The 133,796-nt window shown below is 39.4% G+C and overlaps 1 protein-coding gene across 1 annotated transcript; it reads left to right on the top strand.

Annotated features, from left to right (window-relative positions):
- Positions 1-64,883: 64,883 nt before the first annotated feature.
- Positions 64,884-116,559, top strand: KDR (kinase insert domain receptor). Its single transcript, XM_020975301.2, is given in 31 exon segments — positions 64,884-65,383; positions 69,432-69,525; positions 71,219-71,415; positions 75,507-75,637; positions 75,914-76,016; positions 76,019-76,081; positions 76,496-76,635; positions 77,533-77,695; positions 78,175-78,289; positions 78,393-78,556; positions 80,824-80,980; positions 81,933-82,056; positions 83,062-83,170; positions 83,956-84,297; positions 86,762-86,908; positions 87,228-87,359; positions 90,967-91,073; positions 91,522-91,657; positions 93,138-93,242; positions 93,470-93,583; positions 95,173-95,261; positions 95,907-96,063; positions 99,657-99,754; positions 103,366-103,488; positions 103,598-103,709; positions 104,576-104,675; positions 105,196-105,301; positions 107,951-108,102; positions 112,407-112,503; positions 113,311-113,396; positions 114,965-116,559. Coding segments are annotated over 31 exon segments (4,047 nt in total). The 5' UTR covers positions 64,884-65,319; the 3' UTR covers positions 115,185-116,559.
- The last annotated feature ends 17,237 nt before the right edge of the window (positions 116,560-133,796 follow it).

Below are 133,796 nucleotides of genomic sequence, written 5' to 3' on the forward strand. Positions count from 1 at the left end.
GCAGCTGGCCATGTTTCCTCTCTTGATCTTTATTGTCAGGGAATTGAAAAAGTGACTCTTCTCCAACAAAATAAAAAGATTCTGGCTTTACTTAAAAACATAGGACCACAAATCAAGATCTGGAAGGGACTTTAGAGGGCATACTGTTTAAACTACCAATTTTTGATTGTTGTTATTTAGTCATTTTTCAGTTGTGCCCAACTCTCCATGACCCCATTTTTTCTTGGCAAACATAATGGAGTGGTTTGCCATTTACTTCTCCAGTTTATTTTACAAATGAGGAACTGAGGCAAACAGGGTTAAGTGACTTGCCCAGGGTCACACATTTAGTAAGTGTCTGAGGCCAGATTGACCTCACGAAGATGAATCTTTCTGATTCTGGCCCAGTGCTCTATCCTCTGTGCCACCTAGCTGCCCCAAAACAACAATTTTGTAGGTGAGGAAACTGAGGTCACATAGAGACTTCACCTCAGGTCTTCTAACTCCAAAAGCAGAAATTGCTAGCTATTAAAGTGTAATTTCACTTGTGTTAGATTTTGTATGAGCACTTTTCATTCTTGGTTATTGAAATAGCTCTAGTCATTTTGTTACCCTTTGCCATCCTGACATGGATGTCATTGTGAAGGGGAAATTGCTTGTCCTTAGAATAACTAACAGGCACCCAAGGGATCTTGAAACACATTTTACCAAATAGAACACAAAGACAACAGTCTAAACATAGACTTCTCCATATCCGAGCTCTTCCTGTGAAAACTTAAAAAAAAGCCACTTTAAAATTGTCACCGCTCCATTGTTATTCACAGTCATATTTGGGATCAACTTGAAGGAGCTGCCAGACATCTGACATTTAGGCAATGGAGTGAGGGGAAGCTGATGGCAGTGGGAAGATCCTGAATTTGATGGACACTCAATTATAACAAAATATTACTTATATATGTATATATACATACATACATATACATATACATATATATACACATTCATTCATACATACATACATACATATATATATATATATATATATATATATATATATAATATGGGGGGGAGAGAGAGAGAGAAAGAGAGAGAGAGACTTTGTTTATTGAGTTTGGGTGACTGAGCTCCCTGAAAGTGATCTCTATTGCAATTCCCGGGATTAGGCACATGCTCAAACACATGCAGAATAAGACTGAACATATCTGTGCACATTCTATGGCTCCAAGCCCTGCTTTTTCAATAACATAATCGCTATGATCCTTCCTAGAGAAGTCTTGAATCTCAACCAGATATTTCTCAGATCTGAACCAGCAGAATGTCCCTTCTCAGCTGTGTTCCTCTAAAAACCACTAGGTCTAAAACTGGGGCTGTGCCCCATTCAGAACTTGCAGCCTGTTTAGTTATTTTCCTTAGTGAACCTTTTTCCAAAAAAGATTTCTAAAAATATTCTCTAGTGACACTGAACATGCATTCAACAGCCAAATGGATGGAAGGTTACAATCTTATCTGAAACATCTTGGCGGGGAAAAAGTTTCCCAAGAGGAACGGAGAAAACTTGCTTATGTCTCATTAGCATACCTGACATTTGATCTTCAGAGCCACCTAGTGGCCAGTCCTTCAGGATAGTCTTTGGACTAAGCCAATTTCATCCAATCAATGACCACCAAACCAAACGGGGGCTAGCGTATTTTCTGCAAATGATTGCTGTCAAAGATGCATTCCAGTTTTGGTAGTAACTTTATTAGTAGGTGGAGGCGGAGAGAGAAGGGAGGAAGCAGGCTGTTTGGTTATTTATTGCTTTAGTGATGATATGAAGTGATGTCCCTTGCGAGGATTCTCCCTCTACCAGTGAAACCCATCCATGATTTCTCATTTCTAGGCTCTTCTCGTCCATGTCTTCTGTGATGGATTCTTTGGCTATGACCACTTTTTGCTACTACAAGCAAAAAAAAATTAGACTAAATCTCTGCGATGGGTGAAATAGCTTCTCTTCCCCAGCAGCTATAGTTTGACTATAAGAATGAAAAGAGGAAACAATGGGAGAGAAAGAGGAAGGTCCCAGAATTGTTTTAATTGTAGAACCATAGACATAGAAAAAAGTGAGGTGAAGGGAAGTAGGAAGAGGGAGTGGAAAGATCCTAAATTTGAGGGACACTTTCACATATAACAAAGTACGGTATAGTGGGGAAAATACTGATCTTGGAATCAGAGGAGATCTGGATTTGAAGCCCAGCTTTAATATTTACTAGTGCTGGGAATCATTGGTGCTCTCCTGTGATTCCCGATACTGGGAAAATTGAGGTCAGTGGATCTTTTGAGCTTTGGAGTTATAATATGATAGAGATTGGGGAAATCTTTGTATTATCTCATTAGTCAAAGTCTGAGTACAAAACACGGAGGTAATCAGCACATGACAATATTAAGAGCTATTCTTCAGAAGACAAGTGATACAAGAATAGATAGAGCTTTAATTATTTTAAACTTTTATTTAAATTTTGAGTTCCGAATTCTCTCCTTCCCTTCCATGCCTCCCCTAGACATTGAGAAGACAAGCAATATGCTATCAATTATACACGTGATGTAATGCAAAACATTTTCATATTAGCTATTTTACCAAAAAAAAATAATGAAAAGCAAAAAAAAGGTAAGGGGGAAAGTGTGCTTCAGTCTGCATTCAGAGTTTATCACTGCTATCTCTAGAAGTGGATAGCATTTTTCATTATGTTGTTGTTATTTAATTGTCTCAGTTGTGTCTGACTCTTCATGACCCCATTTGGGATTTTCTTGGCAGAGATACTGGAGAGGTTTGCCATTTCTTTTCCCAGCTCATTTTACAGATGGAAAAAACTGAGGCAAACAGGGTTAAGTGATTTTCCCAGGGTCACATAGCTAGTAAGTGTCCGAGTCTGGATTTAAACTCAGGTCTTCTTGACTCCAGGCCCAGTGTTTTATTTACTGGGCCAAGAATTGTCTTGGATCATTGTATTGATGTGCAATTTTTAAGAGAAGACAATAAATAATCAATAACAGCTTGAAAAATGTCTTAAATCCTTCCTAATCAAAGAAATGCAAATGAAAACCCCTCTGAGCTGGGTACCTCACACTCATTAAATAAATAAATGTGAGAAAAGTCATTATTGGGGGGGGTGCAGGAATACAGATATGATAATTCACTGTTGGTGAAACTGTGAATTGATTCAACCACTTTGGAAAATAATTTTGAGTTATTTAAATCCTTCTTATACTTCAACCCAGAGATAACACTACTTGAAATATATCTTAAGGAGGTTACTTACATTAAGAAGACTCACATAATATACATACATTACATATACATACATACATACATACATACATACACACATACATACATACATACATATATATCCCTGCTCCTAACAGCATTATTTGTGATAAGAAAAAAGATAGAAGCAAAACATGTGCCAGACAATTGGAGAATAACTGAATAAATTACCATATATGAAGATAAAGAAATATTATTGCATAATAATGAATGAGGAATATGAAGAAGTCAGGGAAAAATAGGAAGAATTATATGAAATGATTCATAGTGAAGAAAGCATACATAACAGAACAATATTTTCAACAACTACTTATTGACTAAACTCAACATGAAAAGACAATGAAACTGATCAATTACAACTGTAAATGTTAGTACCATAGTGTTAGAGTTAAAGCATACATCCTCTTTTGTTGTTGACAACTGATAAACTCGTTTTTTCAGGACATGTGCTTTGTAAGGGAAGGGAGGTATTTTTTGGGTATTTGTGAGGAAGTGTAACTTGTGTCGAAGCACAATATATCGATATATGTATTTTTAAGGAACCAGTTAAAGGATTACCACCTTGGGGAAACCTGGCTCCAATTATTATTCTAAGTCATGACGATCTGTTCTACCTCTGAATTCCTGTATGACTCATTTGACACTGAGTCTATTCTCCGTTTTAGTGTGTATGTCCTCTTTGAGAACTTTGTATATCCTTAGTGTCTGGCATGGTGTCTCGTACCATGACTGCACTTGATCGATAAATGTTTGCTGCTGCTAATACATAAGCCTTCTCTTACATACAATATATGTGTTTATTTCATTGTGTTAATGCATGTTGTAATGGAGAAGCAGCTGTAATATATTGGAAAGAGCCTACATTTGGCAACAGAAGTCCTTGGTTCAAATCCCAGCTCTTCAGCTGATTACTTTTATGACCTTAGAACCTCAGCTGGTTTCTTCACCTATAAAATGGGAGTGTGGGCTGTTAAAGATTCTTAATTTGGGGTCTGTGAACCTAAATATTTTTGATAACCTGTATTTGAATAGAATTGGTTTCCCCTGTCATCCCATGTAGTTTGTTTTAAGTATTTAAAAGCATTATTCTGAGAATGGGGCTCATAGGGCTTCACCAGATTGCCAAATGGGTCTATGATGCACACACACATAAAAAAGGCTAAGAACCCCTGGGCAAGACAATCTCTAAGCTCCCTTTAGTTATAAATTCCAGGATCCTAAGTTGCTTGTCTAGCAGCTTTCACATGGCCTAGGGCAAGGGGTGAAGTAACATTACAGAATGGGTAAGGCAGCATGTACCTGTAGTCCTTGCTACTGGGGAGGGTGAGACTGGTGGATCACTTAAGCTCAGGAGTTCCAAATTGCAGTATGGCTAAGTGGATCCTGTGTCCACACTAAATCCAGCATCAATATGGTGAGTCCTTAGGGACTTTGGGGGTAGAATGGGGTTGGGTACTAGACTGCCTAAGAAGGGGTGAACAGGATCAGATCAGAAACAGCAGATCAAGACTTCATGCCAATCAGCAGGGAGATCAGGCCCATGAGTGGGCATTCTATTTCCAGCCTGGGTGATCCAGTCCCAAATAAATAGACAGATAGATAGATAGATTGATGATAGAATGATAGAGAAATGATAGATGAATGAATAAATAAAATGATATTTATAAATGTCCCCAGAAACCTTTAAACCCACTATTCCTGCCCACTGTTCCTGCCTACCCTCTTCCATATTTTGGCTGAGGGTGGAAAGGATTAAAATTTGGTGGTATACTTCTTTAAGCAAAAGGCATCAGGGCATAGTGGATAAACATCTGGAGCTGGAGTCAGAAATATATACAGATTCAAATCTCATCTCTGATGCTTCTTAGCTATGTGACCTTGGGCATGTCACAACCTCTTTGTGCCTCAAGCAATTCTCATACTAATTTACTATATAGGTGGGCAGTGAACTGGTTTAATGTAGGAACTCTTCACTAAGGAAATCAAATGAAAGATTTTTTAAAAAAATTACGATCCCCTTTAACTTGGACCTAGAACAATTGTCTTCCTTTTACTTAAAAATGATCTTTTCTCTACCTGTGATTATTGTAGTCTATCTTACATGTGGGAAGAAGAGGGTTCCAGAACTTTTTAAACCTACTTATATGGCTGCTAGCAGATGGTTAATCACAAATAGGTGCCTCATAGCTTTTTTTGGATTTTAGCAAAATCCAGTGGATTTTTCTCAGCCCTCAGGGTTCTTCTCCTTATAGGACCTCTATTTCCTGCATCTGTAGTATTTTCAGGTTTCAGGAATACCAAACACCATCATTAGCACTACTTGGCAGCAAATTTCATAAAGTAGTTTCCTTTCCCTCAGGGCCCTGTTGTGCAGACCCCAAAGAACAATTATAAATTGAACGTGATAATTACTAACGTTACTGTTGGCCGGGGCCAAGGTCTTTTCATAGATTCCATTGTTGGGCCACTCTGCAAAATAGATTTCTGTAGATGTGCTGCTGAAGGAGACAGAATTGAATCCTTCCCGGAAACTTCAAAATCTTACTCAACTACTTGCTCTATATACGTGTATGTATTACACACACATATACATACATATGTATACACATACATATACACATACACATATAACAAGTAGTTGAACATATATATAAAACCAAAAAGTAGTTGAATATATGTATATATACATATATACATACACAGATATAGATACATATATGTGTATATACAATGTGTCTGTTGCATGTGTGTGTATATATATTTGGTTTTGGCGTATCTGAATTTTCAAAAGTGTAATATCTTATTTCAAGGAACTCAATTAGATTATTATTTTCTAATCCTCATTTAAAAGCTACTATAAGTTTTCTTAGAAGCCTGAACAAATAATTTCTCTTTCAAAATTAATTTTTCCCTTTCCTTTCTTCTTTCTTTCTTTCTTTCTTTCTTTCTTTCTTTCTTTCTTTCTTTCTTTCTTTCTTTCTGCAAATTAGGAATGAAACACCTACAGGATTAGATTAAAAATATTCAGTTAGTGATTCCAAAATGTTAATATGGGGTTGAATTTCCATTTAAACACTGAGATTTTCCATTGTTCTTGTGCCCACTACTAACTAGTGTTTCACCCCTTCTTTTTCCAGGACATATATTTTTACTTCCTATTGCTCAAATTCTGTGCTTCATGTAAACTCTGGTAAGGCCTGGAAGTCTTAAAAGACTGTCCTTGAATCTATTTTTCCCTTTAATGTTTCTGTTTCTCCTGATGGCTTGCACAGGAAGTTTTAGACTAATCAGACTGTAAAACTCTGACCCAGAGGAGCTGGCAATTTCAGCCACAGACTGAAACAGATAAAGGGAGGCTATTCAGTAGTCAGAAAGATAAGCAAATGAGTGTGAGGCCTCATTTTTAAAGTCGTTTTGAGACTTAAAAAACAACCACTTTTGTTTCCATAAACAGGGTGAAGTGTCACAGGGAGAGTGGAAAACTCTCAGTGAAGACCTGTAATTAGAAAATTTCCACACTGAGAACAAAAACAGTGACTTTGGGCCACTTCCTGACCCCACTCATCCATAGATCAGAAGGCTAAGTTTAACTTCTCATGGAGGCAGTGTAGGTGACATAGATAACAAAACACCCAGGAAATGAAATATGAGCTGGTTCTGTGTTTTCTCTAGCTTTCTTCTAAGAGGGGCTCTCCCTCATATTCAAAGTATACTTCCTTATGGTTTTGACCATTCTTAAGATATGGTAAACTGAAATAGCAATTTTTCCATAAAATTCCAATGGATTATATATACATATGTATGTAAGTATATATCTATATATCTATATATAGTCTATGTTGTATGTATATATATATACATTTATATACAATATTTAGACTATGTATATAGTCTATATTGTACTTTTAAAAGGGCTCAATAAATAAATATATATTTTAATAAATGAATAATAAACTTTTTCTATGAGCATCTTAAAGTATTGTAAGATCATTAAACAAAATCTCTAATCTTTCCTTGAGGGAGTCAGTTTCAGTGCCTGGGGGTCACACATGTTGTTCTCACAGGTTCATCTATTTAGAGCTGGAAGCGACTTTAGAGACCATCTAAACCATTTTACAGATGACTACACTGAGGCTCAGAGAGGTTGTGACTTTCCCAAAGTCATAGAGGTAGTAATTGTTAGAGGCAGGTTTTGAACCCAGATCACCTTTGCTTTAAAAAATGATCTCTGAATGGGTCTTTAATTTTTTTTTTTAGGCTATTGGGGTTAAGTGACTTGCCCAGGGTCACAGAGCTAGTACAGGTCAAGTGTTTGGTGTGAGGCCAGATTTGAACTCAGGTACTCCTGACTTCAGGGCCGGTGGTCTATCCACTCTGCCACCTTGCTGCCCCATGAATGGGTCTTTAGTACATGGCATGTTCCATCAGCTGGTGAGAAGCAAGGTTTGGAAATGCAAATATAAGCAAGAAGAAAGAAAATTCCTGTCCTTAAAGAGTTTATATTCTAACTGGGAAAGATAACACATAAAAGGGAGTTGAATCACTGGAGAGTGGGAGAAAAGGGAGTTGAAATGCTTTCTGAGAAACGGGGCTGATGGAAGAAGATAGCCAGAAGGAGGTCGAGGTGGAGAAGCCAAGCAGAGTGGAGAAAGAGGTGAGCATGGCTGCTTTACGCACTTCCGTAAATGGTGGCTTTGGGGAGAAGCTTACCTACTGACAGGGCATCTCACAGGCTGAGAAGCCTGCTGGGTGGAGATGGAGAAGTACTGAGAGTCAGTAGCAAAGAAGGGAAGAAAATCCCAAGGATTCTCTCCTTCCTGCCTTTGCCCAATGCCAAATGCTGATAGAAAGCAAAGTCCCTGTGTGCAGCACTGATGCTTTAACCTAATGACATTCCTTTGCTGACTTAATATGAAAATGAGAAGGATGAGGCTTTTGTTCACACTGCTTGGAGCATAAATAGCTGTTAATGCTCTCCCCTGACACTTGGTTACTTTGTACTTACGCTGTGTGTATTTTGTATTTATTTATCTTTGTAATTAATTAAATACTACATTTTCAAATAAAATGTACACTCCCTGAGGGCAAGAACTGCCCAGTTTTAATTTTTGTGTTCTCAACATTTAACTATGTTAAACACAATGCCTTACACATAGGGGATTTGTTAATTTGAATTATAATTTTATCTAGTCCAAACATCTCAATTTTATAGAGGAAGAATCTGAAACCCAAAGGAAGTGGTTTCCAAAAGAGCGTCTAATCACATACTGATATTGTAATGTTTTTGCCCATATTTTCATTCATACTTACATACATCGAGGCAGATGGTGACACAGCGGATAGGGTGCTGCACCTGCCTGCAGGAAGATTTGAGTACAAATCCAGCCTCAAGCACTTACTAGATGTGTGGTCCTGAGCAAATTACTTAACCTCTGTCTACCTCAGTTTCCTCAAAACATTTTACAGCTAAGGATACTTTGTAAGGAGGTCCAGTAATTGAATCCAAGACAGAAAGCTATTTTCTTCCTTTATCCCAAATTCTGATACATAGTAAAATAATGTGATTCCAGTACACTATAAAGTATTCAGACTGGTTAAAAACAAACCTATACCACATCTAAAAGAACAATCTCAGTGTAGTTTCATGTCAGAAGAGAAGGTACAGGAATACCATTATTCCAAAGATGCTGCCAGTGAGCTGAATATCTTTGAGATCTCTCTTTTGGCACTGCCTTCAAGGCCATTTCTGACCAAAACCATCTTGTCCAGTGAGATCATGAACCTTTCTTGGGAGACTTTATCCTTAGTGACTTTAAATTATTTCCACAGATCAAAGCTATCCTCTGAGGATGAAGTCTTATCACCATTGAGGATGTTTAAAAGATCCAGGCTTCAGGGGTAGCAAAGTGGTGTAGAACTGACCTTAGATTGGAAGGCGGGGGACTCTGAGTTCTAGATCTGGTTCTGCCACTGACTCGCCATCTTGGGCAAGTCGAGTTCAGGTTCTTGAGCCTCAGCTTTTCCCATTAAAAAATGAAGGATTGGACTGGTCCATCTCTATGGCTCCTTTACAGAGCTTAAAGTTCAATGTTTCTATAATTCTATGACTCTAAGTTCTGAAGGCTGTACACAGGACTCTAGCCTTAACTAGCCATGTAATCAAGGGTCAAGTGTGAAGGGAAGGCAAGGGGGCAAGCATCACCTATCTATGTAACTACAGGTCTATCTATGTATCTATGTATCTATCCATTAAGTACCTGCTATGTCTCAGGCTCTGTACTAAGTGCTTTACAAATATTACCTCATTTGATCCAACAGCTCTGGGGAAATAGGGGCCAAAAGAAAGGTGTGTCTTTGGAATAATGGTATCCCTGCACCTTCTCTTCTACATGGTACTACACTGAGATTGTTCTTTCAGATGTGGTATGGGTTTTATTCTTTAATCAGTTTGAATACTTTATAGTGTACTGAAATCTCACTATTTTACTATGAGGCAGAATCTGGGACAAGGAAAGAAAGCAGCCTTCTTAGATTTAGTGACTGGATCTCCTTACAAAGCATCCTTAGCTAAAGGGAGTTCTACAACCTAGATGGTGAATTACAATGTGAAGGGAAGAACTCTGCAACATGAGCTAGAAGATCGGAATTTGAGTCTTGGATCTGCCATTTGCTAGCTATGACCACATGATCACTCTTAGGGTGTCAGTTTCCCAATCTGTCTGGTGAGGAAATTGGATCCATTAGCTCTACTATCTTTTCTAGCAATTTGTTTTTGCTGTTGTTCAGCTATTGTCTGGTCATGTCCAACTCTTTGTGACCCCATTTGGGGTTTTCTTAGCCAAGATCCTTTAGCGCTTTGTCATTTCCTTCTCTTGCTCATTTTACAGATGAGGAAACTGAGCCAAACAGGATGAAGTGATTTGCTCAGGGTCACACAGCTCATGAATGTCTGAGGCCAGATTTGGCCTCAGGAAGAGGACTCTAGTCCTGGCGCTCTATCCACCGTACCACTTAGCTATTTTCTAGCATTAACATTTTGTGATCCTGTGTGACTTGAGCTGTCAGAATCTTTCCCTTCCTTCAAGGTGTTGCCTCTTCCATGAAGCTTTCTTTGATTCTCTTAAACATATGATCACTTCCTCTTTTAATTTCTTATATACATTTCTCATATTCTAACTTTATAGATTTGGGGGTACATAGGATTATAGAGCCAGAGACATCTAATAAAAGACCCTCACTTTACAGAGGAAGCGCAGGCATCCTGAAACAGAGACATGAGACAACGCGTGCTAAGCAAGACAAATCACTGACATTTTTTCTCAGATTCAGCTAGACAGTTCTACACCCTGAATCCAAAGAGCTCTGGAAATAGCAATGACCCCCTCTGGGCCATCAGCCCTCCTTCCAACCTGGCTCACACAGTTGTCGCTGAGGGGAGTAATCCCTGTAAAGATGAGCTAGCTCCTCCTTCCCCACCACAGCTGCCAGTGTCCATGTACCAACTGCTAATGATGGGCAGGCAGGAAGGCCCTAAACCCTCAGGAATGGCTATTCCTTCTTCCCCAGCCCCCCAGACACCATCACAAGTTCTCCTTTCAGACCAGGCCTTGTGGCCATCATTGTGGGAAGCAGCCCCTGTGCAGGTTCCCCTCGGCAGCTGCTTCTGCAGGTGCTGAAACCCCTGTATCCTCAGCAAGCAGAGCTACCAAAGACCCCTCCCCCAAATAAAGTTCCCAATGCCAAAGTTTTTGCCACTGTCAGATCATTCAAATTCAAAAACTGATAGGATCTTATCAGTGGAAATAACATCTTAAATGATGCATTGCCATCTTGTTTTGCTATTGCACCTAAGGACTGTGGGAATTGTCCATCTGCCTTACAGGTGAAACCTCCTGAAATTGTTATCTGCCCTATTATAACTTGAATCTCTGGACAGCAGAGATTACCTTGGTTTTCCATGTATATCCTGAGTAAATAAGTGATATATCTATCTATATCTATCTATCTATCTATCTATCTATCTATCTATCTATCTATCTATCTATCTATCTATCTATATCTATCTGTATACATACTAGCATGTAATAGGAGCTTTTTCATTCATTCATTGGGAAACCCAGGTCTAGAAAGATTAGATGACTCATCTAAGGTCATATAGGTTGTCGATGATAGAGTCAGGATTTGGATGCAAGTCCTCAGACCCCAGAGCCGGTGTTCCTTGGGCTGTTCTACACCACTCCCAATGCACCCTTGAGGGAAAGGGAGCAGTGTTTTGTTTCATTGTGGCCCCAGCACACTGTGCCTGTTGCTTAATCAATCTTTTGTTGAGTTAGGGAAATCCATTATCAGTCAGCATCAAGCTTACTGGCATGGCATAACAACTAATGAAAAACATTGATAGATGACCTGTTTGGATCGAGGCTAAGGCTAGGGGAGTGAAAGAAGAATGAGAGAGGAACAGACACCTTGTCGGTGTTTTGATATCCTCTCACCCCTGAAGGGTAACAGCATGATTTCTGACCTCTCTCTCCATGCTGTTTCCTGCTCAAGCCCTTGCTGGGGGCTCCCTCAGAACCTTTGAAGCAGCCCCTTGTGGCTCACGAGGAAGCTTTCAGGGCAGCGAGGGGAAAAGATGGAGCAGATCCATCTTCCTCCATAGCTGACCTCTGATGCTGCTCTATCTTGTCATCCCACTGTAAAGATTCAGGTGGTTAGAATGCTTCCTGGTGGAGGGGACCAAAAGGTTGGTTTCTGTTTATGCAAAGTCTGCCTGGGCTTCAGAGCTACTCATCTCTCCTCACCTGCCCTTCCTGCCTCATTCTTCCTGTCCCCATCTTCCTGTCACTCTACCATTTACTGATCTGCTTCCTATCACAGCTGATTTCTCTAAGGCAGAGCAATGGAGGATTATTTCAGAAGGGTCCTTCCAGGTGGGCTCATTTAAATAATTATGAAACTCCATTTCACAAATTCCACAGTCAAGCAATAATTCCTGGGCTTTCTCAAGCCCTCTTGTCCCTCAGGGCAATATCGTTTTCATAGATTTATCCCTCTCCACTCCTATCCCCAGGCACATCTTTGAGAGTAAGGAAGCAACAGCCAAGAAGATAGGGAGTTGTTCATTGTTCAAGACCCGTTATGTGCCAGAGTGTGTAACTTAAAAAACAACACAAAACTGTAAGAATCTAGGAAGATTAAACCATAAGGTTGTCTTTACTATATTTCTTAGTGGACAGCTTAATATCTTGTTTTAAGCCATTCTAGCAGAAAAGAACCAATGGTATTGGACTCAGAGGACCTGTGTTTGAATAATCAAATTATTCCTTGTGTAACCTTGGACAAAGGGCAGCTAGGTAATGCTGTGAATAGAGTGCCAGGCCTGGAATCAGAAAGACTCATCTTTCTGAGTTCAAATCTGGCCTCAGACACCTACTAGCTATGTGACCGTGGACAGGTCACTTAACCCTGTTTGCTTCAGTTTCCTCATCTGTAAAATGAGCTGGAGAGGGAAATGGCAAACTACTCCTATCTCTTTGTCATGAAAACCCCAAATGAGGTCAGGTAGAGTTGGATATGACTGACAACAACAATACAAATAACCTCGGAGAAATTATTGATGTCCCGGGGCCTCACTTTGCTCATCTGTAAAATGTAGGAGCAGAAGATCCTTGGGATGACTTCCAACTCGAGCTCTATGACCCTGTGACTCAGCCTCTTCTCAGAAGAATCAATACTTTCCTGGTAATTTGTTCCTCCTGGTTTATTTACCTACTGGGAAGTATTTCTACTCTTTCTTGTGACTGTCAACCCCACTCTTCCTTCTCTCCCATTAACTCTTTCTCCATCTCCTGGCTTCTGGTGTTTTCACTGGCTGTCCCTCATACCTAGAATGCTCTTTTTCTTTATTTCCAGCTTCCTTCAAGGTCCAGCTAAAATTTCCCGTTCTGCAAGAAGCCTTTTCTGCTCACCCTTAATGCTAGAGTCCTCCCTGTGTAAATGATTCCCGGCTTCTCCTGTATGTAGCTTGTCCGTCTATAGTTGTCTCTCCCATTAGTTTGGGAGACTCCTTTTGAGCAGGACTATCTTTTGCTTTTCATTGTTTTCCTAGTACTTAGAAGAGTGAGTGGCATACAGTAGGTGCTTAATAAATTTTTTTTGACTGACTAACTTCAGGTACCTCCATAAGAAATGTACACATATGCCTACCATGCAGGGAACCTACCATCTCTACTTGAATATCTCCATGTGTTAATTTAATACCAAAGACATTTATTAAGAACCTACCATGCCAAATCTGCAAAGACAAAAATAAAACATTTCTTCCCCTCAAGGAGATTAGTTCTAGAGGAGTCCAGTAAGGAAAAACATATTCCTTTGAGATCTCCATAAGGTCTCCAGAAGAAATCAAATATAAATAAAAATATGGCTGAAAACATGATAATATTCGGATGTGATCATATAGTCGTAGGAACTACAATTTCACAAACAAAAGTCTATAATGTTTAAAGCAGTTAGATGGCAAAGCAGATAGAGCACTAGATCTGGAGTCAGAAAGACCTCAGTTCAAATCCAGCCTCAGACACTAGCTGAAGGCATGAAAATATTGGAATACAATCCCACATACTTTTAGGAACCATAACTCACAAATAACAAAATCTGTACCTTTAAGGCAGCTAACTTAAAGGCTAATTGCAACCTCCCCCAGTTTCCTAAAATTTGTTAAATGGAAATAATATTAGTACCTATCTCCCAGGGTTGTTGTGAGGATCAAATATGATAATATACATAAAGAGCTTTGCAAACTTTAAAGCCATACATAAATGCTAGCTATTATTATTATTATTAACTTTAGCATACTATGGGTGGGAGGCCAACAACAGCTTGTTCAAAAGTTCAAAAGTTGAACCAATCAATTATAACATGGTTAAAGACCTGATCCTGAGATAGAATACAACCAAGTACACTTTTAGAATGGTCTTCATTCCATCCTTTGTGAACAAAAAATGAAGGAAGTAGATGATGAGGAAATGCAGAAACAAAAGCCTTTTCCTGGAAGAGTGTCTCTGAAGTGATGACTAACACACTCAGCCTGAGTGCATGGAATTGGCAGACAGACGGTGCTCATCTGTGAGACAGAGAAGTGACCATGAGTGAACTCTACGAGAAACAAGGAAAGATAGTTTAATTACAGATATATTATCATTGCCAGCTTTGTACTTCACTATTTTCTGTGGTTAGGACAGCAACACTTGACAATTCGCACTCCAATGCAATCGAGTTAGAGTGAAATGTAAATTAGGGGCTGTTTGTTTGGACCTAGAGACCATGAGCTTGCTCAGAGTCAAAAAACAATGCACCACATAGAGGATTTAAGGTTTTCTTCTTATCAGGCAGAAGCAATAAGGAGATACTGCCTTACACTTATTTTGTTAATGGATACTTCCCACAGGTTCTCAGATTCAGAAGTGGCCCTATGTATGGTATGATGGAAGGATTAGGAAACTGAGATTCATAATGAAGCTTTCACACAGACTCTCCTGTGTGACATCAAAGAAGTCACCTGACCTCTTCAAAAATGAGTTTCCTCATCTGTAAAATGGAGACAGTAATAGTTGTTTTACTTATCTAGTGAGGTGGTTCAAGGGCTAGAGTGCTGGGTCTAGAGTCAGGAACACCTAAGTTCAAATCCAGTCTCAGACACATACCAGCTGTGCTACCCTGGGCAAGTCACTTAACTTTTATCTGCCTGAGTTTCTTCAACAGTAAAATGGGGATGATTAACAGCACATAACTTCTCAGAGCTTTTGTGAGGATCAAATATAAATCCTAAAGCACTATTTAAATGTTAATTTTTAAGAAAATATTGCTATTACCATTATAAGATCAGCTCAATGAGTAACTTCTGCATTTCTAACCTGGGCAAGACGGGATACCTACTCTTTAAAAATAAGTAGAGTCTCCATATGAAGTTGTTGTTCATCCTTCATTTTTGAAGAGTACCTGAAATGTGATTTAGAGCATTTTTAATAAGGTTATAGATAGTTTTGATTACTTCATCTGAAAACTTTTTTGATCATTTATCAATTGGGGAATGGCTCTTATTTTATAAATTTGACTCAGTTCTTTACATATTTGAGAAGTTAGGCCTTTATCATTTATCACAGATGATGTCTTCACCTGCAAGGTTCTGCCACTGAACTTTGACAATTGTATATGAAACTAATTATCTTAATAGCATCTCATTATTGAGGGGGCACATGAGGATAAAACTACTATGAATTCAATAACACTTTAAAAATAGTTTTACTTTATGCATGACAAGAGGACCTGCATATATTTGGAAAATAATATCTATACTTGTGAGACATTTATTTAGGCTATATTCAGAAGATGTGTTCACATACCTATCATCCAGGGTTATGCTGCATATTATGCTGGAGCCAAAGGAAGATGAAGAAATTGTATTTGATGTGCATATAGATTCCCAGACTTAGAAGAACTCTCTGGTCCCCAGTGGTCCAGGGTCCCCAAGATGGGAAAGAAAAGCATTGAAAGAATCTGAGTTGTAGGACAGAACTCAATTGAGGCAAATAAATGGAAATGATGTAAAAATTGATGAATCATGAAACCAGAAAATCAAGTGTTGTGATTTTCTCTGCGTCACACATCACTTTCTCTTTTTGGTCTTCAATTTCTTCCTCATTCTAGGCAACTTTTTAAAGAGCCCAAGTAACAGTAAAGCAGATGCCAATCTGCATGGGTAGAGGGAACTTCCTCATCTGAATTTCCCAGTGCCAATAAAATCAATAAAATAATGTATGCATACTATTTGTGAGGCATTGTACTGGGTGAGATACAAAGATAATTGGGACATAGGTCATGGAGGTGGTTACAATGAAAAGCTTAACTGGATCATTTGTGAATCTTCATTTTGTGTTGAAACAATTGTAATAGTTGATGTCTTCTATCCTCACCCCTAATGAATTTAGGATGTTGGACTAAATGAAGCTTCCTTCCATTTCTATTTGGAGGCATGATAATTAACAGCTGAGGGAGACCTCAAAGGTTACCTAGTCCAATATGTATCTGAATAAGAATCACTTCTATTTCTCCAACGGATGGTCTTTCAGCTCCTGATTGCAGACCTGTAGTGATGGGGAGCTTGCTGCCTATAGAAGCATCCTATTTCATTTTTTTCCAGCTCTAACTGAGAAAAAGTTTACGGAGGATACTGAAAAGTTGTTCCATTTAACTATTCTTGGCTCCTTTTAACTTGAAACAAATCAGGAGGAAATTATTCTTGAAGTCAATACTATTCTCCCCATTTTACAGATAAGAAAACTGTAGACTGAGAATGGCAGGTAACTTGTACATGATTAGTAACAAGAGAGATGGAATTCAAAGACATATTCCATAGCTTAATTACGAAATTTAATAGAAATAATGCATCTGTACAAAATGATACCTGTTAATAATAATGGCTAGCATTTATATAACACTTTAAAGTTTACAAGGAGCTTTATAAATATTATTTTATTTTTTTCCTCATAACACCTTGGGAGGTAGATACTATTTTTAACCCTATTTTTACAGATGAGGAAACTGAAGCAGGTAGCGATTAAGTGACTTGCCCATGGTTTTACAACTAGTAAGAGTCTTAGGCAGGATTTAAACTCAAGTCCTCCTGAATCCAGATCTAGCCTTTTATCCCCTGCACCACTTAGATGCCTATATGTTAGAAAGGTCATTAAAAATATGAAATTTTGTTAAGACACAGCAACTATCTGCATACAATTACAAAAGACTCTTCACACAAATAAAGACAAATATAAATAATTGGAGAAATATTAATTGCTCATGGGTAGACCAATCCAATGTGTAAAAAATTACAAAACTATCTAAATTAATTTACTTATTCAGTGCTGTACCAATCAAGCTACCAAAAATTTACCTTATGTAGCTAAAAAAAAAAGCAAAATTCATCAAGAGAAACAAATGGTCAAGAATACCAAAGGGATCAAATGAAAAAAAAATGTGAAAAAAGGGGGTCTATCAGTACCAGATCTCAAGCTATATTGCAAAATGGTAATCATCAGAGTCATTTGGTACTGCATAAGAGATAGATCAATGAAATAGATTGGGTACACATTATACAGAAGCAAATGAATGTAGTAACCTAATGTCTGACAAATCCAAAGATATAAGCTATTGGGGCAAGAACTCACTATTTGACAAAAACTGCTGGGAAAACTAGAAAGTAGGCTGGTAGAAATTAGGCATAGGCCAACATCTCTTACCATATACCAAGATAAGTTCAAAATGGGTACCTGATATAGATGTAATGGATGATGTCATAAGCAAATTAGGAGAGAATGGAAGAAATGACTTGTCAGATTTATAGATAGGGAAAGAGCTCATGACCAATCAAGAGATAGAGAGCTCATAGGAGATAAAATGAATAATTTTGATTACATAAAATTTTAAAATTCACACAAACAAAACCAATTCAGCTAAAATTAGAAGAAGAACAGGAAATGGTGGTGGTGGTGGGAAGGATTTACAGCAAGTTTTTCTGATAAAGGTCTCATTTCACAAAATTGTACAGAACTGAGACAAATTTATAAAAAATAAGAGCCATTCCTCAATTGATAAATAATCAAAGGATATGAACAGGTTCTTTTCATAGTAAGAAATCAAAGTTATCAATAATCATCTGAAAAATATTCTAAATCATTAATAACTAGAGAAATACAAATTAAAACAACTCTGAGGTACCACCTCGCACCTATCAGATTGCCCAATGTGACAGAAAAGGAAAATGACAAATGCTGGAGGAGATGTGGGAAAATTGGGACGCTAATACACGGTTGAGTGGTGAACTAGTCTAAGCATTCTGGAGAACATTTTGGAACTATGCCTAAAAGGCTGTAAAACTGTACATACCCTTTGATGTCAGCAATACTGCCACTAGATCTATACTCCCAAGGAGATCAAATAAAAAGGAAAAAGACCCATATGTGCAAAAATATTTATGGCATCTCTTTTTGTGGTGGAAAAATATTGGAAACTGAGGGGATGCTCATGACTAAGGAATGTCTGAACAAGTTATGGTGTATGCGTGTGATGGAATACCATTGTGCTGAAAGAAATGATGAAGAGTTTCAGAAAAACCTGGGAAGTCTTATATGAGCGTATGCTATGTGGAGTGAACAGAGCCAGGAGAACAGTGTACGCAATAATCAGCTGTAAAAGATTTAGTAACTTTGATCAATACAATCATCCATTACCACTTCAAAGGACCCATAATGAAAAAATGCCATCCACCACCATTTAGAAAAATGATGGATTCAGAGTGTAGGTTGAAGCATGTTTTTCTCTTTATTTTTCTTGCTTTTCTCCTCCAGAACATGGCTAATGCAGAAATGTTATATATGATGTTATATGTATAACAGGTATCATGTTTCTTGCCTTCTCAATGTGTGAAGAACAGAGTAGAGGGAGGAAGATATTTGGAACTGAAAATAAAAATGAGTAAAATATGAAGTTTAAAGTAATCAGATTGACCCTATATCACACATACCAATCCCATTACTTTAGAATATATCTGACCACAGTATTTGTGTATATATATTACTAGCAGAAAGGAATTTTAAAATGATATATAGCTATATTTTCAGTGGCAAGCCTTTTAAAATTGTGTTTTATTTTTTCAATGAACAAAAATCAATTTTCTCTCCTTCCCACCCCCTCAGTTGAAACAAAAACCAAAACCATTGTAACAAATATGCAAAGTCAAAATGAATTCCTGCATTAGCCAAATCCAACCAATATGTCTTATTCTGTACTCTGAGTCCATTACCTCTCTTTCAAGAGGTGGGTAGCAGGTTTCATCATTAGTCCTCTGGAGTCATGGTTGGTCATTGTGTTAATCAAGGTTCCTAAGTCTTTCATAGTTGTTTGTTTTTTTAGTGTTCAAATTGTTTTTGTTCTGTTGGTTTTCCTCTGCTTCAGTTCACGCATACCTTCCCAGGTTTCACTAAAACTGTTTAGTTTTGAGTCTTTAAATTGTTTACTATATTATAGGATCATAGATTTAGGGCTTAAATGAACTTTAGAAACCATCGAATTCAACCCCTTTATTTGACATTCAGCCCTGAGTTGCTGAAATCCAGAATCACTCAGACAATTGTATGACGACCCTGGAGTTTCAGAAATCTTGGATGACCTTCCCAAGATCATACAGACTTTGGATGATTTTTGAGAAGAGAAATTCCTGGAAAAAAAAATGTTGATAGGCTCCAAGGACAGCTCAGTTTATTTTGTGATTCCAGTGTTTGAAGAAGAAACTTTTGCAAAAGTTTTAGAGAAGTCAGGGAAGCAACAACAATACACAAGCAAATGAATATGAGCTGCAAAGTGAAAGAAATAAAGACAAATGGGAGGCAGTAGTGGACTAGAACTGAGATCTTGCTGAATAGCAGTTGGCTTTGGTGACAGTTGGTCAAAAGAATTCCAGTAAAAAACTCCTTTATGTCCCCTGCATGAAGTGACTTTAGTTGTGATCACAGCCATACTTGGCTACCTTCCATTATACACTGAACACATGTTCTAACCTCCACGAAGCATCCTTGGAAATGTATTTTCATATAGGAACAGTCTTTGAGGGTCTTGATGGGCAGGATTACATTTAAGTAATTATGAACACTTAATGGTAACTGTAAATAGATATATACCAGGATAGTTCAACTAGATAGTTGAAGTTTTTGAGAGCTAGACTGAGAATGAAAGGCTCAAGGGTTTAACACCCATGAATAAATACAGTATATTTAGGTAGCTAATGATACTAAAAGTTGATTACAGACAAGTACCAAAAAATGTTTGAGTGCCATAGAAGATTGGAAAGATGGTTGTAGATCTGGGCTACCTCTAGGCTAGGCTCTGGAGCAGTTAAAAAAAACTACCTGAAAAGCTTTTTTGGTCTTGTTCACTTAATTGTGCTCAATCCTTGAAGCCTGTCCAATAGACTTTGCCAAGGGAATGACACATTTCCCTCTTGTTCATTGTGTCTGGGTTGATATGAATTGGTCAACAATCTTTTAGTCTGACTAACAAGGTTTGGCTCACAGCTCCACCTAAGTATGTTAGGAGTAGGGCATAAGGCAAATAAGTCAGCATTTTTAAAAAAAATATTTATTTATGTATTTTTAACATTCATTTTAATTCTGAGTTCTGATTTCTATCCCTCCCAACCCTCCCCTACCATTGTGAAGGCAAGAAATGTGATATCAATTATTCATGTGAAATCATGCAAAATATATTTCCATATCAGCTATGTTGCAAAAAAAGTAAGAAAAAATAAAGTGAAAAAAATTATGCTTCAATCTGCATTTGGACTTCATTAGTTCTTTCTCTGGAAGTAGATAGCTCTTTTCATCATAAATTTTTCAGAATTGTCTTGGATCTTTGTATTGATCAGAATAGCTTAGTCATTCTAACATGTCAAAAAAAAAGAAAGGAAAGAAAAGTATATAAGCAATTCTTATTGCAGCTGATCATTGTACAATATTGCTTTTACTGTGTACAATGTTCTCCTGGTTTTGCTCACTTCACTTTGCATCAGTTCACATAAGTCTTCCCATGTTTTTCTGAAAGCATCCTGCTCATCATTTTCTTATAGGACAATAGAATTCCATTACAATCATATACTGTTTTTGATCAGTCATTCCCCAACTGATGGGCCTCCCCTCAATTTCCAGTTCTTGGCCAGCACAAAAGGAGTTGCTACATTTTTGTTCACATAGGTGCCTTTTTATTTCATCTATTTGGGATATAAACCTGCTAGTGGTGTTGCAGGGTCAAAGCGTATACACAGTTTTACAGCTCTTTGAACATAGTTTCAAAATATACTCCAGAATGACTGGATTAATTCACAACTCCACCAACAGTGCATTAGTGTGCCCAAGCTTCCACATTCCCCTCCCCCAACATTTTTTATTTTCCTTTTCTGTTATGTTAGCCAATCTGATAGGTGTGAGGTGATACCTCAGAGCTTTTTAAATTTGCATTTCTCTAATCAGTAGTGATTTAGAGCATTTTTTTCATAGGACCATAGACAGCTTTGAATTCTTCATCAGAAAAATAGCTGTTCATATCCTTTGAAAGCCATTTATCAATTGGAGATTGACTCATATTCTTATAAATTTGACTTAGTTGAGGCCTTTATCAGAGAAACTTGCTGTAAAAATTTTCCCCAGTTTTCTGCTTTCTTTTCAATCTTGGCTACATTGATTTTGTTTGTGCAAAACCTTTTAATTTAATGTAATCAACATTATTTATTTTTCATCCTTTGATCCTTTCTGTGTCTTGTTTGGCCACAAATCTTTCCTTTATCCATAGATCTGATTGGTAAAATTTTCCATGCTTCCCTAATTTGCTTATGATATCACCCTTTACGTCTAAATCATGTGCCAATTTTGGTATATTTATTTTGGTATATAATGTGAGATGTTGGTCTATATCTGGTTTCTGCTTAACTACTTTCCAGTTTTCCCCAGCAATTTTTGTCAAATGGTGAGTTCTCCTCAAAGCCTGGATCTTTGTGTTCATGAAACACTAGATTACTATGGTTACTTACTAATGCGTATTGTGTACCTAATCTATTCCACTGATCCACCATTATATTTAATATATAAGAAGTCAGGATTGATGCTTGTTAGCAGCCTTTATAGGAATTAGTTTGGGAAAGATCTATTCACAGTCTCCCCATTTTCCTATTCTCATGAATCATCAAGTTAATTCCTTTGAGAGTAATAATGAAGGACCTTCAGAACTGATAAGGTCTTATGCTTTTTAGCTACTAAAATCCTAGTATTTAATAAATAGTATTGAGAGATGGTATAATGGCTGCATGTGCAAGACCAGTCTGGGAATCTACTGGAAACAGTTGGTCTCATGATACATCTGCTGCTCTTATCTGCTTCAGAGATCTTATGACAAGAGGAATTCCTGCTTTCTTTGGTCAGAGTTGGACTAGCCCTGGAAATCCAGGAATGTGTAAAAATGAAGATCAGTTGTGTGTGTGTGGGGAGGAGGGAGTAACCAAACTTCTGAAAATAAAAATCCTTAAATTAAGAATACCCCATGTTTACAGATTAGACATTTATCAGTTCAAAATTTCACAGCTACAGGGAATGAAATGGTGGGGTGGAAATACTCAGGATGGTTTTTTTTTGTGACATTGAATACGGAAAATATTTTAATGATAAGGGCTATTTCCTTATTGGCCAGCCTCCAACATGTGTCAGAATGAGGCACAAAATTACACTCATTCTTGTTCCCAAAATGTGTTTCTGACATTCCGAGTTTGTTCTTGGACTCAGTCTTCAGACAGCTCACAAAGACAAATCACTGTCACTGCTTGTTTTGTGTGATCATTTATGTTCCCACTCTCCCACTACTAGACAGCCCTCAATGAAAATTAGAGGGGAGGATGAGGGCAAGAAAGGTATGTAGAAAAACTTGTCTTGCCTCCATTCTACCTTTCGTCTTTATTTCTTCTGAAGATTGAGCTTTCTTCTATCCTGCCCCCATTCTGACTTCCTTGCTCTTTTCTTTTCCTTTGGTTTCTACTTTATGAGTAGGACCTACTGGAGATGTGGACAAGATGGAATGTAAATGTGTTACCCTCTATACTTGTATTATAGTTGTATGTCTATTGCCCTGGTAAGAGTGGAAGCTTCCTGACTGCAGGGATCTCATATCATTCTTTTTTGTGTCCCTTTCTGATGTTTAGTCCAGTGCTCAATAAATATTTGATGACTATTAAACATTTAAGGAAATGGTCATATTGTCCCTTTAAAAGACAGATGGAGACACCCCCAGAGTGAGGATTCAGTTACAAATGTCTGACACTGCAATGTGGAGGTACTATTTTCTTTTGATATCGATCCATCAATTAAGCAATCAGCAAGCATTTATTAGGTAACTACCATGTTCCAGGAATGTGTATGTTAGTCATTAGGGATGCAAAAAAAAAAAAGTGGGAGGGGAGGGAGAAAAGAAAAGAGTCCCTAAACTCAAGGAGCTCAGAATTCTTTCTGGGGAAGAAATATGTACATATAAGTATGCCCAAAATAAACACATACTCATTTAGCACAGTGTTACCAGAAACTGTGTCTTTATGCATTCTATCATAGAATCGTAAAATATGTTATCACAATAGTTTGGCTCAAAACCTTTAGAGTGTTGAAACTGGTATTCCCTCTTTTAGTCCACCTAGTATTTTAAAGAAGAAAACCACCCTTCATAGGATGATCATCATTTTTAGACCTTTTCCAAGTTGCCGTTGTCAGAGAGACACACACACTGACATAACTTCCTTATGCACACTGCAAGGGGAAAAGATTAAATATATCTTAGTGCCTTGTGTACTAAAAAAATGAAAAGCATAAGGTTTTTGTTGTTGTTGTTATTGTTGTTTGTGGGTTTTTTTTAACTTCTCTTAAAGTGATGGGCTAGGAGTTAAGGACTCAGATATATGTAACCTGAGGAAAATGCTATAAATTGAACCCAAGTAGGATTTCTTTACATCGACTCTCAGAGCAGCTGAAACAAGCATTTTACTTGGACAAGGTAGGAAAAATTTAGCCATTATTATAAAGAGAATTTTTTAAAAACAGAGTTTAAATTGCTTTAGAAAAAAATCAAATGACTGATGTCAAGTGAAGTGAGTAGAACCAGGAGAATATTATATACAGTAACAGCAACATTGTGCGATGATCAGCTATGATTGACTTAGTTCCTCTCAGGAATGCAATGGTCTAAGACAATTCCAGAAGACTCATGATGGAAAATGCTATCCACATCCAGAGAAAGAACTATGGAATCTGAATGCAGATTGAAGCATACTATTTTCATTTTTTTTTTTTGTTTTTGTGATTTTCCCCTTTTGTTCTGCTTCTTCTTTCACAACATGACTAATGTAGAAATATGTTTTACATGATTACACATGTATAACCTATATCAGATTGCTTGCTGTCTTGGGGAGGAGGGAGGGAGGGAGGGAAAGAGGGAGAAAAATTTGGAACTCAAAATCTTATAAAAAAATCAATATTGAAAACTATCTTTGTATGTAATTGGAAAAAATAAAACACTATTCTCAAAAAAATGCACTTGAAATTTAACTGAAGTCATTTATTGAAGACCTGCTACATGCAAAAAATTCTTGTGTGATAACAAAAGATAAAAAAATAGTTAACTGAAATAATATAATTTAAGAGAATATTCCTACTAACATGAATTATATATGGGTAGTTTATATATATATATATATGTATGTATTTGTATATATGTTCACCTTAAAACTATTTTTTAAATGTTTTATTGATGCTTTTTTGGCTTCCTACTCTCCATCTCCTTCCTTTTGGCTTCCTTCAAGTCTCAACTAAAATCCCACCTTCTGCAAGAGCCTTTCTTAACCCCTTATTTTTTGTGCTTTCCTTCTTCAATTGACTCTCTATATAATTTGTTTATACTTAATTGTTTACATATTGTCTCCCTGATTAGATTGTGAGCTCCTTCAGGGTAGGGACTATTTTTGCCTTTCTTTGTATCCCCAGTACTGAGCATAGAACTTGGCTCTTGATAGTAGATACTTAATAAATGCTTGTTAACTTGTTGACTTCAGTCATTTCAACCCATTCTCCTTCCTGCCTCCCACCTCTGGACCCTTCCTTTTGACAAGGGAAAACAATTAAACAAAAAACATCTGATACAGTGACTGACTGTGACAATATTTTTTTACTATTGTTATTATTAAAAATATTCTGTGCTAATACTCCTCTGCCTCCAGAACTTTCTTTGGTTTTTTAATTACTCAGAGTTTGATTTCTTTTAGTGATGTTTTCACTTCTATTGTTGAAGCCATCATTCATATTATTCCCTTGGTTCTTTTTATTTCACTAGAGGGCATAGAAATCTTCCTCATATTCATCATTTCTTACTCTGCAGTGGTATCTAATCAATGCCAAAATAAATTCCAACAGAAACTCACACACACACACACACACACACACACATACATACACAAAACTTAATGTAAATGTCAGTGGATTTTGACTTAGAAGAATTTCCATTCATCCATTCATCTGTCTGCCAATATAATAGACAGTTGAGATTATGTCCACTCAAAGTGGGAAGGTCCATAATGTTTACATAATTTGGTGGGATATCCTGTATTGGAAAAAAGCTCCATGTTTTAATCAAAATTATAATCAGAAGATTTGGGTTTTAGCCCAAACCCTGCCACTACTTCATGACTTTGGGTCCTTCATTTGGTTGAGGAACATTTTTCTCATCTCTAAAGTGAGTCTGTTGGACTAGAATCCCATGTGATTCAGGTCAAGGAGCTCTGCATGTGAAGTTAGAGAATCTGGGTTTAAATCTTACCTTGGCTATTTGCTCTATGGGTCTCACTTTCCTCATCTGTAAAATAAGGGAGTTGGATTAAATGTTCTTTGAGAGCTTTTCTAGCTCTAAATATATGATGTCTAATCTCCTTTCCACGTCTACAATCTACTAATCAATTCAGATCTTTTTTTCCAGGTTAGTCTTGGGCTGTAGTATTCAAACCATTGTCTCTGCTATTCACTTTTACAGAGCCTGTTACCCATCATCAGGCTATCATCTTTCATTTCCAATTATGGGAAACTACAAGTGCTAAATTAAAAGCATTGTTCCCTCAACACAATTCATGCACATTTAGAACTGTAATTAAAAAAAAAAACCCAGCCGGAAGCAACAACGGGGCAGAAGGAGCTGAGAGCTCAAGCATAGCCTGCTTCTTCATTGAAGTCAAGATCAACGTACAAGAAAAAATGTCACAGAGCAGCTGCTCCATGGGACTGTGGGGTATTTGAATCTGTATTATTGAGGAGAGACACTGATCTTGGTAAAGACAATTTTAAAACCCCGAATAAAATTAAAGAAGAAAGGTGAAAGCAACATTGGAGAGAAAAATCCATCTAAGCGTAACTAGGGGGAATGTAGGCTTGGGAAGGGATAAGGATTACACTAAGCTGTGTTTAATGTACCTGGGCCACAAGAACAATTTAGAGAATTAAATGAGCGAGAACAAATCTCTGAAGTTAGAACCTACCATGTCAATGGAAGTTTACAAACCCAATTCCACTGAAATGAATTTCAAGGGACTGATTGTCACTTGTACTTGCAGTTAGGAACATGCTACCGAAGACTCAATTGTATGCTGTCTTCTGTTACTCTCCCATGATTTTATATGTGTTAATCTCATTCTTCTTTCTATCTTCAGACAGATTGTGAACTCTCTGCAGGTGGGGACCTGGAAGACATAGATTTTTCAAACATGAAGTTACTGTCAGAGAATCCTGGATCATTGAACTGCCTCATTTTACAAATGAGAAAACTCAGGTGTGGAGAGATTAAATGATTTGCCCCAGGTTGTGTAGCTGAGCAGTGGCATGCTGGGAAAATAACTCAGGCCTCTGAATCATGATTCAATTCTCTTTTCCACCAGGACACATTATGTCTTGTATTTCTCCTTCTCCTCAAATAATCTCTCATGCATAGAACTATCTTGTTTGCCATCCTGCCCTCCTTCCCAAATGTAAGCTCTTTGAGGGTGGGAGTTGTCTTCTTTTTCACTCCCTCCTTTCCTCCTTTCTTCCCTCCTTCCTCCTTCCCTCCCTCCTTCCTTCCTTCCCTCCCTTTTTCCTTTCTTCTTTCCTTCCTTCCCTTTTTAGTTCCTTCCCTCCCTCCTTCTTTCCTTCCTTCCTTTCTTCCTCCCTCCCTCCTTTCCATTCCCCTCTCCTTCCATTTCTTCTTTCCTTCCTTCCACCTTCCCTCCTTCCTTTCTTCCTTTCCCTCTTTTCCTCCCCAATCTTATCCAAACTTCTTATTTGACAAATGAGGAAATTTAGATGTTAGGTGACTTGCCCAAGGTTTCACAACAGCATTATAGCCAAAGCTAAAACCCCAATCTGACTCCTATTCCTGACTTCTGACATAGGCATATGCTAAGGTTGCCAATTTTAAAACACTGGCCCCTAATTTCAATCCCCTTACTGACTAACCCCGTTGCGTGGATGCTTCTTTCATTACAGATCATTATGGATCAAAGTTTTAAGGCCAAGGTTTTTCCTGTGTCCTTCACTTACTTTTCTTGTTCCTGCCTTGTCTCTATAAAACTTATCTTGGAAACCAGGCACTATTTTCCAAATCACTGTAAGGTGTGTGTAATGGAGTCTGTAATAGGATTGTGTTGATAGTGCAATTAAATGAAGGTGGAATTGAGACTCACAGTGTTTTCTCTCTCAGGGACTACCTTAATCAAGAACTATGGAAGTTGGCTTACAGTCAGATCACTCGATATAACTTTTCTCTTTTTACGTAACCTTTATCATCATATATGGGGTCTCCATTCCCCCCTCCCTTTCCCTCTTTCATTTTCTCTTTCCCTCTTGGTCATCTTCACTTAAACATGTACTTCATTCTGAGGAAATCCCTTCAGATTTCAGGGGAAAGAGGTCAGAAGAAAATAAAAAAGCAAGCTGTGGAGATAACCCTGGGGGATTTAGGACCCCTTTGTTATAACAATCCTTTTATGTGTGAAATATTTATTGGGCCCCTTCCTAGTCCCTATTTGAAGGCAAATCCCAATGGGTGCCCCACAAGCCACTCAGAAGGACAGAAGAGGGAATGTTTACAGTTGAGATGGTGCTTGATCTCAGAATGGCAGGAAATGATTTAGCAAAGCTCAGATAAACCATTTTATCATAGAAAGCATATGTGCCAAACCCAATTTAAAATAAACACATCAGAGTCCTTTAAATGCTTTTGGCACCAAAGACTCCACCATGTCGTCTCCAGAGGGTAGAGTGCTGAGGTGGGGGGTGGGGAGGAGTTACTTAGAAGAATATTTCTTCAGCTTGGGGCTGAGTTTACCTGAGACTTCATGCTGCCGAGAAGTGATGGAAAGTCTGCAGATTTTTCCAGGGTTCTTTTATTGGGGCCAACTCCTAGATTTTCCTATCAACAGAGAAGGGGGAAGGGGACTAGAATGTAACTATTCCCCAACAAATCTCTCCTACTGTTTGCACTCTATCACTAATCCCAGCATTATCAACAGATCTTATCCTAGTAGGAAAGGAGGGGTGAGAGGGCTGAGGCAGGAGGGGATAAAGGACCCTATCACCCTTTTGCCTGGCCATAGCACCCTCTTTATTAAGAACTAGTTAGTTCTTATGCGTCCTTTCTTCTTGCCAATATCCTTGCGTAATCCCTTATCTTACACCTGGACTATTGTTAAGAGCCTACTAATTAGTGTTCTGGTCTCCATTCTCTCCTCATTCACATCCATTCCACACAATAACCACAGCAGTTATCTTCCTAAAACGTAACTTATCATAGGATCATAGATTTAGAATTGTAAGGGAAGTCACAGGTCATTGAATCAAATCCCCTCATTTTCAGATGAAGAAACTGCTGCTCAAAAAGCTAAATGACTTTTTAATGATGCCAGGAGTTTACCTAAGTAGAAAATGGCAGGGGGAGGAGTTGAACCTACATCTTCTGATGCCAAAGCCAATGTTCATGCTGGCTTCTAAAACTTTAATCATGTTATGCCTTCAAATACGACGTTTAAAAACTAGAAGTATCAATTAAAGGTAATACTTGGAATATGACCTAGTAGAAAGAATACATCAGTAAAAAGGTCAGTCCTAGGTCTCCTATCTAATTTCACCCAATTCTATTCTGTTCTACCCCCATGATGAATCAATTGATATCAAGTCCCCAACTACCATATTGTTTGCCTACTTGGGTTTTCTTCTTTTGTCTTTGTGTATATATGGAAGGGGGCATCGGAGAAGTGAAGAACTCAAAACTAATGTTTCCTATTGGTAAGAGGAAAAGTACAATCATTTGCAAGCCACAACTATAATCAAGGGAGCCCCTGTTAATCTGTAGTGACAAAAGTTTATGACTAATTGTCTCCACCATTACTGATTGTCAGAGGGAACTTGGGGATTGAACTATCCCTTAGGTATACACACACCTATTTCCTACTTGTTGATGTGACCTGCCCTCCAGCACATGACTGCTCCTTTGTTCTTTTTTGTCCCAGATGTGGATGGGGGCTTTTGATGCTGGTACAGATTACCTGAAGCCAATGACCAAGCAAAATGCACCAAATATAATCTGTATGTGAGAATGTCTAAGTAAATGATGAAAGAATTAAGTTGTTGGACAGAAAGTTTGGGCTTTTTTGTATGAAGTAAAGTATCACCTGTATTTTAAATCTAAAATCAGAAGAAAAGGTTGATGATTGGAGGAAAGTTTACTTTTTCTCTAATCAATAAATAGGATGAACTGGAAAACAATTTGGGAATTATGCAAAGGAAGCAACTAACATGGCCATATACTTTCAGCCAGAGATCTTGCTGCTAGGCATATACCTCACAGAGGTCAATGACAAAAAAAAAAAAAGAAAAAAAGAAAAGAAAAGAAAAAAAAAGAAAAAAGAAAAAAGAAAAAGAAAAAAGGGGGAAAAAAGGCTCTTTATATCTTCCAATATTTATAGCAGAACTTCTCGTAGTAGCAAAGAATTGGAAACGAAGGAGATGTCTACCAAATGGGGTACATTTTCACATCTCTTCCTATCTCAGTAGTGACTCTATTACTGAGGGCATAAAGTTTAAACTCTTTCTCCTGGAAAATGTCACTTCAACCTATGTCATCCTATGATGTCTGATGAAATAAGATCAAATAAAGCAATATTTATAAAGCACCTAGTACAGTGTTTGGTTCATAGTAGGAGCTTAATAAATACTTGTTTCTTTCTCCTTCCCCTACTCTTTCTTATCTTCCATCCAGAATTGATCTTTTCCATTCTCTGAATTCCTATAGCAAGGCACTATATCTATGCTATACATATAGTACTAATTATATGCTGTCTTAAGTCAGCTAGGTAACACAATGGACATGGTGCTGGGCCTGTAGTCAGGGAGATCTGAGTTCAAAATCAACCTTACCTCAGAGAGTTGTTGTAAGGAACAAATAAGAAAATATTTGTAAAATGCCTGGCACATAGTAGACACTATTTAAATGCTAGCTATTATTATTGTTGTTGCTATTATATTTGCTGTGCTTTAGAGTTGACGAGATGCTTTATGTGTATTATTTCACTTCATTTCTACTCCAATCTTGCCAGGCAGATGGATGCCAAGAGGCTGAACTCCTTAAGGGTGAGGATTGTTCTGTTCTTTTTTGTATCCCCAGTACCTAGTCCAGTGAATGAGTGTTCATTGATTGATTGACCTGATTATTGTCTAAATTTACAGAGGAAGAAACTGAGGCAAGGAGCAATTTTTCTGACTTGCCCAAGGTCGTACAGCTAAAAAGTAGCAGCTAAGATTTAAAACCAGATCTTTTTGACACCAAATCCAGTGATTTTTTAGAGTATGAGCTCCTTGAGAACAGAGACTATCTTGATTTTTCTGTTTCTATCCTCAGTGCTTTATCATAATGCTTTGTCCATTCTAAGGGCTTAACAAATGCTTTTAAATTCCTTTTTTCCTTCCTTCCATCCATCTATCCTTCCTTCCTTCCTTCTTTTCTTCCTTCTCTTCTTCCTCCCTCCCTCTCTCCTTCCTTTCTTCCCATTAAACCATACCTGCCAACTGTTTTATCTTATTTGTGGAATTGTCTTATCTTTCCTACCCAGAGTTTATACTTTTCATATTCCTCATTATAAGAGCATAATACTTTGTACATAGTAAGCTCTCAAAAATAAATTGTTGAATAAGTAAATGAATAAAGGTGTTAGGACAAAGGTTTCCTTCTAGGCTACACCTCTTTGGATGAGTCAAAAAAGGGAAGATTTCTTCTTGGGAATTTGGGTCTCTTTCTCTTTTAGTTGTTCAAATGCGGTTTCTTCCACTTGTGGTCTAGGAATAATAATGAGATCTGAAATAATCTTTCATGGGAACTGCATTTTGCCTTCATTTAGGATGTTACTCATAGCATCCCAGAAATACGGTTTTTAGGGCTTATCCACAGGCACAAACCTCTTCCATCCCCTGCTCCTTCATTTGTCCAATTACGATGTTCATTTTTTGAACTCCTATATTCCTTTTCTTCCCATCTACTTCTTCTATTTTCTCCTCCTTGTTTCTATAGGTCTAGAGAGACTGTTTCTTGATAATCTACTACTCACTTTGTTGATCTCTTTGTTGAAAGTTTACTACTCACTTATGACAATAAATAAATGGTCATTATTTTGCCCCTGGTACCCGACTCTTGATATTCACAAATTAATTCCATTTTGTATATTATCTTTGATTCTGTAAACTAAATTTGAGCTTAAAATGCATTAGGTGGAAGTGATTTGAGAACACCGAAGTTCAGGAGAGAAGCCAAGATTGAGGGTAGTGGATATGAGAGTGGAATGCAGGAGTTGAGAGCAAGAAATGTGTAGAAGTAGACAAAGGAAAAGAGAAAATAGAAACAACTCTAAAAAATACCCTTCTTTTCCTCCAGCCCTAATATTCAAATGAGTAAATAGTTCTCCAGAGGTGTGATTACATTCTATGTAGACACTAGTTTGAAAACCCACTGAGGAAATAAATCACTACTCTCTCTACTCTCTTTCTCTCTCTCTCTCTCTCCCCATTTGTGTGTGTGTATCTATATATATATATGGAGAGAGTGAGAGAGTGAGAGTGAGAGTGAGAGAGAGAGAGAGAGAGAGAGAGAGAGAGAGAGAGAGAGAGAGAGAGCAAGCCTTGTTGATATCGGTCTTTGTGGTGGTGATGTGAAAACATAGTAAAGGATTGAATACTGACTTTTAAAAAACAACTTCATTGATTCACAAAATACAATGAGAAACTGAATATCTAAGGCACCTTGGAACCCTGTTTGGGGGATGGAGTAGCATAGTGAGAAAGGGCTGAAAATTTATCTTTTCAGGGAGTAGGGTTGGGGTGCTGGTCAAGATGGTAGGCAGTTGCTGGGGAGATAATATGATGGTAATAGTAGCATCTTCGGTTTGGATTGTAAACAGTGTGGTGAAATCAGCTGGAGACAAGCCGCAGCTGAAGGAAAAAACATTTCTCTATGAATTAAAAATCTTGGTGTGTCTTGGGATCTGGCAAGTAGCCAGACCAAGGTCCTCCAAAGGGAAATTGGTATTTTAGCCATCCATTAGTTCCCAGAGAATGATGATCAGCTCAGAATATAAGCTCAGCAAGGAAGGATGTAAAGATAAGGGCTTAAAGAATCAGGTTACGCTGAGGCACACCCCATGTATTGTGAATATGAATCAAATGCAGAACTTGTTCATTATCAGCTAGAATTACATTACAGGAAAGGTTATATGTTACATATTTTTTCCGTGAGCTAGGATTTTTTTTTTTCATTTTGGCTGGACCTATGATTTCATCAGAGCAGGAAGCTCCTGGTGGGGAATTTCCTCTCTCAATACAAATCAGCACCTTCTCTGCATTTAAGAGTCTTAGAGAGTTGCCTAGGGACCCTGAGAGGGTCAGTGGGTTGGAACTTGAACTGAGGTCTTCCTCACTTGAAGGCTCTCTACGTGCCACCACGCTGCTTCTGAACTATAATAAGACTCAAGGAAAAAAATGTCAATATTCATCTGGAGAGGACGTGTGCATTCGTGGAATACTTTGTTGTTGTTGTTCAGTCATGTCCAACTCTTCATGACCCCATTTGGTGTTTTCTTGGCAAAGATGCTAGAGTAGTTTGCCATTTCCTTCTCCAGCTCATTTTACCAATAAGGAAATTGAGGCAAACTGAGTTAAATGAATTGCTTAGGGTTACACAGCTAGTGTCAGAGACTGGATTTGAACTCAGGTCTTCCTGACTTTAGGCCAGGAGCTCTATTCACTGTGCCACCTAGCTGCCTACAATCTCTCAAAAATTAAAGTTGAAGAGCATCCACAGAGCAATGGAGAGGGGGCAGAGTGGGTGTATTTGGTCTGGAAGACTTTATAAACAATGCAGGAGAAGCAGTGTAAAGCACGCCATTAAAAAAATGAATGCCTGAAAAAGAAATGCACCATTCCCATTGCGATGAGAGGCAAACCTTGAGCAGCTCAAATGCTCCACTGGTATCCTTGTGATGTCAAGGAAACTCAAAGACCCTCACAGCATGTTGGGTGAACCATTTGAGGTGAATTTATGGGAGGACACAAAGTAGGTTGTTCAAGATATGCAGATGTGAGAGATGTGTACTGTTAGTAGGATTATTTGCAGTGATGAGATAATAATAACTCACATTTGTACCATGCTTTATGGTCTACAAGGTACTTTAGGTGCATTATTTCCATTGATCTTCACAAGGTGAGATACGTATTATAATTATAGTTCCCATTTTATAGATGAGGTTGAAAGATTTGCCCACAATCACAAATCTGAAGCAGGACTAGAACTCAGATCTTCCTGGCTGCAAGCCCAGCACTCTATCTACTATACTACATTACCTTTCCAGGTCCATTGGAGTATAGTAGTATGGCAGAGATAGAATTGATGGGTTTCATATGGATAGTATATAGGAGATAAAGAAGAGGAAAGAGTCAAAGTTAATACAGTTTATGAACATCAGTGGATGGGAGGATAGTGGTACTCTTAGCAGAAATAGGGAAGTCAGAAGGATGAATATATTTTGGAGAAAACAAGAGTGGGTCAAGCCACTTGATTTCCGTGGGCCTAAGTTTTCTGATCTGTAAAATGATGAGAATGGATGACAAGATAAAGTCCTTTTCAGATCTAAGATAATCTGACTCCAATTCTGTTCTTTGTTGTATCAGAGGGAAGAACTAGGGTGGAAGCAGATTTCAACTCAATGCAAGGAAGATCTTTCTAAACAGCAGTGGAATGCAGTCAACAAAATGCTGAGGTCTCCACTTCTAGCCATCTCCCTGGGTGTCTAGGTAGGATATTACATAGAAAGGATTCTTGAAGTAGGAAGGATATTGGACTAGATGACCTCTAAAGTCAATTCCAATTCTTAGAACCTAAGAGTGCATGAATATTGGGCCAGATAAACCATTTGTTTGGGTCCATGTAACATTTTTTTAAGTTTTCTGCCCTCTCCAGTAGATAAAGGGTTATTTGGTGATTTTCTCTCCTCTATACTAACCACACCTCTATGTCCCATTTCTGGAAACCACTAACCTCATGTCTGATCCTGGTATTTTGAACTGGAAAAGACTTTCAAAATCATGCATTCCAACCCCTTTACTTTAAGATGAGAAAACTGAGACCCAAAGAAATTCAGTGACTTTTCTACATCAAACAGGTAGTACATGGCATAGCTGGCCTTTGAACCCAGGTTTTCTGACCCCCCCAATGCAGTACTTTTTACACTAGACTGGCTTATCCATAAGATCCTAGGATCTAGACTAGAAAGGGACCTTAGAATCCCTCCGATCCCAGTCAAATCATACGAGGACACAGAAGCCTGGAGTAGGTAAGTAACTTGGCTCAGGTCATGAAGTTCACAAGAAATGGAGCTGCCATTTAAACCCGGGCCCTATGATTCCAAAACCAATGCCCTTTCCGCCACATTGTATTCTCTCTCCTCCTGGCCTTTTTGTAGCTATGTCTAAGGCAGTTGGTTGGGTGTTACCTTTTTTTTCCCACCAGATTAAAAATTTCTACTCCTGGTAAACAATACAAATGACACAACTTTTCACAATGGACAAACTGGCAAGCAAGTCACATGCCCATGGTATGGATACCACAGGCTGACTGATGTAAAGCAATGGTGATAAAGGCTCCTGGCCATCAGGAGAGGCCGGATGTCATTATGTGAATTAAGCTGATGTACAGGTGACTGCCCTTCTAGCAGGAAAAAAAAGTCAAGGGTCAGGAAACATGTGGGTTCTGTGGAGGACAGAGAAAGTGGTGGACGAAGAGCACTCTTCCTGACTTTCCATGCAGCCAAGAGGAAGGGTAAGGGCAAAATCAGCTGACTTTCCCCTCATTTGTGCATCAGCAGCAAGTGGTAACCTCCTGCTCCTTATCTCCGGGGCCTGAACACAAAAGACCATGTGGTCATCCGGCTGAGCTGGGGTGGCCTCAAACAGGGATAAGTGAAAAGAAATTTAATTTTCCAGGCTAGAGCCTCCTACTCTTACTCATTCATTCTTGATAACCAGTGAATATTGTATCAACACACATTCCCATTTGACAGTGGGTAATATGGGACATGTCGGCCAGCACACGCTTTAATAATTAGGCCGCTTCTGCTCTGCAAAAAATAAAAATAAAAAATGGCACCCAAACAAAATACTTTTACAGGTTTTATCTGAATAAAAAAAATTTCTTTTTGTTATAAAATTTCATATAAGTTTTATTAATACTTAATTTTTGCATCACCTTCATTTCCAAATATATTTATCTCTCTCCTCTCCCTAGTAGTACATGTATTTTATTGCAGAGAATAGAAAAAGAAAAGAGAAAAAAATATATATATATACATATATATATAATATAATGATAATATTATATGTATTAATTAGAAAAAACCCTTCATCAAAACAAACTGGCACATCAACTGAGTATGCCATTGTGCACGACATTGCTCACTCATAGTCCCCTCACTCTATTCCTAGTAAACAATACAAATAACATGACTTTTGTTGTGTCAAAGAAGAGAGGCAGGTGCATTTTCTTAACTCTTCTATAAGTCATTGTATTTACATATCATACTATTTAGTTTTGCTTTTGTTCTTTCCATTTATATTGTGGTAGTCATTGTGTGTATTGTTTCCCTGGTTCTGCTTATTTCATTTTGCATCAGTTTTTATAGGTCTTTTCATGATTCTCTGTATTCATCATGTCATCTTTTCTGACACTATGATAATATTTCATTCCATTCATGTATCATCATTTTGCCTCCCCATTCCCCTGTCAACAGACATGTACTTTGCTTCCTACTCTTTCATTACTGCAAAAAGTACTCACATAAATATTTTGGTGAATATTAGGTCTCTTTATCCTTAACTTCCTTGAGGTAAACATGCCCACTAGTGGCATATCAGGGTCAAATAATATTGTCAAATAATAGTCACTTTCTTAGTGTAATTCTAAATTATGGAAAAGATTATTGTCAAAGGATGTGATAACCAGTACTGTAACAGTAAAACCAACATATTATTTTCATTCCCTGGGTCTTGGTGTTCAGTTTATGCATTTTTGGAACCTTTGTTTTCCCTCATTCTACCTTGCAGTTCCTGCCTTTATGTCAGAGTAAGAGCAGAGGAAATGAGGCGTAAAATGATTCAACTTTGCTATTTGCTTATCACTCTGATAAAGAGTTTGATGAAACAGGTTGGAGTTTCAGGGTAAGATGAGGTCTATATCTATATATCTATATCTATCTCTATTTCTACATAGACACATATATGTATCTATATCTATAGATACAGATCTATATCTAGATGTAACCACATACATAACTATTTATATGTATCAATAGATATAGATCAGAACAGGTAGGTGGTAGAGTGAATAGAGCACTGAGCCTGGAGTCAGAAGAATCTGAGTTCAAATCTGGTCTCAGACACTTACTTGTCTTACTAGCTAGTGTGACCCTGGGTAACCTCGCCTACCAAGTGGGGAATAGTGAGGGTCAAAAGAGATAATATATTTCAGGTTCTTTGGAAACTTAAAGTATTGTAGCCACATTAGCTAACACAGTTTAGAAGAGATGGATAAGAAGTTCATAGAACTGGGTGACATAGTGGATTAGAGCACTGATCTTGGAGCTAGGAGACTAGTCCAAACTTGGATTGGAGCCATGCTTCAGACCCTTGATTGCTAGATGACCCTGGGCAAATGACTGACCTTCTCTGACCCTCAGTTTCCCCATTTGCAAAATGAGGAGGATGGACTCAATGACCCATAAAATTCCTTCTGGTTCTAAATACTTGGTCATTGAGGTCATTGAGTCCAACCCCCTCATTTTAGAAATGGGGAAACTGAGGGACAAAAATATTAAGTAATTGTCCACGGTCACAGGGGCACATTGCAGAACACAGAATGGAACTCAAGTCTCTTCCTGACTGCTCTTTCCACTGTATTATGCTACTTGTCCTTTTCCTTGCACAAGAAAGCAGATACTTTGCTTTGCCTTTCAAGACCAAATTCAAGACCTTCGTCCTCCATGCAGCCTTCCCTGATTGCACTAGCCCTTGGTGATTGGTGATTGCTCCCACTTCTGAACTTCCACAGCATTTGTTTTTGTATCAAGCATTCTCCTCAGCACCTATGGCATAGTAGCAGATGTTTCCACAGTGCTGCTCTAAGACCTGAAAAGCATTGATTATACATGTTTGTAACACAGGTTTGGTTTGGTTTTCTCAATGGAGGTGGGAGGGAAAGAAGGTGGATCTTCATTTGTTCTTAAGGTTTAAAAAGCAATTCCTTCACAATAATCCTGTGGGGTAAGTGATGCAAGGGTTATTCTCCCCATTTTACAGATGAAGAAACTGAGTCTCTGAGGGGCTGTGATTTGTCTGATGACACATCGAGGCCAGGGAAGCAGAATACTTGCTATAAGGATGCCTTAAGTTGCTCACCACCCACGCCTTCTTTTGTTGTTTGTTTTGTTTTGTTTCGTTTTGTTTTGCAATCATGTTTTGATTCCAAGTATTTCTGCACCAAAACATGGTGTTTGGTCAGATGCTGGCCTTGAACTCCTGCTTTGCTTCCTTTCACTGTTCAGGTGGTTAAGGTTGGCACACACGCTGTAACAGATGTTGCAGAGGGCAAGGTGGCAGGGTATTCTATTTCCTCAAGTCTGGGAAGAGGAAATAATTTATGCAAAATAGATACCACCTGCAGGAGGATACAAGATGTCAAATAAAACCAGTTGGCCTGGTTAAAAGCGAAAGTGCCGCCATATATGTGTGTGAGTGTGTGTGTGTGTATGTGCGCCCAAGGCATGCTTTATTCTAGTCATGTATATTGGCTTGCTTAAGATTGCTTTGAATATCTGAAAAGACAATATTTACTCTGTTTGAAAAGTAAGAAAAAAAATGTCAAAATGAGTTTTAGTAGTGATAGACAAATGGGTGAAAAAAACCCACCTCATTTTGCTTCCACCTCATGCCTCAGGACCCCTTCCTTCTACAATAGTAACTCTACCTCATAGTGTATCTTCAAGTTTACGAAACCACTTCCATATAAGAATTCTGTGATGTTAATGCAAATAGTATCATTCCACCATTTTCTTCTTCTTCAATGCTCCAAAAGATTTGCAACTTCATGGGTGTGTGGACTCTGTCAATGGATAGATTACAGCTGTTCTACATTTTAGCAGAGATGGCATGATTGTGACCGAAAGACAGCGTTTGTCTTGGTGGCTGCCATTCTGCTCATATGCCTCTCTGAATTGGGCTGGGCCTGGCCTTAGATGATGGTCTGTGACCAGGTTCATTCATATACAAGATGTTTAGGTGCAGTTTAGAGTGGAGCACTCTGAGGTCCTCCCCAATCTGAGAAATGCTGTTTCTGCAATCCCAAGATCTGCCAAATCTTATCATATGGATTAGACTTGGAGACCCCAGAATCACCCCCATGCCATGGTGAGCCATCAGAATGGAATTTAATGGACAACCTATTTTTGAAATGAGGAAACTGAGACTCAGAAAAGATTAACAGCTCATCTAAAGCTGCATGGTGTCCAGAGAATTAGCAAAGGCACAGACCAGTGGGGTAAGTCACCACTTGTACTTAGGAATAGCCTACAGGCAACCATGTACTGGTAATTGCTGGTAAATGTTTAACAACCAGCCCTCCAAAAATGCATGACACATTTTTAAGCTTAATATGAATCATGTGCTTTTTATCCATTTAAACAATCAACAAAATGATAACTCAAGGTTTGGTTTATAGAATTACCAATTTCTGAGGTGTAACTGTTCACACTGAAAATGTAACAATTGGCTCTCCAAGCTAAAAGCCAGTGTAAGCTAGGTCCAGTACACCTTTGCCTACAAGTTACAGAACTCTGAACATACAAAGTCAGCCTCCCAATCGTGATTATGCCAATAGACTGTAGTCACTTACTGCTGATTCTCAGAGCCCAGCCTGACCTCTGTCTTAACTTGTTGACTTGTTAAGGTCTCTGATGTTAAAAGTAATGAGTGGACTCACCTTTCAACCTCTAAGTATTTATTAGGGATTTGAAAAGAAACAGAAAAGATAGATACGTGGATAGATAGACATTAATAATAATAATAATGATAGCTAACATTTATATAGTTTACTATGTGCCTGACACTGTGTTAACTGCTTTGTGCATATTATCTCCTCTGATCCTCACAATAACCTTAGGAGGGAGGTGCTATTATTATTCTCATTTTACAGCTAAGGAAACTGAGGCAAACAGGTGCAGTGGCTTGCCAAAGGGCATACAGCTAGTAAGTATCTGTGGCTGGATTTGAACTCAGGACTTCCTGAATCCAGGCCCAGATCTTTAGCTGCTGGGCCACCATGTGATAAGTCTATACATATGTAATCATGCATATTTACAAATATAAATGCATGTGCTCACAATAAAACAACAAATGTACTGCTTTAGGGGAAGATTGGTGTTTAAAAAAAAGATAGGTTTTTGTGTCTAGAAGCAGTTTCCCAAATACAACCTAGGTTTCTCTCTTCTGAGCCTCAGTTTCCTCACTTATAAAATGAGGGAGTTTTACCAAACTACCAAAAATTATTTTATAGAGCGAGAAAAAATAAAATTAATCTGAGAGAACAAAAAGTCAAGAATATCAAAGTAATTAATGAAAAACATGTGAAAGAAGCCGTTCCAGATCTCGAACTGTAGTATAAAACAGTTATCATCAAATCAACCTGGTACTGGCTAAGAAATAGAGGGATGGATCAGTGGAATAGATTAGGTACACTATACACAGCAGTGAATGACCACGGTAATCTAGTGTTTGATAAACACAAAGGTCCAGGCTTTTGGGGCAAGAACTCAGCATTTGACAAAAATTTCTGAAAACTGGAAAGTAGTTTGACAGTTTTGACATGACAGAAACTAGGTATAGACCAACATTCACACCATATACTAAGATAAAGTCAAAATGGGTATATGATTTAGATTAAAAGGTAACGCCATAAGTATGGAAAGTTTCACCTGTCAAATCTATGGATAAGTGAAGAATTTATGAACAAACAAGAGATAGAGAATATTATGGGATGCATAATGAATACTTTTGATTACATTAAATTATAAAGGGTTTGCACTAACAAAACCAATGAAACCAAGATTAGAAGGAAAGCAGAAAACTGGGAAAAAATTATAGCAAGTTTCTCTCTCTAATAAAGGCCTCATTTCTCAAATACAGAGAGAGCTGAGTCAGATTTATAAAAATATGAGTCATTCCCCAATTGATAAATGGTCAAAGGATATGAATAAGCAATTTTCAGAAGAAGAAATCAAAGCTATCTGTAGCCATATGAAAAATGCTCTAAATCACTATTTATTAGAGAAATGCAAATGAAAACAGCTCTGAGGTATCACCTCACACCTATCAGACTGGATAATATGACAGAAAAGAGAAAAAACAAATGTGGGGAAGGGGTGGAAAAATTGGGACACTAATGCATTGTTGGTGGAATTTGAACTACTCCAACCATTCTGGAGAACATTTTGGAACTATGTTCAAAGGGCTATCAATAAAGCTGTGCATACCCTTTGACCCAGCAATACCACTACTAGGTCTGTATCCCAAAGAAATCAAAGAAAAATAAAAATGACCAATATGCACAAAAATATTTATGACAGGTCTTTTTGTATTGGTAAAGAACTGGAAATTGAGAGGATGCCCATCAATTTGGGAATGGCTGAACAAGTTGTGGTATATGACTGTGATAATGGCACAGTACTATTGTGCTATAAGAAATAACAAGCAGGATGTTATCGAAAAACCTGGAAAGACTTACACGAATTAATGAAGAGTGAAGAGAGTAGAGTCAGGAGAATATTATACACAGGAATAGCAATATTGTACAATGATCAACTGTGAATTGATCAATTCTCAACAATGCAAAGATCCAAGACAATTCTGAAGGAGTCATGATGAAAAAACGCCATCTGCCTCCAGAAAAAGAACTCATGGAGTCTCAATGCAGATTGAAACATATCATTTTTCACTTTCTTTATTTTTTGTGAGTTTTTTTATGGTCTGTGTTTTCTTTCACCACATGACTAACATGGAAATATGTTTTGTATGGTTACACATTCATAATTTATATCGAATTGCTTGCCTTCTCAAGAAGAGGGGAGGGGAAGAAGGGAGGAAGCGAATTTGAAGCTCAAAAAGTTTTTAAAAACAAATGTTAAAAATTATTTTTACATGTAATTATAAAAAATTTTTTAATAAAATAAAATGAGGGGGTTTCACTAGATAATCTTGAAGGTCTCTTCCAGTTCTATGGTCCTTTGATCCTATTCAACTCTGTGTCTAGCACATTTTTGTGTACATATCAGATATATGCCTTGATAAACTAACTCAGTGGGCCTTGTTACACAATTGCATATCATAGAGTGAACTCAGTATAGTATTCTTTATTCTCTTTCTATGTAGCATGGAAATAAATAATAAAAATACTATATTTGTATAGTATTTCACTGTTTGCATCCCTTTAAAAACATTACCTTGTTTCTGTCCTTCCTAACCTTGTCCCCTCCGTCTTTTTCCACTTTACTCCCCACCAAGTATTTTTTGGTCCAGTGACACTGGCCTTCTGGTTGTTTTACGAACGAGACACTCCATCTCTCAGCTCCAAGCATTTTCCCCTGGCTGTCCCCCATGCCTGGAACATTCTCTCTCCTCAATTCTGCCAGCTAAGTTCCCTGGCTTCCTTTAAGTCTCAATTAAAATCCCATCTTTTACAAGAATACTTTTCCAACCCTTCTTAATTTTAGTGCCTGCCTTCTGTTCACGATTTCCTATTTATCCGGTACATAGCTTGTTTGTATACATTTGTCTCCTCCTCTAGATTGTGAGGTCCCTTAGGGTACTCTGCAGTACTGAGCACTGTGCCTGGCATGTGCTTCATAAATATTCATTGCTTAGTTGATTGACTACACACAGCAAGTAAACTGGAGAGAGAAGACTGTGGTCCAGTCCTGTGTTCTTTTTTAGTAGGTTTGGGGATGAGTACATTCTGGGATCTTCTAGGGAGAGGAGATTCCTGAGGCATTGTTCTGATGTGCATTAAATCTGTATGTGAGCTCTCTTTTACTGTAGGTTGTTCTGACTGCAGAGCAGGAGCATTGTACTGACTATAGAAGAGTTCCTGATTTAACAGCTTCCCTGTTGGGGTGAGTACTATTTCTTGGATTAGATAAACTTTCTGAAATTCCATTCTATTTCCATTCTCTACTTTCTCTAACCTCCTCCTCCCTACCTCTTCCCCCCCCAAAAAAAACACCAATTATATTCCTTACTCAGAGTCCAGCATAAAAATGATGGATCTATTGCCTCACTAAATGAAGAGTAAACAGTGGGTGACATAGAGGAAAGGTGATTCTTCAGACTAAGAAAAACTGTTGATAGGCTATTTACTCCCTAGAATCTTTGATTTCAATGAAAGACTTCTAAAAATGCTTGATGAATTTACCCGACAATTTGTCTAGCTATCTCTCTCTATTATTTGTCTGTTAGTCGATGTAATTATCTGTCTGACATCTTTCTATGTCTGTCTATGTATCTATCTGTTTATCATCTGTTTATGCCTATCTTTCTATCTTTATGATAATCTCTATGTCTTGTTGTTGTTTATTCTTTGTGACCTCATCTGCAGTTTTCTTAGCAAAGATACTAGAGGGGTTTGCCATTTCATTCTCCGGCTTATTTTATTTCATTTTTTTCATTTTTTCAAAACATTTTTAAGTTTTGAGTTCCAAATTCTATCCCTCTGTCCCTCCCCTTACCCCTTCCTGAGACAGCAAGCAATCAGGTATGGATTATATATGTAAAATTATGCAAAGCATATCCATATGAGTCATTTTATATAAGAAGATGCAAATAAAAGGAAAAAACTGGAAGAAAGTGAAAAAATAGTCTACTTTTGTCTGTATTCAAACAATATCAGTTTTTTCTCTGGAGGTGGATAGTATGCTTCAACATTAGTCCAATTAGTCCAATCAAACAATGTTGTTGTTACTGTGTAAAACATTCTCTTGGTTCTGTTCCCTATGCATCAGTTCATTTAAGTCTTTCCAGATTTTTCTGAAATTGTCCTGCTTGTCATTTCTTATAGCACAATAATATCTCATTACAAACACAAACCACAGCTTGTTTAGCCATTCCCCAATCGACTGGCATCCCTTCAATTTCCAATTCTTAGCCATCACAAAAAGAGCTGTCTCCAGCTTATTTTTCAGATGAGGAAATTGAGTTAAGTGACTTGCCCAGGGTCACACAGCTAGTAAGTATCTGAGGCCAGATTTGAACTCAGGAAGATGAGTTGCAGGCCCAGGTCTCTATCTGTTGTGCCACCTAGCTGCCTATCTCTATGTCTAACTCTCTTTTTCTTATTTATAATAAAGGATACATTATAAATTTACTATTGAACATCAATGAAACTGCTTAATAACTATATGTAAGTTGACAAATATCACAATTTTTCAAATACTATCTTTAAGTCTTAATCAAGATTCTTAGTTTGTCTACTGCTTCTCATTAACTTTTCCTATATATTCCTCTCGTATGCATAGTCTGTTCTTCTGATCCTGTTTTTTCTCTTTTTATTGTTTCATAAGTCCTTCCATATTTCTTTACAATGTTAATATCTGTTACACTAAATGTCATTACAGTATTCCATTTCACTCATGAACCACTATTAATTTAATCATTCCCGTATGCTTGTATATTGAGTCTGCTTCCACATTTTTGAAAATACAAAGAATGCCATTGTGAAAATGTTTAAGAGATAGCTTGTTGATATTGTTTTTGACAATACTTTCATTGTATATTCCCAATAATAAAATTCTTCTGTCAAAGGGTCTGATTATTTCTATAACTTTTATTGGGTACTGCTAGAAGTTTGTAATTTCACCCACAATGACTAAGTCTGCCTATTTCCCCATCACTTTGTCAGTACTGAATTTCATTACTTTTCATTTATTTTTGTGAACTTGGTGAGTGAGAGATGGTGCTTTTTAAAAGTGATTGTTTATGTTAAATTCTATTTCAATTCAATAAACATTTATCAAGCACCTCCTATGTACCAGGCAATGTGCTAAGCACTGGGGATAAAAAAAGAGGCAAAAGACAGTCCTTGCCCTCAAGGAGCTTATAATCTGATAGGGTAGAGGGTCAACATGCAAGCAAATATATACACAGTAAGCTATGTTCAGGATAAATAGGAAAAAATTAATAGAAAGAAGGTATTGGAATTAAGAGGGGCTGGGAAAGGCTTCCTGTAGGAGGTAAGATCTTAGCTGAGACTTAAAGGAAGCCAGGAATGTCAGTATTCAGAGTGGAGGAGGGAGAGCATTCCAGGCAGGGAGGAAAAGTCAGAAAAAAAATGCCTGGAGCCAAGAGATGGAGTGTCTTGTTTGTGGAATAGTTAGGAGGCCAGCTTCCCTGTGTTGAAGAGTACCTATTGGGGAGTAAGGTATAAGAAGACTAGAAAGAGAGGAGGGGGCTAGGTTATGAAGGGCTTTGAATGTCAAAGAGAGCATTTTGTATCTGCTCCTGGAGGCAATAGGAAGCCACTAGAGTTTATTGAGTGGAGGTTGGGACTGGGGGTTGAGGGTTGGGTTGTGTATGACATGATTGGACTTGCATTCACTTCCATGACCTCATGGCATCAATTGGATTGAAATGGGGAGAGACTTGAGGCAGGCAGACCTACCAGCAGGCTCTTCAGTAACCAAGGCATGAGGTGATGAGAGTCTGCAGAGTGCTGGCAATGTTAGAGGAGAGAAGGAGAAGTATTTGAGAAATGTTGCAGAGATGAAATTGACAATGGCTTGGATATAAGAGGTAAGAGATAGTGAGGAATCCAGGATGACTCCTAGGTTGGAAGCCTGAGGGCCGGGAGGATGGTATTGCCCTCAACAATAACAGAGAAGGTAGAAGGAAGGGAGGACTTAGGGGGAAAGATGAGTTCTGCTTTAGATATATTGATTTTACTACTGGACATTCAGTTTGAAATGTCTGAAAGGCAGTTGGAGATGTGAGATTGGAGGTCAACAGAGTGATAGGGACTGGAAAGGTAGATTTAAGAATCATCAGCATAAAGATGGTAATTAAATCCATGGGAGTTGATGAGATCATCAAGTGAAGTAGTAGAGAGGGAGAAGAGAAGAGGATACAGGACAGAACCCTGAGGGGACACCTACTCTTTAGGAAATTTAACTATGTAAATTTTTAATAGTTCCTAATATATTTTAAATGTCAAATTTTTATTTGTTATCCTACCATAAATATTGTCCCACTTACTTATTTTTCTTTTAATGATATTGTTTTTATTGCGCATTATTTTTAATTTGAATGTCAAGTACATCTATCTTGTCCCATTTGTGGAACAGGAAAAAAAAGTCATCTTCCCTTCACAGTTTAGATAGACACATTATTCCATTTTCTTCCATCTTTTTACACTTCCTTTTTAATATTTAAGACTGACAGGTGTTTTTTAAACCAAATTGTTATCTGTCCTTAGTCAGCTTATTCTATAGAAAACTTCTTAAACTTTAGAACATTTTAATGACACTTGAAATTCTATGGGATTTATTTTCTGTTTTAGTATAAGAGTTTTTGAAAGGTAGATTGTGTTTCTTTATGTTCCTTTAAAAGGAGTCAAGTCCTATACCTCATAAATGAGCAAGGTACATAAAGTTGTCTGACAATAATAATAGCTAGCATTTATATAGCACTGTAAGATTTGTAACACATTTGATTAATATTTTCTTGTTATATATCTTCACAACAATTCTGGGAAGAAGGTGCTAGTATTATCTCCATTTTACAGATGAAGAAACAGAAGCAGACAGAAGGGAAGTGACTTACTTAGGGTCACACAGCTCTTAAGTGTCTGATGCTGGGTTTGAACTCAGGACTTTCTGACATCAGGTCCTGTACTCTATCTCTTGTGCTATCTATCTGCCTTGTAAGCTTTTAGTCATATGGGCTGAAATAAGTGATTATATACAGATAACACATTAATTTGTCATTAGCAGGACTGAATGAAGTTGACTGACACCAATCACTTAGATTCACAATCATGGGGCTCAAGGAAGTAGAGCAGGTTGCTTGGTACATTGCATGGCATGAGGCTTCAAGGTACAGATGTGCTTTGAAAAGTCTTCCCCTTCATTCACATCCTCAAGAATGTTGGGTTGCCCATGATGGTTCACATAGATTCAAGAATCCTCCATCTCTTCAAGATGGAAACAAACCATGAGCTATCTTAGATGGTTAGACGGTCATTGTCTGAAGGCAGAGACTGGACTATTTGTTGTTTGGAGAGTCCTTCCAGGTGTATGACTGTATTCTTAAAGAGATGTTTGGCATTCCACTCATAGCATTGTAGAGGTTTTATAACTGAAAGGCTTCTCGAAGATCATCTCCACTCATTTTATTTTAGATTTAAGGAGACTAAAGGCCACAGAAATTAAATGACTTACCCAAGGTCATATCAGTCAATCAATGAATAAACATTAATTAGGTGCCTAAATGCAGGTGATACAAAGAAAGATAAAGGATTGTCCCTGCTTTCAAGAATATCACGGTCTAGTGAGGAAGACAACATGTCAAAACTATGGACAAACAAGGTATATTCAGTAAAAATGGAAAATAATCACTGGAGGAAAGGCACTGGAATTACAGGAGATCAAAAAAGACTTCTTGTGGAAGGTGAGGTTTTAGCTGGGACTTCAAGGAAGCTGGGGAGGCCGGGAGGTGAAGATGGGAAGGGAGAGCTTTTCAGGAATGAGAGACAACCAGAGAAGATGCTTGGAATCAGGAGATGTCACGTCTTGGTTGTGGAGCATTGAGGAGATTGGGGTCTCTGTAGCCCAGAGTATGTGGGGAGGAGGGGGCAAGGATGCTGTAAGGTATAAGGAGATAAGAAAGGCAGGAAGGGGTCAGGTTATGAAGGGCTTTGAACACCAAATAGAAGATTTGATGTTTGATCCTGGAGATGATTGGAAGTCACTGCGCTTATTGAGTAGGGAGGTGACATGGTCAGACTGTGCTTTAGGAAGATCACTTGGGAAACTGAGTGGAGGCTAGACTGGAGCTGGAAAAAACAATGATCAGCAAGCTATTGCAATAACCTTAGTGATGGAGGGAATAGTGATGAAGGTCTGCACCAGGGCTGTGAAAGTGTCAGAGGAGTAAGGGTGTGTGTGTGAGAGAGAGATGTTTAGTCATTTTCAGTCGGAACCAACTCTTCATGGCCCCATTTGGAGTTTTCTTGGCAAAGATACTGGAGTGGTTTGCCATTTCCTTCTCCAGCTCATTTTACAGATGAGGAAACTGAGGCACACGTGGTTAAGTGACTTGCCCAGGGTCTTATTGCTTTACAATTATTATCTCATTTGATCCTCACAACAATCCATTGAGAAGTTATGTCTGTTTTACAGATGAGGAAAGTGATGCTCAGAGAGTCTAAATGGTTTGTCATGAAGATTGTGACAGAGGTAGAAATGTGAACCCAGGCTTCCCGACTCCAAGTACAGTGCTCTATCCGCTATATCATGCTGCTTCTCCTTTCAATTTAGTGAAGTAGAGCAGCTAGGTGGAAAGAGTGTTGGGCTTAGAGTTGAATCTTGTCTTTGACACTTACTGTCTGTGTTACCCTGGGCAAATCATTTAACCTCTCTTGGCCTCAGTTTCCTCATCTGTAAAGTGGAGATAATAACAGTATCTACCTCACATGGTTGTTGTGAAGATATAATGAGCTATGATTTGTAAAGCACTCTACAAATCTTAAAAGGGGGAAGGGAGGTGATACAGGGGGTAGAGCTCTAGACTTAGAACCAAAAAGACTCATCTTCCTGAGTTCAAATCTAGCCCCAGACACTTAGCAGCTGTGCACCCCTGGACAAATCACTTAACCCTGTTTGACTCAGTTTTTTCGTCTGTAAAATGAATTGGAGAAGGAAATGGCAAACCACTCTAGTATCTATCTTCACCAAGAAAATCCCAAACGGGATCATGGAGAGTCAGACATGACTGAAAAATGACAACAAATCTTGAAACTCTATATAAATTAAGAAAATATTATGTTAGTTAATGAGGTAATACTAAGAAAGCTTTTAAGTTTTCTGCCATGTACAAAACACTCTGCTCATACCAGGGAAGTTAGAAAGATGCACAAGACCTCTCAAGTAGAGGAGATAAGGCATGTACCTACATAAACACAACACAATGTAGATTGTGATAAGTGTGATAGGAGAGGTAAAAACAAAGTGCTGAGTGAGAACCTGGAGGATGAGGAAGAGATAACATTTGCCTTGGGAATCAATGAAGGCTTCATGGAGGAAGCAGGTCAATAACTTTGTTTTGCTGGTTATGCTGGTGTCAGCTTGAATCGGTTTATAAGAGCCAATTGTTAAATATTCAATCTGTACACATACACCTCAGAAATTGGCAATTGCTATAAATCAAGGCTTGATTTGTTGCTTTGTTCATTGCTTAGACTTAAGGATATGATGGAGAAAATATTAAAAATGCAGATTAAACTTAAAAGTGTGTCATGAGTACTTTTTTTTTCTTTGAGATCTAGTTGTTAAATGTTTAACAGCACACCTGATAATAAATCCTGAAGGGTCAGTCACTGGTAAGCCTATGCCCAGCACAGAGATTATGTAACGGACTGAGGGGTGTTTAATGGTATCATAGATTTGGGGATGTAAGGTACCTAAAGGCCATCTCTTGTCCAAAGGGGTTCAATGACTTGCCCAATGACACCCAGAAAGAAAGTAGCTAAGTCAGGATTTGAGGCCAGATTCTCTGACTTTGAATCCAGTGCTTTTTCTCATTTTGACTGGTGGAGATGAAGGAGTAGAGAAGGCATACCAAGTGGATAGTATGGTGGAAGCAAAGCCACAAAGGTGGGAAAATGCATGTGGAAAAGTGGAGAGTGGGTTTAAGTAATGGTGGATGTCTGGCTTTTCTGGAGGGGGAATCATGGGAGATAAGGCTAGAGAAATATCACAAAAGTTCAGAGTCTGAGAGAGACTGAGTGCAATCCCCAGCATTACACATCTTATGAGGGCAGAGCTGAATCTTAAGCCGCCTTCTTCTTCTTCTTCTTCTTCTTCTTCTTCTTCTTCTTCTTCTTCTTCTTCTTCTTCTTCTTCTTCTTCTTCTTTTTGGTGAGGCGATCAGGGTTGAGTGACTTGCCTAGGGTCACACAGCTAGTAAGTGCCAAGGCTGGATTTGAACTCAGGTCCTCCTGACTCCAAAGCCAGAACTCTATTCACTGAACCACCTAGCTGCCCCAAAACAATGTCTTCTAACTTCAAATACAGTCTCTTTCTACCTTTCTGTGTTGATTGGGGACATACTATGGAGGATCTTGAATGTCATGCTTCTTCTGCAGGCCATGATGAGCCAGTGAAGAATTCTGAGCTGGAGCATAACATGAACAGAGCTGTGTTATTATTTTTTTAAGGAAGATCCTCTGGCAGCAATGTGTAGGATACATTGGACTGGAGAGGAAGAGACCACTTTAAAAGCTACTGCAATTTTCCAGACAGCATAGATGGCTAACTTTTAACCACAAAGTCATGGAGGACATCTGCCATACTCTTCCACAAAATCTCCTTGGTGATGCCATCATAGATAATTCTGGACTGGAGAGATCACAAGCCTGGCACAAAGGATGACCTCATGCTCTCTTTTCCTGTGATTAAGAGTAGCAGGCCATGGAAAGAGCTTGGCTCTCATCTTAAGAGTAGAATAAATAATATGCCAGACTAACTGGATGGTCTAGATGACAGCAAGAAAAAGAAGGTTTGGCTACTAAACTGTGGAACAGAAAATTCTAAGCATCCATCCAAAAGAAGACCAACATCTTGGCTGAGCACTTTAATGTGAGAATGAAGACCAAGAGCAGAAGGGAAGAAGGGGTGGGTTGAATAATATACAGAATGGGAGCAAGAAAAGACTGCCAGGACCCAAAGATTAATTCAAGAGCATTTTCTTGGGAGATGGGTAAACTGGGACCTTTACCCACGGAGGGATAAATTGAACAAAGTGAAAAAATGTGAGCTGTGTCTTCGTCTTGTTTAAACAACAGAACACAACAGTGAATGAAAGTCACATATGTGAAAAATACTATTTTTCGGTTTTTTTCTTGAGCTTGCTTTCTCTGCAGCTGGCACTTCTGTTTACTTTAAGAGATTGGACTCATAAAATGCCTCATTTGTGGCCTATGCCAGGCTGACCAGCTTTTGGATGAATGTCAACTCTGACCGGACGTTTTATTCTTCCTTTCATTTGTTATTTCCTAAAGCTAGGCACATCTTGTTGAGTTGTTTTGTTTAGGTTTATTGCATACGAAGGCAGCAATGTTCTAGAAATAAACGTTTAGACATGCTTCTTTGATCCAAGAAAGACTTTTATTTATCCTTCAAGGGGAGGGGTTATTCATTGATGTTTTGGAAACTCTGGAAAGCAGCTGATATGCAAAGAAAATAGAGCTTTTCTGCTATCACTGTGCAGCTCTCGAATATCAGGGAAGCAAAAGTAGCCGGAAACATGATCGTTAAACTGTTAGGAGCGTGAATGCCACAGAAAACATGCAAGTAATTGGATAAATGTGTTAATCATTTTCTTGCAAGCAACTAGTGAGTTGTAATTTGTAATTACTTTTTGAACAAAGATCTATTTTATGTGAATGTGTTAGTTTGGAACTTTTAAAAACTTTTATAAACTTTGTAGAGGCAAGGTGGCAGAGTGGATAGGGAGCCTGTTTTAGAGTCAGAAAAAACCTAGGTTCAATTGATCTATCAATAAACATTTATTAAGCATCTCCAATGTGCCAGGCACTGTGCTAAGTGCTGGAGATTCAAAAGGAGTCAATAGACAGTCCCTGCCCTCAAGAAGTTTATAATCTAATGGGAGAGACGACATATGAACAAATATATACAGAGCAAGCTATGTACAGGATAAAAAGGAAATAATTAACAGAGGAAAAGGGGTAAAATTAAAAGGGTTGGGAAGGGTTTCCTCCCTCTGACCTATACTGGCTGTTTGACCATGGATCCTTAATCTTTCAGCGCCAAAGGAAATTATCAAAAATCGTAAATTATAGATGAGTTGTTGAGGGAATTTCCAAACTGAGAATTCCTTTCAATGATGAAATCATAGATCTGGACCACTCCTCCCTTCCCCCCAAACAACAACAACAACAAACCATGCCCAACCACTAAACACACACACACACAAACACACACTCTTATAGGGAAAGACTACTGTATATGCCTTTATTATAAAACAATAATATCTGCAAGCCTACATGAAAATAATTTGAGAAATAATCTTATTCATCTTGAATATCCCAAAGCTCTTCCCCAAAGCTGCATTACCTCGTGACCAGACTATTTGAATAGTTTCCTATTTGGTCTCCTAGAATTGAACCGCTCTCTCTCCAATTTGCCTTCTACACAGCTGCCAAGTTGATATTCTAAAGCCTAGATCTAACCATGTTCTTCTTCTGCTTAAGAAACATCAGTGGCTCCCTATTACCTCTAAGTTAAGAAGTGATCTCTACTCTTTGGCATTTAAGGCCCTTCATAATTGGGCTTCTGTTTATCTTTCCAGGCTGAAAACTTGTAATTTCCTTTTTCTCTTCTATGCTCCATCCAAACCAGCCTACTCGCCTTCCCTTGTGCATTATATTCCGTCTTCTGCCTCCATACCTTTGCATAGACTGTATCCAATTTCTAGAATACTCTTCCTCCTCACCATCACCTTTAGAACCCTTGTCTCCCTTCAAATCTCACATCAATTACATATCCCATAAAAAGTTATTCCTAATCTTTCCATTTGTTAATGTTATCCTTGACTTGGAAATTCCTTGGTATTTATTATATGATCCTTTGCATTTATTGTACATTAATTTGTATTTATTGAATATCCCTTTGTGTTTATTTTGTCTTTACTTATCTGTACACATAAAGGGAACAGGGGGCCCTACATTGATGAAATCACAAGATTATTAGTAGATTATGGCATCTTTGTTTTTGAAGAAACAAAAAAAAAATTACGTTCTTTCCTTCTCACCTCTGCTACCCTTTCCCACCATTTGCAAAAAGAAAAAAAGAAAAGAAAAATGGATCCTCTGTAACAAATATGCATAGTCAACCAAAACAAATTTCTACATTGGCCATCTCCAAAAAATATACATCTCAGTCTGCACCCTCGATCCATCCCCTCTCTGTAAGGAGGTAGAAAGCATGTTTCATTATGGGTCCTATAGATTATAGGATCTTAATGATAGTTTTCTCCCATGAGAATGTAAACTCCTTGGGGTCAAGGACTGTTTTGTTTTAGTCTTTTTATCCTCAGTACCTAGTACCACGCCTGGCACATGATAAGTGCCTAATAAATACTTGTTGAATTGAATTAAATTGAATTGACCTTGGATTCTTAAATATCATGTTAGTGGAGGGCTTGAATCTGGGCTCGTTGATGGACTGTGTGGTGAACGTCTAAAGACCAGCCTTGCTAGTTTGTGTACGTACTCAGCACCAGAAGGATTTTCATTCATTTATTCGTTTGTTTGTTTTTGCAGACGCAACTCATGAAATCATCCACTCGTGTGTGGAGGGAGCACCAACCCCAAGGATATCATAGATCCTTGAAACTGAAATGTAAGCATCTTGAATATCGCTTGCTTTAGTAATCAGAGGACCTGGGTCAGAATTCTAATTCTACTACTTACCGTCAGTGGGACCACTTCTCTTCTCTATGTCTCTATTTCCTCACCTGCAAAATGAGGTTTTTGGAGTAGAATCATAAGTTTCCAAAGTGGGCGACACCATCCCCTGAGGGGGAGTGCTCGAACAATCCAGTGGGGCAGTAGTACCCTCAGGTGCAATTAGGGGGCACTGAATAAAAATAAAAGGGCAGTGGAAGCATAAGGAAAGAAGAGAAGAAAGGTTTGAAAAATCATTTATATGTTTCATCTGTTGTGTAACAGTTAAAATTGTAGGATTATATTATTTTAAAAAAAAACACACAAAATGCAAATTATAACCAATCAGTGGTCAAGCCCACCAACAGGTCTTAACAAGCAAGTGTTGGCAGGCAAGCACATTGCAAGCATTGTCAGGAAGTTCAGCATGCGTCAGCAAGAATATGTGCAGGTAATGACTTGTTTACGATATGGTACTTACTATACAGTTACATGATGCAATACTGCATCATCAAGATTTCAATGCAGAAAACCTCCCCCTCCCCACAAATTTGCAATAAATTATTAAATTTAAGATGTGTCATTTTTTAACAATATATTTTATGTTTTTTTCTGAAATGATGTAAATTTCAAAAAAAACAAAACAAAACAAAACTGTTAAAGGGTTAAAGAAAGTAGATTTCCAGGGGGGCGCTGAGTAATTTTTTTTAAAGGGGATGGTAAGCCAAATAAGTTTGGGAACCTCTGGATTAGACAATCTTTAAGGTTCTTTCTGAGTTTAAATCTTTTGACATGATTAGGTGACTTTGTAATTTCTATATTTCTTTTTTCACTCTTATCATTGAAAACAGTACTTCAATAGCTGCAGAGCTCATTCACCACTTTCTTTCATTTTTTTGTTGGTGTTGTGTGCCCTTATAGAGGCATCTTGGGGTTGTGGAGAGAGAATCAGGAAGACCTGTGGTCAAATCCTGCCTTTGATGCTAGCTGTGTGACTCTAAGTAAGTCTCTCCACCTGTATGTGTCTTAGGTATTTCTCTAGGATGGGGCAATGAGGGGTCCTGGAGAGTAAGTAAGCCTCTGTGGTGAGAGGACATATTCAGAGTCCCACCTCTGCCATTTGTTACTTGGATGACCTTGGGCAAATCACTTAGCTTCCTGAGCCTCAGTGTCCTTATCTGTAAAATAAGGGAATTGGACCCAATGGCCTGTGAGGTCCCTCCCAGCTCTAAATTTGTGATCTTAAGTCAGAGGTGTCAACATAAGGACCAGATTAAAATGTAATTGGGGAAAGATTTACACGAACTGATGCAAAGTGAAGTGAGCAGAACCAGGAGAACATTGTACACAGTAACAATACTATACAATGATCAACTCTGAATGATTTAGCTACTATCAGCAATATAGTGACCCGAAACAATTCCAAAGGACTCATGATAAAAAATGCTATTCACCTCCAGAGAAAGAACTGATGGAGTCTGAATGCAGATCAAAGTCTACTATTTTTCACTTTTTTTAAATGTTTTTTTTTATCTGTTTCTTCTTTCACAACATGATTAATGTGGAAATATGTTTTACATGATTGCACATATACAAGGTATTGCAAATTACTTACCCTCTTAGGGAAGGAGGAAGGAAATTTGGAACTCAAATCTTTTTAAATGAATGTTAAAAATTGTCTTTATATGTAATTGGGGAAAATAAAGTGCCATAAAAATGTAATTAGGAAATATTTAACAAACTATAAAAATGCAATAGAACATAATGTTAATGTGTGGTTTTGCTAAGTCAATATGTGACAGTAGGGATCCTTAGGTACAGTTTAGTGGTCTCTGTTTCTATCTGAGTTTGACGTCACTGGACTAAGTCATAACTGTACTGTGTTCTGGGTTGATATAGGGAATTCCTCACAAAATCACAGATCCTTTGAGTATTTGACAACCATACATCTGTACATTTCTGTCATCTATGTTACTTTTTGGAGAGATAATTGTGACATCACAGAGAAGAAAAGCTTTCATAAAAATAACATCAAAAGAATCGATAGCAATAGAGGTAGAAACCACTAATTATTAAGAGTTTACGTTTCCCCAGAAAACAAATGTTAAAAATCACACAGAACAGTGTCATCCAGATAAAAAGAAAAAAAATGATTTGCTATACAAATCTTGGTCTGGATAATCCCTGGCGGCCAAGAGCAGTAGCAGTAGATGAAGGGAGTGGGGTTGGGGGTGGAAGAAGAGCAGAATATTATGATGATTTAGCTCTTTGCATGCCTTAGTGTAATCTGGTTCTGTCTAAATCCACAATGTTTTCTCCCATAGAGGATGGCCCCAGGAGGCTTAGACAAGTCTAAGATTATTCTGCTCTTAAGGATTTCAGGGAATCTTGAGGGAGTTGGGAGGGTAAGAATGGGGAGGGAGAATCATTCATTGCACAATTGAGGCCAGAGATCCAGTTTGATCCAGGGATTCTTGGAGCCTTCCTCAAGTTCACCCTCTCAGGTTCAGATATATTCTTCTCCTTTTTGGTCAGCTACCACAGAGCAAGCAAACTTCTAGGAAAATACATTGGTCCCAGCCTTTCAACAGAACTTGAAGGTGGTATCAACAGGAAAGAAAGTGATGGCATCAATTTTATTTTCTTCCCATTAGAAAAAGGTAGGGAGCTTTCCTCATGCCTAGGTGGTGCAGTAAATAGATTGTTGGACTTGGAGTCAGGAAGACTTAAGTTTAAATCCTTCCTCAAACACTTACTAGCTATATAACCCTGGGCAAGTTACATCACTTCTCTCAGCCTCAGTTTCCTCATCTGTAAAATGGGAATGATAATAGCATCTACCTCACAGGGATGTTGTGAAGATCAAATGAGATAACAGACATATGTACATGTATATGTACACACACACACATATGTAACTATACAAAGCTTGGTCTGGATTACCCCTGGTATATCTTGTGTTTACATATGTATACGTATGTGTATATCTATATATCTATATCTATATCTATATCTATATCCACTTTACAAGTATTAAAACATTATATAAATGCTAGGTATTATTATTTAAAAGTTTTTTTTCCTTGCCCATAGTTTCAAATAGTTGTGTTGCTCCATCATTGGGAACACATTAACAAGCCAATTAACCATACTGGCTCAATAGAAGTAAAAAGTTATTTATTTGAATATTAGATTATGAATTATTTGGTGATCAAATCAATCAAGAAAGAACGCGTATCTATTGTATATCAGTGAAGTAATTACAGAGGTCAGAGCAACCTTAGAGATAGTTATAGGATTGAGACTGGATCTGCGATTTTATTGAGATAAAGAACTTTCCAATGAGGAAACTTCCTCTATAAATTCAGGTTGGCATCTTCATGCAACTTGTAGTCTTAAAAGATTTTCATAGAGCCCTGAGAGGTCACATGAATGACTTGCTTATGGTCACATGACTAGCACATGTCATAAGTGGGACTTGAACTCAGGTCTTCCTTGGTTCACTATGCTGCATTGCTTCTTCAAAGATATTTATAAGTTTGTTAAAATGACTTTCTTTGAAGGTACTTAGAGGAAGGCAAGCAAAATTTTCCCTTTAAGTATGAATAATAACTTTCTTGCAACGTATATTTCTTTACCTCCTTCTATACCCATACCCTTCATTGGAGCTGCCTAGATCATTTTTGGATTATTTAGATTTGCTTCACAACTTAAGCATTTTTTGATGTTGTGTCTTTCCTTTCATAAAATATTTGAATAATGTATGTAGCAGTTTTCTTTTGATCAAAACGGATATTGTAAGACTTTAATTGAGCCTTAATCTCATCAATGAGAGTATTCCCTCCAATGATGTAGGTCAACCCATCTATACCTGCCCATCTTTTGCAACTCTCATCTCTGTTCTTCACTATATTCACAAGGGGGTCCATGAAACAATCTTCCTTGCATTCCTGTGGCACTCCATAGATGCAATTAATTGTTCTTTGTCTTTACTGACTCACCTTTCTTTCATTGAATACAACTTTTGCACCACTTCTTCTGTGTAATTCTTCATCTGCAATGTGTTGTCTTCTGATCAAGCTCAGTACAACCTTTTCATTGCCCTTTAGATAATCTTCCACCTCAGGTCTTCAGAGAATATATAGTGTTCCATGACTCATGGACTTAAAATCCCCAGATCATTATTGATGTTGCAAATATGGGCCTTGGTTTCAGAGAAAAGCTTGAGACCATTAAAAAAAAAAACTGTATCATTCTCTAAATAAAGCACAACTTTTCTTATCTCCTCCTGTTTGCCTTTTAGGCCCACCACATTGTTCACTTGCAGTGTCTGTCCCAGATTTGATATATGGACTCTGATGGGTAAGCTCTATAGTTTGTCCATACAATTGCATATCATCATTTTGACCATAGGGATTTTTCATCTGCTTTGTTTTTCCTGTCTGTGTGGTTAGGCCAGACTCTTTTAAATTAATCTGGGATCTCATTTAGGAAATTCTACAATAGCTTGTGGTTTGCTACAATTAGCATAATATCTTCCACAAATAGTAGTATTTGGAAGATCTTACCATCTATAGGGATATTCTTCTTCCATTTGTACTCTATGTTGGATCCCCTCCAGGACAGAGATGAATATATTTGCTGGTGATATGTCCCCTTGTTTTATGCTTAGATTGATAATAGTAATCAGGGCCCTTGAACAAAATTATCTTTGTAGTTGCATCATTCCAGTAATTGTGTATGATTTTTGACATGTGCTTGGGAGACATCTTGTTGGAGGAGATCCTTTAAGATGGCAGTTTGCTCTACCAAAACAAGTGCTTTTTATATGGTCAATAGACAATAAACACTGTGGCCTCTTGTGTTTCCCTCTGAACCAATTTTATGATTGTAAATATGTGGCAACCGGCATATAGTAGGCACTTAATAAATCCTTGTTGATTATCACTAGTAGAAGCCTGCCTATTCCTTTCTAATACCCTTATTATAATGGTAGATCATTCTCAAAAATTTTTTTTTGCATAGATAGGAAAGTAAGCAAATAGATTGGTAAATATTGATGCTCTCTTGATCTCTATTTCCATAGGCAAAATCAAGGTCTAAGTGTTTTTCCTTTTATTTGGAATTTTCCTGCCTTTCTTCTACCTTAAAAATTGATCCGTCCATGCCCTCAAAACTATTTCTTGGATTTCTTCTGAGGGGGGTGTTTAGCATTTTTCTCACTCCCTTTTACTTCAGTGCCATTTCCATTTCTTCCAGCACACATGTAGGGCCATAATACCAGGGCTGAAATGTGATTGCTTCATTGTTCTTAATGATGGAAATAGTTCAACAGAATCTTTATGGACCTGTTCCATATTGCGTCCATTTGTTGTTGTTTAAGTGTGATGCTTAAATGCTCTTGAGGTGGCTTTGTTTAGTTGGGTCTCTAGCCAAGCTTTCTTTAAAGGTGCTTTCCTCCCCTCCCCCTTTCTCTTTTATGAGGTGACGCTTCTCACAATTTTCCATTATCCTTTTCCATAAAATTTTACAGACAATAGGACATTCTAAACTAGAGTTGATCTTGGCTGCCATATTTTTCTGCTTGTCAAGGAGATCGAGTATTTCCTGGCTGAAGCGGTTTTTAGTTTCTTTTAGTCTCCTCTTTATGACAATTGATCTACAGCAGTTAGACTTCTGTATGAAATTGTTCTAAGCAGTGTCAGTGTTCATATAGATTACCTTATTTGCATTTTTAACGGTTTATTTACATTTTACTAGCAGTGACTTCCCAATAACGCCCACCAGAGATGTCTCCTTATAACAGTTAATCAAAACCAACTTATAGAGCACCTGTTTTGAGCAGCACATGCAACCTTCTGTATCTGTACTCCACCACCTCTCTACCAGAGGAGGGTAGCACTAGTCTGTATTTTAAAAGATGGAAAGTCTATTTTGTAATTGTTAGACTTAACAGAATTTGTAATCATAATAGGATAATAAGGAAAACACTAAAAACTAGGTTGGCTTTTTAGTAACATTTGTCTTTAAAATTAAGAAGTAATACTACTTTAACTATAAAATACTGACTATTAGTAGGGGGAAATACATTGGGATATAGAAGGAGGGCATGATGTGAAAAATGTGAAAGATAGAGAGTAAGCTTGTGTGTTCCCAAGTAGCAGTTTAGCTGTAAATATAGCTGGGATGTGCAACCAAAGAAACATCTGGCAAAACACATATTCCTCTAGAACAGAGAATAAACAAAATATCAGAATAAAGGCAAAGGAAATAAACACCAACCTTCAAGATGAAAATATAGAATAAGAAAAATTCTAACAGTTGAAAATCAGCAAATCACTGGAGAAAGAAGTAGGTTAAAATAATTTGACTGGTCAAGAGAAAAGAAGGCACTTTGGGGATGGGTGATGGAAAGAAAACTTCAGCTGGGTTACTGAAAATCCTATCTCAAGTATTTAATTTTTAAAAATGACTAAGAAATGAGGACTAGTAAAATAGACTAATTGGAATTAGGAAAATGCTTTATGTCAGTGAACCTGGAGAACTTTGATGGCATCTGATTTTTAAGTCAGCAAATATAAGTCTTTAGATTCTGGCTGTGCACATGTCACTTTCCATAATAGAATGTAACTTCCTGGAGGGCAGGGACTGTTTCATTTTTGTCTTTGTATCTCAAGTGTCCAAGTACAGGGTTTACTGTAAACTAGGCATGTGATAAATACTTGTTGATTGAATCCAAAAAAAGGATGATGAAAACAGAACTAAAAATGAGGGAGAGTAATCAGGGTCCAATATACTCTAAGGATTATGTTGTGGTTCAGTCATTTCCGTTATGTTCTACTCTTCCTGACCCCATATGGGGTTTTCTTGGCAAAGATTCTGTAGTGGTTTGCCATTTCCTTCTCCAGCTCATTTTACAGTTGAGGAAACACAGGCAAACAGTGTTAAGTGACTTGCCCAAGGACACACAGTAAGTGTCTGAGGCCAGATTTGAACTCAGGTCTTCCTGACTTCAGTCTTAGCACTCTATCCACTGCATCATTTAGAAAGGGCCCTTTCAATCTGATTTGTAACTGAAATCTCTTATATGTGTTGTCTTCCCCATTAGAATCGGAGTGAGCTCCTTGAAAGCAGGGATTGACTTACTTTTTTATTGGTATCCCCAATGGTTAGACCAGTGCCTTGTACATGCTAAGTGTGTAATCAATGCTTTTTCCAAACATTCAATTCTTCTTCAATATTAAAGTTATTGTCTGAGTTGCTCTCTTGGAGCTGCCTACTTTATATCAGTCAATGGAAGATTTTCCAAGTTAATCTAAATACTTTGTATTTATTTATATTATATATATATATATATTTAACATATTATATATAAATATTTATTTCTTATGGTGAAATAACATTCCATTACATTTATATACCACAATTTGCTCACCCATTCTCCTAATGATGGGCACCCACTTTGTTTCTATTTTTTTTTTTTGAACAGCAAAAAGTGTTGCTATTGGACTTTCATCTCCTTGGGTTAACAAGCCAGTAGTGGAGTCACTGGGACAAAGGGTGCATACAGTCTACTAACTTTTCTAGCATACTTCCAAATTGTTTTCCAGAATGTTGGACCAGCTGACAATTCCAACATTTACTGCTTTCATCTGTTCTTTTCTGAACTGATAGGTGTAGGTTGACCCTTAGCATTGCTTTAATTTGAATTTCCCTTCTGACTAGGGATTTGGAAGATCGTTCTATGTACTGATAGCTTGTATTTCTTCTTTTGAAAATTGCCTGTTCTCTGTACCTAAGATCAAAGAAAGAGGAAAAGGACCCATATGTACAAAAAATATTGTAGCAACTCTTGATGTAGTAGCAAAGAACTAGAAACTAAAGGGATGCCCATCTAGTAAACAAATTATGTATGTGAATGTAATAGACTATCGTTGTGCCATAAAAAATGACAAAATGGGCAATTTCAGAGGCATCTTCGAAGACCTCTATGAACTGATGCAGAATGAAGTGAACAGAACCAAGGGAACAATCCATACAATGACAGCAATGTTTTAAAGAAAAATAACTTCAAAAGATTTGAGAACTCTTAGGTCCAGAGGACTAAACATGAAATAAACTACCTACCTTCCAAGAGAGAGGTGATACACTTAAAATGCAGAATGAGACATACATTTTTGGGTATGACCAATGTGAGAATACATTTTGCTGAACTCTGCGTATTTGTTGTAATCATTTTTTCTTTCATTAGAAGGAGAAATAATAAATGGTTATAATAATAATTTATTTTTTAAAATTGCCTGTTCCTATCCTTTTGTCTACTAACCTATTAGGAAATACCTCTTATTACAGTATATTTTCATTGGTTCTCTATGTATTTTATATATCAGACCTTTAAGAATTTCTGCAAAGATTTTCCCTAGTCAATAGCATCTCTTCTTATTCTAGCTGCATTGATTTATTATGCAAAAAGTTCTCAATTTTACATAATCAAAATGGTCTGTCAGTCTTTTATGATCATCTCTATTTTCTGTTTGTTTAATAATTCATTCCCTAAACAGAGTTGTAGAAAGTACTTCCTTCCATTCTAAAATTTTTTGTAGTTTATATGAAATATATATATGATTTACATAAAATTTCTATTTTAATCACTCATCCTCCATTTGGATTCAATGCCTTTCTGCTCCAATAAGCCCTCTCTCACATAACAAAAGGTGGGACTGCATTTGCAATAGCGAGGAGGAATGGAGGCATTGCAGAAATGAACCATCATCATGATCAATAAACACGTTTGAGCGAGTGTCACGAGGGCACCGTGTTAAGCATTTAAACTATTTGTGCTGTTGTATCAATCCATAAAAATCTACCTGTCATCTAAATCTATCTAAATAAGGACAGGAAAGTAGAAAAAACACAATTTGGCAAGATAACATCTATTTATTTTTCAGACTTTTTCAAAGTTGGTGAAAACTGGACATTTTTAATTGATGTGGGACAGTGAGCGTGGCAGAACAACTTCAATTTGAGCCCTGGCATTTCTGGCCTTGTTGTCATTGGAGTTGTTATTCCTTCTCTAGTTTTCAAAATGTCTATTTTCATAAGGCTGAAGTTTCTGGTGTATATGCAGAGGAGCTAGTCTCTTTGGCTGGACAAAGAAGGTGGAGGGCAGCAGCCTGGTGTGAGCATCTGGGGCCCTGGCCTGGAAATTGGTAGACCTATTTCTACTCCTGGTTTTGACATAACTTGCTATGTGACCTTGGGCAAATCATTGAGCTAATCTCTCTCAGCCTCACTTTATTCATCCCTAAAATGGAAGAATTGTTAGCCTAGGCAAGTGTTCCCCAGGTAGTGAACTTTAGGCCCCTGGGGACTAAGAAATTATTTCAAGAAGTCCATGTGTCCCTATATAATCATAACAGACCCTCAGCAGAAGGAATGCAGAATACTCCTAATTTGTATGTACTATTCATTTTCAAATGTCATCACTGATCTAAACCACCCCAAAATTTTCTTTAAGTTCTGAAACTCTATCAGTCTCTGATTGGCATGCAGTGGAGAGGGAGAAAATAACAGCTAGGACCAGGATATGCGAATTGTTTAGGAGATAGGGAAGGCATCTCCCAGGGCCATGTTCTACCTACTTCTTCTAGTCACAAACTCTACCCAGTTCTTCCTTCATCTGACTCACCAGCCATCAGTTTTAGTCTGGTAAATTTTATTTAAGGGGTGTGTGTGTGTGTGTGTGTGTGTGTGTGTGTGTGTGTGTGTGTGTGTGTGTATTGGGGGGTGGAGCAAGATAATAGAGAATTTATTCTTTAAGGAAAGCTTTTTGAAAATAAAAATGATTCATTCATTTTTAGAAGGAGGTGCCTCAGGCATCTGGCCAGCCAAATGGAGGGTTGAATAAATATCAGGAAACGTCAGGTTAAGATGACCTCTTCCCCAATACTTCACCTCTTATCCTACAATGCTACTGTCTGGTTAATTCAGGAAAAGATGGGATGAAGAGTCTTTGGGGGGAGTGGAGGATCTAAATTATGAAGTTAATTGCAATTCTTTTTTTTTTTGATGAGCAATCGGGGTTAAGTGACTTGTCCAGAGTCACACATCTAGTAAGTGTCAAGTGTCTGAAGGTCAGATTTGAACTCAGGTCCTCCTAACTCCAAGGCCGGAGCTGTATCCACTGCACCACCTAGCTGCCCCACAATTCTTTAAATTGGTAGGATGCGTATTGGTCTACTTATGGTATGATGAAGTTTCTTTTTGTACACTTCCCCAATATCTTCTAGGCATTCTCAGGGATGAAAAAAACCCTACATCTTCCAAGGAGGCAAGAAACATAAGAATTTGCCAGATTCTGCAACTGATCTCAGCATAAGCTTAGTGTGACTCCTGAGATATGAAGAAAACTGGTGAGAAGTCAAAGAGAGCAAAATGGGAACTGGAACAAAAAGAAATGTGTTCAGAGACACTTCTCTGCCCCTCCCACCTAAATCACTCTTCTGCCCCAGAAAGGTAGGGAAGATCCTAGGTCCACAGAGTGAATCAAATTACGATTTCCAAATTTTGGTTCAGCCACAAAGTGGAGACCTAGTAGGTGAGATTGATTCAGAGAGGAGTCAGAATTTCTTCTCAGCTTACAAGAGGCCCAGAACCCTGAATCACCCAAACACTGGAGATGCTAGGAAAATATTTTGGACATAGTTGGCTCTATACTCTAGGCTTCTGACTATGCCTAGCGGGAAGGTAGTGGCATCATAGAAACAGGCACTTCTGAGGACTCAGTTGCCTTCACCTAAGGCAGCATCCCCCTGCTCATCACTCTAGGGTGAGGGCTCTTATAGAACGGGAGCTTGATCTGAGCAGCAGCCACAATCTTAGTCCTGGTTTTGGGCTAGGTAAGCTTCCTCCCCTCCCTAGCCCCAGCCCCAGAGGTGCCCCTTTGGAAGACTTATCCTCTTCCTATATGAGTTTGGAAGCCTTCCCTTATTGCATTTAAGTCTTCCTCTTGGAATGAATTTGCTCTCCCAGTTTAGGCAGACTAATCCCTCTCCAGATTCCTCTTGGCTTCCCTAACCTCATAGGAACAGTAGTTACCACTCACACAGGGAAGATAGCCAAGGGGATCTGGGTGCTAATTCACAACTTGTGGAAACCTCTGAGACCATCTCACCCTCTGCCTATCACCTCAGTGTCTCCAAGTGGGAGAGGCAGCCAAAGGAATCCCAAGGGACTCCAGATCCAATGCCTTATACATTAAGAAAAAAATAATGAAAACATTTAAAACCTGAAGGAATTTTAGATTGGCTAGTCCAACATCCCCATTTAAACCAAGAGGAGAAAGGCTTTGCTAGGGGTCAGGCAGGTAATAACAGATTCTCCAACTCTTAAATCAGGGCTTTTTCTCCTATGCCACTTCTTCATCTGTTGGTTAGTGCAACGGGGACCCCTTTTGGAGGCCAAAGCAAGGATCAGAGACTGGGGAATGTACTCTGTATTGAACCTATCCCAAAGCACAGAGTTATCTGGGACACATCTCCACTAGGTCCAGTGAAATCTCAGCCTGGGCTAGGTAAAGAGTAGCAAGGCGTGGACAGGGGCGGGACGGGGCGGGTCTGGCGAACAGAAAAGGACGTCTCCGCCCCGAGTGCTCACAAGAGTAGCTGGTGGAGGGGCTGACCCAGCGCAGATTCCCTGGCAGGCCCCCAGGAACGCAAAGCTGGCTCAGGCCGATCCATTTCCTCTTCTGTACTCCTTCTATCACTTGTACCCCTTCGCGAGCTCAGAGTCCTTCCCTGATCCAGAGCAAGCTCTCTAGGCAGCCAAGGAATCTTCACTCCGGTAAGTGATCAGTGCTTTCTCCTGGCGCCAGTGAGGGGCACCAGCCCGGGCACTGAAGCCGGAGGCATCTGCACCCGGCGCCTTCGCCCTCCCTCCCATCCTGACTGGCAGCTCCTGGTACTGGAGGCGGGGGAGTGGCTCCCATCGCGCCAGTAACTGGGAAAGAAAGCCCCCAGGACAGGAGCCGGAGCTGAAGCATCTGGAAGCTGGAGCCTGCGTCCTGCGAAAGCTGAAGGATGGAAAGCGGCCCGATGCTTCTTGTCTTCTTGTGGCTCATTGGCAAGAGCCTGCTGGTCTCAGGTAAGGAGCCGTGGGCACGCGGGGGCCAGTCTTGAGGGAAAAGCCTGGGGCCAGGCCAGCGTCTGGGGGCCGAGAAGGCGAGGGAAAACCCAAGTCAAAGCCAATCTTGCTTTTGCTGTCGCAGAACCAGGGAGCTAAGGTTTCATCCAGTCAAAGCCGGGTGAACCCACAGGTTATACTGGCGGCCGGAGTGGATTAAGAGGTGGCAGGGGAACGCGCAGCCGGCAAACAAGCCCAGAGCAGGAAGGGGCCTTCGAGCTCACCATCCAACGATAACACCTGCCATTTATTTAGCGCTTCAAAGTTTCAAAACACTATACGTACATTTTCCTCCTTTGAGTCTCACAACAACCCTGTGAGGTAAATGCTACAGGTAACATTACGTCCGTTTTACAAACAAGGAAACGGAGGCTCAGAGAGATTACGTGACTTGGCCACTATAACACTGCTAGTGAGTGTCAGAACAGGAATTCGAACCCAGGTCTTCCCGACTCCAAGTGCAAAACTCATAGATGCCATGCTCTTTCCAATCTACTCCAACCAAGCCCGGTAGTTGACAAATAAGGAAACTAAGGCCCAGAAAAGGGAAATCATTTGCCCTGGGACGCACAGCTACTAAGTAGCGGATCTGGGGATGCTTATCTGACTCCCAGTCCACTGCTGAAGTCTGGTACTTAGAGACGCCTAAAACAAGGCGAGGGAGGTAGGGAGTGGGATGGATGGATAGGTATGTCTCGAGACTCAGGTTCTGGACTGCAGGCATAGCCATAATGTGCAATCGGGCGAAACCTTCCAAAAGAGCCAGTGCGGCCTCTGGGCCTTGGAAAGCGGGACAGAAATCAAGTTGAAGAGTCCCTGCCTCCCAACCCCACCCCCTCACGCCCCGGGACGTTTGGGGAAGGAGGATCTTTTCTCGTGGCCCCTGTGGGGTCTTTGCTGCAGGAGGGAGCTCTGGTCCTCTTCTGGAGGCGCGGGGAGGCTGCGGGAGAATCTTGGGTAACCTCCTTGGACCCGGGCATCTTCAGCTGCCCTCTCCTTCTACGGGACTTTGCACTTGCAAAGCACTTATCGCTTTGTCAAAGCGCCCCCTCTCTGAGACTTAAATCCCTTTGTTTGAAGTGTAAGCCCGAAAATCGGCCCCACAGGAATAGGCACCTTCCACGCCAGTTGCCCTTTCTTGGCTCTGAAACCGCATTTTCCGCGAGATTAAGATTACATAGAAACTCTATGCATTAACCTCCTTTGGGGGCTGTCACAGACACACACGCTGGGAAGGTTGTTTCCCTGCAGCCACACTTTATCGATTTCTAGAAAATAAAAAGGTTCTTCAGTGTTTACATTGAGGCAAAGGGATCCAGACAGCTGAAGCAATTATCTGGATAATTCCTGCTACTGGGGAGTTGGGAAGCGGGGAGAATTTCTTTTGTCTTTCAAAGAAAAGACTCCTCTCCCTCAATTATCCAGATTATCTGTCTACATTGATTGCATTTACCTTGTAATTATTGGGCTCTCCAAGCCTGAGAACTAGGTCAAATGGCTGTCTGCTGCTAAGGCACCCTCCCCCCACCAATCCCGCCAGCCCCTTATATTTAGCGTCCAGGTCTAGGGTCCAGAAAATGTGTGGAGTATTTGGATTCCAGAAAGAAGTGACTTTCTTTTAAACCCAGAGAAAAGAACTTAGCTTTTCACGAAGGGGCCCTCCTCAGCGATGGGAGCAGCCTTGCCCTCCAAACAGTAGAGAGGGAGCTCTTGGGATTGATTCCGTTAGTGGCAATGATTCATAATTGCTGCCTTCAAGTTCTTCACACAGAAGCACTGTTGTCTTTCCTTCTGAGTTCGAGCAGGGAAGGGTAGCAAAAGGATTAATTAATTAACATTGGTTATAAGCTTTGAAAATAGAAGCAGCTTTTTGAGTAATGGTATAATCATTTCTTATTCTACAATTTATGTCTTGAAAATGTAAATCTGTAACCAACCACCCCTCAAATGCCTGCTGACTGTAACAGAAACAAGAATTTACACTAATTAAATTATGTTAATAAGTTAAATTTGTATACTGTATTGGTCCTTAATGAAGTTGTTTAATGAAAAAGCTAACCTAGACTCAACTGCCATTTTTTCTTGGATGAATTACTTTTGAGTTGTATTTGTCTTTTTTCCCCCCCAACACTGCTTAGGTGATTTCTGTGTGGGCAATAGTTTGCACGAATAACTTTAATCAACTTAGTTTATCTTTGGTCTTTTTATTTATTTTTTTTTTTGGTGTCCCTTTCCCCCACTTTCACCACATTACTCCAAAGTGTGCACCTATAGAATGGATTGTTTTTCATATCAAACTACTTATTTCCAAACACCAACTTGTGTTTCTCAATCTAATGGAATTTTTAAAAAAAAAAGTTTTATGGATTTTTTTCCCCATTATTGTCTCTTCCCAATATCTTTATACTACCGAAGCCTCCATAGGAAATAACTAGGTAAAACAAAGGGGTACATCCACAGTGTAACACTCCACACCTCTCTGGGAGGATCCAGTTTAGTGTTTTTTTAATCAACTTTAGGGATGCTGTATTAACCTTAATTTATGTTTTTCTACTGTCCTTAGGAAAAGCAAACTTCTAAATAATTTTTAAGGTTTTACGTTGTCTTTGGAAAGCATTATTTCGTTACACATTTGGTGCAGAGGCAATTATTCCTTTCTTAATGAAAACTTTTGTAATACCAAGCTGATAATGGATGTTAAGATCATTGCCAAGTCAAAACCAAAACCACATGCATTCTGGGACCTATTGACAAAGTTTAAGTTCCTATTTTTTAACTACACTATTGTTCTAGGGAAAGGTGGTGGAGAGTTGAGGCTTTAGCCAAAGATCCAGGCAAGAATATACCTTGCCTCCAGAGGGAAAAGGAGGAGCACGGGGAGATTTTAGGAGAATGGGTTTTTTTGCCACAATTTTTCACATTGACTATGCCTTTGGATCGGATGGGATGGGATAAGATATAGAATAAATACCTATCCTTTCTCCTTCACTTTTCTTGTGCTGCCATATGGTTATGTCAATAAGTATCCATTTTTTTCAAGTGATTCATTTTGGGGGGATCATCTCAATGGGCAGACACAATATTGATCATTTCCAGTAAATTTATGCTCTGTTACACTGGTTAAGACAGTAGTGTTTTGGTACTCAGTCATTGCTTGTCAGATGAATTTCCATATTGTGCAGATGAATTTCCAGATTGTACATAAGTGCATCTTAAAATGGAGGTAGGATTTGATTCTTCTTCTGCAGAATGGGGTATAGTGGACACACTTTCCCATGGAGTTGTCCTGGTTTCCAACTATGGGCAACCTTTTCTTATCATCAGTTTGTGAGCAGAGCCGTGAGTCATTGGCTCTGTGTTCATCAGCTGGAATTCTTGCCTGTATCTCTAGGGAGCTACTCTGTACATTATTTGATGTTGTGCTGAGTTTCCCCCTGAACCCTTCTTTCCCCCCCCTTCCACTTCCTCCTCAAGGACAGCTACCTTGAGCAATTTTTTCAACCTAGTTAAGAAAGGAAATATTTTTTTTTAAATGGCATAAAGGCTCACAGATTCTCCAGGTTGTATAAAGGAACTCTGCTCATACAGCACAAAATACATTCTGAGCAAGATTCATTAATCAGCAGTTTATGCAAATGTGTGTATCCTACATTGTATAAGAAATGTAGTCCAGGACTTTCCCAGGGGAGTGAGCTCATCAAATGAAGGTTCATTTTATTTCAATGTCACATATCCTTTTGTAAGACCTTGAAGTTGGCAAGGCAGGAAAACAGGAACTCCACCCTCGCTCCATGAATCCCTGAGCTGCTCTCCTAGTTTATGACCATCTGCCCATTCTTCCTGTTATGACAAAGCTTGTGAACTTTTACTAGAAATGGTGAAAAGTAACTTTTCAGTTCTGACATAATAAATTACTAAAGGGCTAGTCAGTCCAAAAGCAAGAAGTTTGCTTTGTTTTGGGGATCTTTTTCCTGTTGGGATTGCTCTGACTACGTTCATCTCTCTCTAGGTTTGCCTACTGTTTCACCTGATCCCCCAGTTCTCAGTCCACAAAAAGACATACTTACTGTAACGGCAAATTCGAGTCTTCAAATTACTTGCAGGTAAGGAGTTCATTAAAAAAAATCCTTTGGATTTCATGATTATATTGCTGCTAATTTGTTTGTAAATGTGGTACTGAGAGACCTTCCTAGGTAGAGTCATGGTAGGTAAAAATTGACCTAGACTCTCTGTACACTGACTCTATTTGCCATGAACAGCCTAAGATGTGGATCTGTTTAGTTAGACACTTTAGGGCTAGATCTCCGAATGCTCAGATGGAGATGGAGAAGTCTAGGATGAAACTCTTGGGCTAAGTGACCCTATAAATGGTTCCTGAAATATTGTGAGTTTTCCTAAACACCTAGAAGCTCATATTCCTCTCTCCCTCTCAAAGAACTTCACACCTTGATAAAATTGATTGTGGAAGTGAAAATTTAGCATTTGTATATTAGTATTCTTGTGCAAACACTCTGCATAGATAAAGGACTGACTTCGACTATTTTAGAATTCCTATCCCTGCTTTCTACTGTGTGTAGCCACACTGTTGATTTGGCTAATTGGGTAAACAAACTTCTCCACAGGCAGAAGAGGCACACAAGGCCACTCTTCATCAGAAAAGATGGAAGAGCTCTGGTGTTTATCTCTGAAAATCCCCCAGCATATATCAGTACAAGTATACTTTTTAGGGAAGCAGAAAATGGTGGAAGAATTTTGTATGATTTCAAGAGGGCTAGAAATCTACAAAAAGACTGATTAAGCTCTTGTTGAAATGGCTCTCATTTCACTGAACAGCAAGGAATTGCTAGATCTAAAGGAGCCATATGGGTAAATCCAACCTTAAATCATTTGAACCAGATGCATTCCTACAGTAAAGCCTCTAGGACACCTATATCCTTATTAAGTATAAGTCTCGGTCAGGCAGTGTTCTCCATACTTTAATACTCCCACTGGAGCCCATGGAAGTCCATCTTCCCTCCAGTGATAAAGATCTATGAGAGACAGTCTGTGGTTCAACAATCTTCCTCTAGCCCTCCCTTCCTGGATAGACCAGGACACACCTTTTTCCAGTACCTATTTAGGAAAAGGATACCTGAAAACCTCACCTATTAAACTCTATGTAGAAGGCCAGATTTATTTGGGCAACATAGTTGTATGGGGAAGGGGGGAGGGATAGAGGATAGGGACTGGATTTATGATTTCATTGGTGTAGGGAGCTTTCAGTGAAGAATTTCCTTTATTAGTAAAGGTTAACACTTCTCTGCAACTTACAGTTTCAGCCCTAAGAGATTAAATGATTTGCTCAGAATCACACAGTCACTGTGCGTCAGAGGCAAGACTTGAAGCCAGGTCTTCCTGGCTCTGAAGTCACTATGCCTTGATGCCTTCATGTAAATCTAATTTTAATCCAAATATAAACTTGTACCTTTATTAGAACAGACAGATACAAGGGACATGCCAACTTCCTCTTTGAATCTTGCACAGGCAGTCAACTCACTTTGTTGAGTGAGTGAATGAATGAATGAATGAATGAATGAATGAATGAAACCAGAGTTGTCTAAGGGAACTTCTGAATCCAGTTCCTATGGCATTCCTTTGGGTGAGAATTTGACCTGTTGCTTTGGGAAGAAGGCCTTGAAGTAATGATGAATTTATGGCCCATACAACATTCAGGCACAAATCCTTTGTCTCCATATAGCTTACAGCTTTGTGGTATGGGAATTCCATAGTCTAACCTAGAACCATTTATTTTCTCAGAGGCCAGAGAGACTTGGACTGGCAATGGCCCAACAATCAGGGCAGTTCTGATAATCGAGTAAGGGTGACTGATTGCTGGGACGGTCCCTTTTGTAAGACACTCACAATTACAAAAGTGATAGGAAATGATACTGGAGCCTACAAGTGCCTGTACCGGGACAACTGTGTGAGCGCAAGCATTTATGTCTATGTTCAAGGTGAGTGGTTCTAATTGACTTCCCACGTGATTTCCCAGTCTCAGAACAAAAGAGGAACAAAAGACATTGAAGCAGGACAAAAGGCTTCCTCTAAATGCTATCTGCAGACCAGAAGCTACAAAATTCCACCCATGCAAAGTTGTTCAGAGACTGCAGGTCTCGTTCATTTGTTTCAGAGTCTGGTCTGCTGTGCTCTTTTCCTTAACTACGTTGGTTCTTCTCTCTGAGGCAGTGGGCAATCCATGTTTATGATGCTCCACAATGACATTCCCACCTTCCCTGAAAGCATTCAGCTGTGCATCCCAATTGAAATCATGCATAGGAAGATTTTGGGGTGAAGTTGAGGGAGAAAGTATAACTGTTGAAGTATGAGCACTCTGAAACAGGAGCACTCTGTGTGTGTGTGTGTGTTTCACTTGTATTTTATGAGAAAAATTTTAATGATCCTATTTTTTGCTTGTAGAGCAATGGTCCTTTGGCTTAAAGGTATATTCAATGGTACCACACCATATGGAATTTAGTATCTATAATATCAGAGATAATGAATGAATTAACAGATCTTGCTTTCTAGGATTTATTACTTGAAATGGGGTTTTAGATTTACAGCTGAATGGGACCTCAGGTGTTATCTTATCTAACGCCTTCATTTTACAGATGAGGCTCAGAGAGGAGTGTCTTACTTAAGGTTATATACCAGTAACAAATAGAAGGGTTGAACCCAAGCCCTTTAACTCCAAATCCAATGCTTTTTCCAATGTACCATGCCTCCATGAACTATCTGGGTCAAGGATTTCTGTTATTGAGACCCAGGGTGGCACTGAAAGTCCTGTTGCATGTGTGCACGTGCACACACACACACACACACACAGAGCATCTAAGTGTATTGTAATCCCCTGCTGATTTTAGTTATGCCACAAAGACCTCATCAGCAAACTGATTTAAATTAAATTTGAGGCGCAGTGACTAGTGTTTTGCTTGGGTATGCTGAGATTTCAGTGTTCCCTGAAGATGACTGGGTAAGATTTCCCCTTTCAAAGAAGCATTTCATTTGCAGAGAAAGACTCCAATCAGCTCTTCAAATCTTAAATGCATGTTCCATTTGCATTTCAATTGCACAACGTTCTCCTTTCTTTGAAGTAATGGGAACGACCTCAAAATAACGTATACCACCGTTGGATTGCACAAGACTTAAGAATGTTCATTACATTTGCCAGGTGTAGACATAACTCATGTATAGAATGCTTCTGCTAAGACCTCTAAGGCTCTCTGTACCATAGCCCCCTCTCCCTGCATATCTCCCCAGCCCTCCTTTCTTTTTCTCCTGAGTTAAAAGGCCATTCTCCAATTTACTGTACCAGGCAAACTTCAGGATGGGGATGCTTCAGTTCTTTGTGAATCTCTGGCTTCTTTTGATCTGGCAGGCTGAAGAGATCAGTCTATCTCTGGAGACTACAAGGATTTCCTGCTCTTAGCCTGGCTGGAAATGTTACAAGGGGAACATCTCCTATAATATTTTGATATTTCCTTCTCTCAAGTCAGGAAGTACAGAGACATGTGACAATTCATTTCACAAAGTAACAGTAAATATTTTGTTTGGGGAGGATGGGTGGTTGTTTGGGTCCTTTTTGTTTATTTCCTTTTGGGGGGAGACAATGAAATAGAAGCCACTTGCCAGAGAATCTTTTAATGGCATCCAAGAGTTAATTCAACTTCCAAGGGCATGTCCTTTAAGGGTAAGGAAGTCACGCCATATTTTCATTGCATGCAGATGGAAGGTAGGATGTCATACCAAGAAGGTCAGTGCACTGTGTATTTGGAACTTTCCATGTCTTTTGCAGAGTACTTCAAATGTCCTGTCCTGTCCAAGGTTATGAATGAGCCACAATGTTCTAGAAGTTGAGCTGTCCAAACCCGGGGTCATGAGGATTTACAGTGGAAAAAGGGTTGTCAGTATGTTCCCCTTGGACAGCTCTCCAATCTCTTGTTCTGGGCCTCACTTGTCTCCCCAACTTTGCTTCCTTAGTCTTCTGACCCAATTCCCTTATGCAGTGGGTAGAGTTAGGAAGTGGGGCCCTGGCCCCATCAGGTCTTGCTATGACACGTGTCTGGTCAAGTGGCAAATGTCAGACCTCCTGCTTTTCTGTCCTCTGCAGCTGCAGAGGAAATAGAGACTCTCCTATCTGAGGGGATGGGAGTAGGGCTGGGGAAGAGATAGTTGTCTTTCCTCTCATCCATGTTTTAACTGTTTCTTCATCAGCCTGGCTTGGAATCCATAATGCATCAGGTTTGGGAGGCCAACTCATTCATCAGCTTGCCACTGAAATCTGCTGGCTTTGTTTGTCCTCTAGTCTAAACTATCCCTGTCCGAAGGGATAAGGGTGCTTTCCCACCCATTTTGTGCATTTTATGCAACGTTGAATGACCATAAAAATCCTTCTCTTCTTTGCTAAAGTTTTGATGGATTTTCTTCCCTTTTCTATTGTGTATACTCCACGTTCTTTGGTCACAGCACTACTCACATGAGTGGAAATTTTTCTGGGCGCCTTTCATCTGTGGTATAGAAGCTGCCTTGAGTTTGGATGGAATGCTTCAGCCCTAATTATTAATTTAACATGAAGCAGGCAGTTAGCCTTCATAATCTTAAAATTATGCAGCTTTAGGACATCCTCCTGTATTAACTCCTTAAACTTTAATTTGAGATTTATTTCCTCATATATTTTAGGTCCATTGATTTGATATTTGCAAAAGGATTCATTACTGTTGTTTCCACATAGTGAGGTGAAGAAAGCTAGCTCAAAAGTTTCCTTTTCGTAGAGTTAAAAACATGGTGTAGAAAATCCTGTAGACACTGATTCACTCTTTTATTGCAAAGCCATATAGTGATCAGTTGGAAGGGAAGGGAAGGGGAAGGGAAGGGAAGGGAAGGGACGGGAAAGGGAGAGAAAAAAAGGAAGGGAAAAGGAAAGGTGAAGATTGCTTCTATGACTGGTAGCAGTGTGACACAGCTCTGGAGTCAGCGTCTCTTCTCCCCATGTCACTTAACTTTTCTGGGCTTCATGTTTCCTCGTCTGTGAAAGGAAGGAATTGAACTGGATGCCCTCTGATGTCCTTTTCAGCTCTGGGTCAGTGGTCCTCTGCTCTTCCAGGGGTTGTGCTCTCCTATCCCAGAGGCTGAGATGCTTGTTTTGATAAACACTGTCACCTTTATTCTTTATCCTTCCCTTCACCTCCAAACCTCACTCTGCCCCTATAAAAGATACTTTCCAGTAACCTTTGGGAACAAGCCTCTACACTGAAATCAAAGCTGAGGATTAAGCAACATATGGATGCATTTGGACAATATGAACTCTCCTAAACAACATAGCTGGTTTTTAAGACCTGAATGGTGGATGTAGTTATCCTGTATGTTGGTAATCAGAGGAAGGCATGGTAATTAGCCCAATGTCCTAGATAACCCCTTTAATTTAGATAATCAATCAACACATTTATTAAGTTCCTGAGCTGGGTGCTAGGCATATGAACATATAAAGGAAATTATTCTTACTCTTAAGGAGCTTACATTCTAAGGGTTAAGGAACTATATGTTAATTTATCAGTTTATAAAGAATAAATACAAAATAAATACAGGGTAATTTTGTGAGGAGGGGATAAGCAATTCTGATTTCAAATTTTAGGCAAGATATTCAAAGTGAAAGTTAGTTGCCAAGTTTTTTCTGTCTTCATTGTGCAATTCAGAACAAGTTGAGGGGGGTGGATGGGGAGAGAACAGGCAAGGCTTCATGTAGAAGGTGAAATAAAATGAAATTCAATGCCTTCATTGCCAGAATTCATGGAAGGAAGACTAGCCTTACTCTGGTGCCGTAGACGCTCTTGAAAACGTAAACCCAGATAGCCGTGATGCTGATTTCAGCAACTTCCAAATAGGGAGAGGAATATTTGTCAGCTGGGGGAAAAAACTATTAAGAAGTGATAAGAGGAATGGCAATGAAAGTGGAGTATTTTATTTCATAGTATCGTGCCAAACTAATTCTATCATGATGTGCTCCAAGTGACACTCACTAATTCACTTATGGAATGAAATATTCCTTTAGATTACAGATCTCCATTTATTTCATCTGTAAGTGATCAACATGGTGTTGTATACATCACAGAAAACAAAAACAAAACCGTTGTAATCCCATGCGTCAGTTCCATCTCAAACCTCAATGTGTCACTATACGCGGTAAGTCCAATTCTTCTTTTGTCTATGGTTGTTTATATGGTTTGTTAAGACTCTCACTGTTTATAAAAGGCACAGATATTTCATATAGAGTGTTTCAAGCTCACACGGGACATGTCTAGTAAGAGATTTAAAAGCCAATTTTGGAAGGATTAGGATAGACAATTTATGGTTTTAAAAATAGGAGACAAAATAAGAGGGGATTAAGTAAAATGCATTCAGGCTAAATTTGTACAGTTTTCTCTTTGAGATGCCAATTGACCATTAATGTTTCCCCAGAAGTATCCAGAAAAGAGGTTTGTTCCTGATGGTGAAAAAATTTTCTGGGATAGCAAGAAAGGCTTCACTCTTCCCAGCTACATGATAAGTTATGCAGGCATGGTCTTTGTGAGGCAAAAATCAATGATGAAAGCTACCAGTCTCTTATGTACATCGTCGTGGTTGTTGGTAAGATGACAATTACTTTTCTTATTATTCCCACCTAATAATGATCACCAGATCATAGATTCAGAACTGGAGGAACCCTTATAGGTCATCTAATCCAATCTTTTCATTTTACACATGGGAAAACTAAAACCCAGAGAGGTCAAATCATTTGCTCAAGGTCACACAGCCCAAAAGCCTGTAATACAGGGGAATATTGGGTCCTATAGCACTAGTTTTCCACAGGCTAGCCTATGAGCCTGATTCCATCTCTCAAGTTCCTAGGAGGACTTAGAACCTGGAGAAATCCTTCAGGGACAAAGCATCCCAAGAAATTTAAAAAGCAAGTGTGTTACTGCATCATTGGGAAAAAAACATATACTCAAGTTTCAGATTTTTTTTCTTTTGCTTTCTGTTTTTCCAATTTACTTCCTACAGGGTACAGGATTTATGAGTTTGCTCTGAATCCCCCTCACAGTGTGGAACTGGCTGTTGGAGAAAAGCTTGTTCTGAATTGCACAGCAAGGACAGAACTCAATGTGGGGATTCACTTTCATTGGGAATATCCTTCTTTGAAGGTAATACTCACAAAGCAAACCAGACCTCCAGATACCTTGATAAGAATCCTTGCGAGGGACTCACTCTGGTGAGATGTGACAGCTTCTGGCCAGATCAGCTCTCAGAATCTCTTTAAGTTTTAAAGGGACCACAGAGCATAAAGCATCCAATGTTGGGGAGGAAGAGGGTGAAGCGAAGTGTGCAGAAATCATCTTTTCCCCTCTGTTAAAATGAATATTGTTTTTTTTCTTCCTGGAAAAATTATTTCCCCCCATTTCTATCTTGTATAATATTTGTTGTCTGTCCAAGTCGTGGCTGCCTTTGCTACTCTCAGGAGTTCTGAGGTGGTCAGGGTGACATCGAATCGTGTTGGACTCTGCCCTTCTTGGCTGTGTCTCTCTGGCAGTTCATCTTCATCTTGCACTCATGGCTAGAGCTTTTGTCCTATTTCTAATTCACCTGCTGTCGTCTAGTCTTTCTTGCTCCAGTTGTTGTCTCTGTAATCTTAAGGGTTCACGAGTTACTGTTATCAACGTTAAACAGTATTTTACCACAGGGCAAGATGCCTTTCAGTAAGACAAAATATGTTGTCACTCGAATGGCTAGATGCTGACTGGGTAATATATTATTCTGGGGTTGGGTGTTGAATTAAATCCAGGCATATGCCACAGTCAACTCGATCAAGAGAATTGTTAAATTTTCAGCACAAGGATTTGCAACTTGGAAATTGGCAAATGCTACAAATTGAAGGGTTTGATTTATTGTTTTGTTGATTTCTAGACTTTAAAAAGTGATGTAGAAAATCTTAATAATGTAGAATAAACTTAAAAGTGTGCCGAGTGTACATTATGTTAGGAGGAGGAGCTGGTTGTTTAATATTTACCAGCATGTCCCTGAGTAAACCTCTCTTTCTCCAGCCTGAAATACGGGATCTGAAAGCTCCATTCGGAAATGAGCGTAAGGAATTTTTAAGCACCTTGACTATAGAGCATGTAACCCGGAGTGATCAGGGCTGGTACATCTGTGAAGCATCCAGTGGGCTGATGACCAAGAAAAACAGCACATATGTCACTGTCCATGGTAAGACATCCATCCTCTTGAACTGATTGAATGTTTTCCAAAAAAAGCCTGTGGCTTTTGTTGGCCCTTGCCCTTACTGGCAAGTCATTATATGCTTTCAAGACAGTTCCAATCATATTAGTGCTGTCTAAGTCAGTGATCTCATAGAACATTGTGTTACATGCTCTCGACTTGTGTTTATAGATTCTTTGCCTTGCTACAATCTTGTGATGACTAGTTCCTGGAAACTAGAATTTAAATAAACTTAGATTGGCTAAAAAGCCTTGGCTCTGGGTTACCTGGTATAGTACCATGATGCACACTCTCTAGGCCTGCCTTTCCCTTCTGACAGGGCAGCTCAGACTGCCACATACTTGGTTTTTCATGCAATTAAAAAAATGAAACCAAAACAACCCACTCCAACGAAGTGACATTTAAATTTCTTGCTGCGTTGTGAATGTTGAGGGTTTTCAATGGTTTCCACAATTGCTTTCTTGCAGAAAAGCCTTTTGTTGCCTTTCATAGTGGAATGGAATCTTTGGTGGAAGCCAAGTTGGGTGAACGGGTCAGAATCCCTGTGAAGTACGTGGGCTATCCACCACCCGAAATAAAGTGGTAAATATTAGAAATCAACACCAAGTATTATTTTCTATAAAGGCAACCTGTTATCACATACTAAAGATGGTTGGGTTTGTTTGGTTTATTTTTGTCCTTGCAGGTACAAAAATGGAAAAGCCATCGAAAGCAATCATACAATTAAAGTTGGCCATGCTCTGACAATTACAGAAGCAAGTGAAAAGGATGCAGGAAATTACACTGTTCTCCTCACAAACCCCATCACAAAGGCGAGACAGAGCCATGTGGTCTCCCTGGTGGTGAATGGTGAGCCCGAGAGCTTTCATCTCACTCTTCTTACTTGAAAGTTACTGTAAAGAACATCTACATCTCCTTTGGAGTCAGATGCCTTATTCCTTCTGCCATCCTTTCCATAGGTTGTTTCTCAGTAGGCACTAGATAATGCTTATTGACTGACTTCTCTCAAGCACCGATCTACATCTAGGAAAGATTAAACGTGTTGAATTGAAGGCTGATCTGGGATAGTATGGAGTGAGTGTAATGAGGGGGGGAATATATATTGATTATATTCAAATCAGTTTCTAGGTCAGAATAAATGAATGATCATTTGTGACTGTAATACTCTGCAAATACTCAGAACAGCATTTGGCAACATGGTGAGAAGGAGCTTAGGAGCAATTTAGCCTAAGATCATAAGACATATACATGGCATACAGATGTGTGACAGTGGGGATTGGGGGAGGGTCAGATTCTCCTTTTGGATTTATTGAAAACCTTTTGCTGATCTTATCAGCCATCCTAGCAATGATTCTTTGTTTCAGAAGGTTTCACAAGTTGGCATAACCACATCAAGTTCAGTGTAAACCATTCATTTGTCAGGAGTCACTTTGAGTTTATAGAAGAGAGAGAAGCTTGAATTTTATTTGAGTATGTGCCATTTTCTGTCTCCATTCCCCTGGCATTATAAATCTGAATGGTGGTTCCTTCTCGCAACAATCTGATCCACTCTACCCATCCTTCCTGTTGCCCCCAGTCTGTCTGTTATCTTGTGGTTCTGCTGGAGAAACCAACTTCTGGGAGTTTTCTAAGCTAATGTATCCCCCTCTAACCTTAGGGTCCTTAGGTTATACCAGTAGGTCAGATGACAGTGTCATAAGTGTGAAGAATATAGAGGCGGGGCAGATGGGAAGACCTGCAGGGCATCCACGGCAGGGCAGATAGGAAGGCATCTCACCAGGATGATGGGAAGATGGACAGTGAATAAAGTTATACTATCAGTAGTATGCAGGAAATAACTAAATGTATGCCCAGGTTATAAATTTGTTGAAGAGGGGCAATTTAAAGAGTTTGAAATTCTGGATTGGTAGTAACAGGCGAAGTGTTTCTCACTAGGATCTCTATCTGAAGAAAGGCTTCAGGCATGTGGAAGTAGATAAGGAGGAGGGTGGCACATTATGTTGATGAGATGCTTTTTATTTTCCAGTTTTTCACATCCCTTATCTCATTTGATCCTTCCCAAAACCTTGTGAAGTAGGTAGGTCAAGGATCCTTATCATGTCCACTTTACAAATAAGCAAATTTTGACACCATGGTTTAAGTAGCTTTCCTGAATTTGTATGGCTAGTTGTGAGCTCAAGTTGCCTATGTCCTAGTCCAGGTGTGGAGATAGTTTTATATTTGCAGATAAATAAATATATAAAATACATGCATGCCTACACATGTGTACATGTATAGTGTACATATATATGAATTTGGGCAAATCAATTCATTCTTGATTCCCAATTTCCTTATTTGTTCAGTGTCTCAAAAGTTTTAGTGCAGCTTTAAGTTTTAATAACTTCAGAAATATAAGGACTACGTATTTACAAAAAAAAAAAAAACCAAACCCGAACCCAACACTTTAAAGGCCATTTGTTTAAATTTTAAAATATTGTTGTGTTTCTCATTAAAATTCAAAATAACCATTATCTTGTACTGTAAGTTAACCTAGGTCAGAAGTGTCAGGCGCAGCCCTCAACACTCCTAAGTATAGCCCAAACTAGATTAAAATATACTTGGGAAATATTTAACAGAATAAATAAAAATACAGAGACTATAGGTAATATGTGGTTTTCTAAGTCAGTATGTGGCCACAGGGATATTTATGTATGGTTTAGTGGTCTCCATTTCTATTTGAGTTCAACTTAAACTAAAAATTAACATAAAAAATTCATTAGTCAAAATTCACAAAACCAAATAAGTATGTAAGTTTATAGCATTTATACTTCTGAAATGAAGCTTAAAACAACACTGACACTTGAGGTGCATGCACACACACGGAGAGACGTATGTATGTATGTGAAGGGTATTAAGGACTGTTAAGGGGTCCCCTGAACTTGTCTTTTTGAGTTGTGTTTCTGGAAAATATGGCAACTCATAAAGACAAGTTTGGGGACCCCTTAACAGTCCTTAACAAGGGTAAAATCAACCATTTTTTTTAAAAAAAATGGAGTAGTCATTAGCTGCTCAAAACCTTTCCTTGCCTTCCTAAGGGCTGATGAGCTGCCCATGACCTGAGTTTTCCTCCTCTCTAGTTCCACCCCAAATTGGTGAAAAATCTCTCATTGCCCCTGTGGATTCCTACCACTATGGCTCAATGCAAACCCTGACATGCACCGTGTATGCTGTTCCTCCACCACTCGATATCCATTGGTATTGGCAGTTAGAAGAAGCATGCACTTATAACCCCGGGTAAGTACAACCCAGCCACTTGATTGTCCTTTGGCTTGGTGGTTTCCTCTGCTAAAATTGCCCCCTCACAGAAGCTGACAAGTTTGCACTGAGATCTGTTTTGCTTAGTCACTGAGCCTAGGTTCCCTCCACCTTTCCTTACTTTATTAATTGCCTTTGTTTTCTGTAGTCCTCTTCGGGGTCAGCTGGCCCTCTGCCTCTCTGGGAAAATTAAAACCTATCCATCTCTCTTTTCAGGCCATTCTAGTTGCATAGTGGCCAGAGACCCTTACCTCTTCACCAAACACAGGATATTTTCTATTTATGCTCATTGTTAATCTCTGTGTTTCTCCATGCGCCAATAAGTTGCTGAATATGATGCTTCTTCTTATCTGTGAGAAAGCCCATCTCCAAGAGGAAGTGTGCTGATTGATGTTAGGGAATGATGGAAAGAGCTCCAGCCCTCAATGCCTGAAGCTTTGCTTATCAGGCTCCAACACAAGGCCAGACATCCTTAGGAAAAAAAAAAAACACATCTCAGCAACCTCTACCACCACCCTAAGTCTTCCACTTCCTGTTGTTGTTTTTAAAATGACTACCGCTAGCTTCTTCCTCAGCTGCTTGATCATTTCCTACACGAGGGCCACTGTCCTCAAGAAATTCCTATAAGGAGCCCGGTGGTTTTCAGTCTCCCTGTCTTCCTTTGAACTAAATTAACTTGAATTGTCCAGTCTCTCCAATTTATGAATGAAGTTTTGTGCCCAAAATAGCTGCTTCCCTCCAGCATCCTGAATGGATCAACCAAATTGCTAGAACACTTTCCTCCAGTTCTGGAAGTCTGATTTCTATTTGGCACAAAGGTCTTGGAATATGATGAGATCCATTTAAAATGCTTCTAGGAACATGCCAACCAAACTGTGGTTCTTTTTCCTGTCCATTGATCATGGCCCGATCTAAATTTTGTCTCTCGCAGGCAAGCTGGCTTAGTGACAAACCCCTACACCTGCAAGGAGTGGAAAAACATGGAGGATCTAAATGGGGGAAATCCCATTGAAATAACCAAGAATCAATTTGTCATGATTGATGAAAAAAACAAAGTAAGTTGAAAATGCTTGGATTTAAGTATCTGTAAATTTACAATGTCTTTTTTCATTGAACTCAATTCACACACATTTATTGAACACTTACCATGTGCAAGGCATTCTGCTAGACACTGGAAATTCAAAGACAAAAACAAAACTTGTTGCTGATCTGAGGAATTTTGCATTCTACTAGATGAAAGTTGCAGCAGTGATGTGTAGGAATTTTGGAGATTAATAATCAAATATGTTGGAAGATTATTCCTATTTTAAACATGGTCTTATTTTAAAGCATCTATATCTATATGTTTACATTTCTACAATTTTTTAATATAGTAGAGATAGAGATAAGTGTGGGATAGTTGACAGTGTACTAGGCTTGTAATCTAGAAAATACATTCAAATCCTATCCCTGACATTTACTAGCTGTGTGACCATGGGCAAGTCATTTCATTTCCATGTGTTTTAGTTTACTTCCTAGGACTTACATATTAACTTATAGACAGGTTGCAATCTCCATTGGAGAAGAGAGTTCTAATATTATCCCTACCTGAATGAAATAATAGATACTTTGAGTGTATTTTTTATCATGATCTAATCCAGAATAAATTGGGATCCTCTATGATTCCCAGCATACATATATGCACACACACACACACACACACACACACACACATATATTTGTGTATACATATATTTGGATAGATTGTATAGCAGTCACAGTACTGAGGAATTTACAAATGTGCACAAATCTGCCTTTAAATCTGAATATGCACGTATTTCAGTCACTTCTGACTCTTCATGACCTCATTTGGGGTCTTCTTGGCAAAGATATTAGAGTGGTTTGCTATTTCCTTCTCAAGTTCATTTTACAGATGAAAAAACTGAAGCAAACACTGTGACTTGCCCAAGATCACACAGCTAGTAAGTGTTTGAGGCCAGATTTGAACTCAGGAAGATGAGTCTTCCTGGCTCCACCCCTTTGGCAAACATAGGATATGAAATTGTTTGGTTCTTCCGCAGACTGTAAGCACCATTGTGATTCAAGCAGCAAATGTGTCGTCCCTGTACAAATGTGAAGCTGTTAACAAAATAGGACACAGTGAGAGGATTATCCCCTTCCATGTGACAAGTAAGCAAATAGCATATGTGTGTGTGTGTGTGTGTGTGTGTATGTATGTGTGTGTTGGAGGGGGAAGAGGGATCTCCACCCATCTGCATGTAGATGCTAAGTTGTGTTACTCTTTTGATCACTTCTCAATCATAGATGCTCCATTGCAGGAATACTTAGTCATTTTTTTCAGAGAAGATGAGGCTTATCTTATTGTCACCTAGAAAGTAAACTATTCAACTCAGTCCATAAATAGCAAGTGTAGAATTCATGCATGTTCATTGATGGAGATAGTATGGTTACATGCATCTTATTGTGATATGATGAACAAATTTTTAGAAATCTGTTTCCAAAAGGTTTGTATTTCATAGCAAAAGTAGAGATATGGTGACTCTCTGGTTAATCAAAACTGGGTAATTTTGGCCCCACATCTACTTAGGGATGTGGGACTTGAATTATCCCATCTGTCTTCTGTATTTCAAGGATCTCTGATTTCATCATTGTGACCCCTCTGCTCACTGGTGTAGACCACACCTCATAGCATGGTCTTTGTGAGTTGCTGTGGTTTATCACCCTGAGGCCGAGGGGGAATGCTCTGAATTTAACCAGGCTGCTCTTCAGAGGCCAACACAGGGCTTATCACTGGTCCTTTCCATCTTGTAGAACCTGCTACCACTTGTACTCCATGGAAGAACCTTTGAGAACCCCAGATCACCTCCATGTCACAACGAGGTAGCAGGGGTTGATTCCCTTGCCAAAATAAGCTGAATGATGACCAAATCTAATGACAGGCTTTTTAATTTCAGGGGGTCTCGAAATTAATTTTCAACCTGGCAATCAGCCCACTGAGCAAGAAAATGTGTCTTTGTGGTGCACTGCAGAAAAATCCACATTTGAGAACCTTACATGGTATAAAATCAGCCCAAGGGCTTCTCAGGACCACCTAGGAGAGCTACCCATGCCTGTCTGCAAGAGCTTGGATGCCCTTCTGAAAATGAATGCCACAATGGTCTCCAACAGCACAAGTGACATCGTGACCCTAGAGCTGCGGAATATATCATTGCAAGACCAGGGGGACTATGTCTGCTTGGCTCAGGACAAGAAGACTAAGAAAAGACACTGTGTGGTCAGACATCTTACTGTGCAAGGTATGGATGCAGCTTTTGGCAGCAACATCCTGCTCAAAAAGGGCCTAATCACATGCAGTGCTTTGCTAAATGCCTAGATACTGCCATCTGGACCCATTCCTTACCATCTTGAAGCTCCCCAAAGGAGACCATTGCACATTTATCTGATGGGATTTTCAAGGGTCTTGTCTCATTCCATGTGTGCCATCTTCCAGCTTGGTGATATTAGCTAATGCCAATGACATATTAAAGATAAGACGGGAAGATCTCTTCCTCCATCCTGGGGTAGGAGGCTCATATAACATTAATAATTGTCAGTGTTGACTTAGTCTAGAACAGGGGAATTGCTTCCTAGGGCATGGGAAGAATGATGCTGCTCCGTTTATGACCTGTAATTTCCTTGGAAGCGTGGCCCAAAGTGGTTTGGAAAGAATGGAATGACCATTCTGGGTGTACTAAGGAATTAGTATACATCCCTTGCAGGAGATTAGAGACCATGTACTAGGGAATCTTGGCCTGAGTCAGCACTGGCCACACACAGTATTGTGAAGTAGGTGAAATTTGCCTATATAACCTCATCTCCTTCCTCCCTCACCTTTTTTTTTTCTTCAGTGTCCCCCTTTACCCAAATACCCATTGTTCTCATGTATCCCTGACCTCTGTTCCTAGCAAACAAGTTCTGAGGAACTCATTCACATTAAGGTGTTAATTAGTATCTTAGGTGTTACCTTTGGGTGGGGGAAGCATTTGCATTCTCTCTCCCCCAGAGAATTGTCAGAAAGGGATAGCATAACACAAAATAATGACTCCCTAAAGGTAGAATTTGGGGAAAAGAGGCTTTCCTATAGGGACCCCAGTCAAAACATAAGCCATGCCAACCTGGTCTGGATAAAGAGGACTACTGAAGGGCTGGAGGTATGGAGGAGAGTCTTATCTTTTCTGTGGTTATGGATATACAGGGAGGAGTTACAACTTCCCAAGGACTCAAAGACATCTTTTTCTGACTTAATTTCTCCTAGAATTAGACAGAAAAGGCTAGTCCAACTGATTATATCCAATATAGTACATGACCAAGGCGACCTCATTTTTCTGAGCTTTGGAGTGATGTTGCCTCCAACCCCAAACTGCCTTATGTTTCATTGTTTTAGGCCAGATACTTCTGCACACTTAGGCAAGACAAGGCTGCAGTAACCAGAGGACCAGACTGTTTCAATGAGAAAATCCTCTGGTTAAAAAGACTGAGAAGACGTTGTAGTTGTTCAGTTGTGTTTGACTCTTTGTAACCCCATCTCTATGTCCATGGGGTTTTCTTGGCACAGATGCTGGAGCAGCCTGCCATTTCCTTCTCCAGTGGATTAAGGTAAACGGAGGTTAAGTGACATGCCCAGGCAGTAAGCACCTGAGGTTGGATTTGAACTCAAGTCTTCCTGATTCCAGGTCCAGCTCTATCCACTGAGCCACCTAGTTGCCTGGGAAGATTATTGTTGTACAGATTTGTCTTTCGAATTTTGATGTACACTTAAGCAGAGACCAGCAGGTTCCTGTTTTTTTCTCACACAGACATTTCCCCAGTACTTGAGTCTTTTCATTAAGTGCAGATGGAAACCCCAAAGGAGGCATGTGTATGCCTGGCAAGATTTGGAAACTGTCCTCTCGTGTGTTGCTCTCCACTGGAGACTCTGAGACTTTACTGTGACATCTACAACTTCATTGATCACAGAATGAGGACCTGTATGCCATAAAGAGTGGGCTTTTATGTCATTAAAGCATGTGCATTTATAAGTAGTAATATTTAAAAGTACTTCTGATTGTTACATATCATATTGTGGCCTATGCAGCTTCCAACTTACTTAGCCCTAGCTCTGCTGGCACATCTTCCTTCTGTAAATGTGCTGCCCCCTTGTCGGATTTCATTTTATAGGGGAAAAAAGTACTGTAGATTTCCAAGAGCACCCAAAGGAGAAAATTTTTTTTTTTTGCTTTTTAGGCAATTGGAGTTAAGTGACTTGCCTAGGGTCACACAGTAGTTAAGTGTCAAGTGCTTGGTCTGAGGCCGGATTTGAACTCAGGTCCTCCTGACTTCAGGGCCGGTGCTCTATCCACTGTGCCACCAAGCTGCTCCCCAAAGGAGAAATTTCCTAAGGACAGGTGTGTAGTTAGAGACATTCATGAGTGAAATTGGACACATGTGATGAGGCTGTTGTTTGGACTCTATCGTTCCGTACCGTTTCCAAGACGTTCCTGATAACACAGGTATTATTTGTCAGGCTTTGTTTAGTGAAAACTCAACATTCAGGGGACAGTTGCCATGTGATTGTGGTGATGCAAAGCCTCACATATAGTAGGTGTTTAATTAATGCTTGTTGGATTAAGTATTCACAAAGAATCACCAAGTAGCCGAAAGCAAAAAAATGTATATGATATAAATATGTGTATATACATGGCAAACATATATATACCTGCACAATTTTTTCTATACTAACAGGGCGTGTGGCACCCATGATAGCAGGAAACTTGGAGAACCAGACAACAAACATTGGTGAAACCATTGAAGTTTCTTGCTCAGCCTCTGGAATTCCTCCTCCACAGATTACATGGTTTAAAGATAATGAAACACTTGTTGAGGACTCAGGTGAGTAGTGACTTGTTGCTCTACTTTTCTTGATGATCTTTTCCTGGTGAGGTTATCAAAAACCTCATCATTTTGTGATTTATTTCTTTTTTCTTACATGATTCATTTGAAGGCAAACGTCAATCCTAGTTTGTATTGGATGGGCTTATTTCGTAGACTAGGAGTCAAATTCTTTGTAATGATCATTGACGCTAGTCAAATTTGAACTTAAAAAACAGGAACTAATATTTGTATTTTTGTTCTTTGAGGGAAGAGGGTAGAAATCAAGCACCAAACATTGACCTAAAATAAGAATGACCATTTCACTGCATCCCCTCAGGAATTGTATTAAAAGATGGAAACCGAAACCTAACTATTCGCCGGGTGAGGAAAGAAGATGGAGGTCTCTATACCTGCCATGCCTGTAATGTCCTTGGATGCGCAAAAGCTGAGACCGTTATCATGGTAGAAGGTCAGTGGGAAGTTGCTGCTATGCTGAGGAGTTTTTCCTTCCATTCCTTCTAGAATTAGCTGCTGTCTTACAATGTTTTCTAAGCCTTCCTATTCTCACTGGGGAAACAATGTTAGCTGGACCAACTGAAGATTTCCCTTCCCATGCTGGTATCTCCTTTCATCTGTTGTATTAATGGTAGATGTATATTTACTTTGGGAGGAGAAAGAAGTTCACCATCTTATGAGGATATCCATAAAGATGACACTTTGTATCCATGCAGCTCAGAGAGAACAGGCTTTTTATGATTTCCATTGGGTTAAATCTTATTAAAAGTGAATTATAGAGGTGATAGACCAGAGATGCCAAATGAAACCCATACTTTCAGACACAGCCAGCTTGTACATTTGCTTTGCTTGACTTTTTGTATGTTACAAGGGAGTGTTTTATTTATTTTGGGTGGGAGGAGTTATGAGAGAAAGTAGGAAAAATAGTGATAGTGACATAGAAAAGAGAAGAAAAGAAAGAAAAAAGGTTTATGAAAGAGCTAAAAAAATACAGAGAGCAGAAGGAAGTTCAAAAGGGGACACTGACAAAAAGAAGCAGTGTTGGCATGCCAATGTTATGTATATACTTAAGAAAACTATTTGTAAGAGAGATACACAATTTTTTGGGGATCTTTGTATATGGAAATATTAATGTTTGTGGATTTTTGTCATGTTCATAATTTTAAATGATTCTGGTATATGTATAAGATAAGAAGGACAACTTTCTGGGATTTCAGATTAAGAAGCTCACTAATGCATCTTTTCATAATCCACCCAAGGAACAAATAATTATTATTAAATAGATAAAAAGTATTACACAAATATTAATAAAAATATGAAGAATTGTTCTGCAATGGCCTGGAGACCACAGAAGTGATGGATAAATTAACTGATTTTGTTGGACTTGCCTTCATGTGTAGTTAACGACATGGTTCTGGTTCTATAGTTTTTGGATGAATAGCAGAACTGCTTCATTAGTGGGAGTTTCCACACTGAAAATTCCCTACCCTGAAGAAACCTCAGGCTTGGACCAAAAAACCCAACCTGAAATGAAAAATGAGGGCATCCATTAGTCTCCCAATGATACTTTACTTTCTCATATAGATAGTAAAATATTTCAGTTAACATAAACCATACTCCAAGGTATACATTAGCCATCTTGCCATTATCTATGTTTATTTTGCTAACTATTACTTGTTTATCTTTCAGCTACCTCCATGCTGCCCTCTGCCATTTTCATAACTTATGCCCCAGTTTGTTTACAGTCTGTACTTAGCTTGATAATAAAAGTAGTAATTGCCTTCTTATCGCCTCTTTCCTATTTACTCTTAGATTAAAAGTTTCAACTAGCTCTTAAATTTTCCATCTCCTTAAGGTTTTTCATGTTACAGAGTAGTGGTCTCTAAATTGCCTACATGGGACATCCACGTCAGTAAATTATTTTTGAGCAGGAACTCTTAATACACATGTATTAACTTATTTATAAATTTTATATATATATATATGCACTACTATACTAAAAATTATGTAAGAAAACCTTCCACTGGAAAAATAGACATTCAAAATTGATGAAATGTAGATGACATATTTTATCCTAAAATTAATAGGGAGTTACTGGGGTTTATAAAATAGAAGAGTGTTGCGGTCAGATCAGTGCTTTAGCAAGGAAAGAAGGAAGGAGGAAAGGAAGGGAGGGAGGAAACAAGCATTTATTTAGCTCCTACTATGTGTGGGGCATAGTGCTAAGCACTTTGCAAATATTATTTAATTTGATCCTCACAATAACCCTGGCAGGTAGGTGTTATTATTGTCCCCATTTCGCAGTTGAGGAAAATGAGACAGATAGAGGTTAAGTTACTTATCCAGGGTCTCACAGATAAGAAGTGTCTGAAGCCAGATTTGAACTCAGGTTTTCCTGACTCCAGGCCCCAGTCCTCTATCCACTGTACCTCCTAGTAGCCTTTAGGAAAATCTCTTTTGTAGTTGTGTGGAGGATGGATTGGAGTAGGGTGAGATCAGGAGTGAGAGTGGAGAGTGGGGTAAGGCAGAGAAGTCAATTCCGAGGCTGTCGAAGTAGTCTATAAGAGAGGTGATGAGCACCAGGACTAGAGTGGTGTCTGAATAAAAAGAAGACATATGAGAAACACTGTGGCAATTAATTGGGTGGAATCTGTAGCTTGAATGAAGAATCCAGAATGATTTCTGGGCTTGGAGTCTGGATAATTGGAAGAATGGTGCTGTCCTCCACAGAAATCAGAAAGCTTGGAAGAGTGGGTGGGTTTAGGGGAAAAGAATGTATTTACACTGCAAATCACAATCCATTAATGCCTGCTCTTTCTGTGTGATTCACCTTCCCCTTAAAAATTAAAAAGGCCACTCCTTCCTCACCTTTAACAACTTTCCACCCTAAGTGATGGGGGGAGAGGAGAAAGAGGGGGAGGAGCAGGGTGTGAATGTGAACAGGTTGGAGAAGGGATTTTGTCTACATAGGTGTCTGGGTGGTGGTCAGGGTATAACTATCCTAACTGGCCAGTGTCTAGAAGAGAAAGAAAGAGGCCAAGAACCAGGGAAGACAACAATGGGAAGAGTAGAGTAGTGTTGCTGGCAGTGATAATGGGTGAAGTGGGTAGGATGGTTGTGCTGGAAAAAAGACCAATGATTAATTATCATAGGTTGGTTACAATGTGATCCACATCTTCCCATCCTCCAACTGGCTGATCATTCACCCCTTGGGGTCATGTTGTGCCCCCTCCCACTTTGAAGACCACCCTCCAACAGCACCCAGATTTTACCTACCACCCACTCTCATCTACTCCGTTTTCCTTCTGGAAGCTTCATTAAAAGGAAATAGTTCCTAAGAATTAGAGCTATCCCAAAATGGAATGCACAACCTCAGGAAGTGATAGAGTTTTCTTCTCAGGCAAAGTCTAAGACCACTTTTTGGAGATATGCTTGGTATAGTTTAGACTAGATATCCTCTGGGGTCTCTTCCATCTTTGAAACTGTGTGAGTTCTGAATATCTACTTCTTAGGGATGGTTAATGGGTTCCCAGTTGTTTGATTTATTCATTCAGGTTCCTACTCTCCTCATCAGTGACTCCTTTCATGTACCCCAGGCCCTGGTTTCCTAAATTCTGAAAATTTTAAACATCACCAAAAAATCGAAACATAGATTAACAAAGTAAAACAGACTTATTCACACAATGATAATACTTTTTGTTTCTAGTACCTATTATTTTTTCCTTTACCCTTTAATTCAGTGTCAGTCTTTGCAATGTTTTCTACATTTAAATCTTTCGTCGTATTTTACATTTATCTCTAGTCACTGTATGACTTCCTTTTTGATTCCTTATTACTGACAGTTTCCTTGAATAATCAATGTCTTTTGCCATCTTTTCCATTTACATCTGTGGGCTTTGTTAAAGTTAGCCAATCTTGTAAGCCATCTCCCAGGGATGACTTGTTTTCTCTCATTGAACTTACAAAATGTAAGCACTTTGAGTAACTCAGTTCGATGTGTGTAGTAGCTCACATTGGTGGCTTTCCATCTCTTTCTGACACGTCCAATTGTTTTTTCCCAGGTGCTCAGGAAAAGACAAACCTGGAGCTCATTATTCTGGTTGGCACAGCCGTGATTGCCATGTTCTTTTGGCTGCTTCTTGTCATCATCCTGCGGACTATTAAGCGGGTAAGAAAACCATTTTCCTACTGTCCCATATGCATTGGTTTCCCCTGACAAATGGAAACTGACTGGGGTTCTTTGTGTTGCTTCTTCCCATTGTTGTTGAATCAACAGGGACATTTTTCTTTCAGTGCTATGTCATTCTTGCCTAGTTTTCTAAGGATCTAGCCACTGGGTTTTAATTGATAGAGACCAATAGAGGGGAAATGTGCTTGAACTGTCTTCAGTTATTAAGACTCAAACACTTAATTATGAACCCTGTGGGAGCAAGAGGGCACTCTGGCACTCTGGCGTTAGGGGTGCATTGTGATGGCTTTCAACCTCAGTGAATTTTTACTGGGAAATGAAGCATCGGGAATGTGGCCGCACACAACTCCTACCAACACCCTCCTCCTCAACCCAGTGCACACAACAAAATGTGGTACATGTGACAGGAAAGGGTCATGCTTTCCAGGCCAATGGAGGGGAACTAAAGACTGGATACTTGTCCATCATCATGGATTCTGATGAGCTGCCCTTGGATGAGCACTGTGAGCGCCTTCCCTACGATGCCAGCAAGTGGGAATTCCCCAGAGACAGGCTGAAGCTAGGTGAGTTTCCATATAACATTAATTGGAGATAAAATTGACCAGGTCACATTCTCTTCCAATGATGCTGGATAGAGGATACTAGAGGATACATCTACATAGTGTCAAGGGAGGTCTGTTCAAAAGACAGAGAATATGCAAATCTGGGTTAGGGATATTTGTTCCTTTGGGATTCATAGCTAGTCAAGAAGCATATGCTAAATGCTTTCTGTGGTCCAGTTATTACATTAAGTGCTGGGTATACAAAGAAAGGCAAAAGCATGGTCCCTGCCCTCAAGGAACTCACAGTCTAATGGAGGAGACAACATGTAAATAACCAGGTACATACAAGGTATATATAGAGTGGATGGGAGGTAATTTCAGAGGAAAGACAGAAAGATTTGGGGGACAGCATTTGTGGGGAGTGAGGAAAGGACTTATTAGGAAGGTAGGATTTGAGCTAAGTCTTGAAAGAATGCAGGGAAGTTATGAGACAGAGGTGAAGCAATAGAGTCTTCCAGATATGAGAGGCAGCCATCAGTAGATGGATCGTCATTAGTTTGAGGAATAAGGTCAGTGAAGGTGCATCTTAGGGTACATAGAAGGGAGTAAGTTGTAAAGGTAGGAAAAGCCCAAGTTTTGAGGGGTTTTAATGCCAACCATAGGATTTCATAATTGATTTAGGAGGTAATAGAGAGCCACTGCAGTTTTTTGAATGGGAAGGATGACCTAGTCAGATCTGCATTTTAAGAAAATCATGTTGACAGCTGAGTAAAGGATAGACTCAAGTGGGAAGAAACTTGAGGCAAGGAGACCAATTAGAATAGTCTGAATGAGAGTTGATGAGGACCTGTACCACGGTGGTAGCTGTGTAAGTGGCCAGAAGTAGATGAATATGAAAGCTGTGAAGGTACAAATGGCAAGAGTTGGCATGAGGTGACCATTCATTTAGTTATGTTGGGAGGACTTTTAGTCATTAAACCATGCTATATGAGAGTCAGTTTAAAGAACTGAAGATGACTAGGCTGAAGAAGAGCATACTTAGCAAAGACCTGTTAGCCACCTTCAATCAAACAATTAATAAGCATCTCGTAAGTGCCTACTATGTGCCTGGCACTCTGCTAACCACTGAGGATACAAGTACTGAAAATGAAATAATCTCTGCTCCCAAGGTGCTAGCATTCAATTATCTAAAAGGCAATCATGTGGAAGAGGGGTTGGATTTTTTCTGAAGCAGCAGCGATTCAGACTTGAGGTTACAATAAGCTAAAACTTCCTAATGATCGGAATTGTTCAAAGTGGAATGAGTTGCCTTATTAGGTAGTGGCTCCTCCATCCTTGGAATTCTTTAAGCAAAAGGCAGATGACCAGATTGTCAGAGCTGTTGTGAAGGGGTTTCTTTCTCAGATATGGGTCAGACTAGATCATATCCTTTCCGTCTCTGACTTCCTTAGTCCATCCCTTGAGTAATTTGATCCAAAACTGTATCTTCTTTTGATGCCAGGCAAACCTCTTGGTCGTGGTGCCTTTGGCCAAGTAATGGAGGCTGATGCCTTTGGAATCGACAAGACAGCAACATGTAGAACAGTCGCTGTCAAAATGCTGAAAGGTAAGGACAGAATAATATTATGGTGTTTCCCACCATTTGCTTTATCCATTCTTCAAATCAAATGACAAAATGGGTAGCTGAGGTGCCTGCAATAAAAGGTGGGTAGCCAGTAGTGCCACTTAGAGAAAACCATCTGGGGGGTTGTTGCCAGCATTCAGGTAGAGACAGTAGTCATTTTAGAATCTCCTGATACATTACAACTTAACTTTTTTGTTTTATGTTTGTAGAGGGGGCAACGCAAAGTGAGCATCGAGCCCTCATGTCTGAGCTAAAGATCCTCATTCATATTGGCCACCATCTCAATGTGGTCAATCTACTTGGTGCTTGTACCAAGCCAGGAGGTAAGAAGCTGCAGGTGGTTCTGATGGTCTAATTTTGAGATGCCCTCCCCCATAAACTGCATGCCTAACAGAAGGCACAGATGATGAGAGACAGCTGTGGTATAGTGAAAAAAACATACCTGATTTGGAGTCAAGAGACTGGGTTCAAATCCCAAATTTACTAACAACCTTGGATAAGTCACTTAAATTCTGTGAGCCTCGGTTTCCCTATCTAGGCTGAAAATAACTTAGGTGAAGTGTTTGGTAAGCCACCAAATGCCATATATAAATCTAGGCTATCATTCATGTTTGTCACCATAGAGGTGGCCAAGTAGGTGATGAATGGTTTGTTGGTTGGAGCATCCATCCCAATGAAATAATAAATTCTCAAAATGTTATTATTGTTGCTGTTGAAAAGACTAGTGGTATACAGATTTTTGGTGGCCTTGAGGTTTTTTTTTTTTGCCTCTTCCAAGGGAGAGGCTAAATGAGATGTAAAAAATTCTCATAGAATTTTGTAATTCTCTTATGAACTTATTTTATTCTACTATATGTTATAGATATTTGTGACACATCTTATTTATTTCTATCTGATTATAAACTCATTGAGAGTGTGGACTATGACTTCTAATTGTCTACTAAAAAAGTTCAACTTCAATAGTCATGGTATCCCACAATCTGGTATCACTTGCCCTAGAAAAACTTTCAGCCTAAGGGTCTCTGCCCCTCTCAGAACACTGTTTTAGGAAAAGCTACACACACACACACACACACACACACTCCCAACTGCATCACATACTTTTTCCCTACCTTCCTCCCAGTTTTGAAACCAAACTCTGCCATTTTGCTTCTATGGAACCACTCACTGTCCCAATAACTTTCAGATCAAAGTGCCCTCCCTGGCTACCACTTTTCTTTATGTATGTTGTCTTGTCCATTAAAATGTAAGCCCCTTAAGGGCAGGGACTGTCTCTGCTTCTGATTCTTGTATCCCTAGAGGTTAGCACATAGTAAGCATTTAATAAATGCTTTTTCATTCAATCATCTCTATCCCTATCTCCCCTTCTTGCTCTTTACTATCCATATTCTTCCCTTTCCCAGTGCTCCATGCCTTAGTTCATGGTGTTCTTTATGTCTACAACATGCTTGGTCGCCTTCTTTGCCTTTTAATAACTGTTCATTTTTAAAATCTCAGTTCAAGTGCTACCTCCTAATCCTGCTCTGATGACCATGGTCAGCAATGAATGACCTTTTAGGACATCCCATGGCACTTTGTTCACACTTCTCTTATACACTTACCATTTATTAGTGTCAACTATAGTTTTCTTTGTGTCTTAGCCTATTCTAGACTAAGACCCATAGGACAGGGATGATCTCTTATCTAAACCTTCTATCTCCCTCAGGCTCAGCACAAAGGAAGTGCTTAGTCAATGTTATTCACCTTCTGTCTCCTTCAGAACTCTGTGCCTTGCTTGATAGAGTCGGTGCTTGATAGAGATTTCAGAAAGGAAAGGAAAAAGGGAAAGGGGAAGGAGAAAGAAAGGGAAATGGGGAAGACAGATGACAGAAAAAGATTTTTCCTTTTTTTAAATATATTTTGCTTTCTGCAGGGCCACTCATGGTGATTGTAGAATACTGCAAGTTTGGAAACCTGTCGACTTACCTAAGGAGCAAGAGGGATGAATTTGTTGCCTACAAGGTATGGCAGACACTGGGAGGAATGAACTAGCAATACCTTGAAATAGAGAACTATGACTGAGTGATGAGGGGTACTTTTCCAGTTGAAATTCCGTGAGAAAATTATCAGGAACAGAAGATTCCTGTAGTTGGGCTAGAAACTCCTTCTATTCTTTGTTGGATGCTTTAGACTTTCCTTTTCACTTTTGGGGAAAATAATTCTCAGGCTTTATTTGGGTGACATCAATTTACTGACCCATTATAGATGGGAAAGAGGCTTGTGGTAGGAGTGACTAAGGAAAAGGAAGGACAGTTCCAGATTATTCTTCTTCTATCCGAGTCCTATTTAGCATCTCAGGGGAGGGCGTCAATTCCTTTCCAAGCAGCCTTAGAATGTTGGGAAATGGGACAAAAAAACAATAGGAGATGACAAGTCATTTCTTCCTTTAATTTAAAAAAGAAATGAGGCCTTAGGGAATATTAGCCATAAGCTAGGGGGGATGGACTTTCTCAAAGTTTTTACCAAAATTACCATATGCCTACAAATCAGCATCTATCTCTTCTCATGGAAATCATCACTTTGTGTCTCAGGCATCTTTTTTTTATGACTGTGTATCATTTTGGGGAAATTCTATCCTGCGTGGTGATTTCAACTTTTCCTTCCCAGACGAAAAGTTCACGGTTCCGACAGGGAAAAGACAACTATGTGGGGGAAATCCCTGTGGACCCTAAACGCCGATTGGACAGCATCACCAGTAGTCAAAGCTCTGCAAGTTCAGGGTTTGTGGAGGAGAAATCTCTCAGTGATGTGGAGGAGGAGGAAGGTAAACTAGTCATCTACTCTATTTTGCTTTTACTTATGTGCCTTTGGGGAAAGACAATGGGAAAGTTATTTCCAGGGGAGAGTCTCTAATTATAAACAGAATATTAGCCCTCTGACATACTGCCTCTACTCAGCCTCACTAAAAACCTAGATGTGGAAGCTGGTAAGGTTATAAGACAAGATGAGCTAATATGCTGTAGCATCCCTTTCTCTTAAACAATGGCAAAAATGACCCTGTGGTTTTAATTCTGAACATGCCAAAACGAAAACCTGTGCCCTGGGAAGCCACATGCTTGGTAGGACCAGGACCTCTCTTTCTAACCAAGGAACCAGGTTAGCACGATGACTATTAAGAGAATGAGGTTTCCAGTTAGGGGTTCAGCTCAACCTGGAGCTGTCCAAGTCATAACATCATCTCAGATGGCCTAAGTCTGTAGGCTATATTTCCAAATTAGTGAATAATTGGCATTTTATTAAGAGGCAGCATGGGAGAAGTGGATAGAAAAGCTGACATTAGGGGTTAAGAAAACTGGAATTTAAGTTCTAGGTCTGACATACATTGTCAGCCTTGTAATTTTTCAATGCCCCAGATAACCCTCCAAGGCTGTAAGTTGTGACAAGGTGCCCATCTTCATTGTTGGAGGGAATTTCCACACTAGATATTTCCTACACTAATAAAATTACAGCTTTCTGGCTTGCATGTGCTAAATTCGCTGGGAAGATGTACCCTCTCTTTTTATTTGGCTAGAGATACCTCACCTGTGAGAACTAGAGGGGAGCTCCAGGTTTTCTTCTTTATGAATCTAGAACCCTGGCAGCATGCTGGTACTTCTTGGGGGCATGGAGGAAGGGGTTTGCATGGAAAGGAAGTGGTATGGGAAATGGTGACTAAAAAAAAAAAAGAAAAATGGTGACTAATGACTCAGATCTGACTCCTTTCCCTCTAGGAAGCAAAATGCCAACATACCAGGCTAGGTCTCACCCCACAGGGGAAGAAGGAAGAATTAGGGGCAGTGCCCAGACTTATATTGAATGTAAAGTGCTTTACAAACCCTCAAAGTGCCATATAAATATTAGATGCTGTAATTATTATTTGCCCACACTCTCTAGCATTTCCTGGCATCTGTTTCTTTATAAGACTCCCTTTTTTCACAGTTCAATATCTCCAGTAGGACCAATGAAGGGGAAACAAATAATAGAGGACACAATGTGGTAGGGAAAAAAATACTTTTCAAGGAGTCAGGAGAGTTGGGCTTGAAATCTTAAGTTGGCTGAGAAATATCTCTGTGGCCATAGGCAAGTCATTTTCACTCTTTGGGCTTCATTTTCTTCATCTGCAAAACGAAGGGGTTGGATTAGATTATTTCTGTGGTCCCTCCCAGCTCCAAAATTCTGTAATTCTATAGAATTCTAAGTCTAACAAGCCTCTAGGAACATGCATTCTCATGGAGCACCTTTGAAATATCTGTGGGTAAGGGATATCATGCCCATTCATGTCAATCAAACAGCAAACATTTACTAAGTCCTTACTATGTGTCAGCCACTGTGTCATGCACTGGGGATGCAAAGAGGCAAAAGTGAAAGAATTGCTGCCCTCAGGGAGCTTACCTTCCATAGGGGGAAAAGAGTGCCATTTAGACAAACTTGATACAAGGTGGTTTTGGTGAGAAGTGAACTAGCAGCTAAGGTATGATGAGGTTAGGATGCTAAGAGGCAGAGGTGAGGAGAGAGTACATTCTAGGCATGGGAAATGGCCAGTGTAAAGGCACAGAGATGGGAAATGGAGTGCTCTGTATGAGGAACAGTAAGAAGCCCCGTTTGACAGGACCACAGGAAGTGTGAGGGAGAGCAATGTGTAATAAGAATGGAAAGGTAAGTTGGGGTCAGGTTGGGAAGGGCTTTAAGAACCAAATAGAGGAGTTTATATTTGATCCTAGAGGCAGTCGCCAGAGTTTATTGAATAGGGGAATGACGTGGTCAGACCTGGGATTTGGGTCAATCACTCTAGCAGCTGTTTAGAGGGTAGATTAGGGCAAGAATCAGGAAAGAGGCTATTGTAATACTCCAGAATGGCAGGGATGCTAAGAGTGGCTTTGGAGGTAGAGAAGAAGGGGACAGAGGTAAGAAATATTGTGGAGACAGAAATGGCAAGACTTGGAAACTGATAGATAAGTAGTGTGAATAAGAGTGAGGAGTCAAGGATGTCACCAAGCTTGTGAGCCTGGTGACTGGAAAGATGGTGAAACCCTCAACAATACTAGAGAAGTTCAGAAGAGGGATAGGTTGGGGATGGGGGAGAGACAATTAGTTCTGTTTTGGACATGTTGAATTTAAGGTGCCTATGGGATATCCAATTGCAAATGTCCAGGAATTGATGATGTGGGACTGGAGTCAGGATAGAGAATAAAGATTTCAGAGTCATCTGTGTAGAGATAGTAATTAATCCCTGGGAGTTGCTGAAGGTACCAAATAAGGTATTATAGATAGGAGAGAAAGGGTTCCAGAACAGATATTTGGGGAACAACGCCAGTTTCAGAGTGCAGTCTGGACAGTGATCCAGTAAAAGATGGTGAGAAGGAATGGTTGTGCAAATAGGAGAACCAAGAGAAAACAGTGTCCCAAAAGCCTAGAGAAAAAACAAAATCCAGGAAGAAAGGGTGATCAACAGTGTCAGATTCTGGGTCAAGAGGGATACAGACTGAGAAAAGACCATCAGATTTGGAAATTAAGATATTGTTGGGAACTTGGGAGAGGACAGTTCTGTCAACAATTGGGCTTTCTATAGATTCTCTTCTCTCCTTGGATATCTCTGAACCACTATAGCTTTTAGTAAAAAGATTAAAATATTCTAAGGAAAGACTAATTCTGTTACAAGAAGAGGTGTCATGCATAGGCCGCTGCTATCCTCATCTCTTAGAATTTAAGAGAAGCACTTGGGAGTGGTGCATTTTGGTTTTTGCTTTTCATTTGTACCCACTTGCAGTGAATACTGATGGAATTGTCTGAACTCATCCCGTGCTTGAATCTTAGGGCTGTTGAATTGTCCTTTTGAAGAAGGAGGCCCCCTCTTAGGCCTTACCTGAAAGGCTTTAGTTTTTTTGGTCTAAAAGTAAGAAAGAGAAAGTAAATACAATTGGGCTAGTTTTCCTTTTGTCCTTTGGAGATTATATCACTTATTCTTTTAGCCTTTATCCTGCAGAGGCTTAGAGAGAAGAAATTTAATAAACTTGGATATTATTGTTTTATTTTTAGACTTTTCAATATGATACTATTGTTTATCACTCTGGGCATAGGAACAACAGGAAAGTATCCAAAGCAATAAACTACCAAAAAAAGTTATCCTCAAACTCCCCATTCCTTATTCCAATTTTACCTCTCGCCTGTCTTCCAGCTCCCAAAATATGAGAACATATTGTAACTTCACATTCCGCCCTGAGGACACAAAGAGGATATTGCGATTCGTTCTAAGAATTCCCACTGCTTTTAATTCTTTGAGTTTAGTTTCCAGGTCATGGAGTTATTATTATTGCACTAATAATCTGGGGGAAAAGGAGTATCATTCATTGACCGCTGTCACCTTGCCTTTCCAAACAGCTGCTGAAGACCTGTGCAAGAACTCTCTGAGCTTGGAGCATCTTATCTGTTACAGCTTCCAGGTGGCCAAGGGCATGGAGTTTTTGGCATCACGCAAAGTAAGCAACATCAGTGGAGTACCAGAGCTGATTAGGTCAAGTGTGCCATAGCCGAAGCAATAGTGACAGTGGCAGTAGGAAGAGTGGTGATAGCTGAAGAAGTGGTCATAGTAGTCATGGTGGTCATGGTGGTGGTAATAGTAATGATGGTGATGGTGTAGTGATAGAGTGGGAGTAGTATATAGATATATAGTAGAAGTAGTAGTAGTAGTAGTAGTAGTAGTAGTAGTAGTAGTAGTAGTAGTAGTGGTAGTGATAGTAGTGGTGGTGGTATTAGCAGTAGTAGTAGTAGTAGTTGTAGTGGAAGTAGTGGAAGTAGTAGAAGTAGTAGAAGTAGTAGAAGTAGTAGTAACTTTTGCCCAGACCTATGATTTGGGAACTTCCAATGCACATCAGTTGCATATCTGTGATTTACCAGGTCAGAGTTACTTAATTTGGAGCCCAAGGGACCCAAAGAGTTCTGTGGATAGATTGGGGGTAGGGTTCATGAACTCAAATGGGAAAAAAAAATACATCTTAATTTTTACTAACCTCTTAATACCTTTTAGCTCTTCCTTCAATTATTTTAAAACATTTTTCTTTGAGGGAGCATATAGGGTTCCCCCAATAGCCAAAGGGGCCCAAAGCCCTGAAAAGGTTAAGGACTTCTGTCGTAGAGAGTCTTCTGGGGGACTAGGAAGTTAAGTGATATGCCCAAGATCTCACAATATGTGTCAGAGGCAGGATTTACACTCAGACCTTCCGGATTCCGAGGCTAGCTCTCCAGCTACTATTTCTATATATTTCCTCACATCACTAAATAGAAAATGAAGAGGTGCCAAGTATTCTATTTATGGATTGTAATTTATTCTTGAGTCTGAAGAATTCTGAAAGAAAAACTGAGTAAGGAAAGGGACCTGACCTGGGATACGACAATTCTGCTAGACATCAAGGACTTGGGGGTAGGGTGGGGGCTATTTTTACTTTATCTACAGTCATCACCCCTTCAAAAAGCATTTATTTGTAGTATAATTAAAAGCTGGGAAGGACAGATTTAAGATGAGAGATTAAAAGAGCTAAAATTAGAAATGCAGGCTAAACAAAGACTCAAGTGGGAACGTGCTGGGCTACAGCTATCCGAAGGCCAGACAGCAATTGGTTGAAACCATTCCTCTTGAAAAGACCACAAATAATGATTTAAAATAAAGCAAAAGAAAAATCATTTGAATATCAGGGGGGGAAATTGACAGTCAGCAAGGTCTCTCTGACTACAGTTGTCTCCCAAGGGAAAAAGAAAACTTAAGAATACTTTTTCTACCTTTTCCACTCAGGTTCTCATAGCCTAGGGATGAAATCTCTAACCCAATTTATTTTTCTAAGTTTAAAGTCATCCGGAACCTTCTGAACCCATAGCTTCAGACACTTCCTGCTAGGCAGCCCATGTTTTCTCCTTGCCCTGGAGACGAGACAGGAAACTGGGTGTCTTATGGGGTCTCTCTGAAAAGGAATAAGCTGTTCCCTGGGTCCCTTTGCCCTGGTGGAGAAATTGAACAGTGGGTTTTGTTGTTATTATTGTTCTTTTGTTTTGTTTTAAGACTAGAGAGTCAAGTTATCCAGCCTTCTCTTGACTATGAAAAGAGAAAAGGGCAACCTCTGTCTGCCTTGGCATCTGTATGCCACCTGAGTGTCAGGATAAATAAGGCAGCTCTGAGCTAATTGGCAGATTCTATCTGAATTATTTGTTTTGCTCCATCCTTTTAGGAAACACAATGGAAGGCTTTTCTGGTAGCCAAAAAAAAAAAAAAAGAAAGTTCTGTATTAATTCAAAGTGGTGGGATTGTTAGGGTGACAGTCTCCCTGACCTTGTTATCTATTTACACATCTCTTCTGAGACCCTTTGTTATTTATGGAAGGTTTTTGAGGTATGATCATACTCCATAGATCATACTTCAGCACTTTAATAATAATTTAATTGATTAAATACATGTATTTAATAATAGCACTTTAAGGTTTGCAAAGTTTCTCATACTATCTGACATTATCTTTATGTAGCATTTCTTATACACATTACATATTGGAGACCTGTGCCTGAGAGATCATTAAGTGACTTGCCTAGGGTAATAACTATTGTCTCAGGTGAGATTTGAACCCAAGTCTCTCTGATTCCACCTCTAGGATTGTACCCAATATGCCAATCGCTTCCCACAGTCCTCAATCTTCCTTTGAAAAGGAGAATCTTCCCTATTCCTACATTTTCCTCCTGCTATATTGAACAAGAACTCTTCCAAGAGATAGCTTTGTATAGTAGGGTGGGAGTCACAATGATGCTATGTTAACTTTTGGAACCTGGTCAAATCAATTAATCTCTCTTATTCAAATTTCCTCATCTGTAAAATGGGTGAAATAATAGCACCTATCTGACAGTATGGGGGCAGCTAGGTGGTACAGTGGATTGAGTGCTGAGTTCAAAACCATCCTCAGACACTTACTAGCTGTGTGACCCTGGACAAGTCACTTAACCTCGTTTGCCTCAGTTTCCTCATCTATGAAATGAGCTGGAGAAGAAAATGGCAAACCACTCCAATATCTTTGCCAAGAAAAACCCCAAACGGGGTCACAAAGAGTTGGATATGACTGAAGCCGCTAAACAACAACAATAAATCTCACAATGTTGTTACTGTAGGGATCAAATGAAATAATTATATGTAAAATGCTTTGCAGACTTTAAAGTTCAATATAAATATTGGCTATTATTATTTAGAATTCTTGAAGTTCCATGTACCATTCCACCAGCAGTAATAAAAGAAAAAAATTAAAAAAAATCTCGAGCTGCCTGAAGAGGAAAATTAAGTGGTGATAAACATTGAATAAAGAGTTCAAAATGGAGGATTACCCTCCCCTCCTCACAAAAAAAGAAAAGAAGACAATTCAAGACATAGCTAACATGATTTTCGTAGTATACTAGGGATTTAACTTTATAACAGGTTACATTTAGCTTATTAGACTCATCTGGGAGTGCAACACTTCCAGATGAAAGGAGCTACTCTGGAAAACACCCTGAGAGGTCCAGCACAGCATCAACTGGTTGGAGGGTAGAGAAGCTGACTGGATGAGCCAATCAGGCTGTCTGACATCTGACTCCTGTGCTCATTCAGAAATAAATCCCACCCTGGCTACCTGGACTGAAACTGTTAGCTGTATATGGTGCTTTGTGCCCAGAAAAGCATTTAGCAGAGGGAAGGGGATGTGTGGATGTGACCAGAAACACATTCTTCATTGTGGCCAAACAAATCTATTTACATCTTAACCTGCTCTGCACCATCGTCATCATATAATTTGATTACCTAACCCCAAAGGCTTGGAGTGGTTATTCAATAAGCAGATGTGTGGGTAGACTTAGCTTATAAACTTTTTTTTTTAATGTTGATAAAAACCGTTAACACCTCCCTTGGTAACCAGTCTCTTTTCTGATGTGAGACGTGAGGTGCATGCTCCCCTCACCCTCCAAAAAAGTCCCAGATTTTTATACTATTTGGCCTCAGCCCATGAGGTCCCAACAGATGTAAAAGAGATCAGCTGTGCAGAGACAAGACCTAATACACATACACACACGTGCTTTCTTCTCATTGCAGTGTATCCACCGGGACTTAGCCGCTCGAAACATCCTCTTGGCAGAGAAGAACGTGGTCAAAATCTGTGACTTTGGCTTAGCTCGGGACATTTACAAAGACCCAGATTATGTCAGGAAAGGAGATGTAAGTTTTAAAGACAATCTACCACTATTTCAGGGGGGTGTTTCAGGAACAACAGAGATCTTTTTGCTTTTCTTCAATGGTTTCTAATTCTTCTTCTTGTGGTCTACAGGCTCGACTGCCTTTGAAATGGATGGCCCCAGAAACCATTTTTGATAGAGTATACACAATTCAGAGTGACGTGTGGTCCTTTGGAATTTTGCTCTGGGAAATATTTTCCTTGGGTAAGTCACTTTTTTTCAACTCATCTGGCCTCTGGATATGAAAGTCAAGAGATAGAAGTCAGTGGGACCAGTGTGCCTTCTCCATGTCCCCGTTTTTATGCCTCATTGGGCAAAGCTCCATTTCATGCTTAAATGTTAATAACTAGAAGTCTGGACATGGATTAATAATAGCAGTAATAATAATAAAAAGAATAATTTAAATTTATATAGTGATGACAGCATTTTACATGCATTATCACTTGCTATAGTAGAAAGAACATTGAATCTCGTGTTTGAATCTCTGCCAATTATTATCTGCATGACCTAGGTCAAGTCATTTGAGGTCTCAGCCTCAGTTTGCTCATCTATAAATGAGGTGTTGGGCTAGATGGCTTGTAAGATTGCTTCTAAGGCCTAAATCCAAGTCATTTTAATCTCTGTTTACCTCAGTTTCCTCAACTATAAAATGGGGATAATAATAGCACCTTCCTCTCAGCGTTGTTGTGAGAATCAAATTACATAATGTTTGTAGTGCACTTAACACAGTACCTGGCACGTAGGAGATGATTGATAAATGCCTATTTCCTTCCTTCTGTAATCCTCTAAAATAAAAATGACATAGACTTCCATGGAATTTTAAGATTTATAAAATACTAACCACCTCGCAATAACCCTAGGAGAAAGGTAGTGCAAATATTATCCCTTCTTTGTAAAAGACTGACAGATACAGACCTTTAAGAAGAATTATTTAAGTATTGGCATTTGGATGTAAATCCAAGTCTTCAGCCTCCAAGGCAAATACTCCTTCCTTTATAATGCAGCCCTCTAGAGTAGTAGGGTAGGTGGGAGGTGGGAATAGAGAGATCTCACTTACCTTTTCATTCTAGGTGCCTCCCCATATCCTGGGGTAAAAATTGATGAGGAGTTTTGCAGGCGATTGAAAGAAGGAACCCGAATGAGGGCCCCTGAGTATACTACCCCCGAAATGTAAGACTTCCTCAAAGACAAGCATTCCAGTGTAGCCCACAACTACATGCCCATTTCCACCCCTCTTCATCAGTGCAATGGGCTCCCTTGGGACGCGGTGGGTTCCTCCTCACTGGAGGTCTTACAGCAGAGGCTGGGTGATGGATGGTTGGGTATGTTGTAGTGGGGGTTCTTTATGAAGTATGGATTGAAGTAGATAGCCTTTGAGGTCCCTTCCACCTCCCAAATTTCATTATTCTGTCAGCTCCCATTTCCTCATCCATGCTCAGGGAGTTCTTTCCTTCTTGGACTTTCAATAGCGTGTTTTCTCTGTACCACTTATTTCAGCTATTATGTGCTATTTTTTATGATTCATTCATAGTGTCTCAAGCTTATTAGTCCTCTTAGAATGTAATCATGCCTCTCCATGGTGCCTACTCCAATTTCTGTCTTACACTAGACATTCAACTAAGACATTATCACCCTCTGATCCAGATGAAGGAGATCAGAGAACTTGACCTTCATTCTTGTTGTCCTCTAGGTACCAAACCATGCTAGACTGCTGGAGTGGAGATCCCAAGCAGAGACCCACATTTTCAGAACTCGTGGAGCATTTAGGGAATTTGCTACAAGCCAGCGCTCAACAGGTATGTGAGGCCCTCAGTGCCCCAACCTCCCAATGCCACTTTTGTATTAGGAGTTCAGTGAGGGATTGGACTTTTGTTAAATCAGTGTGTGTATGGGTGTGTATACATAGCCTTAACCACATTGTAGCCTTTAGAGAAATATAATTGAAAGTGAGATAGCTTCTCTTGCAGTATAAGAGGTAAGCTAGGTACTTTTGAAAGCTGACATTCATCTAAGTCACAAGGGTACCAATTCATGAACTGATACAGAACTAATTCTCGATAATTATAGTAAGGCACAGTAGGAAGAACACTTATCTAGAGGCAGCTCAAGGGTACCATATTTAAAAAATATTCCTCCCCCTCCTTCTCTTCCTAGCTAATATTTATATAGTGCATATATGCTCCAGATACTATGCTAATCTATTTATAAAATAATTTATAATGATCATCTTCATAATTTAATAATTACACATAATATAATCATTATACTGTATTATAATACTTAATAACATATTTATATTATAATATATAGCTTCATATTTCATATGAATTATGTTTCATATTATAATGTATCTTACCTTATGATTTTTATCTCATTTGATTCTCACAACAAGCCTGGGAAGTAGATGCTATTACTACTCCCATTTTACAGATGAGGAAACTGAGGCTACAAGAGATTAAGTAACTTTTCCATGGTCCACAGCTAACGAGAGTCAGACATAAATCTGAACTTGAGTTTTCCTGACTCCTGGACCAGTGCTGTATCCACTGAGCCTCTAGCTAGCATTTATATAATAACAATAATAGCTAGCATTTATAGAACCCTTTAAAGTTTGTAGAGCACTTCTCCCTTGTTATCTCTTATGATAGCACTGGGAGGTATGTGCTATTATTATCCCTAATTTATCTATGAACTTGAGGTTCATAAGGGGTAGGTGCCTTGTTCAGAGTCACAGAGCTAGTAAGTGCCTTTGGCAGACTCCGGGTTCACTATCCATGGCACCACCCAGTTGGCCCAGATCAAATTCTGGCTCTGTACTTCATGCCTATGTGATCTCGGGGCAAGTCTCTTCACTATTCAGAGCCTTGGTTTTCTCATCTTCAAATTAAGAGGGTTGGACTGAATGGTGTATCAGGTACCTTCCAGCCCTAAAGCCTGTGAATTCTAAGTCACTCAGCCTCTGAACCTTTGTTACCTCAGCAGCAGAATGGGAATAGTAGGACTGGTACTATGTGTGTCTGGTCAGTTGTGAGAAAAACATGTTGTAAAATGCTATAGAAATGTGAACTTCGATTATGTAACAGTGCTCATCCTCTCCAAATAAAGCCAGAATCCAGGATGTAAAATCTGACAGAAACACAGACACTTATTTTAAAAAATAGAATTTTATTGCTGCTTCGGTTTTTCTACCGCGTAGGTCTCCCCTGTGTCCCTCTCCCTCCGCTAGCCCTTACAAGCATAGACTCTTAAGGAGTGGAAAAAAAAGCAGAGGAGCTGTTCTTCTCCTCCTGTGCCTTTCTCCTCTGACCAGAGCATGCTTAAGCAATGGAAAACCCGTAGCTCCTGCATCCCTTCTAAGCCTGAAGAACTCAGCCTCGCGATTCCATGACCTCTATGGATCCCCGCCAAGGATTTTTTTTTGTTCTTTCCCAGAAGTTCTTGAGACTTGAGGGTGGGCTTCCAAGGGTTAGTGGCTCTTAGCATCAGAAAGTCCTTTCTGTATCCAGACCATGTGTCTTCTATTACACACTGAAGGTAGATAACTCAAAGCCAGCACCTTCTTTATTAATACGTTCTTTAAGAATTTATTGCCAAATTGTTCTTCATGTTTCTTGACTAAAGAACTCCAATATATTTTTTCTTCTTAAAGGACCTTTCTATCTCCAGGGGTGGGGAAGCTGCAGCCTTGAGGCCACACGTGGGCTAGGTCCTTGTGGGTGCAACCTTTTGACCCAGTCCAAGTTTTACAGAACAAATCCTTGGATTTGTTCTGTGAAGTTTGGATTCAGTCAAAGAGCCACACTTGAAGACCTAGAGGGCCACATGTGGCCTCAAAGAGACCTCAGGTTCCCCTCCCCTGAATTCTATACCCCTTTAATCATCCTTACTACTTTTCTTTGAATTCTCTTTAATTGTTCCAGAGTCTTTTTAAAGCATGGAGGCTAAACCTGGATTCAGTACTCTACTAGGGATGTGATCAGGGTTAAGTTTCATGAAATTCACCAACTTTTCTTAACTGCCTCATGTGTGCAGGGCACTGGGTGATCTATGAAGGAAATACTTCCCGCCTCTTGGATATGATGCCCACATGTCCCAGGATCATGTTACTTTTATAAAATGGTGGCACTGCTTTGCCGATTCACATTCTACTTGTGTTCTGTTATGACCCCCGGTTCTTTTTCTGCTGCTCTTGTGCTATCCCCATCTGATTTTTTAATTTTGAGTGAGCATGATACTACCATGTAACTATCCTTACTGCATATAATCCTGGCTTTGACAAGCCATTTAACTGTATCTTTTAAAGTTTTACATTCTGCTGTCAGAGCAATATATCTAAGCCAAGAAATCTACCATGGCTATGTTGTGGAGGGGTTTTCCTCTGTAAAAAGGATTTTGATGCATAGAATCCATAACAATAACATTCCACTTTGCCTATATTGTTACAGGATGGTAAAGACTACATTGTCCTTCCTATATCAGAATCATTAAGCATGGAAGAGGATTCAGGACTCTCTTTGCCGACCTCACCTGTTTCCTGTATGGAGGAAGAGGAAGTGTGTGATCCTAAATTCCATTATGACAACCCAGCAGGAATTAGGTACTGTATCTGGTGAATATCCCACTGGGGCCTACAGGCAATCCCAGGAGGCGTGTGGAAAATGCAAGGAAGACCTTTCAGCTGCTACATTCCATTTCCAAGTTCCCACATTTAACCTTGGCCATGGGGCTAATAATAAAGCAGTAGTACCTCTTTAAGAGGGCCTTTATGAGTTCTTCCCCCAAGCCTCTAATTCCTGTTTCAGCCCAGGTCCTTTGTCCCCTTTCAGGATCCCAGGCCCTGCAGCTGCAGCAGCTGGAATGTCACTGTCGGCCAATCACTGGGAAAAGGGACTGGACCCGAAAGAAAACTGTATTTTTACTCTCCCCTCTTACATGTTGATGAATACTGGATTAGGAAATGGCTCATAAGGGAACAGCTAATATGCATCCGTGGGTGCCTATATTGTGAAATCTAATCTAGAGAAAACACACGATAGAATATTGGGGAAAGGCATCCTGAATTGGAAGGACCTTTCATATCCTCCTCTCATGGGGAAGAATCTTGAATTGAAAAGGCCCTTTTATATTATCTCAGGTCTTTCCGAAGTCTGATTTTTAGTATTTATATTTTTTACATTATGTATTATTTATATTTTTATATATGCATGCATATTTGTATACATAGGTACACATTTATATATCTACATATGCCACGTATATGTATGTATACATGCACAAATAGATATTTATGTCTCCATTTATTTATTGACTAGTCCTGTGATTTCATCAGTTTAGGAGCCCGTGATGAGCAACTTTTACCAATGCAAATGGATACTTTCTCTGAAACTTAGTGTCTTAGAGAATTTCCTGGATCACTGAGACATTCAATGATTTGCCCAAAAACTCCCAGACAGCATGAGGCAAAGGCAGGTCTTTCGGACTCTGAGGCTAGCTCTCTACCCATTGTACCACACTTCTCTAATGTTTCATGTATGCTCTCTATCTACCTGTTGTGTATATGTTACATAGTAGGACTTTTGATCTCTAGAATGATAGACTGGAGAAGAGCTTGGGGGGGGTCATCTAATCCAATCCTCTTAGTTTTACAGATCAGGAAACTGAGATTAATAGACTTGCCCAAGGTCACATATCAGGTACTAAGTGGAAAGACCAGCTTCTGTAGAACCTGTGCAAGGCAACATTGTCCTGACTGTTTGTGGGGTCCTCTGAGCAGCTTTTCCTCTTCCTCTGACACTTGCTGAACAGAAGACAGTCCACTGATTTTTCTTAAGAATTGCATTAAAATGTGTCTTTCCAGAAGACCACCTTGCACCATTCACTTATTTCCTCCTGTTTTCCCAGTCCCTTTGTGTGTACTCTAGCTCCAGGGTTAAGGGAGGCCCTGCAAGCAGGACCTTGCTCTACTCCCCACACACTCTGAATTGCAGACCCTTGAGGAAATCTTAGTCTTTTTTTTTAAATTTAATTTAAATCTCTGTGTTACGATGAATTCTCCCCATTGCACAGAAATGGGAAATGTTGGACCTTGGGAACAGGGGGAAATGTAGTGCAGCAGAACTGTGGTTCAGAGGAAGGAACAAAGACTGAAGCAGGGAAAGGAGAGCCAGCATGCCTCTTTTCACTTCTGGGGCTGAGATCTGGGAAGATGATCACCAAAAAGAAGGCTCATGTAGATGTGGAAAGAGGCAAGAAGTCAGTGTTGAAACAACACTAGTATTCCAAACCAAAATGAATTAGTGCTCAGGTTAAGGTTCTGCCCACCTATTGTTAATAACTGACATTTACATGTGAGGTACTACTGCCTCATTTTATAGAAGAGAAAAGCCTGGATTTAGAGAAGTTACTCAGCTAGTAAGTGTTAGAGGCACGATTCATAAGTAGATCTCTTACTCCATCACCACATCCTTTTCCCCACCCATTTGAAAGACCATCATATTATTTCATGGTCATGAGTATATTTTCCCTCTTTTCTTTAATACGACCAAAAGGAATGAGAATCCAACTTACTGCTTAGGGCAGTCTGCTGCTTTGCATATGGTCCTGAAATAGAGAGGAAGTCACATTTGAGGGGAAGCCAAATGTGCCGTTTGTTGGTTGGATGTAAAATGGGGCTGCTAACATTTATACACAGAATCATGGAAAAATGTGACATGACAGTCTCCCAGCAGACCCGGCTCTCATTTTCTCCCTGAAGGCTTTCTTATGTTCTTTCCAGCCCATTCTTCCTGTTATCTAGCATTGACTTAAAAGCCAAAGGAAGCAGAATCCTTTAAGTGGATCTTCTTTCTACACCCCAGTCCTCAGCTATGTATCTTTTTCTTCCTTTCTTTTTTTTTTTAAAGACTCCACAAGCAATTTTTAAATCTTCTGGGTAGAAATAATGCAAAATCAAAACCAGCTGCAACTCAGCAGAGTTCATTGGACATAAAGAAGAGTGGATAAGCTAGGTCTTGATCCTTCCCTCCTGGCTTTGTCTAGATGGGGGCAGGGTGGGGAAGAGAAATGACTCAAGCAGAGTCTGATTCATATACTTCACCGGCAACTTTCCTCTTCCAGGCTGATATCCTAACTAGGCAGGAAGATACCCAGAGAGAAAGTAGTCAGTTATCTCCTATGCTAATCCCTTTGTATTTGAAGCTTCGTAAGAGCAAGAATTGTGTCTTGTTTATCTTTTGAATGAGTGATAATTTTGAATTTTATCTTTTAAATTATTTTGAATAAATAAGCACTTCCCAGTGATCAGTGCTATACTTATAATAAATGCTCAGCAAATAATCAGGATTATAGGAGTTAGAGGCAGGAAAGCCCTTAGAGATCACCTCCCCTGATCCCTTCATATTGCCCAAAGACAGGGAGTGACTTGCATTGTACAGCTAGAAAATGACAAAGTCAGGATTTAAATCTAGGTTCTTGGACCCAAAATCCAGAGATCTTTCAGCAACATCTTGGTATTTGTGAGTTAATTGACTGTGCACCATACCTTTTCTCCATTTTTCATTCCCTAAACCCTTTCAAAAGTTCGAAAACAAGAGAGCTAAGGGTTTGGAAGTCTAGGGTTTGGAATGGGAGGAAGGAAGAAGTTACTGAGAGAAAATGGCCAGCTTTTCTCCCTCTATGTTATATATCTCTGCTCAATGCAGAGATATCCTTGAGTTTCCTTGATTATGGATAGGGAACATTTTTTTTTTTTGGTCAATCCCTCCTGCAGAGACACACAGCTGGGAGGGTCTTTCCCAGGGGATAAAAACCCCATTCTCTACATAGAGCAGGAGAGTGAGTCAGGGACGGCTCTCCTCTCATTTGCATTCTGGGAAACTATGGCTTCCTTCCCAGCTTGAAGGGAACAAATAAGCTTTGTGTTTATGGAGCATCTTTCTTCCCAAGAGCTCAAACTCTTCATGCCTAAAATCCCTTTTGCTCTTATCTTCTTGCTTAGGAGGTCTTTCCTTCCCATCCTCCAGTGTCTTCTCCTGTAAGGCTACCTTTCATCTAATTTGTATTTATCTTGTATTCTTTTTTACCTGTTTATATAGTTTACATTAGAATGTAAGCTCCTTGAGGCCAGGGACTGCTGCTTTTTCTATGTATCCCCAGCAGTTAACACAGAACTGGGCATATAGAAAGTGTCCAATTCAGTACTTATTCATCTTTAAACTATCTCTGTGAGATAGGAAGGTCAACTCAGTTTAAAAATGGGAAAACTGAAGCAAGAAGGGTATGTGGGTATGCGTGTGTGTGTGTGTGTGTGTGTGTGTGTGTGTGTGTGTGTGTGTGTTGGATTATTCATATAGTATAGCAACAGTCAGGCCGCTACACTTTGATGAACACACTGCAAATGGAGACAAGGGACCTTCAGGTTTCTTTCTGCATTTCCTAGCCCTTCACTATGACTTACAGGTGTTTCCTCTGCCCCAATGTATCACTGAACTGTTAGACATTATTTGGAAAAAGATTCACTGGGAGATGTCTAGAAACAAGAGCAACAGTTCCAGAAAGGAGTCCCATAAAGGCAGGAAGCAGAACTGAGGGGGCTCATTACTCAGCTTGCTGCTGTTTTCTTTAGTCCAGCTCTCAACCTCAGAAATACAACCCAAAGAAACAGAGACTCATCCAGACCACTTGGTTTTTATTATACTTTTAAATGTACTTTACAGGAAATTAAATTTCTAACATTTGCTAGGAGAGGATGTTTTTCTGTTGTTGTTTTTCTTCTTTTTTACAAAGGATGTTTTGAAGATCATTATTAGCCTTGTAGTTAAAAAATAATGAACTTAAATATTACTTATGGCATTGAGAGTCAAGGAAACCATCCCTAAAATATAAATATTTGTTCTTCTACAGTCAGTATCTGCAAAGCAGCAAGAGGAAAAGCCGATCAGTGAGTGTAAAAACATTCGAAGACATCCCGTTGGAACCAGAAATAAAAGTAATCCCAGATGTAAGTATGGCTTTTAGAAACAGCTTTAATCAATAATACATGAGATGAAATATCAGGCAGATAAATATTGATTTAAGTATTCATACTATGGGACCCCACTATACTGCTCTCCTTGGACTCCATAGGACATAGGGCAGCCTTTTAACAGGGGATAACTTTATAACAAGGTCTTTCTGTGTCTTCAGTTACTAAGTTCTCTTGGCAGGGCTATAAAACAGACTAACCAGTGTTATCTAGAAGTTTGTGATAGTATTCCTTATACTATAGTGAGCTACTTCTTCCCAATAGATTGGGGAGCATGTATTCCTCAAGTGGAGGAAATGGGCAGCACCTCAACTTCTCTCTCCCCTACCTGGGATAAGTTATCTCCTTGAATTAGGCTTATACTCAGTTCAAGGAGATGATTGCCTGCCCCACCCCTTACCCAACACACACACACACACACACACACACACACACACACACACACACACACACAGACACGGCTAGTGCACAACAAGATATCACTCCCAGATTCTGGCTGTGGCTCTCTGATCCTACTTTTAAAATTGTGTCAAAAGTGTAGGGGAGATGACAGACACTGCCACCCAAAGGAGTGCTGTCTCCACCTACAAAAAGAGTGTAGCAATAAACTGTAAGTCAACTTGGCTCTGACTTCTGGGCTCCCAAAGGGTAGACTTCTCTGAGGAAAGCTGCATGAGTTTGGTATGAAGTCACATGGGTGTCAAATAAAAGCTTTGACATCTTTAAGCAATTGATCAATGATTGCCATCAATCAATGGCTGGCATTTTGTTGTCTCCTAAAAGGACAATCAGACTGACAGTGGGATGGTTCTTGCATCAGAAGAACTGAAGACACTGGAGGCCAGATCCAAACTGGCACCACCATTCAGGTAAGCCTTTGCCAGATAGAAAGACACATAATGATGAGGTTAATAAATAGTTATTAGAGGGGGCAACTAGGTGGCACAGTGGATAGAGTGCTGGCCCTGAAGTCAGGAGGACCTGAGTTCAAATCCGACCTCAGACCAAGCACTTGACACTTACTAGCTGTGTGACCCTGGGCAAGTCACTTAACCCCAATTGCCTAAAAACAAAAAAACAAAAAAATAGTTATTGGCTATTGATTCATTCACTCATAGGATCATAGGACTTAGAGATGGAAGGGCCTTTAGAGGTTACTTTAATTCAATTCCCTCATTTTATACTTGAGGAAACTGAAGCCTGGAGAAAATAAGTTCATTTGCTTAAAATCATATGGCTAGTTAACTAATTACTGGGCTTTCAAACCAGATCTTCTGATGCCAAAACCCAATACTCTCTCCACTGCTTAGATGACTAATGTGGGGATTGCTAGGTCAAAGTAGAATGGGAAGTTATGGGGCAATATGGACATGATCAATGAGGCTATTTTAATCTTATTAAAATCTTTACAGTCATTAAGATTTTATTTAATGTGTCCACAAACTATTTTCTGTATACTTTAATGAACAGTGTGCATATTACCCTATGTGGATTTGGCCTACAAATAAGTTGAGATAACTACACATTAAAAACTAGTTGAGCTATTTATTATGTGGTTTCAGGCAGTAAGAAAAAAATTTTCTTTAATTTACCTTTATCTGAGAAGACTGCAGATAGTAGATTTCTAGAACAATTTTTCTGGATTGTACAAACCTAGGCACATACATGTAGAGTTTATACAATCCTTATGTGATATTTCATGTGTGTAACTTTGGATGTCCAAATAATGGAACAAACTGTAAATAATATATAAAAGTACAACTCATCATATTTTAATTCAATATGGTTTATATTTCTAAGTTGCACTATATCTGCCATGTTCCATGAATTCAACTCATTAAGGACATTTTCTGGTTGCTGCTGAGTGATTCATCTCTTTATTTTCTCCAAAGAATGTGGTTTTGATGAGTCAATAGCAGTTCTGACATGGCCTCAATTGTGTACACATTTGAGGTTATTAATACTTAAAGTTGCACAAAGATTTTATTAGCATCATTTTTGCGTCCTCTAATCCCATCTCTGTGAGTGTAGGGGAAACACAAATAAACTTTCAGAGCATCCTGATTTCTTTTAAGATCAGCAAAGAGCCCCATTAGCTTGAACAATTATCTTATAAACAGCTGGTCAATCAGTAAGGCCATAAACATGCTCCGTTGGCAGAAACCTTTGCATCTCTTTGGATAAATGTCTTTCATCTAATCTAGTGCTTGAAAGACCTGGACCTGAATAAGAGGGCTTATCACTGACAACCAAATTCATGCTGATACCTGAAAATAGTCATTATCCCAAGCAATCTGATATGTTGATTAGCAGCAGGAAGAGATAGGAATGGGTACCATTGCTCTCTAGGGAGATTACAAGGCCCCATGGGGTTAGGGTTGGGAACAAGGGAAAACCTCCATTTGATCTACTCATTTTGTCATCATTTCTTCCACAGCACACTAATACCCAGTAAAAGCAAAGAGTCTGTGACATCTGAAGCTTCGAACCAGACCAGCGGCTACCAGTCAGGGTATCATTCTGATGATACAGATACCACTGTTTACTTGAGTGAAGAGACAGAACTCTTAAATCCTGGGGAAAGTGAGCCCCAATCCTGCAGTGCACACACACTTCAACCTGACTCTTGGATGCCACTCAACTCACCTTCTGTTTAAAGTCAAGGAGTGGCCTCCATCTCTCCACAACTGGAAATCACATGGATTGTCCTGCAGAGTCACTGCTCAAACATTGGGAAGCTATTGTTTCTTTATCACGGAAACAACACGTGTTTGATTCTTGTTTAAAAAAAAAAAAGAGGACCTCAATTACCAGGAAGCCAGTTGAACAGTAGCAAATGACCAAGTATTTTACTGGGAAGAAGTCTGTGACTCAACAATGAATGTTTTGAAGGCACATTATCTGCCTTGGCCTTATCTTCTCTCTTCATTCATTTGTTCATTCATTCCTTCTAAAAGCATTTATGAAGTCTCTACTTTGTGGCCAGCTTTGGTCGATATGAATGAAGTAGAAGAAATGGTCCTGCTCTTGAGGAACATGCAAATTAATTGAGGAATCAAGACACATACACGACATGGCCAGGGAATAATTCAAGGTGTTACAAGTGCTGTAGAACTTTGGGAAAATGAAATGTTATGGTGGATTGTGGTTAGTCTAGGAAAGTTTCATAGGAAAGGTGGGTCCCAAACTGAGCCTTAGAGGAAGTATTTGGATTGGTAAAGAAGAGGGTAGTGATATTAAATTGCTTCAAATGGATGTGGGAGCCCCTAAATGAAGCTGATTGGCAAGGAGCTGGGAGGGAGATTTACTAGGATATTTCAAGACCTCAGATGAGGGTATTATGAGGGTGGCGTGCTCTTTCTAAACTGTACTAAATGAGAGTCCCTTATGCTATTTCCGACTGTGCTAAATGAGAGCTCCTTCTGGGCCTTTTTGTAGTTCCAGGCCAAATTAACTCCAGGAAGGAAAAGATACGACTCTGGTTCCTTGTCTCCCAGGCTAATCTTTTATTCAGAATACCACAAAGAAAGGGAAACTTTCAGGCTAAAGCTCCCAGCCATTTATATGGCTTCAGACCCAGAGTCCTTTGGGCTCTGGCTGGTCTTCCCCGGATGACGAGCACATGTGGCTTTGTGAAAAGTGTTAAGGGCTAAACATCACATGACTCAAGGCAGCACCATGAAGGAAGAAGTTTGTCTTTCCATTTCCCCCCAACATTTTAATTGTTTGGCCACTTCTGCTCCAATGACAGTGGACTTCGATTTGTTCATTGTTTGCCAAGCTTCCAAACTATGTCTTTGTAGCCAGAGTTCTAATAACATCCACTGCACATTTAGATTTTCTAACATATAAAGCTATTTCTACTGGATTTCTGCCTTCCTACCCCTTTTCTTAAAAAAATGTATTTTTTTGTACCATAGTGTGAAATGCTGGGAACTATGACTATAAAACATGATATGGCAATACACTATTTATATAGCCTGTTTATGTAGAAACAAATGTAATATATTAAAATATGTTCTATATAAGGAATTTTGTGCTATTCACATTTTTATATCTGTTATGCAGCATGTCAAGGAGGACAATGATTTTAGAAATTGATGTCATTTTATTAAAAAAAAAGTATTAGTCCCTTTGCAAGGCTTCAGACTATACCTCTTATTTTAGAATCCACTCATGCTATCAGATTTAATGTTACCATACTGAATTTCAACTTTTTTATACCTATTGTAATTTATGCCATTAAATGACACATCACTGATTATGAATAGTGGTATAGCATAGGGTCATAAAATCTTGGAGTCGAAAGGGACTCCAGACATCATCTAGTCCATTCCATGCCCCCAAAATGAGTCCTACCAACAATTCAACAAGTGGCCATTCCATATTCTTCTGGAAAATCTCGTGTTGGGGACTTCTACCTGCTGAGGCAACCCATTCTATTTTTGGATAGTTCTAATAGTTAAGGATTATTATTTTTATATCACGCTGAAGCCCAATCCAATCCAACAAGGCTGTATTGAACATCCATTATGGGGCAAGACTGTACTAAACACTGGGGATATGAAGGAAGGATCAAGCATTTATTTAAATACCTACTATGTACAAAGCACTTTACAAATATTATCTGATTTGATCCTTACAACAACCCTGGGAAGTAGGTGCTATTATTACCCCCATTTTACAGATGAAGAAACTGAGCCTAAGAAAGGTTAAGTGACTTTTAGTGTCTGAGGTTAGGTCTGAATTCAGGTCTTCCTGACTCCAATATTTTACCCACTGTATTACCTAACTACCATTCATTCTTGGCTACAGCAGGTGGGAAAGTGGGCCATAGTTTAAAGCCAAAGTAATTTTCCAGATTTGGAAAGGAAAGAGCTATCTAAGGGATGGAGTCCAAGGTTTTTGACTCCCTCCCCACCCCCAACTTCCTCTCCAATTGGCTCCACCCCCAGCTTGGACACTAACTTAATGTGCAACAAACCATACACTTCAGATCTACCTCTGCTCTGTCCCAAGGGGAAATAAAGCTAGGTTTTATTCCCAAATCATGGAGATACTGGCAATCCTAAAAGCAGACAAAGCTTTTAGTTGTGCTATTTTTCTTCTCTTAAATTAAGAGCATGTAGGGATGGCACACATACTGTACCCAATACTTGTACTGATTATCTCAGCTTCTGCTCAAGGGTGGGGATGCACTATTCTTCCCTGGTCCAACCACAGCTGGACTACTGTTGGTAGTTTTTGGTGCCTTGTGTAAGGAAGGACATTGTTAACCAGGAGAATTTGCAGAATGGGAATGGGTCTCCAGGCCACACTATGTGAAGATTAAATGAAGGAATGAGGGATATTTAATCGACAGAATAAAAGACTCGGGGTGACATGATAGCAACCTTCAGGCTAAACTGTAATAGAAAGATTAGATTTGTTCTACTAGTCTCAAAGAGTAGAATTGATCATAAGAGCACAGATCTAGAGCCACTAGGTACCTCCTCTAACTCTTTAACTTTACAAATAGGGAAACTGACACCTAGAGAGGTTAAGTACCCAATGTCACACACTTAGAAAGATGGAGTTATCATCCCACTGAGCCATTGCTGCAACTCATGGAAACTCCAAAGAGGTGAAATTAGATTTGGTGTAAGGAAACGCTTTTTAATACTGAGTATCAAAAGTGGCCTTAGGAGGCAGAGGGATTCCTCTTCCTTCAGGTCTTCAAGCTAAGGCTGGGTGATTCTTTGTTATGTGTGTTGTAGAAGGGATTCCTTTTAAGTTATCAGTTAGATTGGATGGCCACTGGGGCCCCTTTCAAGTCTGAAATTCTTTGATTCTGTTCCTCTGAAAGAGGAAAAGATACATTGAAGACAACACCAGTTCTGAGTTCAGAGGATCTGGGTTTTAATCTTAATTCAGCTACCTACCACCAATGTGACTTAGGCAAGTCACTTCTGGGACAGGGCCCTTATGTGTCAAATGAGGATTGGCCTAGGTGAGCTGAAGGCCCCTTCTAGCTTTGAAATTTTGTGATCTCACGGGTAAAGAAACTGTTTTGGACAAAATGGGGAGTGGGGGGGATATCAACAACATGCTTCAGCCATTGCTACTCCCTTTGACCAGAATAGAAATTTCTTGCCCCCTATTCTCTTGCTTTACTGTAGTCCCCTGTACCCTATAGTCTGTCTAGTTGCTAAGGATTAGGTTTTTGATTGAAGTATTAAATTCACAACTTAGAAGAATGTGTTAGATTTAATGTGGTCCACAGATAGGAATCCTGGGTCCCTTTCACCCTTTGAAATAGTGTATAAGCACCCAAATTATTTCCCAGTGCCTCCCTTCGCTTCTTAATAACACTGCTAACACTGATCTCTCTACTTAGTAGTTCAGCTAAGTTATAGATGAGGAAACTGGAGATCCTGGCAGGGTGGACACAGTCATGATTGAAACCCAGTTTCTCTGTTTCCAAATCCAATACTTTTTCCCTGCCATCCCATCTGGGTCACACTCTCTTTCCTAGACTCTAAGTTCCTGGGGGGCAGGGACTGTGAATCAAATTCAAGAGTTGGAGGGAACCTCAGAAATCCCCCCACTCATCTTACAAAAACTGAGGTTCAGTGAGTTGACTTGCCTAAGGTCACATAAGTGCACCATACATGGAAGGTTGCTGCTCACCTGCCATCCCTGCGGGCCCCTGCTCTGGGATCGTCTCAAATGCCGGGCTGCCCTCTGCTGTACGGGCGACCGAGGCGCCCCTGCCTCCTGACCCCATATCTCCATCTGCTCCTGCCTGCCAAGAGGTAGGCTTCCTTGGATGTTACAGAACCAACATCATCTGCCAAGAAGGACCTCAGATGGGATAGTCTCATACCCCGATGATCTCCTCTCCAGCTTCTGCACCTCTCACATTCCCTTATACTCATCATCCCAGTGACCCTGAACCCCTGGCTGCCAATGTAAGAACCCTTAGTCCCCTTGCTGGACTTGCTGCTTCCTCATGTCCATCTACCTTAACCATTCAACACTCCCCACGCCCCCCCCAAAAATACTCCAGATTGGCAGACCCAACCACTGACCTCTGAGATGCTTGTTCCATCATGAAAAAACTCTTTTGTCTTAAACTTCTTTCTTACTCCTTACATCTTTTGGGCCCCACTGAGACCTGGATCATTCCTGGCGCTGTTTCCAGTAGAGGCTACACTGTCTCTTATTACCTCTGCCTAATTGGTCACAATGAGGGAGTCAGACTACTCCTTTCTTTCCATTGCCACTTCCAATCTCTCCCTATAACCAAGGTACTTCACCAAGCTACTTCTCCTTTGAAATTCATGATATGGAAATTTATCACTCAATCTGAATACCGACCGCTGTTATCTATACATTGCCCCTCCCCTGGAGGTATCTCCTTCTTTCTTCAATGAGCTCGGTGCCTAGCTTTCTTTCACCAACTCTAAAACTTTTCGTCATTCCATCTTTCTGTCTGCCTTCTTCATTCCCATCATGACCACCACCCCTCAGGCCATCACATCAGCTTTGGCTTCCCCAACCTTCCTTCCCTATTCCAAGCCCACAGCCCTTGGTTCTTCTTTCTCCCTTGTCCTATTGCCAGTCATGCCTTGCCAAGCCCCATGTCTCAATTACTCCCACCATCTTCCCCCTTTTCTCCAACTCACATGATGCTGAATGGAGTGGGAAGATATCTTGGATTTCCTGCACCTCACTCCCCTACATGCTCTCTATGATCCAGCTCTGCTGTCTACTTGCAATTCCCAATGCATTATGTTATTCCATCTCCCGACTCCATGGCTCTGTGCAGGCGTGTCTCAGGCCTGGAATTCACTACCCTTTCATCCTGCCTTTTAGGCTCCCCAGATCCCAGACGACTCAGCTTCAATTTCACTTTCTGTAGGATGCCTGTACCCCCTTTTAGATTATTTTCCAACCATCCATATGTTCTGTCCATACCTGGCATATATCTAGTCATTGGCATTTTGTCTCCCCCATCAGAACAAATGCTTCTGGGGGACAGAGACTGGATTGGGGGTGGGGCTTTCTTTGTATCTCTAATGCTTAGTTCAGTGTTTGGCAAATTAAGTACTTCATAAATGCTTGTGAACTGACAGGCAGTAAGAATCCAAGATCAGACTTAAATCTAAGTCCTCTGACTCCAGAAACAGTGCTCTGCCCATTGAACGACAGTGCAGATTTGAAAACTAGAAGGAACCTTAGAGATGATCTCAACACCCACACCCATTTTATAGACGGGGAAACTCAAGGTCACAGAGATTGTGTTTTGTCCAAGATTATATAAGTAGAGGAGGAATTTGAACCCATGCCCTCTGATTTTAATTCTAGTTCCCTTTCCACTATATTATGGTGGCTTGTTTTAAATATTCACATTTCTTGGAGTGCATAGTTTTATTGTCTGTTGTATTGAATGTATTAGGGTCTCCATATTAATACCTTCCCCTCCTAGCAGCTAGGTGGCACAGTGAATAGAGTACTGTGCCTGGTATCAGGAAGACCTGAGTTCAAATCTGTCCTGGGGAAATTCGTAGCTGTGAGTACCTGGGCAAGTCACTAAACTGTTGCCTGCCTCAATCTCCTCAATTGTAACATTAGAATAATAATAGTACCTACCTTGCAGAGCTCTATGAGGATCAAATGAGATAATATTTATAAAGTGCTTAGCACATGGTACTAAGTATCTTATTACATAGTATCTTATAGTAGATACTATGTAAATGCTTATTCACTTCCCTATCCCCTTCTCAATCAATCCATAAATAGTGCCTGGCTCAGTGCTAAGCTCTGGGGATACAAAAAGAGGCAAAAGACAGTCTCTGACCTCAAGGAGTTAATTAACAGGGAGATAATAGGAGGTAATTAACAGAGGGAAGGCATTAGAATGAAGAGGTTTGGGGAAGGCTTCTAGGGAAAAAAAATGAGATTTTAGTTGGGACTTAAAATAGGGGATAGCCAGAGAAAATATCCAGAGCTAAGAGATGGAGTATCTTGTTCATGGAACAGTCCAGGAAGCCAGAGTTACTAGATCGAAGAGTATGAATTTATAAGTAAGATGTAGGAAGACTGGGGCTAAATTATGAAGAGGGGTCTAAGTCATAAAGGGCTTTGAATGCCAAACAGGGTTTTGTAGCTGCTCCTGAAAGCAACAGGGAGGCAATAGGTTACTGAGTAAAGGGGTGGGGGTGGGGGAAATGACATGATCAAACCTTGGCTTTAGGGCTAAAGGGAGCAACCAGAACCAGAGAAAGAAGTTACCCGGGACCCCAGATCACTAGATAAGAGCAGAGGTACCAGGGATCAGGGATCAGTGCATATTAACCAACTCTTTCCTGGGCTGAGGTGTGGGCAGTCAGGCAGACTAACTGAGGACTCTGTGTAGGTACTGTCAGCTTCCAGGTTCTTTGCCCATGACAGGTTTATGAGGGATGCAAAACAGTTTAGGCAAATGCCATCCCCCTCCCTCTTGGCTTTGGGCTCCCCTCTGCCTGCTTGCCCTGTTCCAAGTCAGGCAGCAGGCCCTGAAACACCCCCTCCCCTCCCTTCCCTTTGCATTTCAGACTGATTAGGTCCCAGAAGGCTTCCCTGGGGTCATTTGGAAACTTAGCAGGGCTTCTTCAACATATGGTGCTGATAAGGATCTCCCTGTTTGAGATAAGGAGCTGTTTAATGGAATCTGAGGAAGCTGGAGTTTGGTTGCCATAAAGCTGTACAATGTAAAGCATGATCCCGACACAGATGTAATTAACTGTTAAGCATATTAGGTGCCTGAGGAAGGGTGTTCTGTAGCTCATAAATTACTAGCAGGCTACCTTCAGTGAGACAGGAAGGGGGGCAGGTATCTTTGGCTTCCAGCTGGTCAGAATGACAGGTTAGGATGAATAAGGAGGCTGGGTTCGGGTTCACTTTCATCAGGTCTTCTCCCCTCCCTCCCTCAGTTGGACCCAGGGAGCCATAGAAGTACCCTAGAGACCTTGGCCACTCCACTGCATTTGTTTTCCCTATACCATGGGGGAGGGAAGAGCAAAGGACAAGGGGAAAGGTGTCACCAAGGCTTAGAAAAACAATCTGACCTAGGCTCAAAAAGAAGCTTAGGACCATTAGAGCTGGAAGGGACCTCAGAGGTCATCTAGTACAAGTCTCTCACTTCATAAATAAGGAAACAAAGAGGTTAAATGATCTGTCCATGGTCACAGGGCTAATAAGCAGCATAATCAGGATTTGAACCCAAGTTTCCAGGTCTCCAGGGTCCATTTCCTCTATTCCCTACTGTTTCTCCTAGATGATACTCTCCACTGAACTTCCCATCAGTCAGTTCCACACTTTGTCATCCCACACATGGCTTGGGGAGCTTATGAAAAGTTTCTTTCCCTTTCTGAGTCTTCCTACTGAATCCTTTATACAGCTGCCATTTTGTCTTGTGCTTGGATCAGCAGAGCCTCCAGAAGGAAGACTTCCTAAGTTTTGGTTTGTGTCCAGGCCCCACTGGGTGGGAGCATCTGCTATCTAAGAGCCTGGAACATCATAAACCAAATGGTACTTCATCCTTTCCTCTCATCAACTTTATCCTTGGTGATCAAATCAGTTACAGCTCTTTAAAGCCTTCTTAGAGAAATCCACCAATCCTACTGATAGTGTTTACTGTGAGGATATGACCAAATTAAAATCTCATTTAAGACTTACTTATTATCATTAGGATTTGGGGAGAGACTGGGATAATATGCTGTTCTATATACAACAAATAATTTCTGCTATGGTTGCTTATATTCTGTGTGCTAGAAAGGCATTTGGGAATTTCTGCCATGAGTGAGTTTCTATGGTCCATAAGCTTTTGGTACCACTGAATCCTAAGATTAGAGTTAGAAGGGAATTTAGAGATTATCTATTCCAACATAATAATTTTACAGATAAAGAAACTGAATCCCAAGCAGATTGGATAATTTGCTCAAGGTGAAACAGGTAACAAGTGGCAGAAGTACAATTCCAATTTACTTTTGACTATACCTTGTCTCCTTAGGAAGAACATCAGAAGGCTAGTGTGAACAGGAATCTCCTCTGAGACACAACCAATGAGTAGTCACCCAACCTTTGTCTGAAGACCTCTAGTAAGGCTAATTCCACTACCTCCAGTGGTAGCTCATGCCACCTGTACTCTGGTGAACTCTGTAAGGAATTGCTTCCTTATAGTAAGCCTACATCTGCCTCTTGAATGTCTAGCTTCTTCTCTTGGTTCTACAGGGCTTATTAGAGGGGCTCTTCTATATGACAGCCTTTTCTCTAGTTCAACACAGTTATCACATCCCTCATTCTATTTTCCAAGCTAAACATCCCATTTTCTCTAACCAGACCTCATATGGTACGGACTCAAAATCCTTCACCGTCTCAGTTCCCCTCCCTTTGATTCTCTCTAGTATCCTTTCCAAAATGTGGGGCCCAGAATTGAATACAATATTCCACATGTGATCTGACCAGAGTAAGAATTCAACAGAATTATCTACTCCCTAATTCTAGATACTGTCCCTCTCTTAACTCAGTCTAAGATCACAGCAGCTTTTTTAGATACCATATTATACTGTTGATTCATATTCATTTCAATTTGATAATCATTTTAATTTTTATTGATACACTTTTTGTCAATTTCATTCAAAGTTTAATTGCCTTTTTCTTCCCTTACACAGATCCTTGCAACAAAAAGAAAGAAAGAAAAAAGGAAGAAAAAAAATTTAAAAAATCCATCCACTGATCACCAAAGTCTGACATAGCTTTAGTTCCCCACCTCTGCAAAGAAGAGAAGGTGCATTTTTTCTTCTTTTTTTTCCCCAGGTTAATCTTGGTTATTATAATTTCAATTCAGTTTCTTTTTTTGTTGTTATTCCATTTACATTGCTGTCATTATTGCGTATATTGTTTTCTTGGTTTTTTTTTTTACTGCACTCCAAACAGTTGATGGAAGTTCCTACACTTCTCTGCATTCTTCATCATTTCTTTTGGCACAATAACATTTCATTGCATTCGTGTAAGATCTCTTTTAGCTAAACTAATGGACAGCTATTTCATCTCCCTCCTCAGTTGTTTGTTACCATAAAAAGTGCTGCTAAAATATTTTGTTCTGTGGGTAGGATTTTCCTTTCTGTCTTTGACCTTTTGAACATATATGCTTGGCAATGGAAACTCTAGGTCAAAGGATACGGACATCTTAATCACTTTCTTAGCAGAGGGCTAAATTGTTTTCCGAAATGGTTGGATTAATTGGTAGCTGTACCAACAGTGCATTGGTGTGACTTTCTGCAGTCTCTCCAACACTAACCATTCTCTTCTTTTGCTATCCGCCAATTTATTGGGTATGAAATGAAACATTCGAGTTGTTTTAATTTTCATTTCTCTTATCATTAGTGGTTTGGGCCAATTGTCCATATGCTTGTTAATAGCTTTTAATCTTTGACTACTTATCCATTGTGGAATGGTCTTGGTCTTAGATTTTTTTTTTTTGTTAATTCCCTATATTTCCTGTATATCAGATGCTCAGTCAGAGAAATTTGATTAAAAGATTTTCTCCCAGCTGGCAGTTGTCCTTCATATCCTAGATGCATAGATTTTGTCAGTATAAAAACTTTTCAATTTCATGGAACTAAAATGATCTATTTACCTTTTTGATTGTCTCTCTTATTTATTTGGTTAAGGACTCTCTCCCTAGCCATACCCGATCTGGTTCTATTTTTTTTTATGGCATGAGTATTAATATTCATATTATGTATTGAATTTGTTTTGGTAAATAGTATAAAATATTGATTTAAACTTAATTTTTTGCAAATATTTTCTAGTTTCCCCAGAAATTATTTCAACAATCATTTATTATGTGCCTACTATATGCAACAACTGGGCTAAATGATGAGAATACAGAGAAAAAAATAAAACTAGAATCTCTGCTCTAAGCAGCTTAAATTTTCCTGGAATTGTTACATGGCTCTTATTGTTAGGAAGTTCCACCTTACTCTGAACCAAAATCTATCTGCAACTTCACCCAGTGGTCTTAGTTCTTCCTTCTGGGGCCAAGCAACATAAATCCTATCCTTTGTCCATGTGACATTCTCCCAGCATCTCTCAAGCATTTGTCACCAAACCTTTTTTGGAGGAGTTTTTATTTTAATTTCTTATTTTTTACATTGGAGGGTTGGAGCTGAAAAGTGAATCAAATGTTATGTTACCTCATACAAGTGGCTAATACTTCTGAGTTTCCTATGCTTCTATTTTAGATTAGGTTTACTATGACCTTGAAAATTGCATGATAAACTAAACCACTGGATCTGGAAAAAAAAAAGAGTATGGCTGGTGGGAAGAGGCTAGAACCAATGACTCAAATGTCCTAGACTGAACCCAAGTATCATAGAGATGGGATGGAAGGCCGAGTGATTGACAGTTTGCTTATAGGACATACCACCTTCCCCTTCCTTGTGTGTGAAAGGACAACATGTCACAAATGGGCACACACATAGGCCTAGTGCACCAATTTATGGTCAATATGGAGACAACATGCACAGTGACATCACTTTGCAACTTTAGAATATAGGATGAAGCTTAACCCATTACAACATAATGTAGAATTTCATTGAAATGAATCAGATTTGGCATAAGGCTTGGTGGTTTTTCTTAGAAGCCAGAGACTCTTATAGAACAGGGATTTAAGTGAGCACTCTCAGACTGCCTGGCTCACTCCTTCACTCTCTTTCCTTGACCCTACACAAACAATAGGTCTTCATTTCCCTCCTGAGCACAATACTTTGGTTCCAAAGCAAATGCCTGTAAGGCCTCATTTTCCTCATCAACTCTCTTATTGTCTTATAGTTGGACTTGCCATCAGGGCAGCTGGGTTCTAGTCTGCCAAGAACTCACTGTGTGACCTTGGACAGTAATAATAAATAATATTTTAAAAATAACTCATTTCTATTGCATTTTAAGGTTTACAGAGCACTTTGTTCGCAACAACCATGTGAAATAGATAGTGTCCCTTTCAAGGCCTTGATTTCTATCATCTATAAAATAAGAAAAGATAATTTTAAAGATCCCTTCTACCTCTGAAGTATGAATCTAGGGATAAGGACTAGACCTGGGATTGTACTGGGATAGGGACTTCCAAAGTGAGGAAATTTCCTCTGCTGGTGCAAGTTGGCAACGTATATGCTTAGAGAGTGGCCTAGATGTGGGTAAGAAGAATAATAATAAGCTGCCTGGTCTTATGTATCAAGCCAGACCCTCTGACAAATAGAAGTCAGGCTTCAAGTAAGATTTTGAATCTTGGGCAGAAATGTAGCCTCTAGATTTTTCAGGCCATCAGTTACATTAATGTAAGGACCCAAGACATGGAACATATAGTACTCCAAAAACTATGTTTTTATTTTTAAATCCTCCCTCCACCCAATCCATGAGATTGTTATTCAGTCTTCTTCATTCCATGGCTCCATTTTAAATGACTCTTTTCCACCCAAAGAAGCAATTTTTGGATGGAGTTAAGTCTGTCCCATTGGTTAAAAATAATCTGGTTAAATTCATACCCACACACGCAGGGTTATATGAACTGTACATATACTATTATATATAAACATATCTTATAGATAACATATAATCCTACATATACACACACACTGTTTGACAATTGATAAGGATATGAGCAAATAGCTGCTTAGAGAACTGCAAAGCAGGGTATGATGAGGCACACCTATAATCCTTGCTTGGTGGGGGGAAGCTAGGGTTGGTGGATCTTTTGGGCTTGGGAGTTCCAAGATCTACTGGGCTAAATCCTTATGGCATCCACAATAAGTCTAGCATTCATATGGTGAACCTCTGGGAGCGGGATGGGTGGGGTGGGGCACCAGGCTGATTAAGAAGAGCCACTTGGACTCATATTGGAAATGGAGCAGGTCAAAGCTTCTGTGCCAACAAGTAGGAGGACCTTAGCTCAGGAGTGGACACTATATTTCTGTTTCCAGCCTGGGTGAGGTATGTAGACCCAGTCAGAGTTTACACATTCAAGAAAGTGTGAACTCTTTGACTCAGTGATCCCACTTCTTAGTATATGACAAGATATAAACATAAATATATACATATATATATATACATATATATTATTGCTTGCCCTTCATTTTTGAAGAGTACTAATGACATCATGAGTAATGTCTTGACTTGTATATGAATTGGATTTAAGTGAGGCAGAGTTAAACAAAGTGATTTGCTTCACTCTGTTTTCCTGAATCATTGAAGTCCAGTGCCAGGACAATAAGTCAAGATAACTAGTGATGACCCAGGATGCAATGGATGACGTTGGTGTCTTTAAGGCCTGATCAAACTCTAAATGCTCCTCAGCACCTGCTTTAGCTGCCTTTGTAGCTATTGGAACAAATTGTTCTTTTTTTTTTTAAGCAATTGGGGTTAAGTGACTTGCCCAGGGTCACATAGGTAGTAGTATCAAGTGTTTGGTTTGAGGACAGCTTTGAACTCAGATCCTCCTGACTTCAGGGCCAGAGCTCTATCTACTTCTCCACCTAGTTGCCCCACAAATTGTTCTCATCTGCCCATTCTCTTGGAGAAAGTCTTAACATGCTTGGGGTAGACATCCTCCTAATTCACTGGCAGGTTTTAGAGCTATCAGTTATCCTCAACCTGGTTTGGCCTGTCTGCCAAGAAGGTTTACTGGGATATGGCCACTGTGCATGCTATAGCTTCTTGGAGCCACGGGTGGGTGAATCAGGTAGACTCCAAAGGTGGATTAGGAACCCTGAAAAGGACTCAGCAAGCCCTCACACCAGAGATGGTAGTTCTCCTGAACACCCCAGACTCAAAGAAAGGATCCATACATACCAAAATAGTCATAATAACATTTTTTGTGATAGCAATCCCTCCCCCCAAAAAAACTAGGGTTGAAAGTGGGTGCCATTGATTGGGGAATGGCTAAGCCAGTCCTGGCATGTGACAGTAATGGAATGCATCTGTGACAAAATAATGAGTTTGAGGAATTTAGAGAAACATGAAAAGAACTGAATGAACTGATGTAGAGAGAAGGAAGAACTAGAACAATAAGCATGCATGATTATAACATAAAGGAAAATAACAGTAAAAGGTAGCTAAACTGAAATTCATTGCAATGACCTATCCTGGCCCTAGTATTGGGGGCAGATGAGAAAACATATTTCCCTCCTCTTGGGAGAGAAGTGGGGGTACTATGAGTTGGGAATGCTATCACATGGTTGTTTTCTGTTAGTTTTACCTGTTTTTCTATGTTATGAGAGAGGATTTGGTAGGAGGGAAAGGAATAGATTCAGACGATAGAAGTATCAAAAACAAAGTGTCTTTAAAACTTACAGCAAACATTTTTAATTAATTAAAACAGCTCGATTTCTAGAAGCTCCGCAAGGCAGCAGAAAGTTCTGTGGCAGGCTAGAAGAACATGCAATCAGGGTGATTCGTTACCAAAGCTGTCTAGTTGTACTGAGTCAAAACACGCTGCCTTGCATATATCTTATCAAGTGCCATTTAATGACTTAAGACAGTCCAGTATTTAAAAAAGACAGAGAGAGAGAATGAGACAGAGAAAAAAGGAGAATTTTTTTTCCTCCAAAATCTCCTAAATGCTGTAGTGCTCATTTCCAGAGACATCCAGGCAGAGATAACTTCCCAACTGGAATGGTGTGGGTGCACTTAGGAGGAGTTTTACCTACTGGCAAAATTATAATCACAGAGAGATCTTTACATTTTCTGATAAAGCCCCAGGCCAGGCAACAGCAGCTCAACATTACATTTGAGTTAAGTACTAAAAGCAGCAGGGAGGCTGGAGATAAACCCCCACAATTATTAACTTACCCGCTGGTTAACTGCATGAAAACGATCGCCTTCGATGTGAGGACCACGTTCCCACAGTAATCCTGCCTTCTTGCTGATCTGGCTTATTAAGTTTTATTGGCAGCTTACTGTTGGACTTAATCATGCGAACAATGCAAAAAAAAAAAGTGACCATGCTGGAAAGTGGATGCACACTGATGTCAGGGTTTTTTTCTATGGCACAGAGAAAACTTGGGTGGGGTGGGCTGGTTAGCACCATTACGGTGATGCTGCATAGACAGCTTGAACTTGGACAGCCTCACCTCATTCTTCCACTGACTGCGAAGGCCGAGAGGTGACAGATTGGGAGCTACAAAAAAATTGGCCACAGCATGCAAAGTCTCAAGGAAATAAGAGTGTACTAGATGAAAAGAATCAGGCAGTAGACTCCAGAGAAACAGAATCTCCTTCTGTTTCTTTTAGTTTGGTTTGCTCGAAATCTGCTAGTAGGGGGACTCAGAGAGCATTAGCAGCAAAAGTCACCTATAAGGTCTCACCTTCAGTCTTTAATTCATTGAAGCCAGCTTTAGGCACCACAACACCCAGGCTCATTCTGCTCTCCCAGGTAGGGCTGGTCTCATGGGTAAGCTTGAGTAGGAGCCCCCTTATATAATATGATTTGCTAAGTGCAAGAAAAATACTCTCTTCTCCAGAATATAGCTCCTACAGGCATGTCAAAAAAACATAAACTCCATTAGAAAGATGCATTCCTTTGGGCCAAGAAAGATTTCAGGCTTTCAGAGTCTCCTATTAAATACACATTCTCCTGGGAAAGGTAATACTGTAAACCATTATCAGCTAATACCTCAGCAGGGATTAGTTTATCATTTACTTTCTAAACAACATTCTGCCAAAATAAGATGCTGTGTGTGTGTGTGTGTGTGTGTGTGTGTGTGTGTGTGTGTGTGTGATAGAAGAAAAAGAATTGAATTTGCAGCCAGAAGAACTGAGTTCAAATCCCAGCTCTGCTTCTTGCTACTTCATGATCTTGAGCAAATCAATTGATTTCTCCGGGCTTCCGTTTCCTCAGCTATAAAATGACAGGGTTAGACTGAATGATGCTAAAATCTCTCCTAGTTGTAAACCCATGGTCCTATGTCATATGGGGAAGAAGGGTGTTGGATACTGAGACGGAAAAGACTGCCACTCAATTACAAATTAAGATTGTCTGAGCCCTGGAGCACAAAAGACGTTAGGGACCTTTCCTCATAATTTGTAACATGTTGTTTAATTTCATATCCGTCACTATTTTAATGAATTGATGGTTTCATCTATGTGGGTACTCCCTTCATTGGTGCAGATTGCAACCATGCCTTTGACTTCTGTTTGGCTCCTGTTTGTACCCTCCCTTAATCCTCTGCAGGACCCACCCAACACACCCGATGCCTTCTAGGTTTCTTCACATTGTCTGAGTCCCAATGTAGTCCATGTGTTGCCCATCAACTGTCCATTACTCAAGTCCAGGGGTTCTACGGATTTGTTTTAAATAGATATAGATATCTTGATAACTGTGTTTCAATATAATTAGCTTCCTTTATAATCCTACATATTCTATTTTATGCATTTAAAAACCATATTCTGAAGGAGGATCCATAGCTTACCCAGGCTGCCTGAGGTCCGTGATACAAAAATGTTCAGAACTCCTGCTAGATACTTGATTGCACATCACCTGTTCTAGTCATCTATTTCCTCAATAGCTTTACTCTGCTTTTCGTTTGCAACATCTCATTGGTAGAATGCTGAAGTCTTTTCACCAACCTTTGGGTACCTAAAAATTTTGAGCCATTGATGATTGTGGTACTCCATAATAGGCAGTCATATAGCATTCTCTGAAAAAATGTTGGTGTTAAAAAGATGGGTTTTTTTTTTGTTTGGGTTGAAGCTCAGAGTCATTAAAAGGACCACACAATTTCATAAATGCAATCTAGGCTATTCTTTTCTATCCCTTTGATTCTAGACCTAGCTTATTGTCCATCTTCAGTTTTTATCCACAATACATGCACTGACAGACCAGATATATGGGCTGTCCATCTGATGATCATGGTCCATGCAACTGGCATTCTTTAACCTTTGAATGATTATTAATCCTATTTAGGCTCTATGATGTTATGAAACTTGAAGAAATAAATAGTGTCATCATTAAGTATGCACATCTGGAGGACCTCACCATCTTTGGGAATCTTTTTGGACCCTTATATGTCTCCTATGATGGTGGCAAATGCCTTTGGAAAGGATGTATCAACTGTTTTATGCCTTAGTTGTTATTGCTAAGAGAGGATTGTTGAACAAAATTATTTCTGTTATTACATCAAGGAATCTTTCTTAATTTCGCATTGGAAAACTTTTAAAAACCACATTTGAGAAGAATTTCATCACTCTGGGTACTCCCTTTTCCATTGCAGATTGTAATTCCACTGAAATTTATTAGGGGGTGTGTGTGTGAAAGAGAGAAACAGAGAGAGACAAACAGACAGACAGACAGAGAAACAGACAGAGAGCGTTGTTATGGTTGGAAAATTTATCACCCTGGTGATGTGCCTCTCTGGTTAGCCTGGGCCTTAGGAAAAAAAGTTTTAGGGGATATTATTAAAATGTTCGATTTAAACATAGAAAATACCATTATTGCTCCATTATTTTATGCTTGTTTAGCATTTTTCCTCCACTAAAGTTCTCTGTCACTTGGTCTCTCAGTGCCTCAAGGCAATTCTCTAAAATTAGCAGTTGTGATGGACTTTGGTGGAAAGAATTTCCTTATGGAGAGTTCACCTCACCAAGGAAATCATTGATCTGTTTTTTTTTAAAGTTCCTTTCTTACAGAAAACTAGAATTGTTTAAATTTATTTTTAATTAAGTTTTATTTTGTTTTCCATTCTGAATTCTCTCCTTCCCCTGTCTCTTCTTGACCCATTGAGAAGGCAAGAAAAACAAAACCCAAATCACCGAATTTTTAGTATTGAATAGACCCTCAGTCACTGCACCACAGCCTCACCTGTGCTTGCCCAAGGATCTCACCTACAGCATTCTTAAGTGGCCGTTCCACCTCTGAAGACCTCCACAGAGGAGGAATTTGCAACTCTTCCAAGGCAGCCCATTTTGCTTTGGGTTAACTCTAATTTTTAGTAAGATTTTCTTTTTAGTAAACCTCCAATCCCCTCTCTGACTTCTACCCACAGTAGAGTCTAGAGTTGAAAGGAACCTTGGAAGTTCATCTAGGCAACCCTCTCATTTCACAGATAAGGAAGCTACCCAGAACTTATGTGACCTGCCCAAGATCACACAGATAGTAAGTAGCCTGATTCATTGTGGCATAGAGGTGACACCTGTCTTTTTAAAGGTTCTGTCAGTGGAGGCCAAGCTTTAGCAGGTCCTACCAAAGTACAGGCCTTATAACAGACCAGGTATGTTTGTTATTTGAAGACCAGCCTGGCTTAAGTCACAGAGGCTCACCCCCAGAAGGTAGGCCACCATGTGATGGGATATTTTTTCTTTTCTTTCTTTCTTTCTTTCTTTTTTTTTTTTGCTAACAGCAACTCATTAAAACTGTTTGCTAAGGCCTGAAAGAGTTGTGACCTGAATCTGTGGAAGAAGTGCCAACACTAATGAAATTATTGATCTTTTGAACTTTTGAGATATTAGAACATTTTCACTGGGAGCTGTGCCAACACCGATGAAATTACAAAACGAGCAAAAAAAACCATATTCTAAGATTTAAAAGTTAACAGAAGCATCTTATGGGGGACAAGGAAATGGGGTATTCTTTTCTGTACTTCTCTATCATTTTCTTCCTTGTGCTGGCTCTTGCTACCAGAGAACTGGGTCCCCTCTTCTAATTACATTCCATGGGCTCTCAACAGGCAATTACTTCTACTCCCAAACTCACAGTGAATGGGTCAGGGCTCTGGAGTTGGGTAGAGATACAGGAAAGAGGAGCAGGTCATAAATTCAACCATTCAGTTCAACAAGCATTTCTTAGGCACCAGCTGAATGCCAGGCATTGTACTAGGCACTAAGGATACAAATATAAACGTGTTTACCTCCCTGTAAGCTTATGTTCTATTTGAAGAAAGGCGAATAGAAAATTTAATGTGAAATAAGTACAAAGTAATTTCCAGAGGTGGAGACTAAGGTGAAGGGCAGTTTGTTGACAATAGAAGAGTTCCAAAGACCACAAGTGAGGGGGAGTTTCAAGAGGAGTAGGGTGATGGAAGCTATGGATGAGTATGAAGGCTTTGGAGAGAGGTGGCCAGAAAGGGGGCTTTGGCTTAGGAAGCCTACAACTAAAAATAGTAGGTACTGCTGTTCATTCTTCGTTTTTAAAGAAGACCAATGACCTCACAATGTTGGAGTCAGGGTACAGTGGATTTGATTGTGGCTCAAGGCAC

Source organism: Phascolarctos cinereus, unplaced genomic scaffold (genome assembly GCF_003287225.1).
Source record: "Phascolarctos cinereus isolate Bilbo 61053 unplaced genomic scaffold, phaCin_HiC Scaffold_9;HRSCAF=440, whole genome shotgun sequence".
Taxonomy (NCBI): Eukaryota; Metazoa; Chordata; class Mammalia; order Diprotodontia; family Phascolarctidae; genus Phascolarctos; species Phascolarctos cinereus.